This window comes from Antedon mediterranea, chromosome 8, assembly GCF_964355755.1.
Source record: "Antedon mediterranea chromosome 8, ecAntMedi1.1, whole genome shotgun sequence".
NCBI classification, from domain to species: domain Eukaryota; kingdom Metazoa; phylum Echinodermata; class Crinoidea; order Comatulida; family Antedonidae; genus Antedon; species Antedon mediterranea.
In genome coordinates, this window is record NC_092677.1 from 1,224,008 (window position 1) to 1,368,186 (window position 144,179).

General features: G+C 34.0%; 8 protein-coding genes and 3 long non-coding RNA genes across 15 annotated transcripts; 9 read left to right on the forward strand and 2 right to left on the reverse strand.

Moving 5' to 3' along the window:
• The first annotated feature begins 1,165 nt into the window (after positions 1-1,165).
• Positions 1,166-3,972, forward strand: LOC140057468 (uncharacterized). Its single transcript, XM_072103141.1, has 5 exons — positions 1,166-1,211; positions 1,390-1,447; positions 1,698-2,048; positions 2,656-2,798; positions 3,177-3,972. Exons 2-5 carry the CDS (start codon positions 1,390-1,392, stop codon positions 3,213-3,215), a joined length of 591 nt encoding a protein of 196 aa, XP_071959242.1. The 5' UTR covers positions 1,166-1,211; the 3' UTR covers positions 3,216-3,972.
• Positions 3,973-40,257: 36,285 nt separating this feature from the next.
• Positions 40,258-40,732, forward strand: LOC140057368 (uncharacterized). Its single transcript, XR_011846926.1, has 3 exons — positions 40,258-40,403; positions 40,529-40,561; positions 40,686-40,732. It is a non-coding gene; the product is annotated as an uncharacterized lncRNA (long non-coding RNA).
• A 1,344-nt stretch (positions 40,733-42,076) lies between these two features.
• On the forward strand, positions 42,077-43,281 carry LOC140057353 (uncharacterized). The gene is made up of 3 exons (XR_011846918.1): positions 42,077-42,237; positions 42,786-42,874; positions 43,077-43,281. It is a non-coding gene; the product is annotated as an uncharacterized lncRNA (long non-coding RNA).
• Positions 43,282-57,704: 14,423 nt separating this feature from the next.
• Positions 57,705-59,860, forward strand: LOC140056141 (V-set and immunoglobulin domain-containing protein 1-like). Its single transcript, XM_072101412.1, has 8 exons — positions 57,705-57,812; positions 57,998-58,345; positions 58,455-58,745; positions 59,013-59,054; positions 59,198-59,337; positions 59,446-59,478; positions 59,605-59,700; positions 59,849-59,860. The coding sequence occupies exons 1-8, from the start codon at positions 57,743-57,745 to the stop codon at positions 59,858-59,860; spliced, it is 1,032 nt and encodes a 343-aa protein (XP_071957513.1). The 5' UTR covers positions 57,705-57,742.
• An 880-nt stretch (positions 59,861-60,740) lies between these two features.
• LOC140056988 (peroxidasin-like) lies at positions 60,741-62,680 on the forward strand. Its single transcript, XM_072102519.1, has 4 exons — positions 60,741-60,846; positions 61,211-61,268; positions 61,864-62,202; positions 62,379-62,680. The coding sequence occupies exons 1-4, from the start codon at positions 60,817-60,819 to the stop codon at positions 62,678-62,680; spliced, it is 729 nt and encodes a 242-aa protein (XP_071958620.1). The 5' UTR covers positions 60,741-60,816.
• An 8,449-nt stretch (positions 62,681-71,129) lies between these two features.
• On the forward strand, positions 71,130-73,779 carry LOC140057281 (uncharacterized). Of its 2 annotated transcripts, XR_011846903.1 has the most exons (6): positions 71,130-71,213; positions 71,667-71,922; positions 72,259-72,752; positions 72,889-72,957; positions 73,239-73,526; positions 73,760-73,779. It is a non-coding gene; the product is annotated as an uncharacterized lncRNA (long non-coding RNA). The 2 variants fall into 2 exon arrangements; XR_011846904.1 differs by lacking the exon at positions 72,889-72,957.
• Positions 73,780-76,901: 3,122 nt separating this feature from the next.
• Positions 76,902-78,607, forward strand: LOC140057039 (zwei Ig domain protein zig-1-like). Its single transcript, XM_072102579.1, has 3 exons — positions 76,902-76,956; positions 77,227-77,568; positions 78,300-78,607. The coding sequence occupies exons 1-3, from the start codon at positions 76,902-76,904 to the stop codon at positions 78,605-78,607; spliced, it is 705 nt and encodes a 234-aa protein (XP_071958680.1).
• A 13,933-nt stretch (positions 78,608-92,540) lies between these two features.
• Positions 92,541-101,053, forward strand: LOC140057028 (junctional adhesion molecule A-like). Its single transcript, XM_072102564.1, has 5 exons — positions 92,541-92,722; positions 92,857-93,192; positions 99,584-99,874; positions 100,443-100,558; positions 100,866-101,053. The coding sequence occupies exons 1-4, from the start codon at positions 92,665-92,667 to the stop codon at positions 100,541-100,543; spliced, it is 786 nt and encodes a 261-aa protein (XP_071958665.1). The 5' UTR covers positions 92,541-92,664; the 3' UTR covers positions 100,544-100,558; positions 100,866-101,053.
• A 284-nt stretch (positions 101,054-101,337) lies between these two features.
• LOC140056437 (uncharacterized) lies at positions 101,338-112,840 on the forward strand. 2 transcript variants are annotated; one of them, XM_072101805.1, is made up of 10 exons: positions 101,338-101,383; positions 101,978-102,075; positions 102,547-102,902; positions 108,563-109,517; positions 109,753-109,875; positions 109,990-110,112; positions 110,444-110,563; positions 110,916-111,038; positions 112,294-112,413; positions 112,530-112,840. In XM_072101805.1, exons 6-10 carry the CDS (start codon positions 109,996-109,998, stop codon positions 112,710-112,712), a joined length of 663 nt encoding a protein of 220 aa, XP_071957906.1. In that variant the 5' UTR covers positions 101,338-101,383; positions 101,978-102,075; positions 102,547-102,902; positions 108,563-109,517; positions 109,753-109,875; positions 109,990-109,995; the 3' UTR covers positions 112,713-112,840. The 2 variants fall into 2 exon arrangements, with proteins under 2 accessions (XP_071957906.1, XP_071957905.1); XM_072101804.1 differs by lacking the exon at positions 101,338-101,383 and having other exon boundaries at positions 101,897-102,075.
• LOC140056435 (uncharacterized) lies at positions 103,075-106,285 on the reverse strand. The gene has a single exon (XM_072101802.1). It carries the CDS (start codon positions 106,182-106,184, stop codon positions 103,455-103,457), a length of 2,730 nt encoding a protein of 909 aa, XP_071957903.1. The 5' UTR covers positions 106,185-106,285; the 3' UTR covers positions 103,075-103,454.
• A 4,230-nt stretch (positions 112,841-117,070) lies between the features above and the next one.
• On the reverse strand, positions 117,071-128,530 carry LOC140057348 (cell adhesion molecule CEACAM1-like). 3 transcript variants are annotated; one of them, XM_072102975.1, is made up of 8 exons: positions 128,420-128,530; positions 127,209-127,274; positions 126,471-126,806; positions 123,869-124,162; positions 122,523-122,552; positions 118,909-118,956; positions 118,117-118,176; positions 117,071-117,140 (listed from the first exon to the last, which is right to left on the reverse strand). In XM_072102975.1, the coding sequence occupies exons 2-8, from the start codon at positions 127,261-127,263 to the stop codon at positions 117,112-117,114; spliced, it is 852 nt and encodes a 283-aa protein (XP_071959076.1). In that variant the 5' UTR covers positions 127,264-127,274; positions 128,420-128,530; the 3' UTR covers positions 117,071-117,111. The 3 variants fall into 3 exon arrangements, with proteins under 3 accessions (XP_071959076.1, XP_071959074.1, XP_071959077.1); XM_072102973.1 differs by having other exon boundaries at positions 127,209-127,277; positions 128,420-128,526; XM_072102976.1 differs by lacking the exon at positions 122,523-122,552 and having other exon boundaries at positions 127,209-127,277; positions 128,420-128,526.
• Between the last annotated feature and the right edge of the window lie 15,649 nt (positions 128,531-144,179).

The following is a 144,179-nucleotide window of genomic DNA, read 5'->3' on the forward strand; positions in this document are numbered from 1 at the left end:
ACAATTACGTCCTTTAAGGCTAGATACAAATCTCTTTTCTTTTCATAAACACTGTATTATATTTAATTAAGTTTCTCTTTTGTATATAGTGATTAAGACAGGACCACAATGTAAAACAGATACACTGTTATCTGATTGTTTTATCCTGTATCAATTTATTTATTATTAGTATTATTATAGCTTAACGATTAATATCGTTTAGTATTCCTATCATGTCACCGTCGTCATCAACAATTATTATAATCATTACTATCTTATTGTTTGTGCGATCAAATCACTTTTGTATATTCATCATGGAGGGGTATATGACTTATATGGACAAGAAGAAATAGACCATACGTACCAAGATTTGCAGATGAAAACCAACAATCAAGTTAAAAAACAAATATATATCCATGTTTAGATATAGAAAAAGTTAATAGGATATCACAATAACACGAGTCAAGCTGTGGGCTAATAAATTTCAAAAGAAAAAAATTAATTATTTTGAAATGAATAAAACACAGACATAGGCCTATTCCTATACAAATAAAAAATAAATTTTAAATCTGAAACTAAATCATGATTTTTTATAGGTAATTTATAAACAAATTTTCGATATTACTTGTCATATTATTTATTTAATCTTAAAGTAATGTGCATCTTACAGTGCTTTCATATTACCTGAATATTAGAACCAATCTGTTATGTTATGTAAATCAAATAAATTTGAGTTGAAGATATTTGTTGTTATGTGAATTTATAATTGCTTTCTTATTTTTATTTTTCATTTCATGAATAAATATCCTCGTTTGTAAAATTAAAATATATATATATATATTGAACAGTGTTCTCTGTTTCATTTAGAGATGTATTGTCCCTACAATGATTGTGTTTTGTAGTTTTAATAAAGCTTCTACTTCCGTAGAAAAAAAAAGAAAAAAAAATGTTTGCACTTATACAAATTAAAATAAATTCGAATCAATTTTTGTTCAAAGTGGATAGCTATTATGTGACATTAAAATGACATATTCAACAACAAATTAAGAATTACTTTTTCAGGGGGAAAATACCTTTAAGGACAGTAAATCGTGATTTTTGTCGCCCTCTCTATCAGCTCTCACCTATTATATTTAAAAATCGTCACACCCTTATTATTAGCAATTGCAATCGAGTCATCGCGTTCAACTAAACTCAGTTAAACCGCATTCAGCTGCATACACAATTTACAGGTTTGTTTATTTTTTTCTCCTAATTACTATACAGAAATGTATAATTTATATCATGATTCAACGTCCAAATGTATATAGTTAACAATCAGTATTCTATAATGTACGATAGATTGCAACAGAAGTGAAATGGTTATAAGATTTAAGATTGTATAAATATTCTGATTTGCATTCTTTACAGATGCATAAAATGGTGCGTAAATGTGTGATAATTCTTTTGGTCTTCCAATTTTGTGATTGTAAGTATAAGAATATCATATAAAGCATTTTTTTTCACAAAAAGGGGATCACGCTACTGTAAATTAATTGAAAGGGTTACTAAAGTATATCAATTTGTAGGCCTATGTTAATGACATAATAAACAATTTAAAATAAGATACATTATTATAATGAAATTGTGTTAAATGGGACAATTACCAATTGTACGCATATCATAAAGATATAAAGTGAAGTATCGGTGCAATGAAATGTGTATGTATTTACATTCAGTTACGATTTGTCAGACTGAACCTGTAGTCACACTACAAGATGCTATTGCCGAATTGGGTGGAGATGCAGTCCTCAACTGTCATTACACACTCAGTGGTAAAAGAATCCTTCTTGGTGTCCAATGGTACAGAAGCAATTCAGCAGGAGATCAGTTGGATTTTCTTGTTAATACTCAGATAAAAAATCAACATGGTAGATATACAGTTGTTGCATCCAGAAAATCTGCTCAAATTGGAACAGCTACTCTCACCATTGCAAATACAGTATTGTCTGATGATGGGTACTACCTTTGTAGAATCGTTGATACCACCGGTGAACCTGGTGAACATTCTGCAAATCTTGCTGTGTACTGTGAGTATAATTTTGTTTTTTTCAATATAGCAAAAAAAAAACATTGGTAAAAACAACTCTGAATGGTAGTAATGGACAGAAACTATTAGACAGGTACTGGTTGGTATAAAACAGTTAATATAGCCTACTTTTTAGCGTAGGTTTTTCTTTAGTTATTATATTCGTTGTAAATGTAAATTTTTGATTTGAAATGCTATTTATTTATTTACCAGATTTCTATAGCGCCCTTTTCATGAAAACTCATGCTCAAAGGCGCTTCACATCATAAAGACAAACACCATAAGCAATAATTACAAAAGTAACCTCAAATTATACGAAATAAGATTTCTTAAACTAAGTTATAAATATTCTTACTGTCCATTAATTAAAATCGCATAAAATAGAAAAATAAAATGAACGATATACAAAATAGGTCGGAATTTCTTAAACTACGATTACAAAAATACAATGTATTTACATATTAATTATTATTTAATTTATTTATTTATTTATTTATTTTATTTATTTTTTTTTTTTTTTATAAATTTAATTAAATTGATTAAAAATTAAAAATATTATTGCACAATGCAATTGCACTATGTTACCAAGTAAAATTTTATTTATTCAGTTTTTAACAGCCCTACAGTCCCAAATAGTGTGGACGTGAATGATTCAAAGAACTGTGTTGGAATGGGGTTTCTCGGTTTTTTCTGTGGACTATTTTTGTGTTTCCTGATATGTTGTGGGTGCAAAATAAAGAATGGTGTGCAGGTAGGAATAATTTAAATCAGACATTTTAAAAACAGGATCATATTCATAAAACTTATTTTATTTTTAAAAATAATAATAATTTTATTTTGATTTGACAATCATGTGGTAGTGTTTACTTTTCTAAAAACTTAATTTTATATTTCTTGTCATTATTTTGTTTAATTATTCACCTTAAGAATCAGTAATAATACTACACTGCCTGGTGTAGGCCCACTGCCAAATAAACAATCTGTTCAGTACTGTATAGGTTAATATGTCTATAAATTATATAGGGCGACGTGAATAACATTTATTTTCCCCATTTCCGAAATGTTATTAGTAAATTATTCAATTAAGTAAATTAATTAACATTAGTATTCATTTTTGTTTATTTTTTAGAAATCAGGAAGTGACAAAACAGCAAGAAATGATAAATAAATAGATTTCTATTGGACTATGTTAATAAACTGTATATTTGTTATCCAAAAACAGCACAATATTATAACCTTAAATTATTTTGGTCATATTGATAACGGATAATAATTATATTATGAGGAAATATGCCTGTTATATCGTTGACGACAAGGTAAAGTAAGGTATACCTATTATAATAAATTATTTCCGGGTGTATTTATGGTGTAATTAGGTAAACATGGTTTGATATAAAAATTATAGCATACGACTACTTTCTTTGCCTGGAAACGGCAGTTTATTTTTGTTTGCTTGGGTTTTATTTTCTAGTGTACAGGCATCAATAACGGGTTAGCAACCAAGAACCATTGTTTTTCTGTACTTGGAAAAGCTAAGAAACATTTATTATATAAATGGCATATTGGCCCAAATAATATACAATGTAAATAATATTTTTGAGTACGTATATAAATTCTGTTCTACGTTTAAATGAAAAAAAAAATGTTCCAAGCTTAGTAATGAGATCAGTATTTGTAGTAGACATAAGATAAATTAATTTTAATTTAGATGAGTAATTTGTATAAAAAGAAAACATATATTTAGGCCCTAGTTCCAATATCTATATTGATTGTAGTGAACTTCAATTCAATTTCTAATTCTAAATCCCTTGTCTTAGTTTAGTCATAATGTGTTATTATTCAATTACAAAATTATATTTAAGGCGTGTGTAATATTGGAGCTTAGAGTTTAACCTAGTATCTTCATAGAATTGTTGACGTTCAATATCGGTAATTTAATAAAATTGGAAATAAAATTATACATTATATTCTTGACCTGTTGTGAATGCCATATGTTACCAAATCCATTTATGCATAATATTTGTTTACGTCATTGGCCCAACATTGCTCATTCCGTTGGGCTTTTTTATATCGAAAGTCATAAATTTGTTTAATGAATTTGTCATTATCCATTTGGATTACTCTCAGCCAGTAACGAAGTACATTAATGATACTTGGAATTCTAATAAGTTTCCACTTTCTCTTCTCACTGCAACACTTGGCGCAGAATTAACTATTTCTAAAATATATTTACAGACTTTTAAGTGAGCTTTCTCTCAAATTGATATATCATTTAACCCCTATATTTCATAATGTAAAATTGGCATAATCTTTCTCAGTAATCCTTAATTCTGTCGTTTAATTAATACCTGTATTAAGAAAATAGCAAAAACTTACGTTTCTGTATCAGGCTTTATTTCCAGAAGCAAATCCGATTGATTTATCCACAGGTCCAAATCAAAATAATATACGTATACCAAATGGATAAGAAGTTCAAACAATACAGCAACAGCCAATCTTGTAGCTCAGTTAAATCCAATAACAAAAATAATCGTAAAATTGTCGATAAATTCAAATGCATAGACAGACAAAAACTGGTTAACAATCCAAGAATTAATCGTATACGCACTCTGGTTTTTTAATTGGCGTGTATAATATTATAAACTTAACATACTGACTAAAAAATCTACCGTGTTTGTCCTCAATCGGACTACTACTGAAAAATTGTAAATCAAGTTCCTGTGGTAGATTCCTGTTTATGCAAATTAGTGTAGTTTAAATACCATACAGATGTCAACAGGCGTGTTCTGTAGATATTTCACCAAAAATAATTGTATGTAAAGATCTAAAAGAAGTTGTAGTTTGTTTTTTTTTTTTTTCGTTTTATTGGGTTTTTTAAAGATGTTCTCAAATGTCTCAAACTGAGTGATAAATTTGAATTATAATTTTCTTTTAAATAATACATATTCTTGTCATGTTTCTGATTGCACAAGTGAGAAAAGTGGTTACTACGCAAAATTAACAAAAGTTATCGCAGAACACCTTAATTCGCTGTAAACATATCATTTATCTCGATCGATCTCATAGGGGTTTTTAGTCGCGTGGACGCGACTCTATAGTTCACTATGTCGGTCAGTCGGTCTGTCTGTCGGTCCGGTATCACTATGCGTTTTATCGCTTTTCTGTACTTTTTGAACTGTTTTGATGTACAGACAAGTTTTAGTCGCGTGGACGCGACTCTATAGTTCACTATGTCGGTCGGTCGGTCTGTCTGTCTGTCGGTCCGATAGCACGCGACTTATGGCTGTTGGCCTTGTTTTTAAATAATGTTGTTATAATTTTTTATGAAAGCCTATTTTGTAATGGTGCCGAGGAAAACAACCCGTGCGTTATGAAAACATACACTTTGTATTTTTACATAATAGATTTCATAAAAGTATCTACAGGGACCAACTTAAAAAATTTTAGTAAATTCAAAAGTTTGTACGAGGACCTAATGTTAGGCTATTGTATAGGCATATATATATATATATTTGGAAATAGTCATATAGATTTCATAAAAGTATCTACAGGGACCAACTTCAAACATTTTAGTAAATTCAAAAGTTTGTACGAGGACCTAATGTTAGGCTATTGTATAGGCATATATATATATATATTTGGAAATAGTCATAAAGCTTTCGAGCATTTTAATTTCTTTATGTTGCGTTGGACTATAATTGTTACGGTGACCTTGCAAATATGACTTGTATTGTTCGAACAAGATTAAGCGCATTCCAACAAACTTTGTTGATTTACTCTGTACTGTCTACCTTGTTGAGGTAGAAAATAAACGGATAAAAACATTGTAATATTGATAAAAAGGTTTGGAAATTGATTTCTGTATACGTGACCCTATTAAGATATCGATGTTTAGATCTTTATTTATTTAAACTCAATACGCCTCGGATCAATAGTAAGCCAAAGTACCATTGTATGGCAAGGTATTGTAGGTCTACTATTACTGTATGTACAGTATGTGTGCTGTGAATAGATTGACCATTTTTAATAGATAACACATGATAGGCTTACCTATTTTCAAGAAAAGTAAACTTAAAATGCACAGTTTTGTTTATCAATTTATTTTGTGCAATTAAAAAAAAAATGTTTTCAGCCTTGAATAAATACAACATGCAAATACACACCGATATAAAAATACTGTACAAAAACTATTCATACTCTAATATGTTAGGCTAATATTCTAAAAATAACAATTATTATATTTTTTATGCATCTATATATAAATTTACGTAAGGGCAACATTTGGTAAATCGCGCGTTATTTCCAGAATGTTTACTCGATGGTATATAAAGTTGGTTCGTACTTTCGGTACTGATTTTAACCACCTGATGTAACCCTGTTTACTAATTAAATTGAGTTAGATTAATTAGTTATTGACGATTAAAACGAATTTAGGTTCAATGATTTGCCCCAAATAGGGGTGTTTTTCGATCGTGGTATACACTGTCTAATGGATGTCCGTCTTGAAAAATACCCACAGACAATAATACGAGGATGCTTCGCATTTTCCTATCTCCTCCTACGATAATTGTTTGTAATGGCTGAAAACCGGTTGAACAGCTCGAGTACAGCATCATAATGTTGAAGACAGGCCGCTTTTCTTTAAAAAATACTATTTTGATAGATTTAATATACGTTTATACAAATGTATTGATTTGCGATGAATGGAACATTCCAATCTCTGTTCCACAAGTGTCTATTCCCTCAGGCGTCGTAAAGGCAAGTACTGTATACCATGGAGAAGATTTCTCCATGTGTATACTCATAACAGAAATTCGATCCATTTTTTTTCAATCTGTGCTGCAGAGGTTGGATATAATTTTTTTTAACGGATAATGAGCTAGCGTTTTCAGTCGCCGTATATTATGTACAAATCTTTATTATTGCATTTAAACCACCCACATCATCACCCTTCCCTCACGGGCATGAGTAGCGTTGTAAAGCCAGTAGAGGATAGGCCTACGGTGCATCAAATCCCCTAAACGCAGAACAACTTTGGTGGGTAGGGTAGGAACCAACTTAAGTATGAATTGGCTCTAAGAAACAATTGAAAACCATCAGGCCTACTAATAAAGTTGAGTTAGATAATTTTTATTGACGATTAAATCGATTTTATGATTTTCCCCGAATAGAGGTGGTTTTCACAAATTGTTTTACATTATATAAACATACACGTCGTAGTGATGTATCGTTACATGTACTGTACTATTTCAATCGACTAGGACGGTGATAGTTTCAACAAAGTATTACATAATAGCAATGTTTTACTGTGTTTAGTGATATATTATTTCTAAAACATGAAAACAATTAATATTTCGTTACTAAATGGATAAAGAATATATTTAATATATTTAAAAATTGTTCCTCTTTGCACCCATCCTCTTCCCCATCCCTCACCCCTAATGTTACATACAAAACACAAATTAAGTTTGTTTAAATTTGACTTAAACAATTGGTCTCATTTTGTGACAAGTTTCTCTTTCGGAAGTAATTCTCAGGGTGCTAATTTTAGTTTAGAGTACATAAATCAGTGTCTATTTATTCGTTCCTGTAAACGACATGTATTATTGTACGTACATTTGAAATCGCCAGTTTTTTAACGCTGAAATTATTATGTATTCGAGAACCTTCTGTGGGCACGACCTAGATGGTACGCGAGCGAAGCGAGCGTACCATTTAGTATTTACAATTTATTTATTATTTCTGAATTCAATATATGATGTAGCATACTTGTTCAAGAACTTAGTGTAAACATGAGGTATATTGCTTATTAGATATCCGCATTCAGCGGATAACTCCTTGTAATTGTATGAAATCATCTTTTTTTTTTAGTTATCCGCGTTCAGCAGATAATTAGTTATCCGCATTCAGCGGATAACTCCTTGTTTGTCCTGTTTCATCTTTTTTTTTCTGTATTCTTCTTTCTTTCTGTCATTTTTGTGCCGAGCGTATCTGTAAAACGTGTAAAATTAACATTTCATAACTTTGTCAGCATATGAGCATTTACGTGAAGTTGTGCTTTCCTATTTTTTAATGACGTCAGAGTTGCGCAACATGACTTACGCGCGTTTTAACGAATTTCGCGTATTTAACATAGATCAAAAACCATATAACAATTTAACTTGAAACTTAACAAAAGTTTAATTTAGAACTTGGGCTAACTGACTGTGGAAAAAAATGGCATGTTTCACACGAAGTTACGCGCACACGCGCACTTAAAATTTCGAAATGCAAAATATCAATTTCTAATCAACTTTCTACGCGTTTCATGTCATTTTGAGCATGTTAAAAATTCCCACGTGCGCGCATATTTTTACGCGCGCGGTGCGCACGTAGCGTTGAAAACAATTTTTTTTCGCGTGATTTATGTTTTTCCAGCCTTTTCTAGTAATTTTACCAACTTTTAAGCCATTTCGACTTAAAATTACGTCATACGGGCACGTCGAATTGAATAATTTACGTGCGTTTTTGATGAAAAAGTTCAAAAATTCCTCAAAATTTGTCAAAATTGTACCTTTTTTTAAACAGTTGTAGTTTCTAAACTAAACGGTGAAAGTTATTGTTATTACATATTCTGGAAGTAGATGGCCACGCGAATATAAAATATAGGATTTTTGTATCTTTCATCATAGCTCATCACATTTAATAGAGCGCATCTCCAATTACCTGTTTTTCATTTTCACCCTGATTTTTATATTATCTAGGTCAATCAACTATCTTTCACATGAGTTAAAAATATTTTAATTTTTATGACGCCATCATGTCTAAAAATGAAAATAACGTGGGTTACTTATTTTCATCTCTACAGTAAATTTCAATCTGTTATAGCTCGTCAGAATAAAACGTGATAATCATGATTAAAACGTTTTCTGGAAGCTATTGGATTGTAGATACGAATTCATGTAAGCATTGTGCCAATCTGATCTTGTGACGTCATCATAGGACCAGTTGAATAAAAAAAGTTTTATTTTCATATTGCGTAATAGTTCATCACATTTAAAAGGACTCTAAGATGTCTTTCATGCTTGACATACTGTTCTTATTGTTACCACTACACATCTCTGTGAATGCTCTGTTTTTTTTTATATATACAATCATTTATTATGCGAGACACAGGCGCGGATAGGAGAGCATTGCAATTATTGAATTCCATAAAAGAAGTTTAAGTAGTCTCAGTTTTAAAGCCGTCTAATAAACGTCACGTGATATTCTATTTTGTCGATAGGTGGCGGTATAAATTACGCAATATTTGACTGCATGACGATTGGTGTGTACTGCATGACGATTGGTGTGTACTGCATGACGATTGGTGTGTACTGCATGACGATTGGTGTGTACTGCATGACGATTGGTGTGTACTGCATGATGTTTGGTGTGTACTGCATGACGATTGGTGTGTACTGCATGGTGTTTAGTATGTACTGCATGACGTTTGGTGTGTACTGCATGACGATTGGTGTGTACTGCATGACGATTGGTGTGTACTGCATGACGATTGGTGTGTACTGCATGACCATTGGTGTGTACTGCATGACGATTGGTGTGTACTGCATGACGATTGGTGTGTACTGCATGATAAATGTGAACTGAAGGCAGAGGACGCGTTCGATATTACAAATGCACAGCAAATAATGTCTAACGCTGGAAAGTCATACTACTACTACAAACCTTAAAAAAAGATGAATTGTAAAATTAAGAAAAAATCTAATTAAAAATAATATTTAATATAAATATGTTAACTTACATTACTTTTCTGAAGATCTTTACTAATACCCAAACCTGATTTCTCATCACTGGTTTTCAAAGGTTGACGTGTTGCCTTACCACTCATCTCCACATCAGCAGGATGGCCAGTATAAGCAAGACTGCAAGAACATACATATCAAAGTGAATTGCACTATTATTTTTAATTTTCTTATGCAATGATTATCAAATTTATTTATTATATTATGTGAGGGAGTGTGGTGCAGTGTGTCGGATGTAGGAATACTGATCGTGAGATCGTGGTTCGAATCCAACTCTCGTCGCATTGCTTGTATCCTTAGGCAAGATACTTTACTTACATTTGCCTTTCTCCACCCAGGTGAATAAAATGGTACAGTTAGATCAAGACACAACTTTGCGCTGATTACCAGCTTTATGGAAGTATATTTCCATACGTGTTTGATCAAAAATGACCGGGATAATAATGTGAAGCACTGCATTGAGAGCTTGCTTATATGGGCTATATAAGAATGAACTATATATTATTATAACTAGATAGTAAAAAGATGAACAAAATACAATGAGGCATTATATACTTACTTTCCTGGTACCTTTTTCTTCCCTGTAATTTAAAAAATGAAATAGCCAAAGTTAACAACCACAATACTGTGGTCTGTAACATTGTGTAGAAGTGTTTTTAACATAGCTTTATGGAAAGTACTGAGGAGTTCAACTCAAGTAGACTTCATCATACCTTACTTTTACTAATTTACCAATAACAATTAAAAGTGTTCAAAATTAAAGGAGGTTTTTAAGAACATACGATTTGACATTTAACAATATTTAGTAAATTGGTTCCCAATTTTATAATTGAATGCACAGGCATGTGTTGTGTGTGATGCACAGGCATGTGTTGTGTGTGATGCACAGGCATGTGTTGTGTGTGATGCACAGGCATGTGTTGTGTGTGATGCACAGGCATGTGTTGTGTGTGATGCACAGGCATGTGTTGTGTGTGATGCACAGGCATGTGTTGTGTGTGATGCACAGGCATGTGTTGTGTGTGATGCACAGGCATGTGTTGTGTGTAATGCACAGGCATGTGTTGTGTGTGATGCACAGGCATGTGTTGTGTGTGATGCACAGGCATGTGTTGTGTGTGATGCACAGGCATGTGTTGTGTGTGATGCACAGGCATGTGTTGTGTGTGATGCACAGGCATGTGTTGTGTGTGATGCACAGGCATGTGTTGTGTGTGATGCACAGGCATGTGTTGTGTGTGATGCACAGGCATGTGTTGTGTGTGATGCACAGGCATGTGTTGTGTGTGATGCACAGGCATGTGTTGTGTGTGATGCACAGGCATGTGTTGTGTGTGTGTTAGCCTCTATGTTTTATAGTGTGTAGTATAGCTTCAAATATATATATATTTATATACTGCTGTTTGTTTTGTTTCCTTTCATTATTTTGCTCAATTGTTACATTGTTTTATTTTGGATGCACCACTAACGACAGTGTGTGTCACTGATAAAAAAGTGATGACCAATAAATAAATAGCAATAAATGATACTGGTACCAATAATAAACGTTGTACTTTCTTCATTGATCCAAGTATTTATATTCATCTGCATCTAATTAGTGGCTATATAACATATTAATTAACTTACTTTTCTTGCAGTATAGCACAGCTACAACAATTACAACAATAACTACAATGACAGCAATGATCACTCCTGCAATCAGACCACCATTCGATCCTTTTTCTAAAGGTCATAATTAATGTTTGTGGGTCATTCTTCATTAAGTGTCTAATTTCAGGTTTATAAAAAATCGATTTTAAAATTTGCATTTTTTAAATTTTAAAAGTTTATTCAGATAAATGAACATGTATTACATGGCAAGCGTATGTTTGGCGCAATCTTTATTATATATTTCGTATTTTATTCGTATTTATAAATACATGGTTCTATGTTACTGTCATTTCCGTCACATTTATGGAATATACAAAGATAGAAAAAATAACGGTTTAGGAATTATAAAATTATTTCCATTATTAATTCTTTGATACTATATATTATTTTTGTCTCTATTCATCAACAAATGATTGTTTTAACATTTATTAGTATGATGTTATACGTTCAAAACCATTTACTATTCCAAAAAATAATAATTTTCAGAAAATAGTATGACTGTCACTGATGTTTTACAAAATTCTGTTGAACTAATATTACTATCCATTGACATAGTAGAAGAATATTGTTTATATTTCAATATACCACATAATTGCGTTCATTACTTAAATATTTTAGGATTTAAAAGGATAAAATATCCATGTGACGGAGATGAAACCGTGACGGATATGACGAACTTAAAAATCATGTGACGGAGATGACTTTAAGATATGATTTGATTATGTTTATTGACCAGAGTCACATAGATATACAATGTAATAACATAATAAAGTTCACGGGCCGTCATCTCCGTCACAACGAAACATTGGGAAATGTGACAGAGCTGACCGTGACGGAGATGAGGTATTTAGCATTGGACAGCCTAGGATCACATCGTAGGCATGTCTGACAGCGGAGACGGATTGCATACTTCTAGATACCATGAATAGCTTGTACTTCCGGTTGAAAAGAACCAGAAATTATAATTACTAGATGGTACGCTCGCGTACCATCTAGGTCGTGCCCACAGATGGTTCTCGAATACACAGTAATTTCAGCGTAACAAAACTGGCGATTTCAAATGTACGTACCGCAGGACTATAATACATTGTCGTTTACAGAAACGAATAAATAGACACGATGATTTATGTAGTCAACTAAAATTAGCACCCTGGGAATTACTTCCGAAGGAAAAACTTACCACAAAATGAGTCCAAATTTTTGAATTTGTGTTTTGTATGTAACTTTGGGGTTGAGGGATGGGAAAGCGGATAGGTACAAAGAGGAACAATTTTTTAATATATTCTTTATCCACTCAGTAACGAAATATTTTTTTCATGTTTTATAGGCCTATAAATAATATACCTCTAAATACAGTAAAAAATTTGTCAGTATAAAGTTTATTTGTATATCTAACAGTAGAGCCTATACACAACTTCAGTAATAAAGTTTATTTGTATATTTTTATATTACATCTAACAGTACGAACATTCACAGTAAGAAATGCTCGTTTCAAATGAGGACAAAAAATAGTTAATAGGTATTTACAGTATTGTCAAAGTATTGCAAGTTTATTCTCAAAGGGCCCATATATTTACCTACCATATGTGTTAAACCAAGGGCTCATAAATTTACCTACTTGTGTTAAACCAAACTCTGGCAGACTGAGAGATTGGGATGTTCCATTCATCGCAAATCAATGTTTGTTGTTGCTAACGTTTTCCGTCTTCCGACATTACGCTTTCCACAATTTGTTTCCATTTTTTTCTGTTTATGGCAGGATGGTTTGTTGTTGTGTTAGTGTCTACTAGTCCTTGTAAGTCTTTCTTTATTTGATTCATCCAGTTATTTCTTGGTCTTCCTACGGGTCGTTTTACTTTCCTGTTAGTTTCCTTCATTGTTTGTTTGATTGGGGTATCATCCGGTAATCTAATTATGTGTCCATACCATTTTAGTCTCCTTCGTTTAATTCTTTTACTCCATTCTTCTTGTTTTGTTATCTCGTATATTTTCGTGTTACACACTCTATCTGTTAATTTAATATCTATCATCTTTCGCAACATTTTGCTGTGATATATATCTATACTCTCTTGTAATTTTTAGTTTAGTACCCAGAGTTCACTGTTATATAAGAAAATACTTGCTATGTATGCGTCAAACAAACGGGATTTCACGTCTATAGACATCGTTTTGTGAGAAATTAGCAGAATTTAATCTAAAGATAAACGAAAGTAAAACAGAAGAATACCTAATAGGAAGAAACACCGATAGTAAATGGGAAGAATGCAAATACCTCGGTAGTAACTTGGACACAGAAAAAGACATTAAAAGAAGAAAATCACTAGTAGCTAGCTATGGCATATAACAAGCTGAAGTCGTCGCAAATCAATACATTTGTATAATCGTATATTAAATCTATCAAAATAGTATTTTTTAAAGAAAATCGGCCTGTCTTCAACATTATGATGCTGTACTCTAGCTGTTCAACCGTTTTTCAGCTATTAAAAACAATTATCGTAGGAGGAGATAGGAAAATGCGAAGCCTCCTCGCATTTTTGTGGCGGGTATTTTTCAAGATGAACATCCATTAGACAGTGTATACCACGATCGGAAAACACCCCTATTTTGGGCAAATCGTTGAACATAAATTCGTTTTAATCGTCAATAACTAATTATCTAACTTAATTTAATTAGTAAACAGGGTTACATCAGGTGGTTAAAATCAGTACCGAAAGTACAAACCAACTTGATATACCATCGAGTAAAAATTCTAGAAGTAAGGCGCGATTTACCGAATTTTGTCCTTACGTAAATTTATATATAGATTTAATGAGTTCTATACCGTTCGGATATGACATTCAATATAGGTACGCAACTGTAATTTTTCTAAAACCCCGTTTTATTAGCTTTTTTCCTCTTTTATTGAAAATGATGTGCGGCTAGTTTTATTTCAATATCTTCGCATGTTTACAACGCACAGTCAATTTCTTTCCCCGCCGTTCATTAAACTGTAGACGGCACATTTAAATTATGTGACGGAAATGACACAAAACTGCGGGACAAGCTTTTTCCAAACAAAAACTTTAAAGTTTGAGATTTAATGTATGTAGAGATGTATTTCGAAGAATATAATCGCATTAAATCATGATTAACTAACTTTTTACAATATTTTCGATAACAAAAGTCCTGTTATCAAATATATACGGCGATCATAAAATTGAAGATGTACGATCGGGACATAGGATTTTAGGGGGTTGCCTGAAACATTTTTATAAAAATTAACAATATCAATGTAATTATCTTTGTTTTATGTAATTAATTATATTTACAATAATGTTGATTATGATTTAAGTAAAGAATTTTTATTTTTTAATGATGAATTTTCAGTCTCTATCCCACCAAAGTATCGGGACACGATTTTAGACACTTACTGAAGAATGAGCCATATACCTCTTTATACATAGTATTTGTTTTACGTCATTGGCCGGCCCAACATTGCTCATTGAACGATGAGGGCACGTGTAATTAATTAAATCCAGAGCCATCAGATTCAATCAACTAGTATTAGTCAAGAGTAGGGGGTTACCCCGGTGAACTGGTTCACACAATAGCCCCTGTATCAGGGGGATTACCACCTATCTGATAGGACAGTGATTAATTCACTATTGGTAATCCTTGGCCACATTGCCTAAAGACATAAAATAAAAAAAATAAATAAAATATTAGGTCTACTTTCAAAATTTCACAGAAAAAGGAAGGACAACTTCGATTTATATTCCATATTCGCTATACTAGTAATTCTGTCTTTGTGATGATGACTTGCTGTTTGCTGCTATTTGTTCTTGTATTTGGTAAGTACCAGGCTTTAATGCTTTGTGTCAAACTAAGAAAACATTTAATTTCGTATTTTTGGTAAACCCATTTTCCGCATTGTTTGAAATACAAATAATTATTCAGTCATGCGTTTTATGTTATTCCCAGATTATAGATGGTGGTTCAACTTTATTTTATTTATTTTATTTTATTTCATCAAAACCAACAGCAACGAAAGTTGCCACTTAGGCCTAAAGGTATAAAACAGAAAACAGATACAATTACATCTATATATGAAACAAACTTAAATAAATAATTTATGTAAATAGTAAAAATTAGCCTATTGAGCGCAATTATTGAAAAAAAGAATACAATGAGTCTTGAATGAAGAATAACTACTGAACAAAATATCAACATTTACATTTGACTCACTTAAACCCCCTTTTCGAGACATTAACTCTATTAAACGGAACATAAAAGTGGACTTAACCCTGAAAAGAGAGCAACAGTCGCAACTAAAAAAACAATTGACACTCTTATAAACAAACATTAAATCAGACACACTTCTTCTAAACTTAAGAGGTTCAAGACAATTAACAACATAAAAACTTTAAAAGAAACCTAACAAACTTATTTTAAACACGTTGAAGCCTTGTGGCATGAATATCAGAGTAAATTTAGATTTTCAACAATCATAAAAATAAACTATCAATTGAAAGTTGTTCCGTTTGTCTGTGTTTCGGTGTGTCCATTTTTGGTCATGCCTGGACCACATGGTTCAGTTGTGTTTGTGTAAGACCCGGAAACTATGAGAAAATGCATTTAATAGAATTTTTTTTTTATTATCATAATTCTGATTTAAATACTTTGAAGCATAATGTCATATTTCACAGACAAATTTAGTTTCAGATACAAGTGCCCAAACACAAGTGACAGTGGATGCTGGTACAGCAAAAGTAGATGACGATGCAACAATGACGTGTACTTATACACTTGTACCAAATGATGGATTACTGCAACTGTCTTGGGCAAAAGCTGATGACAGTGGTCAACAAGTAGGAAATTCTCTTGTGACTTCTACAGGTCAAGTAAACAATGGTCGATACAGTTTGTCCAATGATAATCTTATAATAACTGATGTTGAACGAGGTGATACAGACAACTATCGTTGTGCTGTTAACACCATTGGTGGAAATAGTGCTGAAAACTTTGCTAATCTCACGGTCTATTGTGAGTATGTAGCTAATTATGAATGAGTGTTCAAAGTTTTTGAAATGAAAAATATTAAAACTTCAACCCAGCAATAAAATAAGACGTTAATACATTTGCATTTAACTTACATTTTACAATTGTTGTGAAAATTTTGCAATGCATACGCAAAATAGGCCTCCGGATTTGTTCGTTATGTAGTCATGAATGAACATGTTTGCATTACAGATCTTGAAGAACCAGTTCTGAATCCAACAAAGTTGTCTGTCCACGCAACTGAAACTGTGACATTTACATGTTCTAACCTTATTGGTGTACCAACACCAATTACCGTCACATGGATCAAAGATGACGTCACACTTGATGTGTCTGATACGATAAAGTATCCGTCTTCTGATACAACATTGACGATTAATGACGTTGATGAATCAGACGAGGGCGTCTATCAGTGTAGAACCGAGAATGCTGCTTCTAGTGGAACAGATGGAAAACTTAGTAATACTGCCACACTGTCAATAGGTTGGTTGAAATACTCATTTTGATAAATAATATATTTTATTGGCATTATAGTATAAGTATTTTCTGCATGTCATAATTATAAATGGAATATTCATATTACAGTATATTATGTCATGTGGTAACAAAAATAAAGCACAGGTACACAGCGAAAACTGTAAGTTTCAGTTTATTTTAGTTATAAAAGCCATCTTTATAATATGAACGCATGGCGTGTTTTACTAAATATTGCTTGTTTGTTTTATATATTTCTTTAGCATTGACGACAACTTCTTTTATATCCGGTAAGTCCACTACACGTAGGTTTTGTTTGCATTGTATTTATTATACATTTCCGGGTCTTTCCATTTTCGTAAAGCAAATAAAGGATAGAAATGGAAAGGAATATCCCCACTTCATCCCCAGGATCTGCATGAGTGATTAAAGGGAAAATAATGATGACCTTTGTATATTTGAATTGTCAACATTATAAACATGTTTAAAACACATGGTAACACTAATCCTTCTGTATTATTTGTTCAGTTTTAAGTACAGAAGTTCCAAAGAGTGAGAATGATTGTAATTCAACAGGTCTTGTTGTTGGAATGACGTTTGTTGGTGTGCTCATTGGATTCATTCTCTGTTTGCTTGTGGGGTTTATCCTGAACAAAATAAGGAAGTCACATGCACAGGTAAAGTATAATTCAGAAAGTAGAACCAAAAGCAAAAGTTTAGACTTAAGAATAATGACCAAAGGTTTAATGAAATACCGCACACTTAAGTAATGGAAACTATTTTAATATTAAATATGATGGTTTATTTTGAAGGTACCTACATCGAAAAACACCAACCAATCAGGGGTAAGGATACCATACTTCAACTTTAAGTATTCAATTTCACTCATCGTCGTCACTATTGTCACCAATATATTAATAAAGGTTTACACGATTTTCATTTTTCTTTTTGCATGCACTAAACTTTTGTATTTTTTTTAGCAGCAAGAGTATATGACTTATGTTGGGGAGACAGATAAAGAAACAACCCACACATACCAAGATTTACAGAAGGAAGACGATAATCAAGCTGTATATGTAAATGTTAAAGCCAAAAAAGACAACAAGTAATATACATGTTTAAAATAAAAATAGAATATATATATATTATAATTATTATTATTAATGGAATATCATTGGTTTGAAACTACAATCACATACCTCTTATTGATTTTGTTATAAAAATATAGAGAAATCAAAACATTGAGAAAATGTTTTATTTCTCTTGATTTAACTCTTTAACGCGTACAAATTGAAAACAAAGAAATGTGAATGCTGCAATTTGCATCATCATTAACACAACAAAGCCATATAGATGGCTGCAGTCGCGTGCTTAGTGTTTACCGACCGACCGACCAACCTACCAACTGACCGAAATTACTGAACATGTTTAAAAATGTTGAAATGTTTAAAAACAGTTATACTTTTTAGTTTACACGTGCGTAGCCTGTCACTTTTGATGTGCTCGTATAACGTAATTTCGAGTTGAAAAGTAAGTCAAGAAAACAGAAATCGGGTAAAAAGAGTGCGCAAAAACATTTAGCGCAAAAATCTGCGCACTCATGGCAATTTTGTAAACACTTAAAATTGCCTGAAACGTACTCTTATTTCATCGAAAATAAATTTTGAAAATTTTAAGCGCGCGTACGCATGCGTTACATGCGCTACGCACGTAATTGTATTGCCATATGATGATTTATGCCCTGAAATGTATGAGTACCAAATTTTATTTAATTGTGATTCATGGTTGTGAAGATTACAAACGTGATTTCGTTAAATCGTGTGTAGACCGTGTCATTTTTTATTGCGCACCGTGAAAACATAACCACATCGATTCCTGGCCATAAGGAATATACTTTGAAAAATTGACTTAGCTAGATTAAACTGATATCAAGATAAGGTCAGAAAGCGAAAATACGCATAGTGATACCGGACCGACAGACAGACCGACAGACCGACAGACCGACAGACCGACAGACCGACCGACATAGTGAACTATAGAGTCGCTTCCACGCGACTAAAAACCCCATATATGTACATATAGTGACATAATCTACCAATGGTATATAGCAACCAACCACAGGCATACTTGAAAAATGTAAAAACAACGATACATTTATTAAAAGTGTATTTCTTGTTGATTTGTTGGAATTAAACCTTGCTTGCATTACACAAACTTTGATTCGTTACTTTGAAATGTATTAGTGCATTGACATAATAAATTAGAAAATCAATGCTTTTAACACCAATACGCGTGTAATTTATATTATCATAGCGTTATTTAATTCAATTTGCCTTCGAGATGTGCATTTGGTTGCTTGCTGCCATATTTTTTCAAAGAGTTGAGTAATGTTCAAATTTAAAACGGAAAAATTAAATTATAGGGACAAATTGGACCGAGGTTTTAAAATTGGGTGCAATTGAGGTTCATTTCTTTTTTAAGAAAGACCATCAAGAAAGTTTGCACTGTGTGAACGCATTGTATAAATAAGACCTAAAACTATGTGTTTAAATAATGGTTACTAATTGAAAAGATTAATTTGATCATCTTGATTTGAACGGAAGTACATTCACTATAATTATGAAGGAAGTAAATACAATATATCACAAGTGTGAATGGCAATCATAACAAAGACAGGAACAATGAATATTTCACTATACAATGTTATTAGAGTGTGGTAGAGTGCGAGACAATAGTGAAATAGTCACCACCTAATAAAGTGGAAAAGATTTCTATATTCTATAGAATTGCAATGGAGGCGAAAAGTTCAAATGCGATGATTTTCCTTGAAAATATTTCTTCCCTTTTTTCACAAAAAGACGCAATCGTAAATTGCAGTATTTATAATAATTACTGTACAGTTATTTTTTTAGTTTTAGGTACACATGCAGTAGCAACGTCTGTGACAGTGGGTGGTGATACAGTTAAAGTTGGTGAGGATGCGATGATGACGTGTAGTTATACACTTGTCTTGAATCAACTTGTTTGGTTCAGAGCAGAGGATGATGGTACTTCAGACTTAGGAAACCCTCTGGTATCTTTAGTTGAAACAAGCAATGGTCGTTATAGCTTATCTAATGACAAGGATCTTATGATAAGTGTCGTTGAAGAAAATGATGCAGGAAATTATCTGTGTAGAATTGTAACACAAAATGTTCAAATTGCTGACGACTATGATCAACTTATAGTCCAATGTGAGTATAGGCTAATTCATTGTCAGTGAAGCTATAATCGGTATAGTACTGTTTATAGCAGCTTTTGTTTGTTTGTTAATAAGCAATCACTAATTAACAACTACATTTCCTAATTTATCTTTTTTGAAATATGTTTTGTTGATTTTACAGTAAATGATCTTGTATTAGTTAGTTTTTACTTTTATGGCATAATTATTTGATAACATTCAATGTTTTTTACATATTTGTTTTCCTCATAATATTTTTGTTCAATATTTTAGATTTATTAGTTTTCTTGTCATGTCGACAACTGTTCAGGTGGTCAATGCTTAAAGTAATTTTTACTTATTTTGATCTCCTTTCACACATCCTTTTTCTTTTCTTATAGTTCGCTTTTATAGTTAAATTATTCTTTTGTTTTTCTAGATGTTTCAGAACTTTTTTTTAAGCCAGAAGAAGGATTATCCATCATGATAAATGACACAGCAACATTTATATGTACTTCACTTGATGGTATTCCAACACCGATTACCATAACATGGATCAAAGATGGCAATGAAGTTGATGTTTCTGATACAAACAATGATGTAGCATTAACGATTAATAAAGTTGCTGAAACAGACGAGGGAGTTTATCAGTGTAGAACAGAGAATGCTGCTTACAGTGGAACAGATGAGAAACTTAGTAATAATGCCACACTATCAATAGGTTGGTGAGAATAAACATTTTGATAAATAATATATTGTATTGGCATCATATTATAAGTAGTTTCTACAAGTCATAATTATTAATGGAATATTCACATTACAGTATATTAGCCTATGCCATGCGGTAAAAAAAATAAAGCACAGCTACAGCGAAATCTGAAAGTTTCAGTTTATTTTAGTAATAAAAGGCCTTTTGTAATATGAACGCATGACGTGTTTTATTAATATTGCAATTTTCTATTTCTTTAGCATTAACGACGACTTCTTTTATATCCAGTAAGTCAACTACACGTATATTTTGCTTGCATGCATTGAATTGTAAATTTCCGGGTTTTTGCTTTTGCGAAAAGAAAAAAGGGATAGAAATGGAAAGGGATATCCCCGCTCCATCTCATGATTAGTATCACGCTTAAAAAGGAAAATAATGATGACCTTTGTACATTGTCAACACTACATTATTGTAAACATGTTTAAAACACATGGAAACACTTAGCCTTCTGTATTATTTGGTTTTAAATTTTTTTAAATACAGAAGTTCCAAAGAAAGAGAATGATTGTAATTCAATTGGTCATGTTGTTGGAATGACGTTTGTTGGTGTGCTCATTGGATTCATTATCTGTTTGCTTGTGGTTTTTATCATCAGCAAAATCAGGAAGTCACATGCACAGGTAAAGTATAATTCAGAAAGTAGAACCAAAAGCAAAAGTGCAGACTTGAAATGACCAAAGGTTTAATGAAATACCGCACACTCAAGTAATGGAAACTATTTAAGCATGAAATTTGATTTTAATTTAAAGGTACCTACATCGAAAAATACCAACCAATCAGGGGTAAAGATGTTAATCTAATTATTCAATTTCACTCATCATAATTAGTATTATTACTATTGCCACCAATATATCAATAAAGGTTTACACGATAATTGTTTTTTTGCATGCACTAAACTGTTGTATTTTTTTTTAGCAGCAGGCGTATATGACTTATACTGGAGAGACAGATAAAAAAACAAACCACACATACCAAGATTTACAGAAGAAAGACGATAATCAAGCTGTATATGTAAATGTTAAAGCAAAAAAAGACAACAAATAATATACATGTTTAAAATTAAAATAAAATAAATATATTATAATTATTAATGGAATATCATTACATTGGTTTGAAACTACAATAACATACATCTTGATGATTATATTATAGAAATAAAGAGAAATTATTACATTGAGAAAGTGTTTTCTTTCTCTTGATTTAACTCTTTAACGCCTACAAATTTAATAACAAGGAAATGTGATGCTGCAATTTGTTTTGCATTAACTAAACAAAAAAGTACTTAGCCCCAGAATTTATCATACGGTAAATAGGAATATTTGATGTAAAGATGAAAACCATACACATATACTTGAAACATGAAAAAAAAAGATAACTAACACGACTTTATTGAAAATGTTATTTCTTGTCTGTTGGAAATAAAACGTGATTGTATTAGACCAATTTATTCGTTACTTTGAATGTAATGTTTGACTGCATTATTGCATTGATAATGACCATTATACCAGCATAAGAAAGAAAATAAACTAGACAATTATTCTTTATTAAGAATAAGTCTTTTTGAGGAGTAGTGATAACAAAAAAGTTTAGACGGGAGAGCTTAACAACAGTGAACGTTGAGGGCGTATGTAATTGAATCAACTCGTATTAGGCCTACTTTCATAATCTCACAGAACAAGGAAGGACAATTTCGATTTATATTCGATATTCGCTATACTAGTAATTCTGTCTTTGTGATGATGACTTTTTGTTTGCTGCTATTTGTTCTTGTATTTGGTAAGTACCAGGCTTTAATGTTTTGTGGGTGCTACTATAAGTTAACATTTGATTTTCAATTTTTTTTATAAAACCATATTAGTCGATCCAGGTCAAGGTCAAAATAGAAGGTTTCTAAAGGTTTTTGGTATTTTTATTTCATTAAAGTAAATAGAAAGTTGGGCATTCCGAATAATTTGGGAAAACTTTGAAGTCTCTACGACCAGTCGTTGATGAGATATTGAGATAATCCAAATTTACAGTCAAAGTTCAAAACATGCATTTCCGGTCATATTTTAAAAAACTTTCCCATTTTAATGAATATAAATATGGGTCTTCTGAGTATTTTGACACCAATTTCGCTTATGTACTCCTATCGATCACCAAGATGTCTATAAAATTAAAATATGCTTAGGTCAATAGTTCAAAGGTCAGAATAGAAGGTTTCTAAAGGAATTTAGTATTTTTCTTTCATTAGAGTGAATAGAAAGTTGGGCATTCTGAATAATTTGGGACAATTTTGAACTCTCTACGGCCAGTCGTTGATGAGATATTGAGATAATCCAAATTTATGGTCAAAGGTCAAAACAGGCATTTCCGGTAATTTTTTTAAAAAACTTCTCGATTACAGTGAATATAAATATTGGTCTTCTGAGTATTTTGACACCAAAATTGTTTACTTACACCTACTGGTTGTCAAAATATGGTAAATAATGTTAAGATGGCCGCCATTTTGAAAAATGGCCCAATCAGGTTGAAGCACAACGGGGAAACCCGGGGACTTTTAGTATGTTGTTCCAGACAACATTGGGGACCTATCCTGAAACATTCAGCTTTAGCATATTTATTTCTACCTTTGGCCCTTTTTTGTCTAATACTCCTGGACTAATACATGTAGGCCTATAGTACCTTTCCGTCATTGTTTGAGATACAAATAATCATCATGCATGTTATTTTCGAATTTATAGAGGTCGTTCTAACTTAGGTTAACAATTATAAAAGTAAACTATTAATTACAAAATCTTGAAATTTGCCGGACCACTGGTTTGGTTTGTGTGAGAGCCCAGAACAGAAAACACAATAGAAAGAATGCATTCACTAGAATGTTGATTGTTGTCGTATCTTTCTGATTTTAATACTTTGCAGCATAATGTTATCAATTGATCAAATTTATTCACCTTCCTTAGGAGAAACATATAAAAACTGTACAGCAAAATAAAACACATTAAAATAAAGATTCACACGAATCAATAGATTAAAATGGTTTTAACAAGTTAAATAAAGTGTCAAAACCATTGTGAAATAGGGCAGACTTGTTATATTTCAAAATCAAGTTAAGTAACTTATTTAGTTTCAGATGCAAGTGCACAAACACAAGTGACAGTGGATGCTGGTACAGCAAAAGTTGATGAAGCTGCAACAATGATGTGCACCTATATACTTGTACCAAATGATCAATTGAGTCAATTGTCTTGGACCAAAGCAAATGACAATGGTCAAGCAGTAGGAACTGCTCTTGTGACTTCTACAGGAGAAACAAGCAATGGTCGATACAGTTTGTCCAATGATAATCTTATAATAACTGATGTTGAAAGAGGTGACGCAGGCAACTATCGTTGTGTTGTTGGCACAATGGGTGGAAATAGTGCTGAAAACTTTGCTAATCTCACAGTCTATTGTGAGTATTGTTTTGGAGCTAAAAATTTTTTTTTTTTAATTTATTTAAATATGTTTATTTCAAGTACTGTACAGTACATGTCAGTTAGTACAGTAATTTTAATTTCATCTTTGAATCATAAGTTTCACAATCAAAAAAAAAAATTGAAACCAATAATTTGGATAAAAAGTACAAAGTATAATCATCTATTGTGATATTCAATCTATTTCGGTGGTATGATGGTAATTAGCTTTCCAATTGATGTGTTTGCTTTTTAGAGTATAATGTAATCATAATGGTATCATTTACAAATTTAATCTAATAAATGTATATATAATATGATATTAAAGTGAAAATTATAATGCAGGGATGTTATTTACATCAGAACCAAACGAATATTCAATATCCTATGTATGTATTATAATTTCAAAGAAGAGTACTAAACATTAACAATTACTGTATTACAATTGGTAGGCATGTCAATTGTGTAATTTTAAACAAATGAGTATCCAAGAACTGTACAGTATAATTTTGCCATTTCAGATCTTGAAGTACCAGTTTTAAAACCAGTAGAATTGCGTGCCACATTAAATGAAACAGCAACATTTATATGTTCTGAACTTGAAGGTTTACCAACACCAATTACCATAACATGGATCAAAGATGACAATCCACTTGGTGTTTCTAATACAGACAAGTATCCAACTTCTGACGCAACATTAACGATTAATGACGTTGATGAGAGAGATGAGGGAGCTTATCAGTGTAGAGCAGAGAATGCTGCTTACATTGGAGAGGAGGGAAAACTTAGTAATACTGCCACACTGTCAATAGGTTTGTGGGAATAAACATTTTAATAAATAATGTATTTTATTAGCATCATTGTATAAGTCATTTCTGCATGTCATAATTATAAATGGAATATTCATATTACAGTATATATTATGTCATGTGGTAACAAAATAAAGCACAGGTAAACAGCCAAAACTGAAAGTTTTAGTTTATTAAAGTCATTTTTATAAAATGAACGCATGACGTGTCAGATTATTGCTTGTTTGCTTTCTATTTCTTTAGCATCGACGACAACTTCTTTTATATCCAGTAAGTCAACTACACGTAGGTTTCGTTTGTTTGCATTGCATTGTAAATTTCCGGGATTTTGCATTTGCGAAAAAAAAGGATAGCAATGGAAAGTGATATCCCTGCCCCATCCCCATGATCTGTATCACGCCTTAAAAGGAAAAATAAGTATGACTTTGTATATTTGTCAACACTACATTATTGTAAACATGTTTAAAACACGGCATGGTAACCCGAATCCTTCTGTGTTATTTGTTCAGTTTTAAGTACAGAAGTTCCAAAGAGAGAGAATGATTGTACTTCAACTGGTCTTGTTGTTGGAATGACGTTTGTTGGTGTGCTCATTGGATTCATTCTCTGTTTGCTGGTGGTTGTTATCATCAGCAAAATAAGGAAGTCACATGCAAAGGTAAAGTATAATTCATAAAGTAGAACCAAAAGCAAAAGTGTAGACTTAAAATTACCAAAGTTTAATGAAATACCGCACACTTAAGTAATAGAAACTATTTTAACATTAAATATGATTTTTTATTTTGAAGGTACCGACATCGAAAAACACCAACCAATCAGGGGTAAGGATGTTACTTCAACTTTAAGTATTCAATTTCACTCGTCGTCGTCATCACCATCATTATTATCACTATTGCCACCAATATATCAATAAAGGTTTACACAATTTTCATTCTTTTTTTTGCATGCACTAAACTTTTGTATTTTTTTTAGCTGCAGGCGTATATGACTTATACTGGGGAGACAGATAAAGAAACAAACCACACATACCAAGATATACAGAAGAAAGAAGATAATCAAGCTGTATATGTAAATGTTAAAGCAAAAAAGGACAAAAAATAATATACATGTTTAAAATAAAATGAAAGAAATACATCAGTATTATTATTCTTATTATTAATGGAATATCATTGGTTTGAAACTACAATCACATACATCTTGTAGAAAGTGTTTTCTTTCTCTTGAACGCGTACAAATTTAATAACAAGAAATGTGAATGCTGTAATTTGTATTATCATTAACTAAACAAAATATACACAAGTACCTATAGTGACATAAAATATACCAATATTATATAGAAACATGTGATATAAAGATGAAAACCACAGACATACTTGAAAAATGTAAAAAAAAAGATATGTAACTAACAACGATACATTTATTAAAATATTACTTTCTATTTTTGATTTTTTTTTAATTAAAACTTGCTTGTATTAGACCGACTTTGATTCGTTACTTTGATTTTAATGTTTGAATGCATTAGTACATTGACATATAATGACATACTAGAATAGACTAGACAATCAATTCTTTTAACACGCGTGTAATTGTATTATTGTTATATAGCATTCTTTAATTTAATTCGCCTCGAGATGTGCTTTGGTTGCTTGCTGCCATATTTTTTCAAAGAGTTTAGTAATGATCAAATTGTTTTTTAAACGTACAAACTAAATTCTAGGGACAAATTGGACGGAGGTTTTAAAGTTATGTGCGATTCCGGCTCATTTCTTTTTTAGGGAAGACATTAAGAAATACCTATAAAAATAGTAAATAGTAGTTTGAACTACTTACTGTATAAATACAATTTTTAAAAGGCTAGGTGTTTTATGATTTTATTTTAAATAATTGATACTATTAAAAAAGAATAATTGTATCATCTTGATTTGGACGGAAGTACAGTGCACTATAATTATGAAGGAAGTAAAACTAATATATCACAAGTATGAATGGCAATCCAGAATCATAACAACGACAGGAACAATCAATACTTCAGTATACAATACAGTATAGTGTGGTAGAGTGCAAGACAATAATAGTGAAATAGTCATCACCTAATAAAGCGGAAAAGATTTCCATATTTTACAGATTTGTAATGGAGGCGAAAAGTAAAAATGCGATGATTGTAAGTACAAAATTATTTAAAATATTTTTTCACACAATGACGCAATCGTAAATCGTTAATAGCTATTTTGTTTAATTTATTTTCAGATACAAGTGGAAAGTTTGACAATGTAACAATGATGTGCACTCCTACATTTGTTACAGGAGATTCGTTGCTTCAACTGGTTTTGTCAAAAGTTAATGTCAGTGGTCAACAAGAAGCTAGCTAGCTAGGCCTTCTTGCAGTACAGAAGTACAGAGCAAAGATCGTTAAAAAAAAGATGCCATGCCCTTTAAATCATGCACAGAAGAGGGCGGTGTTTCGCCTTACTACAAATAATGTACTAATAAAGTTGCATTTCCTTCTTGTAAATAGATTGCTGTGAAGATGAAGAGTGTTTCAATTCACTAAACTAAACCTATACTATTAAGCATTCTCTATTATATAACACCTATATAAATTCCTGTCATTTGATTGGACGAATGTGGGTCACATGGCGTGCAATAGTACGCACTATTCAACGATCGTTAAATAGTACTTTTTGAAACATTTTTGTGTACGAAAAAAAAACGTCTAGATGTTATATAAAACAAATAATGAATGTTTTGTATTCGTGTAATGGTACAAATAATGGCACTTGGTGAATGATGAAAGGTTATATCAACTCGGCTTTGCCTCGTTGATATAACCTTTCATCATTCACCTCGTGCCATTATTTGTACCATTGCACTCATAAACATTCATTATTTGTATAATAGTTCATAAACTTTGATGATTTGAACAGTTATTAACTAAATATATTTTGCTTGTAAAGTAAATATATCTCTATTTATGGTAGGTTTATGGCACGTCAGGATGGACATACATAGTCATGTCCGTCCTAGCATGCCATATATGTTCAAACGCTAGTTTATAGGTTAGCTATAAAATACTGTAAAGGCCTGTAACATCGTGACAGTACTCATGCTGCTTTAATGTCGCTGTGCTACTAATTGTGAAAATACAGTAGTTATATATACATATATGTTTTCAGTATTTTTTGTTTGTGTTGTTTGCATTTCCTATAATTTTGTTTCCAGAAATGACAAAAAAAAAACTCTCTTGACATCAACACAATGTTTAATAAATGGTAGGCCTACTAGACATACAGCACATGTTTGTAGCAAGCTATCTTTAAATATAAGTAACAAGCTTTATCTTTTATAACACCAAATCAACGTAGCTACCCTAAACTAAAAAAAAAACATGCAATAAAAGTGCACAATATGCAGTATTTATAATAATTACTGCACAATTTTTTTTAGTTTTAGGTACACATGCACAAACTACATCTGTGACAGTGGGTGGTGATACAGTTAAAGTTGGTGAGGTTGCGACGATGACGTGTAGTTATACACTTCAAGCGGAGATGTCTTGAATCAACTTGTTTGGTTCAGAGTAGATGATGGAAAAAACTATCTCGTATCTTTAGTTGAAACAAGCAATGGTCGTTATAACTTATCTAATGACAAAGATCTTATGATAAGTAATGTTGAAGTAAATGATGCAGGAAATTATTTTTGTACAATTTAGACACAAACGTTTCAAATTGCTGACTACTATGGTGAACTTATAGTCCAATGTGAGTTTGTCATTTCTTTGTCATAAAAGTTAAATACACAAACTCTGTTCGACAATCTTCAAATTACAATAAATAATTATAATTAAAAATTATCAAAATGAAAATAAAGCTGTGTTTATGGTATTACATTTAATAGTCAAATTGTCTATTACACCGCAGATCTTGACACACCAGTTGTGACTCCAGCTCAATTGTCTGAGCTGCCAATATGGATGAAACAGCATTGTTTTCTACTGTACCTGTTGGATTCCCAACATCAATTACCATCACATGGATCAAAGATGACGTCGAACTTTATGTTTCTGATATAGAAAAGTATCCGTTTTCTGATGCAACATTAACGATAAAGAATGTAAATGAGACAGATGCAGGAAGTTATAAGTGTATAGCAGAGAATGCTGCTTACATGGGAGAAGAAGGAAAAGGTAGTAATACTGCCACACTGTCAATGGGTTGGTTGGAAAACAAACTTGTTATAACTGCTGATACAGCAATATCATATTTTATTGATATTTTCTACAAGGACCAAATTGCCTTTCATAATAATTGGTTAATATTCCTATTATGTTACGTGGTAATGAAAATGAAGCACAGCTACACAACAAAAACTGTTGGAAGTTGGGGGAAATGTTTGGAAAAAGAAAGGGAAATGTTTTAATACTGATTGGTGTGAAACGATATTCTTTTTTTTTTAGTTATAAAAGGCTTTTTGTGATATGACGTGTTACTAATATTGCTTGTTTCTCTATTTCTTTAGCACTGACGACAACATCTTTTATATCCAGTAAGTCAACTACACGTAGGTTGTGTTTTTTTGTATTGTATTGTGTAAATTTCCGGGTTTTTGCATTTGCGAAAAGAAAAAAGGGATAGAAATGGGAAGGGATATCCCCGCTCCATCTCATGATTAGTATCACGCATTAAAAGGGAAAGTAATGATGACCTTTGTATATTTGTCAACACTAAATTATTGTAAACACGTTTAAAGCACATGGAAACACTAATCCTTCTGTATTATTTGTTCAGTTTTAAATACAGAAGTTCCAAAGAGTGAGAATGATTGTAATTCAACTGGTCTTGTTGTTGGAATGACGTTTGTTGGTGTGCTCATTGGATTTATTATCTGTTTGATTGTGGTTTTTATCCTCAGCAAAATAAGGAAGTCACATGCACAGGTAAAGTATAATTCAGAAAGTAGAACCAAAAGCAAAAGTGTAGATTTAAAATTACCAAAGGTTTAATGAAATACCGCACACTTAAGTAATGGAAACTATTTTAACATTAAATATGATGGTTTATTTTGAAGGTACCTACATCGAAAAACACCAACCAATCAGGGGTAAGGATGCCATACTTCAACTTTAAGTATTCACTTTACTCATCAACATCATCCTTATCATTTATTATTATTACTCTTGTCACCAATATATCAATAAAGGTTTGCACGATTTTCATTCTTTTGTCATGCAATAAACGTTGTATTATTTTTTGCACAGGCGTATATGACTTAGCCCCTTTCACACAGAGCTGTAAGACGGTAATATTGCGGTAATTTGCGAACGCCGGCTTATGTGTGAAAGGGTAAAAACCCCTTAATGCCGGCTTCCGTTAGACCGCCTCTGGACCTGGTAAAATTGCGGTAATATTACCGTCACGGTCGTAAGCCTGAGTCCACGATATAACGCCTGCTTACGCAGTGAAGCAAGGCAAAGAATATAATATTCTTTGAGCAAGGATAAATTCGGGACATTTTCCTTGATTGAGAAAGACTGTGGCAATTACTTTAGGCCAAATTATTTGATTATATCCATTATATATATATATATTTTTAGGTTAGTTTGTAAATAATACAATGGAAGAATACGGCCAATAATAATAAAAATATAACAGATGTTGGTCCAAAGATTATTTAACTTGCTGTAACGTACGTAAGCCTAGGCCCTAGTTAGCATAGTTTTTTTTTTTTTTTTTTTTTTTTTTTTTTTTTCAGATTTCAGATAATATTTATTTAGATAATAATGAATGAATATATACAAAATAGAAAAAAGATATTAAAGTGAACATAGATAAAGCAGTAATAATTGGTAGTCATTATTATCATGGATCCCTTCTAGAAGTTAAAAACTTGTCTCGTAGGGACCCACAACAAAACACATTACTAAAAAAATAAAAATAACCTAGAATATATAATTATATAATTTAGGATAAAAAATTACAGTATAATAACATAACTAACATCTTCTTTATAAAAATTATTTAAATTATATTTCAATAATTTCATGATAATAGTTCTAGCAGGAACATCCTCCGGTGCGCGCTCCCGGTGCTAGCTCATACCGTAACAGCTTCTGATAATTAAATTCGCGTCTATTTGTAGGCCTAATAGATTTTGTTTCTGTAGAATGGCCATCACGATCGGGCCGTTATTAGCACGGAGTGGTGTTGGAGCGCGCACCGGCGGATGTTCCTGCTAGGACTATGCTAACTAGGGCCTAGGCTTACGTATACAACGTTACAGCAAGTTAAATAATCTTTGGACCAATGGCAATATATGTTATATTTTTTTTATTATTGGCCGTATTCTTCCATTGTATTATTTACAAACTAACCTAAATATATATATATGGATATAATCTAATAATTTGGCCTAAAGTAATTGCCACAGTCTTTCTCAATCAAGGAAAATGTCCCGAATTTATCCTTGCTTCACTGCGTAAGCAGGCGTTATATCGTGGACTCTTTCACACAGATCAGGCTTACGACCGTGACGGTAATATTACCGCAATTTTACTAGGTCCAGAGGTGGTCTAACGGAAGCCGGCATTAAGGGGTTTTTACCCTTTCACACATAAGCCGGCGTTCGCGAATTACCGCAATATTACCGTCTTACAGCTCTGTGTGAAAGGGGCTTATATGACTTATACAAGAGTATATGACTTATACAAGAGTATATGACTTACACTGGAGAGACGGATAAAGAAACAAACCATACATACCAAGATTTACAGAAGAAAGACGATAATCAAGCTGTATATGTAAATGTTAAAGCCAAAAAGGGCAAAAAATAATATACATGTTTAAAATAAAAATTAAATAAATATATTATCATTATCATTATTCTTATTATTAATGGAATATCATTATAATGGTTTGAAACTACAATCCTTCTGTATTACTTGTTCAGTTTTAAATACAGAAGTTCCAAAGAGTGAGAATGATTGTAATTCAACTGGTCTTGTTGTTGTAATGACGTTTGTTGGTGTGCTCATTGGATTCATTATCTGTTTGCTTGTGGTTGTTATCCTCAGCAAAATAAGGAAGTCACATGCAAAGGTAAAGTATAATTCATAAAGTAGAACAAAAAGCAAAAGTGTAGACTTAAAATTATCAAAGGTTTAATGAAATACCGCACACTTAAGTAATGGACACTATTTTAACATTAGATATGATGTTTTATTTTGAAGTTACCTACATCGAAAAACACCAACCAAACAGGGCCATGGGTAAGGATGTTACTTCAACTTTAAATATTCACTTTACTCATCATAATCATCATCATTTATTATTACTATTGTCACCAATATATCAATAAAGGTTTACACGATTTTCATTCTTTTTTCATTTTTTTTAGCAGCAGGCGTCAATGACTTACACTGGAAAGACAGATAAAGAAACAACCCACACATACCAAGATTTACGGAAGAAAGAAGATAATCAAGCTGTATATGTAAATGTTAAAGCCAAAAAGGGCAAAAAATAATGAATGTTAAAATAAAAATAAATAATTTTTATTATGAATTGGTTTAAATCTTCAATCACATACCTCTTGTTGATATTATTATAGAAATAAAGAGAAATCATAATCTGTAGAAAGTGTTTTCTTTTCTCTTGATGTAACTCTTTAACGCGTACCGTACAAATTTAATAACAAGGAAATGTGAATGCTGCAATTTGTATCATCATTAAAAAAAAAACCTATATATATTTTTTTTTTCTTACGGGTAGGCCTACATTGACATAATAAATGACTATACCAGGAAAATAAATTAGACAATCAATGCTTTTAACACCAATACGCGTGTAATTTATATTATCATAGCGTTATTTAATTCAATTTAACTTTGAGATGTGCATTTGGTTGCTTGCTGCCATATTTTTTCAAAGAGTTGAGTAATGTTCAAATTTGAAACGGAAAAATTTAATTATAGGTACAAATTGGACGGAGGTTTTAAAATTGGATGCGATTGAGGTTCATTTCTTTTAAAGAAAGACCATCAAGAAAGTTTGCACTGTTTGAACGCATTGTATAAATAAGGCCTAAAACCATGTGTTTAAATAATGGTTACTAATTGAAAAGATTAATTTGATCAACTTGATTTGGACGAAAGTACAGTGCACTATAATTATGAAGGAAGTAAATACCTGTACAATATATCACAAGTGTGAATGGCAGTCATGACAAAGAAAGGAACAATCAATATTTCAGTATACGATGTTAGAGTATGGTAGAGTACAAGACAATAGTGAAATAGTCATCACCTAATAAAGTGGAAAAGATTTCCATATTCTATAGAATTGCGATAGAGGTGAAAAGTTCAAATGCGATGATTTTCCTGATTATTCAACTTTGTGGATGTAAGTACAAAATATTGAAAATATATCTTCCCATTTTTCACAAAAAGACGCAATCTTAAATTGCAGTATTTATAATAATTACTGTACAGTTATATTTTAGTTTTAGGTACACATGCACAAACTTCGTCTGTGACAGTGGGTGGTGATACAGTTAAAGTTGGTGAGGATGCGGCGATGACGTGTAATTATACACTTCAAGCGGGAGATGTCTTGAATCAACTTGTTTGGTTCAGAGCAGAGGATGATGGTACTCCAGAGTTAGGAAACCCTCTGGTATCTTTAGTTGAAACAAGCAATGGTCGTTATAGCTTATCTAATGACAAGGATCTTATGATAAGTGTCGTTGAAGTAAATGATGCAGGAAATTATCTGTGTAGAATTGTAACACAAAATGTTCAAATTGCTGACGACATGATCAACTTATAGTCCAATGTGAGTATAGGCTAATTCATTGTCAGTGAAGCTATAATCGGTATAGTACTGTTTTTAGCAGCTTTTGTTCGTTTGTTAATAAGCAATCACTAATTAACAACTACATTTCCTAATTTATCTTTTTTGAAATCTGTTTTGTTGATTTTACAGTAAATAGAGGTAGAGGGCGCTTCATGGTGGTTGGACGTGTTTCTGAAGTTGTAAAAGTTTTGAGTCTTGTTTGCTGGTTTTGTATAGTTTATAGTTACATAAAGTCTCCATTACTCTTCTTATTGCTACAAATGTAGCTTAAGCCCTTGTATTATTCGATTTATCTTTCGATTGGAGAGATTTTTTGAGATTGTCTTTGCTAGGCCTGTGTTTGTGGTTGGACGAATATCTGTTATCGGAAAGTCTTTGAATCTTGTTTGCTAGTTTACTTTCATATCATTATCATTCCTATTCTTATGGCTTCAAATTTCTGCTTGAGCTCTTACTGTATTCTAAGGACTGGTAAGATTTTTATTTTTTAGATTGTCTTTCGCTAGGCCTAGGGTTGTGTAAGCAGTTAGGGCATGGCTTCCAAAAGCAAAGATCAAGGTGCCAGGCCAAAGCCTAGATCACGTAATGCAAGAGGCACAGTTGATAAAACGGTAGTAGATATCGAGGGTGAAGACGAATGTGGTTCATGTGGTGGCCATTTTATGTCTGGTGGCAAATCGGTTTTATGCGGTCTTTGTAAGCTATGGTTCCACATAGATTGTCAGAAAATTAATGAAGCCAAATATAAGTGGCTATCCAAAGATGACTCATCCATTTTTTGGTACTGTAGGAGCTGCTCAGTCTCAGTAGGCAATTTCATGGGTCTTATTAATAATGTTAATGAGACACAAAAAACCATGATTAAAACAATTGAAGCAATTAAATCTGAGGTAGAGATCAATAAAGAGGATATTAAAAAGTTATTCCAGTCATCTAGTGTTGTTAATAATGAGGATGTTAAGACAATAATTGAAAATAGAATTAAGGATGAAAATGAGAGATTGAAAAGAAAATCTAATTTGATGCTATATAGAATAGATGAGTCCAAGAGTAATGACTCAGATAGAAGAAAAAATGATGACCTCAGTAAATTGGCAGGTATTTTCGAGGATATTGACCTAGAGGTCGAAATGAGAACATTTTTCCGGGTGGGTAAACACAGAGAAGATGGGTGCCGCCCTATAAAGGTAGTTTTCAAGAAGGAATGTATCAAAAGAGATGCCTTTGAAATTGCTATACAAAAAAAGTGCGCAGTAAGTAATGATAGAACAATAAAGGAACGTGATGAGTATAATAAACTTAGGGACATATTGAGGGATAGGCAAAGCAAAGGGGAAAAAGACTTGGTAATTAGAAGGGGGAAAATAACTCGGTTTCGTTCCCAAAGCACTACCCAATCGGAAGAGAACACTGCCTAACAATGTAAGTTCTACGCAGTCAGAAGATGTTAATGATTTTTTTAATGTGTTTTATACAAATTGTGATTCCCTTCTAAATAAGAAGAATGAGCTTCTGTTGCGTTTATCTTCAGAGAAAGTAGATATCATTGCTTTGACTGAGATTCTACCAAAGAAGTACTTTTTTGAATTGTCTATAGAGGAGTTTCATATCCCTGGTTTTCAGATGTTTTTGCCAAATGAAAAGCTTTCATCTGGTAGAGGAGTTGTTATTTATGTTCGAAATGGGATGTCTGCCACTCCGGTTTTGTTTAAAGATATTTTGTTTGAGGAATCCATGTTTGTTGAGATTAAAGTCAAGGATCGCACCTTTTTAATTGGATGTGTGTATAGAAGTGACGCCGGATCTAGTGTCAATAATTCTGCTTTGTGTTCTCTGTTTAGAAAAGTGGCATCCTTTTCTTGTTCTGATTTGATTATAGTTGGAGATTTCAATTATAGGAGTATTAATTGGGAGCTAGGATATGTGACTGGTGAAGATGGTAAAAATAGTCATAATTTTTTCGACACCATTAATGACTTATTTTTAGCTCAGCATGTACGAGACCCAACCCGTTACAGAATAGGAGAACAGGCCAATGTTCTGGACCTGGTACTTACATCTAATGAGGATTCTATTAGTGAGGTCCTTCAAGCTCCACCATTAGGTAAGAGTGATCATATGGTACTTCAATTTAAAATTCCAGTTAATTTAATCAAAGAAGAGGTGGTAGAGGTTAGAAATTATTTCCATGCTGATTATGATAAGTTTCGTGGTTTTCTTGATGGTGTCGATTGGGACACTGAGTTATTGGATAAGGACGGGTTACACTCGCACGGTTCTTTTGATGAGATCTTATCTAGAGGTATGGAACAGTTTGTTCCAAAGTGTAAGAAACACTTGTCTGGAAATGTTAAGAGACCTTTGTGGTATACTAAGGAGGTTGATAAGTCTATTAAACAGAAGAATAAATGCTGGAAACAGTATATCAAAGCAAAACGTAAAGGGCATGACTGTGCTTGTGTCAAATGGAACACGTTTATTAGAGTAAGGAATGATACTGTCAATTTGATTAAGAGTTCTAAAAGCATCTTCGAAAATAAGATTGCAAATGAGGTTAAAGTCAATGAAAAGTCTTTTTGGCGCTATGTAAATTCTCAGTTAAACACCAGATCTGGTATTCCTACTCTTAGAAATGTTGAAGGTAAACTTGTTGTAGATGACCAAGATAAAGCCGAGTCTTTTAATTCTTTTTTTAGCAGTGTCTTTTGTAAGGAGAACTTATCGAATGTTCCGAATCTTGATAAAAAGATTGAGGCTTCTTTGTCAGATATTGAGTTTAATGTAGAAGATATTCATAAGCTGTTGTCTAACTTAGTTATAGATAAGTCAGCTGGCCCTGATGGCTTTCACCCACGGGTTTTGATTGAATTAAAGGATCAAATTGCTTACCCTCTCAGTCTAATATTCACTAGATTATTCAATGATCAGAAGGTCCCTCTATCGTGGAAGGAGGCAATTGTAATACCTATATTTAAGAAAGGCAAAAAGGAGGACCCGGCTAACTACAGACCGGTTAGTTTAACGTCGGTCATAGGGAAAATGATGGAAAGGATTAATAGGGATAAACTTGTAATGTATCTTGAGAGTAATGGTCTTTTGTGCAATGAGCAATTTGGATTCAGACAAGGTAGATCATGTGCATTACAACTACTTGATGTCCTGGAGAGTTGGACTACTAACCTGGATAACCATGATAGCTTTGATTGTGTCTATTTAGACTATAAAAAGGCCTTTGATAGTGTGCCACACCAAAGGCTTCTAGTCAAATTGAAAGGTTTTGGTATTACGGGAAATCTACTAGGATGGTTCTCTAATTATTTGTCAAATAGAACACAACGAGTTAGTGTCAATGGTCAATTGTCATCACAGGCTCCAGTATAAAGTGGAATTCCACAGGGTAGCGTTGTGGGCCCAATCTTATTTTCAATCTTCATTAACGATTTACCTGATGTTGTCGAATCTAGTATACGTTTATTTGCAGACGACACCAAGTTGTATAGAAAGGTCAATAACATTGATGATGCAGATTTATTTCAAAGAGACATTGACAGTGCTTCCCATTGGTCTAATGTTTGGCAATTGCCTTTTAATGACACTAAGTGTAAGGTATTTCATTATGGTCGTGATAATCCCAATTTCTTGTATTCAATGGCTGGTAATTTACTACATGAGGTAAAGCAGGAGAAAGATCTAGGTGTTACCTTTGATCATAGTTTAATCTTTAATTTGCATGTAGCGGATATTTGTAAAAGAGCTAATAAGAAACTAGGAATGATTTATAGATCTTTTAAATTCTTGAATAAAGATGGATTTTTGAAGCTGTATAAGTCTATTGTCAGGCCAACGCTTGAATATTGTAACACTGTTTATAATCCTATTAGAAAACGAGATCAGGATGAAATAGAGAAGGTCCAGCAAAGAGCAACAAGATTGATTCCTAGGTACCGTAATATTCCTTATGAACAACGTTTGAGAATTCTTGGTCTTCCTACCATGAGATATCGAAGGCAGAGAGCAGATATTATCCAAGTTTTTAGGATTGTTAAAGGTTTCGATCGTATTTCGATCAACACATTTTTTGAATTTGATCTAGAATCTCGGACCCGTGGACACCCATATAAACTCAAGTTTAAAAGCTCTCGTCTTAATATTAGGAGGGACACGTTCTCCAGGAGAGTTATTCTCTTATGGAATACTCTGCCTATGGATGTAGTTTCATGTGCTACGGTGAACTTGTTCAAAGCAAAACTTAACGTCGCATGGTCTAACCACCCGCTGAAGTTTTCACCCTATATAGAATATGATTTTATTGCTAAGAGGGGCTTTTAAGCACTGAGTGCTTCGCCTCGATCCCGTAGACGAAAGTGTACGGGAAACAAGTAAACAAGTAAATGATCTTGTATTAGTTAGTTTTTACTGTTATGGAATAATTATTTAATAACATTCAACGTTTTTTACATATTTGTTTTCCTTTTTTTTTTTCAATATTTTAGATTTATTAGTTTTCTTGTCATGTCGACAACTGTTCAGGTGGTCAATGCTTAAAGTAATTTTTAATTATTTTGATCTCCTTTCACACATCTTTTTTCTTTTCTTATAGTTCATATATCTGTTCATTTAGTTCAATATGTGGAAAATAAATAAATGAAACAAACAGTTATACACATAACTTGTTAGACAATTCATTTTTAGACTTTCAGACCTTATCTTGATATCAGTTTAATCTAAGTCAATTTTTCACAGTATATTCCTTATGGCCAGGAATCGATGTGGTTATGTTTTCACGGTGCGCAATAAAAAATTACGCGGTCTACGCACGATTTAACGAAATCACGTTTGTAATCATATCTTCAATACCATGAATCACAATTAAAAAAAATTTGGTACTCATAAATTTCAGGGCATAAATCATCATATGGCAATACAATTACGTACGTAGCGCATGTAACGCATGCGTACGCGCGCTTAAAATTTTCAAAATTTATTTGCGATGAAATAAGAGTACGTTTCAGGCAATTTTAAGCGTTTACAAAATTGCCATGAGTCCGCAGATTTTTGCGCGCGCACTGCGCGTTAAATGTTGTTACGCACTCTTTTTGCCCGATTTCTGTTTTCTTGACTTACTTTTCAACTCGAAATTACGTTATACGAGCACGTCAAAAGTGACAGGCTACGCACTTGTAAATTAAAAAAATATAAATGTTTTTAAACATTTCAACATTTTTAAACATGTTCAGTAATTTCGGTCAATTGGTCGGTCGGTCGGTAAACACTAATGAGCACGCGACTGCATCCATCTATATGGCCTTGTTTTTCTAACAATTACTTTTAAACACTAGGCCTAATGTAAACATGATAAAAATCCTGTGTTGTGCTTGTATAGTAAGATTATTCTTTTGTTTTTCTAGATGTTTCAGAACCTTTTTTTAAGCCAGAAGAAGGATTATCCATCATGATAAATGACACAGCAACATTTATATGTACTTCACTTGATGGTATTCCAACACCGATTACCATAACATGGATCAAAGATGGCAATGAACTTGATGTTTCTGATACAGACAAGTATCCGTCTTGTGATGTAGCATTAACGATTAATAAAGTTGCTGAAACAGACGAGGGAGTTTATCAGTGTAGAGCAGAGAATGCTGCTTACAGTGGAACAGATGGGAAACTTAGTAATACTGCCACACTATCAATAGGTTGGTGAAAATAAACATTTTGATAAATAATATATTTTATTGGCATCATATTATAAGTAGTTTCTACAAGTCATAATTATTAATGGAATATTCATATTACAGTATATTATGTCATGCGGTAACAAAAATAGAGCACAGCTACAGCAAAATCTGAAAGTTTCAGTTTATTTTAGTAATTAAAGGCCTTTTGTAATGTGAACGCATGGCGTGTTTTATTAATATTGCAATTTTGTATTTTCTATTTCTTTAGCATTAACGACAACTTCTTTTATATCCAGTAGGTTTTGCTTGCATGCATTGTATTGTAAAGTTTCAGGTTTTTGCATTTGAGAAAAGAAAACAAGGATAGAAATTGGAGGGATATCCCCGCCCCATCTCTAGGATCTGCATGAGTGCTTAAAAGGGAAAATAATGATGACCGTTGTATATTTGTCAACATTTCATTATTGTAAACATGTTTAAAACATGGTAACACTTAGCCTTCTGTATTATTTGTTTAGTTTCAAGTACAGACGTTTCAAATAGTGAGCGTGTGTGTAATTCAACTGGTTTTGTTGTTGGAATGACGTTTGTTGGTGTGCTCATGGGATTCATTCTATGTTTTCTTATGTGTTTTATCATCAGCAAAATAAAGAAGTCACATCCAAAGGTAAAGTATAATTCAGAAAGTAGAACAAAAAGGGCAAAATAGCCAAGGTTTAGAGAAATACTGTACACTGCAAATAGTATATAGAAATATACATTAAATGTACTTGTTGATGTTTTATTTTAAAGGCACCGACATCGAAAAACGACAACCAATCAGGGGTAAGGATGCCATACAGCTTTCACTGCTAATTTTCACTTTGTTTCACTAATTATCATCAAAATTGTCACCAATAAGGTTTACACGATTCTAATTCTTTTTCTATCCAATAAACTCTAGTTTTAGCAGCAGGCGTATATGACATACACTGGAGAGACAGATAAAGAAACAACCCACACATACCAAGATTTACAGAAGAAAGACGATAATCAAGCTGTATATGTAAATGTTAAAGCAAAGAGAGACAACAAATAATGCATCTTAAATTGTTAATGAAATATCACAGTTTGTAAATTGTTGATTTTAATAATATAACTCAATCATTTATGGGTAAAACTGACAAATTAATTAATTAAGTAATTTAAAATAACAAGAAAAAATTGAATTCTCCAATTTGTTATAAAAAACCCATACACTTTATACCTAGTGCCATTGCCTATGGCGTATAGCAAGATGTGATGTAAAGATGAAAGCCATAAGACATATCTAAAAAACAAGATACATTTATATGAATTCTATTTCTTGGTCATTATTTCGTACTGAAATTAAAGATGTATTGTCCCTTGAAACACACAAAATGAAAAAAAAAATATTCTAAATTTAAATTGGCCATATCAAAGTAATATTAAAGTTATTCACTTTAAGTCAAAAACTCGAACCCAAAACAACAGTTTACGTAATTAACAGGTAAATTAATTAGATTACATTTCGTCTGAGAAATCGTCGCAAGCGAAAGTAAACAAAGATTTCAAACCATGAGTATGCATTATGCATGATGCTAATTAGGATTGTTTACAACTCATCACGGTTGAGAAGGTGTTTTCACACAGATCGCGAGGAAGTTTGATTATGCATACAGAGTAGCCAAACAAGCGCATTGCATTATGGGATATGTTTTGATTGAAAAGTTTGACTGGAAGTCAAATTTATTTTTTGAACAAAAAAACATCTGTATTTCGGTTAAATTATTTTTTTTTTGACTAACTTTTGGTGAAAGTTAATAACTATTATGATACTTCAAAATGACCCACTTTTTTTCGAAATTAAAAAAAATAATTTTTTTTTGTAATTAGTCAAATGGACAATACATCTTTAAAATTTGCTTGTAGTTGAATCGTTGAATATTTGAAAACAACATACAAAGGAAAAATAAGGATTTCTTACACCAACACGCGTTTAAGTTCATATTATTAAAGTGTTCTTTAATTGTGTGCATAAGTTCAACATTATTTTGAAACGAATTTCATCATCTTTCGTTCAAATGTAGCTTAATGACGGTTGACGCCCTCTACCTCTCCCTGTAGCAATCATTTTCTTACAAAATTGCTACACACTCTTTAAGCCTGGTTTCCATAAAATCGCTACACCGTTTCCATTGAAATCGCTACACGCGCAAATGTCGCCGACGCGCATCGGGGAGGTCTCCCCGATTCATCGCAGACAAATCGGCACAGTTCAACCATGTTCAACTTTGCCGATTTTGTCGGCGATGAGTCGTATACGCGTATACCAAAGAATATTTAGCTCTCGCGTACTAGATCCCCGATAAATTCTAGCGTTTCCATAGAATCGCTACGCTCTGTCGGCGACAGCAGTCGGCGACACGGTGTAGCGATTTTATGGAAACCAGGCTTTAGTCTTCACGCTTATTAGACATTACAAGCAAGTAACGTTACAGGTTGGTTCTATTTTTTGTTAATATACGTAATACATAAAACTACTTTCTATTATTTAGCAAATTAATTGTCACTATTAAAAATCAGGTATATTGATTCAATCGATATTGGACATGAACGATACTGTATGGTTGAAGCAGACATAATAATATATCAAAGTATGAATGGAAATCCACACTCATAACAATAATAACAATCAGTATTTCAATATACATTATATACAATCACAATAGTGGAATAGTTTTGCTTTATAGGCCCACTGGTCGTATTTAAGATTTCCTGCTTTATAGATTTGTAATGAAAACGGAAATGTAAACAAGATATGTGATATCTTGTTTTTTTTTTCAACTTTGTGTTTGTAAAAAGACAATTCTTTTATAGATATATAGGAAATATGTTTGTTCACAAACAAATAATCTAAACATTAGGCCACCATACAGTATCATGGAGTAAGTAAACAAAAATGTAAATGAATCCTCATTCAGACAATACAAGAACCATCAGTGTCCTGTATACACATTGAGAGACAAGAGTGATATTTTATTTTCAGATTATTAGCCATGCTCAGAATGTCATTCTTAACAGAAGTAATGGCGATATGTGAATGTGCACTAATTTTCCTGATTTTCCTAAGCGACTGTAAGTAGAAACTTAATTGTCATGCATGTTATTAGTAGGGTCCTACTATTATTTCAACATAGACTATAAGACTGAAATGGCTATGGACGGTGACAGCGTAACCAATTTTTATTTATCTACGAATTACGTACTGTAGATTTAAGTCATTTAAAAGTAGGCAATCATCATTTTAATATAAAGACAATTGATTTTGTGAATACAGATCTGGAAACCCCCGTTTTGAAGTCGGACACATTATCTGTGATGATAAATGACACCGCAACATTTACATGTACTCAACTTATCGGTGAACCAAAATCAATTAATGTCAGATGGACAAAAAATGATGCTACGCTAGATATTTCTGATACAGACAAATATCCGTTTTCTGATGCTTTATTAATTATTAATAAAGTAGATGAAATGGACGACGGAAGTTATCCGTAATGCCTTGTTGTTTGGCATACCAAAATCTCAAATACAACGTTTGCAGCGCTTGCAAAATATGGCAGCTAGAATTGTAACTTATACAAAATCAAACGCTCACATAACTCCTGTCCTGATGGATTTGCATTGGTTGCCTGTTCAACAACGTATTAAGTACAAACTTGCGTTGTTTGTATTCAAGATCCTAAATGACAGTGCTCCTGCTTATTTATCTGACCTTGTGGATCGTTACGAATCATCCCGCAGAGGCCTACGATCATTGTCACAAAACCTTCTTCAAGAGCGTAGAGCGAAAAATCAGTGGGGTCAGAGATCTTTTTACGTTGCGGCCGCAAGTGTATGGAACAGCTTACCAGCAACAGTTAAATGCTCAACTAGTCTAAACAGTTTCAAGACCAACCTAAAGACGTCGCTATTCGCTGATGTTCTCGCACGTTGTTAATGCACAAAGCGCCATGAGCGCCACATGGGTGGAGGATACCGGCGCTATATAAGTTTTCATTTATTATTATTATTATTATTATTATTATTATTATTATTATTATTATTATTATTATTATTATTATTATTATTATTATCAGTGTGTAGCAGAGAATGCTGCTTACAGTGGAGATGAAGAAAAACCGAGTAATCCTCTTATACTCTCAGTAGGTTGGTTGCAATAAAGTTGTTATAACTAATGATACAATAATATCATATTTTATTGAGATCATAGGTATAATATAGTCTATCATAATTAGACGGAATATTCCAACAATTATGTATTATGCGGTAATGGAAATAAAGCACAGCTACACAGTTTAATTATAAAAGGCCTTTTTATAATAATATTAATAGAACAAGAAAATATATAAAACCAATAGATGAACTGACTATGTTTAAATAACATAATCATATGTACTTTCTATTTCTTTAGCATTTACGACAACTTTTTCTACATCCAGTAGGTCAACTACACGTACGTTTTGTTTGTTTGCATTGCACTAATAGTTTCCTATTTTTAGGTTTGCAAATAAAAAATATGACTATTGTATATTTGTTATGTCACAATCACATGGTAACTCTGATCCTCTTGATTTGTATATCGTTCGTACACAGAAGTTCCAAATAGTGAGGATGTATGTACTTCAACTGGTCTTGTTGTTGGAATGACGTTTGTTGGTGTGCTCATTGGATTCATTCTCTGTTTGATTGTGGTTTTCATCATCAGCAAAAAAAGGACGACAAAATCACAGGTAAAGTATAATTCAGAAGGTAGAAAAAAAAACAGTAAAATAGTCGAAAGTTAAGTGAAATACCGTCACACGTAATGGCAAACGTATTATCATTCAATTTACTTTTTGATGTTTTATTTCAAAGGCACCGACATCAATAAATGACAACCAATCAGGGGTAAGAATGCTATACTTCAACCTTAATTATTCGCTTTCACTTTAATCATTACCATCATTGTCACCAATACACAATAAAGGTTTGCATGATTGTAATTCATCTTACTTTACTGTTGTATTTTTTTAGCAGCAAGAGTATATGACTTATACTGGAGAGACAGATAAAGAAACAAACCACACATACCAAGATTTACAGAAGAAAGACGATAATCAAGCTGTATATGTAAATGTTAAAGCAAAAAAGGACAAAAAATAATATACATGTTTAAAATAAAAATGAAAGAAATACATTATTATTGTTATTCTTATTATTAATGAAACACCATTGGTTTAAAACTACATGAATGACATACCTATTGTTGATTTTATTATAGAAATAAAGAGAAATCATAATCTGTAGAAAGTGATTTCTTTCTCTTGATTTAACTCTTTAACGCGTACAAATTTAATAACAAGGAAATGTGAATGCTGCAATTTGTATCATCATTAACAATAAAAAAAAACCTCTATGTACCTATAGTGGCATAATCTACCAGTGGTATAGAGCAACATATGATGTAACGATGAAAACAATTAAAATAACCCTGTATGGATCGTATGGTACAACTTTTTTTTTCTATCCGTGGGCCTAGGCGAAGGTCTAAATCACTTGGATCTAACAATGGGTTCTGTAATAAAAAGTGTTACTTTGCTTTTATATGAGTTCTTGTTTATCATTATGAGTCCAACTCCAAATAAATGTCCAAATATTGTCAAATAATAACAATTAAGAGATATGTTTCAAATACAATCTATAATCAAAGAGTAAATTCATTCGTTAAACAACAAAATGCCGTGACATGAGATGCAAAAGAAAAATCAATTTTGAAATCAGTAGCCTATAATAACAGTTGACGGCCGTTTAATTAGTATATTAGTACCGTAGCCTATAGGCCTAGTAATGGACCCCATCGTCACCAACAACGGCACCAAAATGCCATTTTCTTGTTCAAAGAATCATCGTTACTTTTGATGCAGGACACATCAAGTTTGTGCCGATTTCACAATAGCAATTGTTTGAGAAATTAAAGTTTAGACCAAAGATACTTTAGCGTCTTGAAGTGGCGCCACTCTACGTGGCGCGTTATACGATCTTTGGTTTTAGACTGGGTGTGGCCGGGGATAGAGCGAGATAGCTTAGTGAACGATGAGGGCGTGTGTAATTAATTCAATCCAGAGCCATCAGATTCAATAAACTCGTACTGTATTAGGTCTACTTTCAAAATCTCACAAAACAAGGAAGGACAATTCGATTTATATTCCGTATTCACTATACTAGTAATTCTGTCTTTGTGATGATGACTACTTGTTGTTTGCTGCTATTTGTTCTTGTATTTGGTAAGTACCAAGCTTTAATGTTTTGTTGTCAAACTAAGAAAACATTTAATTTTGTTTGTATTTAAATTACACATTTCCGTCATTTATTGAAATACAAATAGTTATACAGTTATGTTATTTTCGGATTATAGATGGTGGTTCAAATTTTCAACAATCATAAAAATAAACTATCAAGTGAAAGTTGTTCCGGTTGTCTGTGTTTCTATGAAAAAATGCATTTACTAGAACTAGAGGGTGAGCTCGCTTCGCTCGCTCCCCCTTTAGGAAGTGTAGACGATGGTTCTCGGAATGATAATTTTTTTTTATTTTTTTTTTTATTCAATTTTCAGGCACACATACATGACAACACAGCAGTGCAGCACCCTGGGAATTGCCATGAGTGCAAAGCACTATCGAGATGGCTCTCTATATACTGCACTAGAACATATAAGACAAACATATACACAAGATGCTCTACATAGACAAAGACTTATTATTAAGTCTTTGGGAGTGGAGTTGTAAATTGTCATGAGAAAAAAACCCTGACATATGACAGGACCCTTAGATTGGTAGCCAAGCATCATAACCACCAAGCCACAACTCCACTCTAATGTTCTCCTTATACATTTTCTGTCGGTTACCATTATTGAAAATGCTTGACATTCGTAAAACTAAACTACTTTGTTTCACAGTGTTTTAGATGATTAATAACATTTTAAAGTATAGTTTTTATTGTTTGGTAGGGCCCTTTGGGGAGGCGGAGGTCATTTGAGGGAGGTGCTTATTCGAGGGATATATGTTAAATTTTTTAGTTCTAATAATATGGTAACATTTATAATCAAATTAAATCCTCTAATAGATATGAAAAGTGGTAAAAAAGAATAACAAATGCTTGGTAAATTGCAGATAACAGTGCGGTGAATTCTACTACAAATAGTATAATTGTGTTATTATAAATATGTGGATGGACGTTTATTAGATATTAGATAGTTGGGTTGGGGGTGGTGGGGGGGGGGGGTTAGGTGGGGGGGGGGGGGGGTTATTATTCAAAGTGATGTTTTATTGGAGAGGCGTTTATTCAAATGAATACCATCCTAATAATTATTAATACATTATTTAATTTAATCATCTTTTGAAACTAACTGCCGTGACAGAGTGGGCCCAAGAAAAAAGACATTACGGCTTGCAACATGGGCAGACATCTCGGTCCTAACGGGACACAGGAAGATAGCCTACAGTTATTCCTGCAAGCTTACTCAATAAAACTCAGCTATCGGGATTTCACTCGAAAAATGTCTTATCATCAAATCTCCCTATGTAATTTTAGAATACTATTCCCCACAATATATTCTGATTCTTTATGGCGTATATTTAATTTGATCTTTATTACTTTGCAGTATAATTCCTATTATTTAACTACTGTACCTTCACACACGCGCGGTATGTTTTAAAATAAACAAAAAAATGAAATGGCTATGATTAATGGCCAACTTAAGCTCCAGTCCTACTATATCTGATTTTTTTTTTCGTCTTCCAAAGGGACACTGTATTGATTGATGGAAAGTGCCTGTTTCCATTCACCTTTAGGGTCAAATCTATTATTTTAACTGCTCCCTTGTGTATAAAAGAGAGAAAATATTTGAAACCAGGTTGTTGCAAGGTGAACTTATCTTAAACCCGGAAATTACTTTGACCGGGAAGAATTGAAATTGAGATGAAAATCTAATGTTGAAATCATAAATTGTGTTAGAAAACTCTTTATAATATCTTCCTAAGATAGAAATATGGAACAATAGCGTCGCTGTGAACACTAATGTTATCAAATCTCCGTTTCGCGGTACATCTCAGATAGATAAGGTAGGTATCCAAGGCGGAGATTTGTACCGAAGTTTTTGCATTGTGCTCGCCTATGTCAGAATTAACCATAATTTATATATAGATTTATTATTTTGCTATTATCATAATTCTGATTTAAACACTTTTCAGTATAGGCCTAATATGTCATATTTCACAGACAATCTTAGTTTCAGATACAAGTGCCCAAACACTAGTGACAGTGAATGCTGGTACAGCAAAAGTTGATGAAGCTGCAACAATGACGTGTACTTATACACTTGAACCAAATGATTCACTGCTGCAACTGTCTTGGACAAAAGCAGATGACACTGGTGAAGTAGTAGGAAATGCTCTTGTGACTTCTACGGGTCAAGCAACCAATGGTCGATACAGTTTGTCCAACGATAATCTTATAATAACTGATGTTGAAAGAGGTGACGCAGGCAACTATCGTTGTGCTGTTAGCACCAATAATGGAAATACTGCTGACAACTTTGCTAATCTCACGGTCTATTGTGAGTATTTTTAATAGTAAAATGATTTTTTTTTTTAATTTATTTAAATATGTTTATTTCAGGTACTGTACAGTACATGTCAGTTAATACAGTAATTTTTATTTCATCTTTGAATCATAAGTTTCACAATCAGAAAAAAAAAATGAAACCAATAATTTGGATAAAAAGTAAAAAAGTATCATCATCTATTGTGATATTCAATCTTTTTTTTTAAATTTTTCTATTTTGGTGGTATTATGGTAATTAACTTTCCAATTTATGTGTTTGCTTTTTAGAGTATAATGTAACCATAATGGTATCATTTACAAATTTAATCTAAAAAATGTATATATAATATGATATTAAAAAGTGAAAAGCAATTATAATGCAGGGATGTTATTTACATCAGAACCAAATGAATATTCAATATCCTATGTATTCTGTTATATTGTCAAAGAGTACTACTAAACATTAGCAATTACTGTATTACAATTGTAGACATGTCAATTGTGTAATTCTAAACAAATGATAATCCAAGAACTGTACAGTATAATTTTGCCATTTCAGATCTTGAAGTACCAGATTTGAAACCAGTAGAATTGCATGCCACATTAAATGAAACAGCGATATTTACATGTACTGAACTTGAAGGTTTACCAACACCAATTACTATCACATGGATCAAAGATGGCAATCCACTTGGTGTTTCTAATACAGACAAGTATCCAACTTCTGATGCAACATTAACGATTAATAACGTTGTTGAAGAAGATGAAGGAGTTTATCAGTGTAGAGCAGAGAATGCTGCTTACATTGAAGAAGAAGGAAAACTTAGTAATACTGCCACACTGTCAATAGGTTTGTGGGAATAAACATTTTAATAAATAATATATTTTATTAGCATCATTGTATAAGTATTTTCTGCATGTCATAATTATAAATGAAATATTCATATTACAGTATATTATGTCATTGTGGGAACAAAAATAAAGCACAGCGAAAACAGCGATAACTGAAAGTTTTAGTTTATTAAAGTCATTAATATAAAATGAACGCATGACGTGTCGGATTATTGCTTGTTTATTTTCTATTTCTTTAGCATTGGCGACAACTTCTTCTATACCCAGTAAGTCAACTACACATAGGTTTTGTTTGTTTGCATTGCATTGTAAATTTCCGGGATTTTGAATTTGCGAAAAAAAAGGATAGCAATTAAAAGGGATATCTCTGCCCCCATCCCCATGATCTGTATCATGCCTTAAAAGGGAAAATAATGTCAACACTACATTATTGTAAACATGTTTAAAACACGGCATGGTAACACGATCCTTCTGTATTATTTGTTCAGTTTTAAGTCCAGAAGTTCCAAAGAGAGAGAATGATTGTAATTCAACTGGTCTTGTTGTTGGAATGACGTTTGTTGGTGTGCTCATTGGATTCATTATCTGTTTGCTTGTGTGTTTTATCATCAGCAAAATAAGGAAATCACATGCACAGGTAAAGTATAATTCAGAACGTAGAACCAAAAGCAAAAGTGTAGACTTAAAATGACCAAAGGTTTAATTAAATACCGCACACTTAAGTAATAGAAACTATTTTAACATTAAATATGATATTTTATTTTAAAGGTACCTACATCGAAAAACACCAACCAATCAGGGGTAAGGATGTTACTTTAATTTAATTATTCAATTTCACTCGTCGTCCTCACTATTGTCACCAATATATCAATAAAGGTTTACACACACGATTTTCATTCTTCTTTTTGCATGCACTGAACTGTTGTATTTTTTTTAGCAGCAGGAGTATATGTGTACCGCCAAACCAAAACCAGGCGTTTGTCGGCAGCAAGGGATTTCTGTAAAATGCTTCTGAATGTGTAAAACCTATATCTTGACCATTCATATTATGACTTATACTGGAGAGACAGATAAAGAAACCAACCACACATACCAAGATTTACAGAAGAAAGACAATAATCAAGCTGTATATGTAAATGTTAAAGCAAAAAAAGATAAAAAATAATATACATGTTTAAAATAAAAATAAAATAAATATATTATCATAATTAATAGGATCATTGCAATGCTTTGAAACTACAATCAAATACCTCTTGTTAATTTTATTATAGAAATAAAGAGAAATTAACTTTGAGAAAGTGTTTTCTCTATCTTAATTTAAAATTTAATAACAAAGAAATGTGAATGCTGCAATGTGTATCATCATTAACTAAACAAAGTGTACACAAGTACGTATAGTGACATCTACACCAATGGTATAATATAGCAAAATGTGAAGTAAATATCAAATTTGTAATGTAATGTAAAGATGAAAACCATAAACATATAACTTGCAAAATATGAAAAATAAGATATGTAACTAACAACGATACATTTATTAAAATTGAATTTCTTGTTTTTAGTTGTTGGAAATAAAACTTGCTTGTACTAGACCAACTTTGATGATCCGTTAATGTTTGAATGCATTAGTACATTGATATAGAAATGAAAATAAACTATACAATCAATGATTTTAACACCAATACACGTAGCGTTATTTAAATTTAATTCGCCTTCTAGATGTGTATTGGTTGAGTGCTACCATATATTTACAGAAAATTGAGTAATGTTCAAATTGATTTTGAAACGGAAAAATTAAACTCTATGGACAAATTGGACCGGGCCTTAAAGTTGGGTGCGATGCTGGTTCATTTCTGTTTTTAAAGAAAACATTTAAGAAATACCACAGTTTGAGTTTGCGCGGTTGAACGCACTGTATAAATAAGGCCTAAAACCATGTGTTTAAATAATTGTTATTAATTAAAAAGATAAATTACCATCTTGATTTGGAAGGAAATACAGTGCACTATTGTGATAGAAGTAAAACAAAGATCACAAGTATGAATGGCAATCCAGAATCATAACAATGACAGGAACAATCAACAATTCAGTATACAATGCAGTAGAGTGTGTTAGAGTGCGAGACAATAAAAGTGAAACAGTCATCATCTAATAAAGCAGAAAAGATTACATATTCGATGCGATGGAGGCAAGATGTACAAGTACGATAGTCTTCTAATTGTTCAACTTTGTGGTTGTAAGTACAAATATTAAAAATATCTTCTTTTTTTTCACAAAATGACGCAATCGTAAATCGTTATTTGTTTAATTTAGTTTCAGATACAAGTGCACAAACACCAGTGACAATGGATGCTGCTAAAGCCAAAGAGTTTGAAAATGTAACGATGGTGTGCACTTATACATTTCTGAAAGGAGATTCATTGTTGCAACTGGCTTGGTCAAAAACTGATGACAATGGTCAACAAAATAGGACCTGCTCTTGTGGTTTCTACAGGACTAACAACCAATGGTCGATACAGTTTGTCCAATAATAATCTTATAATAACTGATGTTGAACGAGGTGATACAGGCAACTATCGTTGTGCTTTTAGCACCAATCTTGGAAATTCTGGTGAAAACTTTGCAGCACTCGCAGTCAATTGTGAGTATAATTATATACTGTGCAGAATTTGTATTTAAAACAATAAATCTCTTAATTAAAGTAATCTTTTAACCTAAAATGTTGATTTCCGACTTTTAAAGTTACTTTAGAATTTCAGAGTAATAGTTCAGTAATTAATTAGTAATAATAATAATAACAGTATAATAATTTTGAATTCAAATGAACATCAGCTAGTTTAAGCATATACAGGTCAAATAGCATTGTAAGTTAACAACAGTGAAAACTGATGAGACAAATTTTCCTATGCACTAATGACGTCTTAGCCAATTTTAGACGACGGCTGTATTTTTGGTAAGCGCATATCGGAAGTATTATATCGCAATTGTCCTGATATCATATAGTATGTTCATCCCTAATACATTGTCAAACTATGGTTACCGGTAAATTCTTAATACGCAGATCTTGAAACACTCGTTGTGACTCCAACCAAATTGTCTGCCAATATGGATGATACAGCAGAGTTTTCTACTGAACCTGTTGGATTCCCAACACCGATTACCATCACATGGATCAAAGATGACGTCACACTTGATATTTCTGACATGCAAAAGTGTCCGCCTTCTGATGCAACATTGAAGATTAATAATGTAAATGAAACGGATGCAGGAGTGTTTAAGTGTAGTGCAGAGAATGGTGCTTATAGTGGAGAAGAAGGAAAACTTAGTAATACTGCCACACTGTCGATAGGTTGGTTGGAAAATAAACATTTTAAATGTTGATACAAAAATATTATATTTTATTGATATTTTCTGTAAGGACTAAATTGCCTGTCATAATTAATTGGTCCTATTATGCTATGTAGTAATGAATCTAAAGCACTGCAGCTACACAACAAAAACTGGAAGTTGGGGGAAATTTTTGGGAAAAAGAAGGGAAATGTTTTAATACTGAACTTTTACATTGGTGCGATACGATAAGGTTTCTTATTTTTTTTTTTATTATAAAAGGCTTATTGTGATATGACGTGTTTTACTAATATTGCTTGTTTCTCTATTCTTTTAGCATTAACGACAACATCTTTTATATTCAGTAAGTCAACTACACGTAGGTTCTGTTTGTTTGCATTGTATTGTAAATTTCCAGGTTTTTGCTTTTGCAAAAAGAAAAAATGATAGAAATGGAAAGGGATATCCCCCTCCATCCCCATGATCTGTATCACTGCTTAAAAGGGACAATAATTATGTCCTTTGTATATTTGTCAACATTAAATTATTGTAAACATGTTTAAAACACATGGAAACACTAATCCTTCTGTTTTATTTGTTCAGTTTTAAGTACAGAAGAAGTTCCAAAGAGAGAGAATGATTGTAATTCAACTGGTCTTGTTGTTGGAATGACATTTGTTGGTGTGCTCATTGGATTCATTATATGTTTGATTGTGGTTTTTATCATCAGCAAAATAAGGAAGTCACATGCACAAGTAAAGTATAATTCAGACAGTAGAACCAAAATAAAAAGTGTAGCCTTAAAATGACAAATAGTTTAATGAAATACCGCAACTTAAGTAATGGAAACTATTTTAACATTAAATATGATGTTTTATTTTGAAGGTAACTACATCGAAAAACACCAACCAATCAGGAGTGAGGATGTTACATCAACATTCATCATTTATTATTATTACTATTGTTATCAATATATCAATAAAGGTTTACACGATTTCCATTCTTCTTTATTTTTTTTTTAGCAGCAGGCGTATGTGACTTATACTGGTGAGACATATAAAGAAACAAACCACAGAAGATTTACAGAAGAAAGATGATAATCAAGCTGTATATGTAAATGTTAAAGATAAAAAAAACAACTAATAAAATACATGTTTAAAATGAAAGTAAATAAATATATTATTATTATTAATATTAAAGGAATATCATTGGTTTGAAACTACAATTACATACCTCTTGTTGATTTTATTATAAAAATAAAGAGAAATCAAAACATTTAGAAAGTGTTTTCTTTCTCTTGATCTCTATAACGCGTACAAATTAAAAACAAAGAAATTTGAATGCTGTGATTTGTATCATCATTAACTAAACAAAATATACACAAGTACTTATAGTGACATTGTATATACCAATGGTATGCATATAACAACATTTGATGTAAAGATGAAAACAATAGGCATACTTGAAAAATGTAAAAACAACGATAAATGTATTAGAATTGTATTTCTTGTTTTGATTTGTTGGAATTAAAACTTGCTTGTATTAGACCAACTTTGATTCGTTACTTTAAATTCAATGTTTGAATGCATTACTAGTACATTGACATATAATTATTCCAGCATTGAAGGAAAATAAACTTGACAATCAATAATTTTAACACCAATTTTTAATTTAATTTGCCTTCAAGATGTTGCTTGCTGCCATGGTTTTTCAAAGAGTTGAATAATGTTCAAATTGATCTTTAAACGGAAACAAATTAATTCTAGGGACAAATTGGACCGGGTTTGGGTGCAATTGAGGTTCATTTCTGTTTTTAAGGAAGACATTTTAGAAATACCAGTTTGAGTTTGCACTGTTTGAACGCACTGTATAAATAAGGCCTAAAACCATGTCTTTAAATAACGGTAACTAATTGAAAAGATTAATTTGATCAACTTGATTTGGACGAAAGTACATTACATTATAATTATGAAGGAAGTAAAAATAATATAATACAACAATGACCGGCAATTCATCTCAATCATAACAACGACAGGAACAACAACAACAGTATACAATACCGTAGAGTGTGGAAGAGTGCGAGACAATAAAAGTGAAATAGTCACCACCTAATAAAGCGGAAAAGATTTCCATATTCTATAGAACTGCGATGAAAGCAAAATGTACAAGTGCGATAGTGCTGTTGTTGTTGTAAGTACAAATATTTAAAAAAGATTCACAAAAGGACGCAATCGTAAATCGCTATTTTTTCGGATTTTTTATTTTAGTTGCAGATAGAAGTGGTCAAACACCAGTGACAGTGGATGCTGCAACAGCCAATGTAACAATGATGTGTACTCCTACATTTCTGACAGGAGATTCATTGCTTACTGGCTTAGTCGACAGGTGATGATAGTGGTCAACAAGAATTAGGAAGTCCTCTTGTGATTTCTACAACCAACCAATGGTCGATAACGCTTGTCCAATAATAATCTGATAATAATTAATGTTGAAAGAGATAATGCAGGCAACTATTGTTGCGCTGTTAATACTAATTTAGGAAATGATGGTGAAACCTTTGCAGCACTCACTGCCAATTGTGAGTAGTAGATGATGCATTTTATACAGAATTTACACTTCTTGACTTTCAAAGTGAGATGATGCTTAAAAATATAAAATATAAAATCAAATGCCAATTAATTATCTGGTTGGGGTGCACTGTGAGTAAAAAATACAAATTAAGTTCAGGACAAAGTACAAAAAGAGCGAATGTGGCTGTCATAAAATATCATAAAAATACAGCTAGTTATGTGTCATACATTTAAGGATATATATTACATTTAGGTCTAATATTTGAACAATATTTTAAAATTGTTAAATGTAAACTTTCCATACACAGATCTTGATGAACCAGTTTTTAACCTAATGTCTGTCAACGATGAAACCGCAACATTTAAATGTACTGAACCGGATGGATTGCCAACACCAATTACCACCACATGGATCAAAGATGACGTCAGACTTGAGATTCTGTCGGTCGTCGTCTTCGCGCAAGGGTGCGTAACTAACGGCTTTGTTGACTGTGTATGATTTTACGCTTTAGATAGCGAACATTTGATTATATTCGTCGTCTCCTAACCGTCGTGTTTCGTAAAGTCCAAATTAACAATTAATGACGTTGATGATGCAGATGAAGGAGTTTATCAGTGTAGAGCAGAGAATGCTGCTTACAGTGGAACAGATGTGAAACTTAATACTGCTACACTGTCAATAAGTTGGTAGGAAAACAAACTTTCTATAACTGTTAATAACCAATTACCTGTCGTAATATGGTCCTTTATGGCTAATATTCCTATTATGCTATGTAGTAATTAATTTAAAGCACAGCAGCCACACAACGAAAACTGAAAGTTGGGGTAAAATGTTTGGGAAAAATAATGGGAAATGAATTCTGAACTTTTGCATTGATGGGAAACAATAAGGATTTTTATTTAGTTTATTTTAGTAATATAAGAGGCTTTTGTAATGAACACAAGACGTGTTTTACTAATATTGCTTGTTCTTTTCTATTTCTTTATCATTGACGACAACATCTTTTATTTCCAGTAAGTCAACTACACGTAGGTTCTGTTTGTTTGCATTGTATTTATTGTAAATTTCCGGGTGTTTGCATTTGCATAAAGCAAATAAAGGATAGGAATGCCCTCATCCCCAGGATCTGTATTAATGCTTAAAAGGGCTACCTTTTTGTATATATTTTTCAACACTACATTATTGTGTATTAAAACACATGGCATTGAACATTTTGTTTTTGTGGTCCTATTTATTGTTTAGTTGTATTTCTTTCCCGGATTTTGCGAAAAGCAAATAAATGATAGTGAATCTGGGGAGGGTGCTCAAAGGATCTGCATGAGTGCTTACAAAGTAAAATATGACCTTTGTATGTTTGTCAACATTTTACATTATTGTAAAACACATGGAAACACTGATCCTTCTCTATTAAGCGTGGTTCCCACTAGCGACGTCACACAAGGACGTAACGCAACGCAAGTGAATTGACCAATCACAAGCGATGGCTTATTCGCTTGTGATTGCTAACTGTCTATAACTTCGCTTGTCATTGGTTAAAACACTTGCGTTGCGTTTACGTCCTTGCGTTATGTTTTTGTGGGAACCAAGCTTTAACGAGTGCGGGCGTATGCATTCAACTGGTCTTGTTGGAATGACGTTTGTTGGTGTGCTCATTGGATTCATTATTTGTTTCTTGTGGGCTTTATTATCAGCAAAAGTAATAATAAATAAAAGATAAAGAAGTCAAAGGTAAAGTATAATTCTGATTCATAAAGTAGAATTACCAAAAAGGAGTAAAATTCTCAAAGGTTACATGAACTACGGTACACTGCACAAGTAATGAAATGGATTAACATTAAGTTCTTGCTGATGTTTTATTTTAAAGGTATCTACATAAAAAAACGACAACCAATTAGGGGTAAGGATACCATAACACTTTCAATACCAATTTTCACTCATCATTATCTATATATAAATTATTTTACGTAAGGGAAAAATTCTGTAAATCGCCCGTACTTCTAGAATTTCTACTCGATGGTATATAAAGTTGGTTCGTACTTTCGGTACTGATTTTAGCCACCTGATTTAACCCTGCTTACAAATTAAATTGAGTTAGACAATTAGTTATTGACAATTAAAAAGAATTTAGGTTCAACGATTTGTCCCAAATAGGGGTGTTTTCCGTGGTATACATTGTCTAATGGATGTCCATCTTGAAAAATATCCGCACACAATAATACTATCTCCTTCTACGATAATTGATCAGCTCGAGTACAGCATCATAATGTTGAAGAAAGGCCGACTTTCTTAAAAAAATACTATTTGGATATATTTAATATATACGTTTATACAAATGTATTGATTTGCGATGAATGGAACATTCCAATCTGTTAGAAGCTTCAAATTCCTCGGTAAATAGAGGGCGCATTATTTCGTAAGAAGACAGTACTTTAAAAATATTGGAAATATGCTTGTTCACAAAAAGTAATCTAAACATTGGGCCTCCGTACAGTATCATGGAGGAAGTAAACACAAATGTAAATCAATTGGCATTCAGAACCATCAGTGTCCTGAGAGACAAGAGTGAAAGTATCATTTTGGATTTTCAGATTGTTAGGCGTGACCAGCATGTCCTTCTTAACAGAAGTAATGGTGATATGTGAATGTGCACTAATTTTCCTGATTTTCCAAAGCGACTGTAAGTAGAAACTTAAATGTCATGCATGTTATTAGTAGGGTCCTACTATTATTTCAACATAGACTATAAGACTGAAATGACTATGGACGATGACGTAGTAACCAATTTTTATTTATTGTATTGTTTGTATTAATTGATTGGTTTCATTAAATACATTGCCACGCATTCATTTTCTGTGTATATAGTTATAAATGGACAAAATCCGGTTGTCAATGTACAAGATGCTAACGTTATATTAGGTAAGGATGCTGTTATCACCTGTAGTTATACACTCAGTGGTTCAAGAACATTTAATGCTGCTCAATGGTACAATAGTAATTCAGATGGAGATCAGTTAGACGTCCATGTTAATACTGCAGATACAAATCCAAATGGTAGATATACAGTTAATGTCACAACAACAACTGCTCAAACTGGTACAGCTACTCTCACCATTGCTAACACAGTGTTGTCTGATGATGGATACTATCTATGTAGAATTGTGGATTCATCTATTTTCTCTGGTGAAAACAACGGAAACCTTATTGTTCAATGTAAGTATTAATAAATCCACGAATGATATACTGTATATTTAAGTCATTTAAAAAATAAATTTTGTAAAAAAGGCAACCATCATTTTAATACTTGGCTTTGTCATTTCAGATCTGGAAACCCCCGTTTTGAAGTCGGACACATTATCTGCCATGATAAATGACACCGCAACATTTACATGTACTCAACTTATCGGTGAACCAACACAAATTATTGTCAGATGGACAAAAGAGAATATTGCACTTGATATTTCTGATACAGACAAATATCCATCTTCTGATGCAACATTAATTATTAATAAAGTGGATGAAATGGATGAAGGAAGTTATCGTTGTGTAGCAGAGAATGCTGCTTACAATGGAAATGAAGGAAAACCGAGTAATCTTCTCGAACTCTCAGTAGGTTGGTTGAAATAAAGTTATTATAACTAACGATACAATAATATCACATTTTATTGAGAGCATAGGTATATTCTATGGAACCAAAGAATCTATCATAATTAGACGGAATATTCCAACAATTATGTATTATGCGGTAATGGACATAAAGCACAACTACACAGTTTAATTATAAAAGGCCTTTTTATAATATAGAACAAGACAATATATAAAACCAATAGATGCACTGACTATGTTTAAATAACATAATCATATACTTCCTATTCTTTAGCATTGACGACAACTTCTTCTACATCCAGTAGGTCAACTACACGTACGTTTCGTTTATTTGCATTGCACTAATAGTTTTCGATTTTTTTGGCCCTATAATTTTGCGAATAAAAAATATGACCTTTGTATATTTGTTATGTCACAATCACTTGGTAACTCTGATTCTCCTGAATCTTGCGTACACAGAAGTTCCAAAGAGTGGTGAGGGCGTGTGTAATTCAACTGGTCTTGTTGTTGGAATGACGTTTGTTGGTGTGCTCATTGGATTCATTATCTGTTTGATTGTGGTTTTTATTATCAGAAAAATAGAGAAGTCAAAATCGCAGGTAAATTATAATTCAGAAAGTAGAAAAAAATAGTCGAAGGTTTAGTGAAATACCGTCACAATTAATGGAAAATGTATTCAATTTACTTTTTGATGTTTTATTTTAAAGGCACCGACATCAACAAATGACAACCAATCAGGGGTAAGGATGCTATACTTCAACCTTAATTATTCGCTTTCACTTTGATCATTATCATCATTGTAACCAAAACACAATAAAGGTTTGCATGATTGTAATTCATCTTACTTTACTGTTGTATTTTTTTAGCAGCAGGCGTATATGACTTACACTGGAGAGACAGATAAAGAGGATAACCACACATACCAAGATTTACAGAAGAAAGACGATAATCAAGCTGTATATGTAAATGTTAAAGCAAAAAAGGACAAAAAATAATATACATGTTTAAAATATAAAATAAAAGAAATACATTATTATTATTATTCTTATTATTAATGGAATATCATTGGTTTAAAACTACAATCACATACATCTTGTTGTTTTGTTATAGAATACCGTATAGAATAAAGAGAAATCATAACATTGATAAAGTGTTTTCTTTCTCTTGATTTAACTATTTAACGCGTACAAATTAATAACAGGAAATGTGAATACTGCAATTAGTATCATCATTAACTAAACAAAATATACACAAGTACTTATAGTGACATAATATATACCAATATATAGCAACATGTGATATAGATGAAAACCACAGACATACTTGAAAAATGTAAAAAAAGATATGTAACTAACAACGATACATTTATTAAAATGTTATTTTCTATTTTTGATTTTTTTGAATTAAAACTTGCTTGTATTAGACCAACTTTGATTCGTTACTTTGATTTTAATGTTTGAATGCATTAGTACATTGACATATAATGACATACTAGAATAGACTAGACAATCAATTCTTTTAACACGCTTGTAATTGTATTATTGTTATATAGCATTCTTTAATTTAATTCGCCTCAAGATGTGCTTTGGTTGGTTGCTGCCATATTTTTTCAAAGAGTTTAGTAATGATCAAATTGATTTTTAAACGTACAAACTAAATTCTAGGGACAAATTGGACGGAGGTTTTAAAGTTATGTGCGATTCATGTTCATTTCTTTTTTAGGGAAGACATTAAGAAATACCTATAAAAATAATAAATAGTAGTTTGAACTACTTACTGTATAAATACAATTTTTAAAAGGCTAGGTGTTTTATGATTTTATTTTAAATAATTGATACTATTAAAAAAGAATAATTGTATCATCTTGATTTGGACGGAAGTACAGTGCACTATAATTATGAAGGAAGTAAAACTAATATATCACAAGTATGAATGGCAATCCACAATCATAACGACGACAGGAACAATCAATACTTCAGTATACAATACAGTACAGTGTGGTAGAGTGCAAGACTATAATAGTGAAATAGTCACCACCTAATAAAGCGGAACAGATTTCCATATTTTACAGATTTTTAATGGAGGCGAAAAATAAAAATGCGATGATTGTAAGTACAAATATTTAAAATAGTTTTTCACAAATGACGCAATCGTAAATCGTTAATTGTTATTTTGTTTAATTTAGTTTAATATCAGATACAAGTGGATGCTGCTAAAATGTAACAATGTAAGAATGATGTGCACTCCTACATTTTTTACAGGAAAATCGTTGCTTCAACTTGTTTTGTCAAAAGTTGATGTCAGTGGTCAACAAGAAGCTACTGTAGCTAGGCCTTCTTGCAGTACAGAAGTACAGAGCAAAGATCGTTAAAAAAATATGCCCTTTTAATCATGAACAGAAGAGGGCGGTGTTTAGCCTTACTACAAATAATGTACTGTACTCGTAAAGTTGCATTTCCTTCTTGTAAATAGATTGCTGTGAAGATGAAGAGTGTTTCCTTCTTGTTATTGTTTCTTCTATATTTACGACGTAAGTACAATTCACTAAACTAAACTAATACTATTAAGCATTTTCTAAGAGTTCATAAACTTTGATGATTTGAACAGTTATTAACTAAATATATTTTGTTTGTAAAGTAAATATATCTCTGTTTACGGTAGGTTTATGGCACGCCAGGATGGACATACATAGTTATGTCCGTCCTAGCGTGTCATATAGGTTCAAATGCTAGATATAGGTACGTTAGCTAAATACTGCATGAGGCCTGTAACATCATGACATACTCATGTTGCTTTACTGTCGCTGTGCTACTAATTGTGCAAATAGTTATATATAATACATATATATATATAAACATTTTCAGTATTTTTTGTTTGTATTGTTTGCATTTCCTATAATTTTGTTTCCAGAAATGACAAAAAAACCTTTCTTGACATCAACACAATGTTTAATAAATGGTAGTAGACATACAGCACATCTTTTTAGCAAGCTGTCTTTAAAAATGAGTAAAGCATTATCTTTTATAACACCAAATCAACGTAGGTCTACCCTAAACTCGAAAAACATGCAATAAAAGTGCACAATATGCAGTATTTATAATAACTACTGTACAGTTATATTTTAGTTTTAGGTACACATGCACAAACTACGTCTGTGACAGTGGGTGGTGATACAGTTAAAGTTGGTGAGATTACAACGATGACGTGTAGTTATACAGTTTCAACAAATGATGCATTGGATCGACTTGTTTGGTTCAGAGCTGATGCTGATGGTACTCCAATATTAGGAAACCCTATCGTATCTAGTGATACAGGAGAAACAAGCAATGGTCGTTACAGCTTATCTAATGACAAGGATCTTATGATAAGTGCTGTTGAAGTAAATGATGCAGGAAATTATCTGTGTAGAATCATCACACAAAATGGCCAAGTTGCTGACGACTATGATGAACTTATAGTTCAATGTGAGTTTGTCATTCCTTTGTTGTTTTTTTTTCTAGTAAAAGTTAAAGACATAACTTCTGTTGGACAATCTTCAAATTACAATAAATAATTATAATTAAAAATTATCCAAATGTCATGAAAATAAAGCTGTGTTTATGGTATTACATTTAATAGTCAAATTGTCTTTACACTGCAGATCTTGACACACCAGTTGTGACTCCAGCCCAATTGTCTGTCAAGATGGATGATACAGCAACGTTCACAACTGAACCTGTTGGATTCCCAACACCAATTACCATCACATGGATCAAAGGTGACGCCACACTTGATGTGTCTGATACAGAAAAGTATCCAAATTATGATGCAACATTAACCATTGATAATGTAAATGAGACGGATGAGGGAGATTATAAGTGTAGAGTAGAGAATGCTGCTTACATGGGAGTAGAAGGAAAACTTAGTAATACTGCCACACTGTCAATAGGTTGGTGGGAATAAACATTTTAATAAATAATGTATTTTATTGGCATCATTGTATAAGTATTTTCTGCATGTCATAATTATAAATGGAATATTCATATTACAGTATATTATGTCATGTGGTAACAAAAATAAAGCACAGGTAAACAGCGATAACTGAAAGTTTTAGTTTATTAAAGTCATTTTTATAATATGAACGCATGACGTGTCGGATTATTGCTTGTTTATTTTCTATTTCTTTAGCATTGGCGACAACTTCTTTTATATCCAGTAAGTCAACTACACGTAGGTTTCGTTTGTTTGCATTGCATTGTAAATTTCCGGGATTTTGCATTTGCGAAAAAAAAGGATAGCAACGGAAAGGGATATCCCTGCCCCATCCCCATGATCTGTATCACGCCTTAAAAGGGAAAATAAGTATGACTTTATATATTTGTCAACACTACATTATTGTAAACATGTTTAAAACACGGCATGGTAACACGATCCTTCTGTATTATTTGTTCAGTTTTAAGTACAGAAGTTCCAAAGAGAGAGAATGATTGTAATTCAACTGGTCTTGTTGTTGGAATGACGTTTGTTGGTGTGCTCATTGGATTCATTTTCTGTTTGCTTGTGTGTTTTATCATCAGCAAAATAAGGAAGTCACATGCACAGGTAAAGTATAATTCAGAATGTAGAACCAAAAGCAAAAGTGTAGACTTAAAATGACCAAAGGTTTAATGAAATACCGCATACTTAAGTAATAGAAACTATTTTAACATTAAATATGATGTTTTATTTTGAAGGTACCGACATCGAAAAACACCAACCAATCAGGGGTAAGGATGTTACTTCAACTTTAAGTATTCAATTTCATTCGTCGTCGTCATCACCATCATTATTATCACTATTGCCATCAATATATCAATAAAGGTTTACACGATTTTCATTCTTTTTTTTTTGCATGCACTAAACTTTTGTATTTTTTTTAGCTGCAGGCGTATATGACTTATACTGGGGAGACAGATAAAGAAATAAACCACACATACCAAGATTTACAGAAGAAAGAAGATAATCAAGCTGTATATGTAAATGTTAAAGCAAAAAAGGACAAAAAATAATATTCATATACATTTAAAATAAAATTAAAGAAATACATCAGTATTATTATTCTTATTATTAATGGAATATCATTGGTTTAAAACTACAATGACATACATCTTGATGATTTTATTATAGAAATAAAGAGAAATCATAACCTGTAGAAAGTGTTTTCTTTCTCTTGATTTAACTCTTTAACTCGTACAAATTTAATAACAAGGAAATGTGAATGCTGTAATTTGTATTATCATTAACTAAACAACATATACACAAGTACTTATAGTGACATAATATATACCAATATTATATAGCAACATGTGATATAAAGATGAAAACCACAGACATACTTGGAAAATGTAAAAAAAGATATGTAACTAACAACGATACATTTATTAAAAAATTGTATTTCTTGTTTTGATTTGTTTTAATTAAAACTTGCTTGTACCAGACCAACTTTGATTCGTTACTGAATTTAAAGTTTGAATGCATTATTACATTGACATATAATGACTATTCCAGCATTAAGAAGGAAAATAAACTAGAAAATCAATTCTTTTAACACGCGTGTAATTGTATTATTCTTATATAGCCTTCTTTCGTTTAATTCGCCTCGAGATGTACGTTGTTTGCTTGCTGCCATATTTTATACAAAGAATTGAGTAAGTTCAAATTAATTTTGAAACGGAATATTTAGATTCCTGGGAATTGGAACAGGGCTTTAAAGTATATGGGTGCGATTTTTATTTTGTTAATGATTTTTAAACACATTTAAGAAATACCACAGTTTGAGTTTGCACTGTTTTGAACTACAATACAATTTAATAATAATCACGTGTTTTATTATTTTATTTTAAATAATTGATACTATTAAAAAATAATAATTTGATCATCTTGATTTGGACGGAAGTACAGTACACTATAATTGTGAAGGAAGTAAAACTAATCACAAGTATGAATGGCAATTCATCACAATCATAACAACGACAGGAACAATCAATACTTCAGTATACAATACAGTAGAGTGTGGTAGAGTGCAAGACAATAATAGTGAAATAGTCACCACCTAATAAAGCGGAAAAGAGTTCTATATTCTATAGAATTGCAATGGAGGCGAAATGTACAAGTGCGATGATTTTCCTGATTATTCAACTTTGTGTTTGTATGTACAAATATTAAAAAATATATTTTTTTTCACAAAATGACGCAATCGTAAATCGTTATTTTTTTTTTTTTTTTTTAATTTAGTTTCAGATACAAGTGCACAAACACCAGTGACAGTGGATGCTGGTACAGTCAATGAGTTTGACAATGTAACAATGATGTGTACTCCAAACGTTTTTATAGGAGATTCGTTGAATCAACTGGTTTGGACAAAAGTTGATGACAATGGTGAACAACAAGGACCTGCTCTTGTGATTTCTACAGGACAAGCAACAAATGATCAATACAGTTTGTCCAATAATTATCTTATAATAACTGAGGTTGTAAGAGGTGATACAGGCAACTATAAATGTACTGTTAGCACCAATCTTGGAAATCCTGGTGAAGACTCTGCAGCACTCACAGTCAATTGTAAGTATTAGAATTTTATGAATATACATTTCAGAGTGGGAGAAAGCTGCTTAGAAATTTACTCTATTTTAGACTATTGACTATCCCAAATGTTTATTTACATGTTTATAACATTGTAAAAACACACACAAGGTACAATATTTAACAAGTAGAGTATTCTATTGTTCATTATATTTAATTAAAATGTTTTTCTTGAATGTTTACACACATGCCTTGTTGATAAATAGTATTTGTAGCACAAACAAATTATTATAAAAATGTATCATGAAAATAAGCTGTGTTTATGGTAATACATTTAATAGACAAAGACAAAGAGTATTTTAAAAATTGTTATGTAAATTTTTCATTTCAAACCTCTGACACCGGTGTTCCTCAGGGTACTGTCAACGCACCTAAATTATATTCCTTGTATACGGCGGATTACAGATCTTTAAATGATGAGCTTTGCCCCGTTGTTTAAATTCGCTGATGACACTAGTACTATTGGTCTCATAGTTTCAAACAATGATGAAAATTATCGTAGCGAAATACAAAGATTTGTTAAATTTTGTGACGATAATTATCTCCAAATAAATGCATCAAAAACAAAGGAGATGATCATTGATTTTAGGACTAAACATAAATTTAATTTTCAACCAATCACTATCAAAGGTAAAGAAATTGAAATTGTTGACCAGTACAAGTATCTAGGAATTGTTTTCAATGATAAACTGAGTTGGGGAGACCATATAGACTTCATCAGCAAAAAATTAAGTCCCAGAATGTATTGTATGAGAACTTTATATAAATTTAACTCCTGTGATTTGATGTTACTTTCGTTCTATAGATCCGTTATATGTAGTGTTTGGACGTATTGCCTCTCCTGTTGGGCTGGTAATGTTACCGGAGGGAATAAAGGACGCCTTGAAACTTTCATCCGTCGGGCTGGTAAAATGATTGGTCTGGAACTGCCTTCCTTTACCGATGTGCACCTAGAACACCTCCAGAAAGATTTCGAACGCAATGAGTCGGATGCCTCTCATCCTCTCCACAAAGTGATCATAGACCAACTTAATCCAAGTGGTAGATTGAGGCTCCTCAGTGTGAAAACAAATCGATTTGCTAAATCCTTTATTCCCTCCGGTATCATCCAGTACAACAGGAAGTCAAGAAGATAATTTTATATTGTATTTTTTTAGATGTTTTTATATGAATGGTTTTATGCTATATTTGTTTTTATAGTGTTTTCTTTGTTATTATGACGAGCAATGAATTTCCTTTTTGAGGATCAATAAAAGTTATCTTATCTTATCTTATCTTATCTTATCTTATCTTCATGAACAGATCTTGACAACCCAGGTTTGAAGCTAATGTCTAACGATCATGAAACAGCAATATTTGAATGTACTGAACCTGATGGATTCCCAACACCAATTACCGTCGCATGGATCAAAGATGGCAATGAGCTTGGTGTTTCTGATACAGACAAGTATCCGTTTTCTGATACAACATTAACGATTAATGACGTCGATGGGGCAGATGAAGGAGTTTATCAGTGTAGATCTGAGAACGATGCTTATAGTGGAAATGAGGGAAAACTTAGCACTACTACTGCTACACTGTCAATAGGTTGGTTGGAATAAACATTTTGATAAATAATATATTTATTGGCATCATAGTATAGTATAAGTATTTTATGCATGTCATAATTATAACCGAAAATAAAGCACTGCTTTAGCGAAATCTGAAAGTTTCAGTTAATTTTAGTTATTAAGGGTTATTTTTATAATATGAACGCATGGCGTGTTTTACTAAATATTGCTTGTTTGTTTTATATTTCTTTAGTATTGACAACAAATTCTTATATACCCGGTAAGTCAACTACACGTAGGTTTTGTTTGCTTGCATTTTTATTTATTGTAAATTTCCGGGTTTTGTTTTGCATTGCCAAAAGCAAATAAAAAAAGGATAGACATTGGAGGGGATATGCCACGCCTCATCCCTAGGATCTGCATGAATGCTTAAAGGGAAAATAATGATAACCTTTTTATAATATATTCGTCAACACTACATTATTGTAAACATGTCTAAAATGACATGGTAACACTGTACTAATTGTTTAGTTTTAAGTACAGAGTTTCCAAAGAGTGAGGGCGTTTGTAATTCAACAGGTCTTGTTGTTGGAATGACGTTTGTTGGTGTGCTCATTGGATTCATTCTCTGTTTGCTTGTGGGTTTTATTATCAGCAAAATAAAGAGATCAAATCCAAAGGTAAAGTATAATTTTTAAAGTAGCCCCAGCAAAAGAGATAGGCATAGAATGACCAAGTGTTTAAAATACCGCACACTTGAGTAATGATTTTAACATTAAATATGTTTTATTTTAAAGGTACCTACATCAAAAAACACCAACCAATCAGGGGTAAGGATGCTATACTGTACTTCAACTTTAAGTATTCACTTTCTCTTGTCATCATCATCATCATCATTTATTATTACCATTATCACCATCATATCAAAAGGTTTACACGATTTTCATTCTTCTTTTTCCATGCACTAAACTGTTGTATTATTTTTAGCAGCAAGAGTATATGACTTATACTGAAGAGACAGATAAAGAAACAAACCACACATACCAAGATTTACAGAAGAAAGACGATAATCAAGCTGTATATGTAAATTTTAAAGCCAAGAAGGACAACAGTTAATACATTATTCAAGATAAATGAATACAATATTAATTATTGTTATTGGAATATCATACTTACAAGTTTTTACTTATAAGTGTTACCTATAGTGAAACTGACAGAACCACGGTATATCGCAACATGTGATATAACGAAGAAAACCATCACACATTGTTTTAAAAATGTAACAGTTTATTCAAATGAATAAGTTGTTCGTTATTTTGTAATTTTGTAATTATATAATTAATTTGCTTTAGTATACCAACTTTGATTTGTTACTTTGAATGTAATGTTATAATGCATAAGTACAACACCAATACGCTTGTTCTTTTGTATTATTATTATTATTATTAATTTTATTTCGCTTATGAGATGTGCATTGGTTGCTTGCTGCCATTTTCCATCTGCGTAAGCAGTGGTGGCGCCAGCGGGGGAGGGGGGGGGGACTACGGGGGCTGTATCCCCCTCGCCGGGGAGCCTATCCCCCACGTCGGGGAACGCGAGTACTTTTCGTCGGGGAATATAATATACAGTAAAAATCATTCGCGTTCACTTCGTAGCTTCAGCGACTAGAAAACCGCGAAGTTCCATTTTTTTTAAAGTACGTCGGAGAGGGCTATTACACTTTATTATGCATGCATTATTGCCAGCGATCTAATAAACAATAGGTATGCACTTGTCTGGCGGTGTCCCTTTGTACGAATCGTTTAACATTGGGCCCGGCAAAAAAAAATCGCGGCCCGGCCCATCGCGGTTTACGCGTGATATCATGTTCCACCCAGGGACCAGAATGTGTACTGTGCAGTTAATTTCCAGGCGAAGTTTACTGACGCGTTACGTCGTGTACTGTGTATCGACAGCAAAAGGGTACGAATTATCTTCGCGATCTATTTATTGTTCATATGTTCAATTTTTTAATTTACGATTACCGTGGGGTACCTGAACCTGAAATAGACGTTTTTCACTGTAGGCTCGGCCTACATCACTAAACAAAAAACCATGCCATTTTCGTTTAGCCAACATCTTATTATAGTTAAGTTATTACATTTCCAATGTCCTGTATGTCATGAACTGCCTGTACATCGAAATTCCAGATTCACTTCTGGGAAATAAACTGATTTCCCCGATGGAAAATGGTCTACGCTTGTGGACGCATTCCCCTCCAAATAAAAGTTAAAAGGGTAACTTGTTTAGGCCTCTATGTCTGAAATTTTTTTAAGTATAGGTGTAATTTTTGAAGACCTGCATCTCTAGTTTTCAAAATTGTCTTAGCTCAACCGTCCTAAATTATAGAGCTGGTCATGTATACTCACCGTACATTTTGTTTCATATTTCGATGTACAATATACAGTCAGTGCATTGAACCTTGAGCTCTATTTTTTCATTTTTTTTTAATATCCATGGTAGGGCTGGTTCTGGAGACGTACCGGTATATATCTTGTGTTATGCTTCGAAGTATAATAAGTTAAATTTCCAGGACCTAGCAACTCTATTTTTAGAATGTTCTTAGCTCCACCCCAACCATGGTGGGCTGGACCTATAATTTCGTTTCATATTCAATGTTTTGCAGGGATCTAGCAGCTCTATTTTTGACAATTTTCTTAGCTCTGGTTCTGTAGACTTATAATTTCGTTTCATTTATCAATATGGGCCTATATAAGTGCAATTTCCAGGTACCTAGCAGGTCTATTTTTCACAATTTTCTAAGCAGCTCAACCCTAATGTTTGGGCTGGTCCTGGAGCCTTATATATTTTGTTTCTTTTTTTCGAAATACTATAATCCAATATCCGGGGACCTAACAACTCTAGTTGTTTAAATGTCCTTAGCTCCATTTCAACCTCGGTGGGCTTGTTGTCTGATAGACTTGTAATTTCGTTTTATATATCAATGTATAATTGCAATTTGGGGACCTAGCAGCTCTATTTTTCAAAATTTTCTTACAGATCAGACCATGGATATCTCGCGCATTTACAATTTTCGCACCCCCAGACAGCAACCTTCCTACGTCTCTGCGATTATAACGATATACCTCTTGGCCCGTGGGTAGGTTTTACGTTAGCGTATATTTTCTATGATAGGCATATTGAACTTTAAAAACTTCATTTTTAAATTTGAAAGAATGGATTTACACGGTCATCGTACCGGACCAGCTTCTTGCAATGTGTTTTTCACACAGTATTTTATTTATATACCATACAAAATTGAAAAAATTGGCTACCCTAAATCTGATTAAAACGGCTCCCCCCGGACCCCCACCAGGGGCCCTTGGCGGCCCCCTGGCCCCAAGCCAAGTGATGCTCGCTTCACTCGCATAGCCCCCCGACGGGGAATTTAGCCCCGGCGTCGGAAAGATCCTGGCGCCACCCCTGTGCGTAAGTTAAAATTGATTTGACATTCTCGCGCTTTTATATTTCTGAGTTTGATTTGAGTTTCCACTGATTGACTCTTGAATATGTATATTACGATTATTAATTTCACCATCACAGATCTAGTAAACGCAGTTCCAAATCAATTGTCTTGGTTTATTGATATTACATACGGTACTCTCATTACTCTTCACAGTCATTTTAATAAACATAAATCAATATGATATATTATGATTTAGATTTTGAAGGGATTTTGAATGAAATTCAATGTGAACGAATTTAGAATGTGACCGTTTTATAGAGCCTCTGAATTTTTGTATTTTGAATTTGTTTTTAAAACCAAGTACCGTAAGCTAATTTCCTCTTTATAAGAATGTAAACAAAATATGGTTTAGGGGTGTAGTGGTAATACCTTATTTTCCTTGAAGCATAACAATGAGTACGGTAAATCTAATCTGGTGACAGGGATAGCATTCAATTATACCCGTGCGCGAGTTTGGTTGCAATAATATTTCATTTCTGTTTTTAAATGTTAATGTTACGAGTATACTGTAATTTGATCATCTTAATGATTCAATAAATTTGACATGAACTGAAGTACAGTACACTATGAGGAAGTAAAAATAATATATCAAGAAGTAGCAAAATCAGTCCATACTCGTATAACAGGAACAATCAATAAGTACGTATACAATACGATAATTAGAGTGTGGTAGAGTGCGAGACAATAATAGCGAAACAGATCTGCACCTTATGCAGCGGAATTTAAAATTTCCTTTTCATACAAATTCGCACCCATACATTTTTTTGCAGTAAAAAACAATCGCAGCTAGTTAATTTCTCTGGACATTCACCGGCAAAAAGTAAGTTGTTGCAAGATGTTTTATCAAATTATTTTAAATTGTTTTACTGAATGTTTGGATAGTTTAGATAATTCGTGATAAACGAACAATAATCCTAGTACGTTATAGCATGATCTAGAGGAAGTAAACATTGTTATATCAAAGTGTACATGGCTTGACAATTCACATTTCTGACACTGTATAGGAAGAATGAATATTTTACGTGAGGTAATTTCGCGACTGTAAAATCAACGATGAGTATGATGATCAACTTTCCTCATTCACATTCTTTTAGAAAGATATAACTGGTAAAGAAAGCCTGTCTAGTGTGGTAATGATAGAGGTCCGAACATGAATATAACTTCGGCTTTAGAAGTCACGATGCTTAATTGTTATGACCCTGTATAACCAAATTATGATGGGTTGAACAATTGTATTCTTATTGACATAAGAAAAACTATTATCTCTAAACAGCAACATGAATGAATTGCGGAGAGCAGAAACATGAACACTAGTTGATCATACCCAGTATCATGATGTGGCTGTTGTATGATAATGAAAATAGATACATACCGAGAATCGGCTGACTTATCTCAGGAGTCGGAGTAGTCATGGTTTGTAATTTACAAGTCTGTAATCCTGCTGGCTCTGACGCGATTCATTTTCTTTACAGATTTAATGGAGGGGATCTATGGTGTAATAATAATTCTAATGTTTCAACTATGTTCTTGTAAGTAAGAAATTAGAAAACAAATAAATAAATAATTAAAACAAATAATTTAAAAATAATAATAATAAAAATACAAAACTTTCTCGAAACACATAAATAAGTAATTAAAACAAATAATGTTAAAAGTGTGATGTAGAATGTTAATTTTAGTTAAAATGCTCAGCAGATGTGTCTGTGATTGAATAGAAATGTTATACTTGAAATGTGAAAAAGAAGGTAGGTAATCGAATTTCGCTGACGTTTTTAAACAAAAAATGTCAGCGAAATTCGATTACCTACCTATTGATTTTTTTCTATGTCAAAATATATAAATTCATATCATGTATTCTATTTCAGTTTTAAATGGTCAAACTGAACCTATAGTCAATGTACAAAATGCTACTTTAAAGTAGGTGAAAATGCTGTTATCATCTGTGATTACACACTCGGTGGTGGTACAAGAACACTTCAGGCTGCTCAATGGTACAATAGCACATCAACAGGAGATAGGTTAAACCTTCTTGTTAATAGTGCTCTAACAAAGCCAAATGGTAGATATGCAGTTGATACCACACAAACTGGTGTGGTTACTCTCATTATTGCAAACACAGTATTGTCTGATGATGGATACTATCTATGTAGAATTGTTGATTCACCTGCTGTTGACAAGTTTTTAACTTCTAGAAGGGATCCATGATAATAATGACTAACAATTACTGCTTTATCTATGTTCACTTTAATATCTTTTTTCTATTTTGTATATATTCATTCATTATTATCTAAATAAATATTATCTGAATCTGAATCTGAATCTGAAACTGGTGAAAATGTTGGAAAGCTTACTGTTCAATGTAAGTATGAATGTTTACATCATTTAACAATGAATAAATATTTTATATTAAAAATAAGTGTGATTGTGAACAGAATGGTGGTCTTTTAATGTTTACCAGTGGCTTACCAATAATCAATTAATATTTTATTTCTCAGAATAAATTGCACATCAAACTAACAACAAATATCTAAATATCTATCAAGAAAAAAATAATAATAGGAAGGGTAAGACTATCAAACAATATCGTTGGTCAAAGAGAGAAGCTATCGCTATTGAGAGTATATATACTAATTAAACTAGAGTATTGAACAATTTGAGAAAGTATTCATAAAAAAAGATAAATAGGGAACGCCATATAAACAAACATCATGCCGGTACTACACTAATTGAGATACAACAATAGTCTGATGCGTTTTGATAGTTGATTTCTGGAATATACAATGCATCTTTTTAGTTTATACACTTCGACATGGTGAATGTAAGACTGTTTATTTTGCCTTTACAGATCTTGAAGAACCAGTTCTAAATCCAACAAACTTGTCTATCAACGAAATAGAAACTGTGACATTTACATGTTCTAACCTTATTGGTGTACCAACAATTACCGTCACATGGATCAAAGATGGCAATGAACTTGGTGTTTTTGATACAGACAAGTATCCGTCTTCTGATGCAACATTAACGATTAATGACGTTGATGAAGAAGATGAAGGAGATTATCAGTGTAGAGCAGAGAATGCTGCTTATAGTGGAACAGATGGTAAACTTAGTAATACTGCCACACTGTCAATAGGTTGGTGGGAATAAACATTTTGATAAATAATATATTTTATTGGCATTATAGTATAAGTATTTTCTGCATGTCAAAATTATAAATGGAATATTCATAATACATATGTCATGCGGTAACAAAAATAAAGCACAGCTATACAGCGAAATCTGAAAGTTTCAGTTTATTAAAGCCATTTTTATAATATGAACGCATGACGTGTCTGACTATTGCTTGTTTGATTTATATTTCTTTAGCATTAACGACAACTTCTTCTATACCCAGTAAGTCAACTGCACGTAGGTTCTGTTTGTTTGCATTGTATTTATTGTAATTTCCGGGTTTTTCCGTTTTCGTACAGCAAATAAAGGATAGGAATGGGAGGGGATATCCCCCGCCGAATTCCAATGATCTGCATGAGTGCTTAAAAGGGAAAATAGTGATGACTTTTGTATAATATATTTGACAACACTACATTATTGTAAACATGTTTAAAAGACATGGAGACACTGATCCTTTTGTAGGCCTATGTATGGTTTAGTTGCATTGCCTTCCGGAATTTTGCGAAAAGCAAATAAAGGATAAGAAATCTGGGGGAGGGTGCACACAGGATCTGCATGAGTGCTTAAAAAGTAAAATATGACGTTTGTATAAACATGTTTGAAATAACATGGAAACACTTATCCTTCAGTATTAATTGTTCAGTTTTAAGTACAGAAGCTCCAAAGAGTGAAAATGATTGTAATTCAACTGGTCTTGTTGTTGGAATGACGTTTGTTGGTGTGCTCATTGGATTCATTATCTGTTTGCTTGTGGGTTTTATCATCAGCAAAATAAGGAAGTCAAATTCACAGGTAAAGTATAATTCAGAAAGTAGAAACAAAAGCAAAAGTGTAGACTTAAAATGACCAAAGGTTTAATGAAATACCGCATACTTAAGTAATGGAAACTATTTTAACATTAAATATGATATCTTATTTTAAAGGTACCGACATCGATAAACACCAACCAATCAGGGGTAAGGATGTTACCTCAACTTTAATTATTCAATTTCACTCGTCGTCGTCGTCACTATTGTCACCAATATATTAATAAAGTTTACACGATTTTCATTCTTCTTTTTTTTGCATGCACTAAACTTTGTATTTTTTTTAGCAGCAGGCGTATATGACTTATACCAGAGAGACAGATAAAGAAACAAACCACACATACCAAGATCTACATAAGAAAGACGATAATCAAGCTGTATATGTAAATGTTAAAGCCAAAAAGACAAAAAATAATATACATGTTTAAAATAAAAATAAAATATATATATATTATAATTATTAATGGAATATCATTGGTTTGAAACTACAATCACATACCTCTTGTTGATTTTGTTATAAAAATATAGAGAAATCAAAACATGTAGAAAGTGTTTTCTTTCTCTTGATTTAACTCTTTAACGCGTACAAATTAATAACAAGGAAATGTAAATTCTGCAATTTGTATCATAATTAACAAAAAAAACCTCTATGTACCTATAGTGACATAATCTACCAGTGGTATATAGAAACATGTGATGTAAAGATGAAAACCATCTAGACATACTTAAAAAATGTAAAAAATGATATGTAATAAACAACGATACATCTATTAAAATTGTATTTCTGGTTTTGATTTGTGGAATTAAAACGTGCTTGTATTAGACCAACTTTGATTGGTTAATGTTTTAATGCATTAGTAAATTGACATATAATGACTATACCAGCATAAGAAGGGAAATAAACTAGACTATCAATGATTTTAACACCAACACACGTGTAATTGTAGTATTGTTATATAGCGTTCTTTAATTTAATTTGCCTTCAAGATGTGTTTTGGTTGCTTGCAGCTGCTGCCATGGTTTTTCAAAGAGTTGTATAATGTTCAAATTGATCTTTAAAACACTTTGACGGCCAAACACGAAGATCTTCGTTTTTGGAAACACAACGCTTGACTGCCAAAAACGAAGATCTTCGTTTTTCGCGTTTTTTTACGAAATCCGGTAGATAGGTTAATTATTGGTATATACTATAAATATGAACACTATATTCGGTCTGGACCGTCAATGTTTTACAATTTGAAAGTAACTAATCTGGTTACGAACGACTGTCAAAATGGTACCTGTCGAAATAACAAACACCGCGCATCACAGTAGCGCGTAGAGCGATGGCTTGGCGCATTGTGTATCGGTCGCGCGCTAGCTATGCCGCCGAAGCATTACAAAGGTTTTTGTGGATTGACATGTTTGTTTGTTATCTGAATAAAAAATAATGGAGTCATTTTCAATATGAAGTCTTTAATTTTATTATTGTATGTATACCCTAATTGTTTTGGTGATTTACTGAAAGTGACCGAGTTTCACGCAACAAACTTGTTTTGAAATGGTATGGTTATTATCATCAGTTTACTATCTCCTAGGCCTAGGCTAGTAGTACTAGGCTAGCCTAGCCCAAGTCGTAAAACGGTTCCGGACCAACTTTAGGCCTGGTTAACTAGGCCTGGTGTCTTTACTATGTGGATTTTGGCGAAACATTGATGTAAGATTTATGATTTATAAAATGTAATACATTTTTCGATAGTGATAACTTGTTTTTATAGGCCTATCGGTGCCGTGTAAGTAACTTTTTTGTTGTTTGTTGATCTCACCGGGCGATATTTTCATATTGTGATGTCTTGCACAAAATCGCGAATATCTCGACTTTCTTGCGCGAAACTACGAAAAATTCAAAAAGTGGGTTACTTTCATTTTACTATTACGATTTACATATTGCGATTTAAAAATCGTTCTTGGTACCATTGTAAAGCTAAAATCTTTATGATTATTTTAGTCTAAATTACATATAAATCAGATCACATACATGGTTTCAATCAGCTTTAATAAAAACATCGAATTGGGCTAAAAACGCTGGCGGTGGCAGTTTCTAACTGGAAAAACCTCTCTGGCAGTCAAAGTGTTAAACGGAACAAATTAATTCTAGGGACAAATTGGACCGGGTTTGGGTGCAATTGAGGTTCATTTCTGTTTTTTAAGGAAGACATTTTAGAAATACCAGTTTGAATTTGCACTGTTTGAACGTACTGTATAAATAAGATCTACCACCAAGTGTTTAAATAATGGTTACTAATTAAAAAGATTAATTTGATCATCTTGATTTGGACGGAAGTACATTACACTATATTTATGAAGGAAGTAAACACAATATATCACAAGCCTAACAAATGCAGTCTACACTAATAAAAATAACAGGAACAATCAATATTTAAAAGTATACAATACAGTAGAGTGTGGTAGAGTGCGAGACAATTATAGTCAAACAGTTATCTGCACATCGAAGCGGGGTTTAAATATTTCAATCATTTTACAGATTTGTAATGGAGGAGAAATGTAAAGGTGCGATAGTTCTTCTGATTGTTCAACTTTGTGGTTGTAAGTATGAATATTGAAAATACCTGCAATGATGAATGATGTAACCAATCCTAGATAAAACTGTATATTTTTGTAATCATGTTTGAATCGAAGTTGTTGCATTTAAAATGCAGCCTGACAATTTCGGTGGTTTATTTGTTTTATAAATGCTTTAAGTTTGCAATCTTTTTCGTTCATAATTATATTTTAATAATCAACGTGAACAAATACTAGTTTGGATACAACTAGATTATTTAAACACATTTGTTTTTATTTTCTTATTTGTTAAAGTTACAAATGGTCAAACTGAACCTGTAGTCAATGTGCAAAATGCTACTGTTAAATTAGGTGAAGATTCTGTTATCACATGTGAATACACACTCAGTGATTCAAGAACACTTCAGGCTGCTCAATGGTACAATAGCACATCAATAAGAGATAGGTTAAACCTTCTTGTTAATAGTGCTGAAACGAATCCAAATGGTAGATATGCAGTTGATACCACACACACTGGTGTAGCCACTCTCACCATTGCAAACACAGTGTTGTCTGATGAGGGATACTATCAATGTAGAATTATTGATTCACCTGCTATTGAAACTGGTGAAGATTATGGAAAACTGACTGTTCAATGTGAGTACGAATTGTTATATCATTTAACAAGACCTATTTTCACATTTTAAATAATCTTAATTATTATAATATTTACTTTAAGGTTATAGGTTAGTCCAAAAAGCATTGCAATATACCTTATCGTTTATTTATTTATAGAACTTTTTTAACATCTCCATTGAGATCCAGCTAGTGATACCCATTTATCAGTAGTTTGCCTTTTGATTTATGTTTACATTTAATATTTTCACGTACCTGTTAATGTTCGCCATTGGCTAACGAATAATAAATAATCAATCAATTTAAATTGTATGCATAAGTAAGAAAATAAATAGATTTGTAAAAAGCTAACCAGGAAGAGAGATATTACTATTCTTTTCTGGGCTTCAAACAAAAGCATTAATCAAAGAGAAGCTGTCCCTATTGAGGGTACATTGTATTCAATTAATATACTGATTGTTGATCAGGTTTCATAAAACCAAACACTTAACATACAAAATGGAAGACCAATGAAAGTACAGTACAGTACAATAAGAAGATAAAACAAGGTCGTCGTGAGGCAATGCCTCGGGTCACATTCTATGGTCACCGTACAGGCAGGCTACTACATTAGTACTTCTATGAATGGATGACTAGCCGGTGACAATAACGCTAGTTGGTCATAACCAGTACCGTTTTGATTTTACGATCATTCGGGAAACCACCTCACGACGATGATAAAAGTAACATTTTTTGTTTTTTTGCCTTTACAGATCTTGAAAACCCGGTTCTGATTTCAACAGGATTGTCCGTTAACACAAATGAAACTGTGACATTTACGTGCTCTGATCTTATTGGTATACTGACACCGATTACCATCACATGGATCAAAGATGACGTCATACTTGATTTGTCTGATACACAAAAGTATCCAACTTCTGATGCAACATTAACGATTAATAATGTCAATGTAACAGATAAGGGAGTTTATCGCTGTAGAGCAGAGAATGCTGCTTACAGTGGAACAGATAGACAAGTTCTATTTCCCCTGAAATATGATGCAAGAAGCATTTTTGGGTAGAAGCTGGGATCCACTTGATTTAGGATATTTCGACCTCGCTGATTACGAATATGGCGGATCCCAAGCGAAATTCGGCCATCTAGGCTCTTAATTTGCATAATTAAAAATGGCGGCCATTTTTTATAATAACCCTATATCTCGAGAACCACTAGTCACAGATAATTAATTATGGTGTCAAAATGTTTTAAATATATGTTTTTATATTCACTTTAATGAAACATTTTGTCAAAAAATGGATGCAAGTCTTATTTCTGACATTTTGACCTTTGACCTTGATGTATCGTATCTCAGTAACCAATAATCGGAGAGACATGAAATTGGGCTCAAATTGTTCAGAAACTATATATTCATATTTATTATAATGACAAGTTTTTACACAAAATGGCCGATTTTACAACTATTGACTTTGAACTATTAGTCAAATATATTAATATAACTCTGAAACATTTTGGTCTTATGACATTTTTTTTCTTTTTCTTTTTAAATTGTTTAAAACATGTTTGTACAAGAATGGCCGATAGTATGGTTTTTGACATTTGAACTACACCATAGGCCTACTGTATAATAAATAAAATTGCATAACTATGAAATTATTTATACACAATAATAATTAGTAAAATTATAAAATTCACTGCCATCAAATATGTGTTATGATTTATATAGATTTAAAAGAAATTTGAACACGTAAGTTACATTTGGAAATTACCTGCCATCAATATGATGGATTATGATTATAGATTTAAAAAAGAATTTGAACACGTCAGCTACATTTTAAAATTACCTGCCATCAATATGATGAATTAAGATTATAAATTTTAAAAAGAATTTGAACACGTCAGCTACATTTGAAAATTACCTGCCATCAATATGATGGATTATGATTATAGATTTAAAAAAGAATTTGAACACGTCAGCTACATTTGGAAATTACCTGCCATCAATATGATGGATTATGATTATAGATTTAAAAAAGAATTTTAACACGTAAGCTACCTGCCATCAATATGATCGATTATGATTATAGATTTAAAAGAAAATTTGAACACGTAAGCTACATTTGGAATGAACATGTTAAGGGCATCAGTTTTGATCGTTCATACAAATGTTTACGTCATCTTTAGCGTTGTTACAGCGGCATAAAGCTGTACATGGTAGTTTTGACTTCTTGCACCTACATCTATTGGTTATGCATCGTGTCTTGCATCCACAATAAATCATCTCTAACGAAGCTGTAGGAATAGATTCATTTTTCAGAAGCACTGGTTGAAGTTTACCATTACATAGCTCCCAACCAAAATCTGTTGGTGATGGCAAATGCTGGATTGGCGATACAGCTTTTTTCCATACGAGTGCTTGGAAGTGTGCTCTTTTTATATGCTGGTGCACTGCATCGCTTGTTGGAGGTAATGCCTCTGGTTTTGTTTTTTTAAAAAACATGGCATGCCTAACTTCATTGGTACTTTTAACTTGACCAACGCCGTAAACGTAGCAAATGAATCTTTCCGATTTCATAATAACTTGGTCACTGATAGGTTGTTCTCCCAGGTCTTTAATTAGTTCATGATTTTTCTTGAATACTTCCCATGCCGATGCCTTTGAGTGACCACTTAGATATGAGGTAGTATCGCATCCAGTAATAGTGTGAAATGGAACCAGTGCTTTTGCAGAACCCTCGGGCAAGGCTTGAAAAATGTCTTTTATAGGAAGATACTTTCTTTTTTTGGATGTCCCTGACATCATCCATATATCTTTGGATACCATGCTTTGGTAGTGAGACACTAGAATTACTAGTACATCTGTATCCCTAGAAGCAACTACAACTGTGTCGTATCGGACATTGGCAGCATGAAGAACAAGTCGCGTGTCCGCTTCTTCATGATCTGCGACCAGAGACAACGTATTCGTGTAGACTTTTGATGATTTAACAACTGATTCTTCCATAAATCCACCAGCTGTGACAATTTCTTTGTCTATAGGAGCTTGACGAATCAACTCCTCTGATAGAAACCGTGCCAGATCTGCTTTATTATCTTGTAATGCCAAAAAGTTTGACCAGCAATTTGGCAGCGGTATCTCACCACTTTCTATAATTCGACGAATTGGTCTGTGTGTTTTGGTTCGTCTTTGTCTGGTGGTGCCCTTTATCGACAGTTTTCGATACCGATCAAACACTACGTCTATTCTCTGATAATCTTTTCCCCATATCATCACCGTTTTAACAAATGTGTTTGCCAAATCTCCAAAAGTAGAACAGTCAGCCGGTTTGCCTAGTGTCACAACTAGAGCCTGACCGTCAATTATTATACAAGCTGTTTTTCCCTGAATGTCGATACTTTCCGGGCAATCGATGCCATCTGTTAGCTTTTCTACTAGAATCGACTTGTTTCCCGTACGAAGTGATCCATTCATTTCAGCGAGAGATAGCGGTACTGTCATCAGTTCATGGCACAACATATTTTTAAGATCAACTTCACGGCCACCGTCATATGCTGTGATTAGCCGCAACAAAACATTTCGATCGGTCTTTGTAACTGTCTTCTTTTCTTTGTCATTGGCATTCTTGGGAACATCATACAGGCTTTTAAATGTCAGGGCTTTGTTTCTTTTTATTGGATCATTAAATGAAGTCTTTCGCTCTACTTCAGATGACATCAGTCTATCTTCAACGAATGTTAAAGTCTGTTGCTGACCCAATTCGGTTGCTTGTAGTAAGGATTCTTGAATCTCTGTGCTTACCAGGTCTTTGGTTGCTATGTTTTGTAGGATATCTGTTGAAGTGTCTGTTAGAAACACATTGAAGCTTTTGAAAATCGTTAGCAAAGAATCTTCGTCGGCATTGTCTTTCTTTATTCTTGTTGGTGTAGATTCAACAGATATTGATTTATCTTGGGTCAGACCATACAATTCATGCGTATTTACTGCTAAATGCGACCTGAGATTGAATGAAAGGCTCCATCTCATCAAAGCAGATATAGTTTTTGTTATTCCTACGATTCCTCCTGATCGCTTTCCTGTACCATTTAGCCATTCTTGGGCATGGTCTGGATCTACTTCGTTAAAAGACTTTGTTGAACATTTGACAACAAAATTTCCTTTTGAAAATTCTTCTTTGATTTCATCTGGAAGCTGGTTCATTTCAGCTATATAAACAGGACCCCAACGGGCGTAATTATAGTGATCGTATCGGAAAAAGTATGGGATCATTCGATTGAAGGACGCCATGTGTAAGTCCCAGTTTCCTTCTCTCTGAGCTCTAGTGAACATGAGTAGGATTGATACCATTTCTATGTAACACCACCAAAATTGAAAGTTAACGTTCTTCTCGCATTCATCTTCTATGTACTTGGATAGAATGTTCTGGTATGTATCGCCTTTGATCATTGCCACTAAAGCGTTGATTTTATCACTTTCTTTTTGAATTGAACTTACACTTTCATGAAGATCACTGTTGATTTCTGCCAACCTTTCGGAAAACGCTGGGATTAATATTCGCCACAATGCTTGAATAGATAGCTTGTGGACTCGCATCGCTTTCTTATACCCTTTTCCAGACAACACAAGCTCGGCTGCACCCGCGCCTATAATTCCACTTTCAATCCATGATTCATACAACCCACACCCTTCCATGTGCTTTCCAATAACTTTCAAAAAGTTCATAGATATGTGGAGACCTCCCAGACGTGGAATTAATTTTAACATGTATTCAGGAACATTCCATTTTAACTCCATTAGTTTGCAATAAAGTGCTTGATCAACGGTAATGACAGTGTAGTTTTGTCCAAAATGATCCGATATTGACATACACCTCCTTACAACTGTATTTAATGTATCAAATTCATGAGCAGGAGCTAGTATCATGGGCATGTACCCAACGGAAGTTTGTCTGTGATCGGTTGTTGAATTCTGTTGATTAAAGCTTGTCCAACTTGGTTTGTCCTGTAGGTGTTGACGATGCAACAGAAACGCAATATCAGCTGCTTTCGCTTGCTTCTCGCATTCAAGATTTGTACTTTTGCCATTAAACCAATTAGCATTTACTGGCTGATGGAAAACTGGTTTGGTTTTACTTTCGACAATCTTTGTTGAGAACAACTCAGTAAGAATATCTGGAACTTCTAAAGTAGATTTAGAAGTAACTTCAACATTTTCAAGTAAGGCCGGTTCTTTTCCAGTGGATCTTTGATAAGCTGCTAGTTGCGTGGCATGGAATGTGTTCTTACCGTCAAGTGATTCGTCTAATATATCAATATTATCTGCCGTAAAGTGTATGAATTCATCTGGAACAAAGTTCTGTGGTATAACTGCTCCTGTAGTACGATCCATTGACCGCAAAGTATAGTTGGCAAGGGCAGTATCAACTTCCAATAATTGTTTGTAACTTAAACAGTGTCCCGCTCGATGGAATAAGTTAACAAGATCCTTTGACCTAGTTGCTTGGTGCAATGTACTTGTCAATCCAATATGTTTTGGTGTCCACTTCTTTCCTTTGCTTATTCCATAAACCAAATCCTGTGCATTGCTCATAACCATACGTCGTGTTTGATCCTCATATTTCATTTCAGAACAATCTTCATTTAAATGGTCTTGGCCTCCATATAATAATCTCAGAAACATATACAAACTATCAGGTATGCACTCGGCTTCATCTTTCTCACTAACTGCCAATCCTTCGTGACCAGGTTTCGAAATAATATCGCCACGGATCTTTAATGCAACATGTACCAGAGATAGAAATACATCTTCTTGCTCTGGTTGGTACGTTGGAATCGTGATGTCTTCATTCGCTTGAACTGACTGAGAAACCATATTATTTTGATAATGGATGGGAATTAGTAATGTTTGGCGATCTGATGAATTAACATTTAGAGGATGAAAAAAGTGAAATTCAGTATTCAGTTGAGAAACAAGCTTCTCTTTAAATGTTGCCCTTCTGCTCAAATATGAATATGGGATATCTATGCACAAATTATTAGCTAATTCAACATACCGATTCCATACATCAATCAACTTAAAAACTAATCCTCTTCTAGCTGCCTTTTCAAGTTCATTGCAAAGCCAAACAAATGCAAGATCTCTTTTCACGCAATTTTTTTTAATTTTCTCTGTAGATCTATCAAATGCTTTCAAACACACTAAATGGTATTTTCCTTCGGATGCTATTAGGTCATTTACATCTGCTACTCTAACAGAAAAATTATAATCAAAAGGAGCAGCTTCGAGTATACGATTACTTAAGCCAAATGTCATTATAGAACAAAGACGGTCTTTAGAATCTTTTTGACAAAATATGCATTTTTCCCAGTCAACAACCGGCATATTTGAACGTCTTGAGAGCCTATCTGTTGTATTGTGAAAACTTGAAGTGGGTTTGGATGATGCGTCTAGCTCGTGTTGTTTTCTCTTATTTTCTAATCGTTTCATTCTGTCTTGATCAGTGAAATGGCAATAACACTGTTTATGCCATAATGTCTTTTGATCAACTTCAGTTGTAAAACTTAGTGAAACTCGATTCGTAATATCGTCATCATCGCCGAGCTGACATCTCTTTTCAGCTGCATCCTTTACAGTTCTTAAACCTTGCTCGCTTGCTTCTCTCAAATTATCATTAGCTTTACGTTTCTGACAAAATAGACACAGCTTATAATTTACTGGTCTTTGTTTTTTTAAATCACAAACTGACTCCATGATGTGGTCTTTATTACACCAAAAACTGATATTCCGTAGCTATAGCTTTAACCAAACTCTAAAGCAAGAAAAAAATTATTTTATTTAACATTTTTTTTTACGTTACGTTATATAAAAGTTAGGCCTACTATAAAGTTTATTAAATAAAAAGTAAGACTAAATGGCGCGCCATATTAATACTTTTAATTTACGTGAACTTGTCTGTGTGGCAACCATAAGAGACGTACGCCCTTGTCAGCGCAATTAAGCTGAGACAACTTGCTAGCTACATACGTAGGCAAATAGTTGGGCCTAGCAAAGTTTTGCAAATATTATATACTCTAATTATATATATATATTTTAAAACTTACCTCATCTGGTTTGGAAATACAACAATTGCTCTTGAAACAACGGATGATAAATTGTGAAAATATTATTTTGTTCGCTTTTAATTTAGGCCTACTAGTGATGTTAGATGAAAGAAATAGACCATAGGGGAATTTCTATGGCGGGCGAAAGACACAATAATAAAATTTAAAATTCTACTGGGAAATTGAGATTTTTAATTTCTCACCATCAAATACTGTTGACAAACTTGTCTAAATTAAATATGCAAATTAAGCCTTTTTCATTTCAAGATTTCACATGGAATCAACTAGATGTGTAATCTAAAAGTTCGAAATAAATATTTAATTTTAATCACATAAACTTATACAAATTCATAATATACAAATACGATACTATTATTATCGTATTTGTATATTATGTATTTCATCATTTTCGATAGCGGCCATTTTGAATATACAAATCAAGGGCATAAATAACCATACTATTGGCCTTTCTTGGACGAAATGTGCCATTAGACTGGATAGAAACACACATTTTCTAAACAAAAACATAAAACAAAAAATAATTTCATAAGTCCAATATTTTCAGAGTTACCGTATAACATTTTATTTGACTAATAGTTCAAAGGTCAATAGTTGTAGAATCGGCCATTTTGTGTAAAAACTTGTCATTATAATAAATATGAATGTATGATTTCTGAACAATTTGAGCCCCATTTCGTGTCTCTCCGATTATTGGTTACTGAGATACGATAAATCAAGGTCAAAGGTCAAAATGTCAGAAATAAGACTTGCATCCATTTTTTGACAAAATGTTTCATTAAAGTGAATATAAAAACATATATTTAAAACATTTTGACACCAAAATTAATTATCTGTGACTAGTGGTTCTCGAGATATAGGGTAATTATAAAAAATGGCCGCCATTTTTAATTATGCAAATTAAGGGCTTAGATGGCCGAATTTCGCTTGGGATCCGCCATATTCGTAATCAGCGAGGTCGAAATATCCTAAATCAAGTGGATCCCAGCTTCTACCCAAAAATGCTTCTTGATTCGTTTTCTAGGCCGTTTTTTGAGAAATGGAACCTGTCTAAGATGGGAAACTTAGTAATCCTGTTACACTGTCAATAGGTTGGTGGGAATAAATTTGTTATAACTTGTTGATACAAATCAAATCGTATTTTATTGGGATCATTCATAGTACTAGAGGGTGAGCTCGCTTCGCTCGCTCTCCCTCTAGGAAGTGTAGATGATGGTTCTCGGAATGATAATGACTCGGGTAAAAAGGTTTAGAAGGACATTCTGGCCTGGACAATTTCGGTCGGTTACCATTATTTAAATGCTTTTGATATTCGTAAAACCAAACCTACTCACTAACCTGTTTCACAGTGTCTTACATGATTAATAGCGTTTTACGTATATGTTTGAAAAATTTCATCTGGTTGTGGAATAGGTATTAAATGAAATTTCTTTTTGAACAACCAAAAACTAATTTAAGCGAACTTACAGTACGTTTCGAAACCTATCAGGTTTCATTCTCAACTGGCGTTTCATCGTCTAGCGTTGTTAATTCCATGACGACGATGAGTCGGTATAGCGCCACCAATAGGTCCAAAAGGACGTGCCCCCTTCTCTTTCTTCAATAGTTGATCATATATGTGTGATAATTCGTGGGCTCCTTCATCTATGTTCATGATTTTGATGTATCCTGTTTTACGTATAGTGTTTATTGTAGATTTGAAAAGTGGTAAAAAAAGAATAACAAAAATGATTGGTAAATTGTAGATAACAGTTCGATGAAATCTACTAAAAATAATATAATTGTGATATAAATATAATACATTGTTGTGTGTATAAATGTTGATGGGCGTTTATTAGATGGTATTTGGATGGGTGGGGGAGGGGCGGATTGGGGGGAGTGGCGATAATTATTTTAATTGATGTTTTATTGGGAAGGTGTTCCGGGCATTTATTCAAATAAATACCATCCTAATTGGTATACTTAATACATTATTTCGCGACACAGTGAGCCGTTTTGGCCTAAGAAGGAAGACGCTTTAGACGGCTTGCAACATGGGCAGAAGTATCCCAGGGTCCTGTATGTACTATACTATACCTTCACACGCCCGGGTCCGCGTCCGAAAATAAACAAAAAAACAAAATTGCTATCGCCACCAAGCACCAACGGCCAACTTAGTTGAAACAGGGAGTTGTTTTACAACTCCTTGGTGGAAACCAACGATGCAGGGAACTTGCAAGGTGATTGACACACCTTACCGTGAACCCGGAAATTACTTCTACCGCGCGTAGAGTTAAAATTTACCGATTGAAATCAGAAAATGTCTTATAAAACCCTTTATAATATCTTCCTAAGAAAAAAATATGGAACAATAGCGTAGTACTGAAAACTAATGTTATCAAATATACGTTTCGCGGTACATCTGAGATAGATAAGGTAGGTATCCAAGGCGGAGATTAGTAGCGAAGTTTTTTCATTGTGCTTGCCTATGTTAACCATAATTTATATATAGATACAGTAGGTATTTTTTGTAGGACCAAAGAGCAGGTCATAATTATGAATGGAATATTCAAGTTTAATGTTATTTGGTAATGACAATACACAGCGAAAACCTAAATTTTTTTATTTAATTTTAGTTACTAGATGGTAGTGCCCACAGCCAGATGGTTCTCGAATACACAGTAATTCCAGCGAGAAAACACTTTAGATTTCAAATGTACATACCGCAGGACTATAATACATTGTCGTTTACAGAAACAAATAAATAGAAACAATGATTTATGTAGTCAACCAAAAAATGAAAAATGAATTACTTCCTAAAGAGAAACTTGTCACACAATTTTTATTTGGACTCATTTAAACAAACCCAATTTGTGTTTTGTATGTAACATTAGGGATGGGGATAGGAACAAAGAGGAAATTTTTTTTTAATATATTCGTATCCACTGAGTAACGAAATATTTTTTTCACGCTGCTGCTTTAGCCAGGTACGTTCCAAGAGGACTACTCATTCAGAAGCTAAAGCAAGCAGCAGTTATAGTTCAAGAGGCCGACGTTTTTGGTACTTTCTAAACTTGGACGGGTCATACTAAAATTACAAGCCCCAAAGCACATCTGGTAGAAGAGAGTCTGTCAACATAGGCCAGTATTATAATAATTCACTGTCAAATAATCAAAACATTATTTCTGGTATTTACAATGAGTCCCATTTGACTGTCAATCTAGACCGATATATATAATACTGTAATTTGCTGTCAGATAATCATTGGATTATTATCAAAACAGTCCATATACAATTTGTTGACACTTGAAACCTCTAGGCTTGATGAAGTGACCCAGACTTGACCTTAGCAATAAAATAAACTAAAGTGACAGAAATTGAGTCTGTTTAGTATAATAAAGTAATATTATTTATACATCATTTTTATTAATATAAATTATTTAATAAGCACATCATCTTTTACAGATTCAGTATTTTTTATTTTTCAATTTCAATTGCACAATTATGACATATCAAAGTATGAATTCTTGTTGTATTTTACTTCAAATACAAACGTTATTCACTTCTGTAATAAAACAATAATATTTATTCATGTATAAAAACAGAAAAGAAACGTTTAATTATAACCCCAAAACCATTGACTGACAGATAATTTAAGTATTTTTTGCTTTAAATTACATTTTTTCAGGTAAATAATTGTTTGGTTAACGTGAATAACTTATGTGACAATAAAATGACACATTCAATCAATCAATCAATCAATCAATTTATTTCTCAAATAAAAACAAAATACAGTTACATTTTTCTAGAAATAATAGATAATAAATGAGAAAAAGGGTACCCCAAAAACAAATTTGAAATAAAAATTACTTTTCAGGGGACAATATATCTTTAAAACTGTTACGTCAACAAGCGAGCGGCGTTTGTTTGTAAGAAATAGTTCTTATTTATGTTTTATAGGCCAATAAATAATATACCACTAAATACAGTAAAACATTTGCGAATTAATACTTTGTTAAAACTGTCACTGTCATAGTCGATTAAAATAGTAAAGTACATGTAACGATACACCACTGTATTTTTTTAAAAGAAAATCGGCCTTTCTTCAACATTATGATGCTGTACTCGAGCTGTTTAACCGGTTTTCAGATATTAAAAACAATTATCGTAGGAGGAGATAAGAAAATGCGAAGCATCCTCGTTATTATATGCGGGTATTTTTCAAGATGGACATCCATTAGACAGTGTATACCACGATCGGAAAACCCCTATTTGGTGCAAATCGTTGAACGTAAATTTGTTTTAATTGTCAATAAATTATCTAACTCAATTTAATTAGTAAACAGGGTTACATCAGGTGGTTAAAATCAGTTCCGAAAGTATGAACCAACTTTATATACCATCGAGTAAAAAGTCTAGAAGTAAGGCGCGATTTACCGATTTTTTCCCTTACGTAAATTTATATATAGATAACAAGGCCATAAATACATGGCTGCAGTCGCGTGCGCAAATTTGAGTTAGTGTTTACCGACATTTAGTGTTTACCGACCAACCGACCGACATAGTTTTAGTTGCACGCGACTAAAAAGCGGTTTTGTAATATGAATGCTTGACGTGTTTTACTAATATTACTTGTTTCTCTATTTCTTTAGCATCGACGACAACACCTTTTATATCCAGTAAATCAACAACATGTAGGTTTTGTTTGCTTTTTGCATTTTTATTTCCGTAAACTTCCGGGTTTTTGCATTTGCGTTAAGCAAATAAAGGATTTAAATGAGAAAGGATATCCCCCTCTATCCCCATGATCTGCATGAGTGCTTAAAAGGGACAATAATGATGATTTGTATATTTGTCAACACTACATTATTGTAAATAGGTTTAAGACACATGGAAACACTAATCCTTCTGTATTTATTGTTTTGTTTATTGTGATATATATACTGTATATATATAAGTTGTAAGTACAAAGGTTCCAACTGTGTAATTACAATTACATTAAAATGTATATGTAATACATATCATATTAATGATGTTAGAATTGAAGTTTAACGTAAATATTTCCATGCAAAAAACATATTGTGAGTGCAATTTCGGTGGTTTAGTTGTAAATGCTTTTATTATTATTGCCTACTTATTTTTATAATCTAAATAAACGTGAACAAATATCATTTTAATGATAAAACATGACTAGCTGCATGGAGAGGGAATGAGCTCGTCAGACAGACCAGGACCACAGCATAGCCAAGAAAGAAAGGAATAACTGGCACCAGTTGGGAGAGGACTTTTCCCAGAAGTGGGGCGATATGAGGAAAGAAAGAAACATTAGCTTGACCATTCAGTTGGAATGGGGTTTTGCTTAATATTGTTAGTTTATTTGTTTTATTTTCTTTTAGTTACAAACGGTCAAACTGAACCTGTAGTCAATGTACAAGATGCTGTTGTCAAATTAGGTGACGATACTGTTATCAGCTGTTATTACACACTTAGTGGTACAAGAACACTTCAGGCTGTTCAGTGGTTCAGTAGCACATCAACAGGAGTTAGGTTAAACCAACTTGTTAATAGTGCAGATACAAATTCAAATGGTAGATACGCAGTTGATACCACACAAACTGGTGTAGCTACTCTCACGATTGCAGACACAGTGTTGTCTGATGATGGATACTATCTATGTAGGATTATTGATTCACCTGCTATTGAAACTGGTGAAGATTATGGAAAACTTACTGTTCAACGTAAGTATCGGAAATTGATAAGAAATATGAGAAAAACTAAATCCCATGCAAGATCATTAATTTATTTTGCCTTTACAAACTAGTTTTGAATTAAATAGAATTCTCTGTTAGAACAACAACAACAAAAACGGAAACTTAGTAATACATCCACACTGTCGGTAGGTTGGTTGGAATAAACTGTTTATGCAATAATATCATTGTTTATAGTTTATCTTGTAATGAAAATAAAGCACAGGTACACAGTGAAAACTGGAAGTTTCAGTTTCAGTAATACTTATAATAATGAATGTTTTATTATCATTGCAATTGTTTATTTTCTATTTCTGTAGCATTAACGACAACTTCTTCTATATCCAGTAAGTCAACAACATGTAGGTTTTTTGCTATTTGCATTTTTATTTACGGGTTTATGTTTTTTATGTCCAGGTTTTGCATTTGTGTTAAGCATATAAAGGATAGAAATGGAAAGGGATATCCCCCTCCATCCCCATGATCTGCATGAGTGCTTAAAAGGGCAAATAATGATGACCTTTGTATATATTTGTCAACACTACATTATTGTAAATATGTTTAAAATCGCATGGTAACACTGTACTAATAATTAGTACAGTGTTACCATGCGATTTTAAACATATTTACAATAATGTAGTGTTGACAAATATATACAAAGGTCATCATTATTTGCCCTTTTAAGCACTTAAACTAAACAATTATTGTTTAGTTTTAAGTACAGAATTTCCAAAGAGTGAGGGCGTATGTAATTCAACTGGTCTTGTTGTTGGAATGACGTTTGTTGGTGTGCTCATTGGATTCATTCTCAGTTTGATTGTGGGTTTTATTATCATCAGCAAAATAAGGAAGACAAAGTCACAGGTGAAGTATGATTTAGAAAGTTGACCCAACAGCAAGAATATAGGAATAAAATAACTAAATGAAATAACGCATACTTTTGGTAATGGAAAAGTATTTTAACATTTAATATGATGTCTTATTTTAAAGGCACCGACATCGAAAAACGCCAGCCAATCAGGGGTAAGGATGCTATACTTTAATTATTCACTTTACTCATCATCATCATCATTATTATTTTTACTATTGTCACCAATACAGCCAATAAACGTTTACACTATTTTCATTCTTCATTATTCATGCAATAAACTTCTGTATTATTTTTAGCTGCAAGAGTATATGACTTATACTGGAGAGACAGATAAAAAAACAAACCACACATACCAAGATTTACAGAAGAAAGACGATAATTAAGCTGTATATGTAAATGTTAAAGCAAAGAAGGACAACAAATAATATACATGTTTAAAATAAAATAAGTATATTATTATAATCAATAGAATGATTGCAATGGTTTGAAACTACAATCACATACCTCTTGTTGATTGTTTTTATAGAAATAGAAGAAGTGTTTTCTTTCATTTTCTATAATAAAAATGAAATGTAAATGCTGCAATGTATCATCATTATCAACAACACAGCCTATAATAGTGAAATAATCTACCAACGGTATATAGCAACAGTAAAGATAAAATTCGTAATGTAATGTAAAAATTAAAACCATATATATACTTGCAAAATATAAAAATAAGATTAATATAATTGTATTTCTTGCTTTGATTTTTTGGAAATAAAACGTACTTGGTTGTAGACCGACTTTAATTTCTTTCATTTGAATTAAATGTATTAATGCATATATATATATATACGGACTATACCAGCATAAGAAGAAAAATACTACAAAAAAACTATACACAATCATTGATTTGAACACCAATACACGTTTAATTGTATTATTGTTATCGTTCTTTAAGTTAATTCGCGATATGTATTTGTCGCTTACTGCCATTTTCAAAGAGTTTAGTAAGTTCAAATGGATTTGACACGGAAGGATCAAAATATAGGAACAAAGAAGGTTTGGCATTGTTGGGGTAAATTTCTCTTTTAGGGAAGACATTAGAAAATACCTATAAAAAATAAATAGTAGTTAGAACTACTTTATAAATACAATTTTTAGAAAGTCATGTGTTTTTTACTTTATTTTAAATAATTTATACTGTTTAGAAAATTAATTTGATCATCTAGATTTAGACGGAAGTACAGTGCACTATAATTATGAGGAAGTAAATATAATATATCAGTGTGAACGGCAATTCATCATAATCATAACAATAGCAGGAATAATCAGTATTTAAGTATACAATACAGTGGAGTATGGTAGAGTGCGATACAATAACAGCGGAATAATCATCACCTTACGAAGCGGGACAAGGCGAAATGGAAGGGAAATGTAAAAGTGCGATGATTCTTCTGATTTTTCAACTTTGTGGTTGTAGTAAGTACACATCTTTCTATCAACTATAGTGCATTGTACTTCCGTCCACATCAAGTTAACCAAATTAATCTTTAACAATAAATGATGATGATTTGTAGTACATTGAACGTTATGTTATTTCTTTTTTTTTTCAGTGGGCCAAAGTATCAACAAACTCACTGCCAAATCACAAGTTGCAATTGAAGGACAGGACGCCATTACATTACCATGTTACTACATACCAACAAACGCCGTGATCGGCAAATACTACTGGAAGAAAAACGAGATGGTAATTGCAAGAAAGGACGACTCAGATGCTGCGTCTAGATACTCGCTGAGTAATCCAAAGCAGGGTGATACTGCAGGATATATTAGCTTGACTATAACAAATGTTAGCAGACGAGACGCAGACTCGTACACGTGTGGAGTAAACGACGAGTCTACTGGAGCTACTATACTCTTCCAGACGAAATGTACTTTAACTGTATATTGTAAGTAATATGATAGTAATACAATTAAATTTATGCAAATATTAATGCGTATTCTTTCGGTTCTTATTGGAATAAATGTTGTGCAACACAGAATTAATTATGTTTCTGCATCAACGACATTGCTTATCTTAATGACAGATTTGGTTAATTTATTTAATTATTTATAATTCCCAGCAATGTTTTAACTGTATATATGAACTGTTTTATAAGTTGTTTTGTGACTGTGTAATTTGGTAGTAGTCACTGTCATACTGTAGGCCTAGATTTAAAAGTAACACATCCAAATGCCAACTTCAAGTCAATGGCTACCAGATGTCTCTGTGAGACGGTTATTTGAACCAGTACCAGTACCAGTTAAGCCATCTCTGTCAGTACTAGGTGATTTGGAAGTTGTAAGAGTGAGCAAAGTTGCAATGTCTTGCAGCTCGACAGTAGCTTATGAAAAATGACAAGAACATGGTTCCATGACAATAATATTTTGAAATTTGAAAATAATACACTAGAAATTGAAAATGTTGACAAAGAATGAACGACAGTACAGCTGCAAAGTGGAAAAACTAATTTTTATTTGGTGAAAATGGGAAAAATTGTAACTCAATAACACTAATTAGCCTTAGAGGTAAAAATGTTGTACGGTGGTTAGCCCACTGAGGAAAGGAAAATTACCACCGGAAATTTAGAAAAAAATTTAAAACAAATGGTCTGTGGTATTTTCGAAATACTATAGGTAAATTGAGAAAATTATACTGCAGTGACAGAGATTCAATTGCTTTTGGTCTTGTAAATGTAGTTCAGAGAATAAGTATACAAGTTATCTGTATCTTAGACACCAATAAACCAAGAAATATAATTATTGTACAATTTGGAATTAGTGTTAATAATATTCAAATAATACTTTTAAAAAGATACAGTATTTCTTGTAAAATAATTACACAAACCAGTAGTGGTGTTAGTAGTCTATGAGTGCTAGCTTACCTGTATAAACCGACAATAGCCCGTGCTCTCCAGAGGGAGGGCTTAGATACGAAAGTGAAAAGTTCCTAGAACACCCCTGCATTATAATGGACCCGTCCGCAACCACGCCCTCATGTGGGAACGTACCAACGTACCACCGTCATCATTTTCCGCGTACTTGACTGCGGGGACGGCGGGAGGGAGTTTATACAGGTAAGCTAGCACTCATAGACTACTAACACCACTACTGGTTTGTGTAGTCTATATCGTGCCTAGCTTACCTGTATAAACCGACAATAGCCAGATTAGCACCGGACTAGAACTAGTCGGCGGTGGGAGTAAGTTAACAAAGAGCAGAGCAAGTGAGGTGTACATACCTATAACCTAGGCTTTAGCACCGCTGCTGCTACTGGCGCCATGGTTGCAGAAATGTCCCTTAAATAATGCTCAGAAAACGAAGACTGTGTCCGCCACCATGCCGCTGTCATAATGTCTGATATAGAACCGCCAGCGTACAACGCGAAGTGCTGGACGATTCATAAGCGGCCCGAGTCGCTGCCACGACCCAGTTGCAATCGTGGATTTTGCGGCCGGCCGATACGGGGGCACCGATGTGACGAATAAGTGAGATATACCCTCTCGCAACGTCTCTGTACGGTGGATGTAGAATTTGAGTGCTCTTACCGGGCACCAGGATGTGTCCTCTACTACCCCCGAGAATGCGGACATTGATGGAACGAACACAGCCGGCGAAAAATTTAACGTCTGGGACTTGGCCAGAAAGTCCTTCCTGAATAATAACCGGACTCCACCACGCTCAAATCGTATATGGCCTGGCTCTAGCGTGAGCGCATGTAGCTCGCCTCAGCGTTTACATGAGGACAACGCCACCAGAAACGCTGTCTTAAGCGAGAGATTATATAATGAAGCCTTGCTCATTGGCTCAAATGGCGGGCGAGTGAGTGCGGATAGAACGACGTTAACGTCCCAACGTGGAACTAAGACCTTAGACGGAGGTCGCTCTCTGAACATACCGCGTAACAACTGCGTGATTACTGCGGAAGTTGAAAACCGTCGAGCCATTCTTGAATGGCGGCGTAATGGCCGCAATCGCGGACCGGTAGCCTGACACCGTGCGCACTTGCAAGCATGATTCGTACAGGTAATGCAGAAAAGCGCAGATCTGACCCAAGGATATCGCCTTATGGTCTATGTTATCTTGTCCGCACCAGCGAAAGAAGTGTCGTAGACGGCTGTTGTAGACAGTGAGAGTCGACTCTCTTCCAGATGATATGCCCGAGTCTCTGAGCTGTTCCCTGACCATGGCCAAACAGTCAGGTTCAGGGATTGTAGATTGATCGTCGAGAACCTCGCACGATTTTGCGTCAGTAGATCCGCGCGGACCGGAAGACGCAGCGGGTGATCGTAAAGAAGACTGGCAAGAAGCGGATACCACGCTCGACGAGGCCAGAACGGTGCGATCAACAGAACTCGGCATCGGAAGCGCTGAATGTGAGTCAGAACTATTGGTATGATCGATACCGGCGGGAACGCGTACGCCCATAAACCGTCCCATGACATGGACAGGGCATCCACCGCCCACGCACGTGCATCCCGGAATCGACTGCAGAATGTCGGGAGCTGCGTGTTCTCTGACGTCGCAAACAGGTCTATGTGCGGCCGTCCGAAGTGGTCGAATATTTGAGTGGCTATGCTCGGCAACAGACGCCATTCGGTCGGGCGTAAAGCGAGTCGGGACAGCGTGTCCGCGACTCATTCTGGCTGCCCGGAATATGCGATGCAGTCAGCGTTATTCTGTGCGCGATGCACCAGTGTATGAGCGTCCATGTGTGGTAGCAAAGAGTCGGAGACTCCGTGCCTCCTTGTCGGTTGATGTACGCGACCACGGTTGTGTTGTCCGAGCAGACATGGACGTGTGAATTTTTTATGTTTGGAAGTAGCGCTTTCAACGTTCGGTCTACTGCCCAAAGTTCTAAGAGATTGATGTGGGCTAACGCCTCCTCGGCACTCCAAACGCCGGAGACGTGACTCTGGTTGGAGCAACCGCCCCAACCCGCTTCGGACGCGTCCGTTTCTATTCGGGTGTCCGGAATTGATCTCTGAATTGATCTGCCCACTAACAATCGGCCGTCCGTTAGCCACCATTGGAGGTGCGTTACAATGAACGCCGACATCGGGACCACTTTGTCTAATGAGTCTGAACCTGGCCGGTAGAAGGCTAACAGATGAACTACAGCGGCTGCATCCGTAGCCGACAAAACGGAACTAGATCTACAAAGCTGGCTGGGAAACCTAGCGTTCTCAGCCAGTCGTATGCTGTCGGAGCGGAAGCGGTAATCAGGCCTTGTATAGCAGCAAGGGCTTTGGTTACTCGTTTCTGTGAGGGGCACACTCTGCCCGACACGAGATCTATCTGCGCTCCGAGATACATGGGATGCTGAGTCGGCACCAGGCACAACTTTTCCCGGTTCACTATGAACCCTACGCGTTCCGTTACGAGAAGGACGCAATTGAGACTGCTCACCAGCCGGTCCTTGGACTGAGCCACGATTAACCAGTCGTCTAGATACATGAATATGCGAATGCCGTGCTTGTGAAAGAACGCACCGAGCGCTCGAACTATGCGCGTGAACACGCGCGGAGCCGTTGATAGGCCGAACGACATCGCGACGAACTGGTGAAGACAATTGTTGATTCGAAACCGCAACCAACGTTGGTCTTCTTTTGCGATTGGTACGTGAAAGTACACATCTTTTAAATCTGTCGATGCGGCCCAGTCTCCTCGTCTTAGCCCTAACAGGATCGATGAGACTGTCTCCATCCGAAACCTGCGGGGCCGAATAAATCGTTTGTTCAGACGTCTTAGATTTATAATTGGTCGCCAGTCCCCCGAGGACTTCTTGGTTAAGAATACGGTTGATTCGTGGCCCGAGCCCGCATGATGTTCTTCGACCCTTACTACGGCTCCTTTTTGGAGCAGCGCGGCAATCCCGTCCATAAGCACTCGTTGCTTTATTGGATCTTTGGGGATTGTGGTCGGACGAGGACCTCCACACACTGGAGGGCTCGTAAATTCTATGCGGTAGCCGTAGCTAAGTGTGGAGAGAATCCAGCTGTCTACCATCAGCTACTCCCACTCTCGGACGAACCGTAGGAGACGACCTCCCACTGGTCCGGCCCCCGACGGCACGGACCTCGCCTGCACGTTACCGGCACCTGCGGTCACCACGTCGCAAACCGCGGTCCCGACGTGCTCCCCTACCCGGCTTACCGCCACGCGCGGGGCGGGAATTACGGGGTCGCGACGGCCCAGGAGTCTGCCCAACCTCAGACTGATTACGGACCGACGGCGGCGGTTGTGAGATCGATGGCACCACCGGCAGTGGGGCTGGAGGCGTTTTGCGTGATCTCGTCTCGCGACGTGCCTCTCGCTCGCGAGCCCACTTATTTTTCTTCTCGGCGAAATTACCGTAGAAGAGATCCACAGCACCGAACGACCCGCTAGTTGTGAAGCGGTCAATTGACCCTCCGCACGGTGGCCGAGGTCATTGAAATTGTCACTTGTTGGTCCACGACCAGGCCCGTAAACTGCTGAAGCAAGCAGATCACGTCCGCGTCAAGGTGCCGTGGATGGTCCGGATCCGCGAGGAATGACAGAAGGTAGCCCGACATCAAGACCGTTCGTAACGACCGCGATTAGCGCCTCCTCAGTTCTGGCGGCCGAAGGAGACAGAAATCTGCCGTTGGCGTCGAGACCTTGATCCTCGCGCGCACGCTTCTTTCGCTGCATCCGGGATCGGTGGTGCCGATATATAGCGTTGAAAACTGGTCCTGCGGAGGCGGGAAGGCTGCTGCGAGATCTTGAGATGCAGCTCTACGGGTTTTAGGCTCCTTCGCTATAGCCTCTACCCTAACGACAAGTTCGGGATCCAGCGGCGCAACTGGACAAGTCGTGACCCGCTTCAATGGAGCACGCACCCCAAAGGTAGAGTACCTCTTCGAAGCCGGCGCGGGCGTCGGCGCGTCATAGGCGTACTCTACTCAAATGTACAAAAGTACAGCAGGAACCACACGATTGACAAGAGCCTGCAAACCGTCTCCACCCTGTGCGATCCTCACTAGGCAGCGAGGTCATGGTCCTGTCACTGTCGTACCCACCGACATCCGGCGATGGGTGCGTCCCTCGACCTTGAAAGTACTGCGGAGGCAGAACTGGCACAGGAGGATAATTAAGCGAGGATGCCGAGGGCACAACCTCCCTCGGTAGAGCTCGCACCGCTGCCGCGATGGCCTCCAGTACGGGTGGGAACAAACCCTCGTCCTGCGTACCACTCTGCGGTGGAGGCGCAGCGGCCGTTGCAAGCGCGCGGTCTCTTCTACTAGCGGGGCCACCTGAACCTCCACGGGTGCGGGGTCTACCACCCGCACACGCCCCAACGGACGTCCGGACCGCGAAGCCGTCCAACGTACAAAAACGTCGCACGGCGACTCCTGGCTACAGGTGCGGCAGTGAATGCACAGCAAGTGGCGGTCCCACTTGACTGTCGCACGCTGGCCCCTGCATTGCCAACATTCAGACTTAGGCATATCCGGGCACAGAACGCAACCTAGCAAGATAAAGAACAATACCACCTGACGACGGCTTTGTTGTTGTTTCACGCAACAGTGCGTCCACGCCTCAGCTGAGGCAGTCCAGGTGGCAATGCAAATTGCTTTTCCTTTGTCTTCCGGTAGCGTGGCCGTTCCGGCCTAAAATCCAACGAAGTGGGTGTTGTTTTCTCCTTCTTAATCTTCCTTATATCTAAGGAAGACCCTCGGATCAACGATATATGAACAATATCAACTGCTGGTACTGCAACAGGCCGTGGGAATACACTCAATATCCTGGCCAAGTCAACTAGTAATCAGCGTAATAGAAATCTTTGTATAGTATGTACAGTGTACAATCCTAACACTTGGTATCATACGACGTAACGCTCTCACGTTACGAAAGAAAATGATGACGGTGGTACGTTGGTACGTTCCCACATGAGGGCGTGGTTGCGGACGGGTCCATTATAATGCAGGGGTGTTCTAGGAACTTTTCACTTTCGTATCTAAGCCCTCCCTCTGGAGAGCACGGGCTATTGTCGGTTTATACAGGTAAGCTAGGCACGATATAGACTGGGTTGTAAAATGATGACAGTGGGTTATAACCCAATTAAAATTTTACTGAGACCTCTAGCACGGGCTATAACAGAAGTGCCGGGCATGTGTCGCTATACAAAAAAGCAATTAATTTGGTAGCTACCCTATAACAACATAATAGGAAAAAGAGGATGTGAAAACTCTAATATCTAATATTGTAATCATGCCTTTTCCTATTGTAAATTTTGCAAATGCTATTATCAATCCTATTTTAATTTCGCCATTACAGATCTTGAAAAACCAATTCTTAATCCAACACAATTGTTTACAAATATTGGTGAAACAGCAACATTCACATGTACTGAACCTGATGGTTTACCACCGATTAACATCACATGGACCAAAGATGATGTCATCCTTGATTATTCTGATACACAAAAGTATCGGTTTTTTTATGCTACATTAACAATTAATAGAGTAGATGAAGAAGATGAGGGAGTTTATCAGTGTAAAGCAGAGAATGCTGCTTATCATGGAATGCAAGGAAAACTAAGCAATAATGTTACTCTCATCACATTAGGTGGGTACGATTGGAATAACAATAGTTCTATAACTGTTAACTGATACAGTGAATACATACTATTATATAAACATACATTTCATTCTTTCCTTACCAATTTTTTTTAAATAGTTTTACATGGTATGGATAGCAATGGTGAGGTATACAGAGCACATCTAACACACAGCGAAAGTTTATTTTTTATTATGCATGCGTTTTAAAATATGAACGCATGATAAGTTTCGATAATAATGCTTGTTTATTTGTTTGTTTTTTTTTAAACATTGACGATTACTTCTATATCCTAAGTCAACAATAAGAAGTACGTTGCACTTTAAATTGTAAATTTCCGGGTTTGGTGTCCACATAGACTAGCATGGAAATGTTTGTTTTGCTGCGAAACGATACCGAATGTTTCTTGATTTTGTTTCCTTAAAACCAATCAATGTCATTATCGGTTTTTGTTTTAATAGTAATAGCGAAAATTAGTAATAGAAGCCAACAAGCTGAAGAGAAAATATACATGTGTGTTCCTTGGATCTGTACTTATACGCTCTTCATATTTATCACTTGTATTTTATTATAAAAGGTTCAACTTCGACGGGTCTTGTTGTTGGAATGACGTTTGTTGATGTGCTCATTGGATTCATTATCTGTTTGCTTGTTGATTTTATCATCAGCAAATTATAGAAGACAAATCCACAGGTAAAGCATAATTCTGATTCAGAAAATAGAACCATAAAATAAGAGTAAAATGCTCAATAATTAGTAAACTACCGCGGTACACCGCATAAGTAATGAAATGTATTAACAATAAAAAGTGCTTTTTGATGTTTTATGTTTTTTCTACATCGAAAAACGACAACCAATCAGGAGTAAGGATGCCATACTTCAACTTTCATTACTCACTTTCACTTGTCATCATCATTATCAATGTCACCAATAGGTTTACAAGATTGTATTTCTTTTCGTTTATGTTCATGCAATAAACTGCTCTATTTTTTTTAAACAGGCGTTATTATGACTTATACCAGAGAGACAGATCAAGAAACAAACCACACATACCAATATTTACAGAAGAAAGATCAAGCTGTATATGTAAATGCAGAGAATGACAACAGATAAATGATACAGTTAATATATAGAATAATACAATTTTTAGGCCGATTATAAACATATTGCAGTGGCTTACTGTATTTTTTGCAGATAAATATTGTGAAAAATAAAAAAACACTTCATCATTATTAAGGTTTCTTATGTTGATGGACGTTTCTATATATATGTTTTAGCTGATATGTTTGAAAGTTGCCTTACTCGAATTAACAGATAACATTTATATAACGAGTTCTTATAGATCAGACGTAATTCCTAATATAAACCCGAGTTAGCCAGTATTTCATGTACGCGTCGCGGGTTAATGCGGGAAACGCGAATGTTACTTATGATGTCATGATATAATATCATATTTGTATAAAAATGATCAGGGTCCATCACTTCAACCACGTTTTATTATTTATTGGCCAACATTCGGTATGTTTATTTATATTCTGACATAATGGCGGGAAATATTAATACATCCTGATATCACTAACAATCTTGCGAGTATTGAATGATACCACTAGGAGATTTGTTTTCTTGGTCCTCATCCTTGATTTTATCCAGCACCAGTTTTTTACCCAGCAATTAAACGTTTGCAATAAGGTAATGGTTTTGTGTTATGCTTTCATTAAATAAACTGATTTTTTTATGTGGGTATAGTGGCTAGTTCCTTGTATTTTATCATATCCGTATGTTTCAAATTGACATATTGCAATGGATTAAAATATAAGACCAAGGTGAGGCTTAATTATTTACCCGCCGAGTAAATTGGCTTTATTTAGTAATTGCTAACTTTAGTGAGTAGGTACAGTATCTGGTCTGATGTAAAAACACACTAAAGAATGTTATTGTAGCTTTTATTGTTCGATAAAACTAATAAAAATAACATACAGTGGATGTATTCTGTCTTACAAACCATATTAGGATTGAACTTGTGACTTGTCTGTGCAGTTGAGCGCGTTCTAACAAACACATTGTATATGGATCTACTTTAACAATAAGCCTAACTAGTTACTATATTGAAAGGGATAGGTGTAAGAAATTGACGGATGACAACTAGGCATCCTGTTAGGAAATGTTTCCAGAAAATAAAGATATCTGTTTGTTTAGCATCCTCCTTCAAGGTAAGTACACAGTGACCAACTGTACTACGACAGCACAACACCCTTAGTTAGCTGTAGCCACTATTCTTTGCCAGATTAATAAATCTTACGACTGTTTGATAACACACTTGGTTAGTTTTAGCCACTTGATGCTAGAATTGGCAGGACTACTAACTAGGTTTAGATTTTTTATGGAAGGTCCATAGTCGACAATTTCACTATTTTTTTCAAAATCTATAAATACCTGCCTGAGCATATTCGGCGACACGAATTATTGTAATAAATATAACTTTTTTCTTCTCGTTTCAATATGGTTATGTCCGACTTTCGCTATAAAATTTATCTTTTAGAATTGTCTCTTTTGCTCTCCTAAGTTTCCTGAATTTTATACAAGCTTTCTTCTCTGTAGAAGATGAACGGTTTTTAAAGAGGATGCATTTTTGAATAATAATAATAATAATAGGCCTACTGATGTGTATTTTTTTTATTTAGTTTTATTCTGCATTTGTTATGGAGTGTCTGTAAATATCAACAACTTAGATGCTGTACATGAAGGCTCTGACACAAGAATGACATGTACATATACAAGAGACAGTAGTACTAGTTCAAGTGATCCTATTGTGACATGGAATAACATCATAGACGGGGAAGCAGATAGAATATCAGCAACTCAGAGTGGATCTACAATCATAGAACCTTCGTACCAAGAGAGATTTGGCGTTGATAGAGATGATGATAAAATTCTTGTGATTACTAACACTTTGCGAATTGACAGTGGCACATATCAATGTGAAGTTGTTATATTTGATGACCCACCTGTTGATGATGGTACTGTGACATTAAATGTGGTATGTACGTATACGGTTAAATTCAAATATTTGTATACAGATACAGACGGTAGTCATAGTATATTTTTTAGTTGTTTATAATATAGTTTTAAAATAATTCAATTTCATAGTACTGTATTTATTTTTGGAATATAAAAATATTGTTTAGGCCTATATTACACAAACCAGAAATGGTGTTGGTAGTCTATGAGTGCCGCTTACCTGGATAAACACGACATAAGCCCTTTTCCACGAAGTGCGAAACAATTACGAAAAGAAGAATTTAGCGGTAGCTCACCTCCATGATAAATGGGACAGTCCGCTATAGCGCCCTCTAGTGGGACCACTCCCACGTAATACCGTCATCATTTCCCAAGACCTCTTGTCTGAGGGGACGGCGGGCGGGCGTTTATCCAGGTAAGCGGCACTCATAGACTACCAACACCATTTCTGGTTTGTGTAGTCTATATCGTGCCTGCTTACCTGGATAAACACGACATAAGCCAGTGTAGCACCGGACTAGATATCTAGTCGGCGGTGGGAGACAAGTAACAAAATTTTACCAGTACATACCTATAGACGAGGCTTCAGTACTGCTGTCGCCACTGGAGCTAGGTTAGCGGACACATCCGAAAGATAGTAAGAGGTGAATGTAGACTGTGTTCGCCACCATGCCGCTTCCATAATGTCAGCTACAGGGACACCCGCGAACAACGCCCACGAAGTGGCAACCGCGCGCAATTGATGCATGTGTGCCGGCGGCGGTGTGTCCGATGACGTGTAAGCGTTTTGAATTGTAGATACGACCCACCTTGCTATGGTCGATTTAGCTGCGGCGCGGTGTGGCGGAACAGAGGTGACAAACAGGTGAGACACTCCGTCTCTAATTGTCTTTGTGCGGTGGATATACCACTTGAGGGCCCTCACTGGGCACCAAAGTTTGTCTCCGTCAACCGCCGAGTAAGATGTGATGGTGGGGACGAACACAGCCGGCGGCGAATATTTCAACGTCTGAGTTTTTGCTAGGAAATCTTTCCTAAACACTAGCCTCACGCCGCCTCGCTCGAACCTCACATGCCCTGGTTCTAAGGTAAGAGCGTGCACCTCGCCTCGGCGTCTGCACGATGACAATGCGAGCAGGAACGCCGTCTTCAGCGAGAGATTGTAAAGAGAAGCCTTACTCATAGGCTCAAATGGCGGGCGTGTAAGAGCGGCTAGAACGACGTTGACATCCCATCGAGGAATCAAGACCTTGACTGGAGGTCGTTGTCTGAACATCCCCCGTATCAGCTGAGTGATAACGGAGGATGACGAAATCGTAGAACCGTCTTTCAGTGTTGGTGTCACCGCCCCAATGGCGGACCTATAGCCTGAAATGGTGCGGACCTGAAGACCTGACTCAAATAGGTAATGCAGGAAGGCGCATACTTGACCAAGGGTAACCAACCCTGGCGTTATTTGTTGGCGCCTGCACCATGTAAAGAAATGCTTTAATCGGCTATTGTAGACGGTAAGAGTAGATTCCCGACGAGATTTCGCCGCGAGGGCGGCAGGGCCATCTGGAATGCCTGAGTCTCGGAGCTGATCCCTGACAATGGCCATACAGTCAGGCGCAGGGATTGTAGGTTCTGTAGTGAGAACACAGCTCGGCCCTGCGTCAGCAGATCCTCTCGAACTGGAAGACGCAGGGGATGATCGTAGAGCAGGTCGAGAAGCAGTGGATACCATGCTTGTCGAGCCCAGCCCGGGGCGATCAGAAGGACCCGGCAAGGATGGCGCTGAATGTGCGTCAGAACAGTTGGTATTAGTGAGATCGGTGGAAACGCATAAGCCCATAGTCCGTCCCACGGTATGGATAGGGCATCCACCGCCCACGCACGTGCATCCCGAAACCTTGTGCAGAAGGTCGGGAGCTGTGTGTTGTCTGACGTCGCAAACAGATCTATATGAGGCCGCCCGAAGTGGTCGAAAATCAGTGTGGCAATGCTGGGTAGAAGGCGCCATTCCGTGGGACAAAGTGTTTGTCGGGACAGAGCGTCCGCCACAATGTTGAGGCTGCCCGCAATGTGGGCAGCCGAGAGTTTGATGTTGTTGCCTATGCACCACATCATCAGTCTCCAGAGGTGGAAGCATAACGTCGGTGACCTCGTGCCTCCCTGACGATTTATATATGCTACCACTGTTGTGTTGTCGGAATGGATAAGGACGTGACGACCGGCCACGTGAGGTCGAAGGGCCTTCAAGGTCCTGACGACTGCCCAGAGTTCTAGGAGGTTGATGTGGGAGCGCGCCTCCTCGACCGTCCAAAGGCCGGAGGCGCGGAGTGCCCTGGAGCAACCGCCCCAGCCTGTCTCGGATGCGTCTGTCTCTATACGGACGTCCGGCAAAGATTTTTGAATCGGCATTCCCACAGTCAACCTGCCTTCTACCAGCCACCATTCGAGATGCGTCTGAATGAATGCATTCGACGGAACCACTTTGTGTAGGGAGTCTATGTGCGGTCGGTAATGAGCCAGCAGATGCAGCTGTAAAGGTCTCATACGTAGCCGGCAATACGGAACCAAGGCAACGAAGCTGGCCAGACAACCCAGTGCTCTGAGCCATTCGTAAGCCGTCGGAGCACGAGCAGATATTAGATTGCGTACTGCACTCATTGCAGACGCGATGCGTTGTTGGGATGGACACGCCAAGCCCGTCACGAGATTTATCTGTGCTCCGAGGTATAACGGGAGCTGTGTCGGCACCAGGCACGACTTCTCCCGATTGACAATGAAACCTGCCTGTTCCGTTACGAGAAGGACATATTGTAGACTGCTCATCAGCCTGTCCCTGGACTGGGCCACGACCAACCAATCGTCGAGATACATGAATACTCTTATTCCATGTTTGTGGAAGAACGACGCCAGCGTTCTGACTATGCGTGTAAACACGCGAGGAGCCGTCGATAGGCCGAACGGCAAAGCGACGAATTGGTACAATTGGTCGAGGATTCTGAAACGTAGCCAACGTCGATCTGCCTCTGCGATAGGAACGTGAAAGTACGCATCTTTCAGGTCTATCGAGGCTGCCCAGTCTCCTCGTCTTAGCCCCAGAAGGATGGATGAGACTGTCTCCATCCGAAACCTTTGGGGCCGAATAAACCGCTTGTTTAGACTCCTCAGATTTAAAATAGGTCGCCAGTCGCCTGTCTTCTTTTCTGTGAGGAAGACGGTCGACTCGTGTCCCGAGACGGCGCATCGTTCGTCGACTGGTTCTACTGCTCCCTTTTGGAGTAGAGAATTGAGGCCGTCCAGAAGCGCACATCTCTTTAGAGGCTCTGGCGGAATTCTTGTCGACCGAGCGCCCCCGCTCACCGGGGGGCTCGTAAATTCGATGCTGTAGCCGTTTTTTATGGTGGCGAGAATCCACCTGTCCTCCGACAGGGTCTCCCACACTCGGGCGAACCGTCCTAGGCGACCCCCCACCTGCCCGTCGATGTTGGGGACGGGCGTACCGATCGCGTCACCGGCGACGCGCGAACGCACCCGGACGCCTGCCGCTCTTATGGCTGGCGTCATATCTTCCGGGCCTGCCTCGTGCAGGTCGGGGATATCTGTTGATGTCATGTGGGGTGCGAACGCGGGAAGAAGTAGAAGCCTGCGTATCAGGACGCGCCGGTGTCGGTACTGGCGGTTGCGTTGGCGGTACTGGAGCCGGAAAAGGGGGAGGCGGTCTGGATGGTCCCGAACGTCCACGGCTAGCCCGACGTTTCTGCGGGAATCTCGATCGAGTTTCACGACGTGCCTCCCGCTCACGCGCCCACTTATCTTCCTTCTGGGAGAAACTCCCGAAGAAGAGATCCTTAGCGCCGAAAGATTCCGATGTAGTGAATCTACGATATTGCGCTGGCGCGATATCTGTCCCCTGGAGGACGTTGACCCGGCGAGCAGCGGCCGACGTAACGGAAATAAATGCTTGCTGATCAGCGATAAGACCAGTTATTTGCTGCAGCAAAGTGATGACCTCGTCATCGCGCTCTCTAGGGTGTTCCGGGTCCGCCAGGAACGACAAGAGATAACCAGAAATAGACGTCACGCGTACTGTCTCGCGGGCGGCTCTATCAACTGCGAGAAGCGTCTCTTCTGTCTTAGCAGCCTTCGGAGCCAAGTAGTTGGTCTTGCCAGCCTCTACGCCCTGGTCCTCTCGGACGCGGTCTTTGGCTGCATCAGGCACTCCCGGTGCAATGATGTACTTATCAAATTGCGCTGACGGCACCGGAAACGCCGACGAGAGAATGTACGGTGCGGCTCTACGTGTCGTTGTTGAGTCGCGCGCAAACATGTCTAAGCGGTCGATCAGTTCTTGGTCGAGAGGCACCACCGGACAGGTAGTGCTTTTCCTAAGAGGCGTACGCACGCCGAAAGTAGAAAACCGCTTAGTTGAAGGCGTAGGCTTAGGCTCGCGGAGCGAGTAGTCGATTCCAAGATAGGCCAGTACCGCCGGAAGAACTCTGTTCACGAGCGCCTGTAAACCCTCCTCACCGGGCCCCCTAAGCGACGCGGCTCTCTCCTCATCCGAGAGCGTGACCATAGTGCGATCAGACAAATAGTCGTCTTCCATCGAAGCACCCTCAGAAAAGGGCGGTAGTGGTGTCTGAGGAGGGGGCACCGGATAATACGGAATCGGAGGACGCTGGGCTGGGGCTACCGTAGGCTCGTCCCTTGGTAAAGCCCTTACCGCCGCCGCAATGGCATGCAACAACGCCGGAGACAACTCATTAGGGTCCGGGGCTGCAGAGGCCGCAGCGGGAACAGGCGCGGCGCCGAGAAAAACCTCCTTCGCAAGTGGAACGGAAGCCACAGGCTCTTCCTCGCGTTGCACGACATCGTGCGTAGCTACCACTGGAGCCGCCACAGGCGCGGACTCCTCCGGAACACCGACCTCAACAGTGCGTTCCACGGGCCGCGGAAGCGACGCAAACTTGGCTGGCGTCCAGCGAACGCAAACGTCACACGGGTTATCCTGATTGCACGTACGGCACTTAATACATCGCATGTGGCGATCCCATTTCACCGTCGTCCGCGGGCCCCTACACTGGACACACTCTTGCTTAGGCATGATGGTGCAAAACACCTGTCTAACAGACACACAATCAACTACCTAACAACAGTCTCTTAACCTAGCGCCTGACTGATTCTGCTGTATAGCGTTGCCTACACTCGGCCGGTGACCCCGGTGAACTCTAAAGCTATTTCTGACTCGCTTGCTAGGCGAGTCAACGGATTGCAACGTATCAAATTCTCAAAATAACAATAAGAAACGATATTTCTGCCTTGTTTAAACAACAACGGCAACGTATTCCAACGTATCTAAATAATGTAAAGTTAAACTTAGCCTCGGCTAGCTAGACTATTCTAGTCTGTAGAATTCCTTGAAACTCGTCTTCTCTTCGAAAAACTTCGTGTCTGTCAACTACGACGATACGAAAAGAAATGATGACGGTATTACGTGGGAGTGGTTCCACTAGAGGGCGCTATAGCGGACTGTCCCATTTATCATGGAGGTGAGCTACCGCTAAATTCTTCTTTTCGTAATTGTTTCGCACTTCGTGGAAAAGGGCTTATGTCGTGTTTATCCAGGTAAGCAGGCACGATATAGACTAACTAGATCGGTACCCAATATATTGCTTTGTTTAATTTCAGTGTCAAATAACTGTTCCAATCACGCTTGTTCTAATGGAGGTGTTTGTACACCGTCTTCTAGTTCTATGTGTAACAGGGTAACAGGTATGCTTATACCCAAATACTTGAATGATTTATCTGCTGAATCTGACTTGAATCTGAGAAACCTTGTGGGACCCATTAAAGTAAAAGCTGGAATGATAAGTGACCATGCTATAAATAGATGAGTCACCTCATCCAAGTGGCGGGAAAATGGTCATGAATATTTAGTGTATAATGTTTCAGTATGGGTCAGTTCATAAATGGACAAGGGATTTTGTTAATTGATTTGCATTTTTAATAGTTTCTTTTTTTGTATAACCGAACTTTAAATTGATAATTACATGTGTATGACTCGAGTTACAATACAATCGTTCTGTAAACTACGAAATAACGTTATGGTAAATGTATGTACCATCGGTTAAAAATTGTCATAGTACCCAACTGGGAATGGATGACACTTACTAGTGCCTAGCCCAAAGTGAAGGTTTTCATCTCCTTCCGACTGGTTACTAGGTAAGCATCTATATTTTTATCTCTCTTAATTTTAGAATTGTTTTACTATAGTTAATATAGTTGATTAGTTATTTGATGTTATACTATAGTTAATATAGTTGATTAGTTAATCGATTGTTATACTAGACACAACGCAATAGTAGCCTATACTGTCGTTAATGATACGATCACTGATGTTATCTTAAATAGTAACACTGTTTTTGTTCTATCTCCTTCCGACTGGTTACTAGCTTCAATAAAAGAATTTAACTTTTCCAAACCAAGAACTGTCTCTGTGGATGATTTTATTGTGTTTGTGCCAGTGCTGCAGCTCCTGAAAATACTACGCGATAAAGCTACGACGCTAGTAGTCTGAACCTGTTACATATGGGATACACATGTTCCTGTCCACAGTGTTTCTTTGGACAATTGTGTGAAACTCGTGAGTTTTCACTACCGGGAAAGTACTGTAGATAACAAGCCAAATTATACATTGAGCCTTTTCAATAATAAAGAAAGTATATAAAACTAGATTTTAAGTCGTCGCTTGAGTCATACGTTAGAATACAAATTAAAATGTTTTACTGGAACATTATGTGAAAATACAAATTTAATTCATGTACTTTACAGTATAAAATCATTTTTTTAACTCGAATAAATGTATTTGTTATCATCAGCGTCAAATGGTTGCTCCAACAACCTTTGTCAGAATGGAGCTGCTTGTAACACTGTTTCTGGTTCCTGTTCAGCATACACATGTACCTGTTCATCATGTTTTACTGGAACATTCTGTGAGACTCGTAAGTTATGTTTGTCTGCTTGCTTTTATCACAGTTCAAATACAAATTTAATCATGTACATTGCAGTATAAAATCATTTTTTGTAACTCGAATACATTTATTTATTATTAACAGCGTTAAATGCTTGCTCCAATAACGCATGTCAGAATGGAGGTACATGTAACGCCGTTGCTGGTTCCTGTACAGCATACACGTGTACCTGTTCATCATGTTTTACTGGATTATTCTGTGAAACTTGTAAGTTATGTTTGTCTGCTTGCTTTTATCACAGTTCAAATACAAATTTAATCATGTACATTGCAGTATAAAATCATTTTTTTTAATATTATGTGAAACTGGTAAGTTCTATGTTTTTTCTGCTTTTCTTTATCAGAATTCAAATATGTATTTTACAGTCTATACTTTTCTGAAAACTGTAATTTTCTCTTTTGTATAATATTCACTATCAGCGTCTGATGCTTCGACGCAAGTTCTATGTTTGTTTGCTTGTCAGCCCGTGACGACTGAATCTGCCCTATAATTTTCCAGTATTTAATGTAACTAGAATGCATTCATTTTTTATTATCAGGAAATGCTTGCACTGGCAACATTTGTCAGAATGGAGCTAGTTGTGCCCAGGTTTCTGGTTCCTGTACAGCATACACATGTACCTGTCCAACATGTTATACTGGATCATTCTGTGAGACTTGTAAGTTCTATGTTTTTCTGTTTGTTTTTATTTACAATTCAAATACAAATTTAATTCATGTATTTTACAGTATAAAGCATGTTTGTTACTCAAATACATTTATTTATTATTATAAGTATTGAATGCATGCTCCAACAATGCTTGTCAGAATGGAGCTGCTTGTGTTCAGGTTTCTGGTTTCTGTACAGCATACACATGTACCTGTCCATCATGTTTTACTGGAACATTCTGTGAAACTCGTAAATTATGTTTGTCTGCTTGCTTTTATCACAGTTCAAATACAAATTTAATCATGTACTTTGCAGTATAAAATCATTTTTTTAACTCGAATAAATGTATTTATTATTATCAGCGTCAAATGCTTGCTCCAAAAACGTATGTCAGAATGGAGGTGTATGTACCATTGTTGCTGGTTCTTGTACTTCTTACACGTGTACCTGTCCATCATGTTTTACTGGACCATTCTGTGAAACTGGTAAGTTCTATGTTTTTTCTGCTTTTCTTTATCAGAATTCAAATATGTATTTTACAGTCTATAGTTTTCTGACACTGTAATTTTCTCTTTTGTATAATATAATTGCAGATCTTTCTACCTTGATCTCATCCCACATGCCACAATATGCTGACGACACTGTTCTCTATAGAGTAATCAAATCCCCAGTTGATTGTGACTTTTTACAGGCTGACCTCAACTCTATCAATAAATGGGGTGAAACAAATCGTATGTCCCTCAATCTTGGTAAATGTAAAGTCATGGAAATAACCCGCTCAAAAAACCACAACTCTTTCCAATATTTTATCCTTAATAATCAAATCGAAACAGTGTCCCACTATAAATACCTTGGAGTTACTTTAACGTCGGATTTAAAATGGAACCAGCATATATCCCAATCTGTTATTAAATGTAACCGACTTGTGGGTTTTATTAAACGTTGTGTTAAGACCAATGACCACCTTGTTCTTTTAAAACTTTTCACAACTATAGTAAGGCCAATCGTTGAATATGCAGCTCCCGTGTGGTTACCACATCAACAATGCACCATCAACCAAATCGAATCTATCCAAAGACGTTTCACTAGATCATGTTTTCCAGGCTATTTCCAAACTATATATTCCCTACGTCCATCTTACGAAGCCCGACTTACCTTCCTCAAACTACCCCGGTTGACCATAGACTTAAATTTCTTCATGTTAAATTTGTTATTAAGTGTCTCTACGTAGATTTTCTGGTTGATGGTGCATTGTTGCCCACACCAGTTTCTCGTAAAAATTATAAACTAGTTTTTAGGCATAAGGGTTCTCGTACCAATACATTTTACCGCTCTGTTTTTATTTCCTTTCCAAGGTTGTTGGATACCCTCCCTATTGAAGTGACTAATTTGTGCCTTTTTGGTTCCTCTAAGTTTTTCCCTGCCTTTTTTAATGCATTTTGCTGTTAACTTGTTTTTGTCTGCACCAGAGGGAGAGTCGTCGCATAGTGACTTCTCACTTTTCTACAATCCGCCAGACTGGTGTTAGTTTTCTTGTCTGTATTTTTATTGTTTTATATGTTTTATATGTCTTCTGAAAAAATAAATGAATTGAATTGAATTGAATTGTATAATATTCACTATCAGCGTCTGATGCTTCGACGCAAGTTCAATATTTGTCTGCTTGTCAGCCCGTGCCGAATCTGCCCTATAATTTTTCAGTATAAATGTAACTAGAATGCATTCATTTTGTATTATCAGGAAATGCTTGCACTGGCAACATTTGTCAGAATGGAGCTAGTTGTGTCCAGGTTTCTGGTTCCTGTACAGCATACATCTGTACCTGTCCATCATGTTTTACTGGAACATTCTGTGAAACTTGTAAGTTCTATGTTTGTCTGTTTGCTTTTATCAGAGTTCAAATACAAATTTAATTCATGTACATTGCAGTATAAAATCATTTTTTTAACTCGAATAAATGTATTTATTATCATCAGCGTCAAATGCTTGCTCCAACAATTTTTGTCAGAATGGAGCTGTATGTGTCCAGTTTTCTGGTTCCTGTACAGCATACACATGTACCTGTTCATCATGTTTTACTGGAATATTCTGTGAAACTGGTAATTGACCAATCGATTGGTGTTTGGGTATTTTATTTAATTTCAGCTATCAGCAAATAAGTTTGCCTAAAGGTAACCATCACAAGTTTGAAAATTACAAACACGATGAAGAAAGCTATGTATAGTATAAAGTTTAACTCAGATTGTTAATAGAGAAGACTGAATTGTGTATAAATGGTACTCTGAACTGGAGATGATGTATCTGTTTCTAACTTTAAATATTATGCAGGTGTTCTCCCCATGGTTAAACGTGTTCTCTCCATGGTTAAACGTGTTGTCTCCGTGGTTAAACGTGTTCTCTCCATGATTAAACGTCTTCTCTTCATTGTTAAACGTGTTCTCTCCATGATTAAACGTGTTCTCTCCATTTTTAAACGTGTTCTCTCCCAATCCGACCACTCTCTTTATAAAGAATACATTATTTCATCTCAGCCCCAACCCCTCCAACAACAAACAAAAATCAAACTATTTGTTTTAAATATTTGTCGTGTTTAATCTGAGACACACGCCCGTTGCCACATACGTTGGGAATCCTATTTGCATAACAACACACGGCATACCAAGCCGTCTCGTACAACTTCGGTGACATATTAATTATCTTCTAAACACGTAACGAATTACTAATTCTCCCATCTAAAAGTATACGTCAACCTAGTAAGTTAGTCGTACTAAATGACAAGTATTTTGTCCCTCAATCTATTGCCACTTATAATAAACATTTCTCACGATAATTTGCATACTCTTGGAAAGAACACCTGGATCATAATAGGAAATATTAAATGATATAGTGTTTATTGTATAATATAGTGAATCAACAGAGATTTTCTGATTTTTATTTGTATAATAAATTATTATACCAATAAAAGATGAATGAACGACGTTGTAATGAACAAGGAACGCGCTAAGCACATATGAAATGTAATATTTGGGTTGAGGGAAAATTAATATTAATTTATCGTATTATTGGATAAAATTCTAAAGCCGCACCGTAGTCTGTGACAATAATCAAACATAAAAAAAACCGTTGTATTCAATATAAAATAGGTGTAAACAAAATCTGTGAACTTATTATAATGTTATACGTGCTCACTTTCATACTGATTCTGTATTCCAGCAATCGAGTATAGCAATAAACAAAAATGTGTTGCAGTGGCGTCGTCAAGGACTGGGGGCCGTCGGGTGCCAACAACCCCCACGTAAATCTAATGTCACTTCTATCATAATTTAGCCTAGACAGTCATTTTATTAGACCTACTGAGGGAACATTCAGTCTGATTTCCTCCTCTACTTTTCTACAATATGCTTGCTTGCGATGTCGTATCTGTTCTAATTCAGGAAGGAGAGGGGGTCCAATCCTAGCTAAACATATTAAAAATCTATTTTCGGATTACTCATCTTACTCAATTAATCATTAATATTCCCAAGTAATTCGAATATTAAATCAAAGCCTAAAATCCAGAAAAAAAAACCACTTTGTTATTTCATTATTTAGCTAATTACCGCAAATTTCACTCCAAACACAGAAAACCAGTTGATCTGCTTTATTATAATAAAATCACCGGAATTTAAAGGACAACTTGACCGAGGACGATATTTTAACAACGTATTAGGAATGTACATATGATTTCAGAACAATCGCGAGATTACTAGAAATTTTCACGATTTGCCAGACTTTGCTAAAAAACTCATGACGTAAATTTTGCGATACACCTGTGACGTCACAGCAATTTACGGAGACGGCTGTACGGCGAGCGCGTGTGGCGATATCCATTATCTCGCAATGGTTTAGAAATCATATGTACATCCCTAATACGTTTTTAAAATATGGTCCTCGGTCAATTTAATTAATTGATTGTGTATATATTTCGACATAACGGCATTAACAATACCAGTATATTGAGGTTTAGATTTGCGACGACCGAAATACGTCATGTTAATTCATTCACTGTGCAAAAACTTCCTGATTTTATCAGTATGCGATCAACAGTTATGTTTGTGTGTTGTTTTGAAGTCGAGTCGATGAATATTAATAATGTTTATTGTATTAGTCTGTTGAGTAAACGCGACGACCCAGATAGACAAAATACTTTGGACTTCTCTCAGAGTGATTTGTTTTCTTGGGCTTATCTAACCACAGTACATTTACAGCCACCTAACTCATGCAGTAAGGTAATTGACGGTTTCTATAATAAAGACCGATTGTATAGGCTAGGTTTACCAAGGAAATAACTCTTCCCTGGTTTACCATTTTCGTTATTATTATATTACAACATAATCGTATTTGTATGTTTCAAATTAATATACAGCGATGAAAGATCAAAGAATTATAAGACCTATTCATGTTGAGGCTTAGTTATTATATCCGGGCGCATTATGCTGCATTCAGTTATTGAACGTTGGTGATAGGTAACTAACTTAAACCAGAATCTATAAAAACACATTATAATTAGTCTGGTGAGAAAACACACTTACGAATATTATGTTGGTTTTTATTGTTAAGCTCTGTTTACACTTTCAAACTTTATATGTCAAAAAAATGTGATATGCCCATATGAACATGATGATGTCATATCACTACCATATTTGTTGGGCATATCACCATCATATTTGTCAAACTAGTTTGATAGTGTTGTAGACAGAGCTTTAGATAACATGAAAAACCAGTGTATGTCACAGGTACAAAGTAATTTGTGTTGTATGTTGCCGTTTAGACGTGGGGAGTATAATACGTGTTCATTATTAATTTATTTGTTATTCCAATTTATAGGGTGTGTATTTTCAATATCCTGCTATTACAGTATGTTTACATATAATACATGTGTGTTTCATCCTTATTAACGGTACGTTTAATCATGAAGCTACAGTATGCAATTGTTCAATGATTTATGTAGAATAAATTTTCGAAATACAGGTATATTTCTTGATCGTAAAGTAAGAGCTTATTAAAATGTGCACAATAAATGAATTAAATAATTAAACATTGATTAATAATTTTCTCCTAGTTTTATTTAGCACATGTACTTGTGTAATATTGACAGCTTGGGAGATGTTTTAATTATTTTATTGGCCAACATTCGGCATCTGATGTGGTGCTTTTGTAGAGTTAGGGAAAGGTAGGCAGGCAATAGTAATACAGCATCTCATGTGGTGCTTTTGTAGAGTTAGGGAAAGGTAGGCAGGCAATAGTAATACAGCATCTGATGTGGTGCTTTTGTAGAGTTAGGGAAAGGTAGGCAGGCAATAGTAATACAGCATCTGATGTGGTGCTTTTGTAGAGTTAGGGAAAGGTAGGCAGGCAATAGTAATACAGCATCTCATGTGGTGCTTTTGTAGAGTTAGGGAAAGGTAGGCAGGCAATAGTAATACAGCATCTGATGTGGTGCTTTTGTAGAGTTAGGGAAAGGTAGGCAGGCAATAGTAATACAGCATCTCATGTGGTGCTTTTGTAGAGTTAGGGAAAGGTAGGCAGGCAATAGTAATACAGCATCTGATGTGGTGCTTTTGTAGAGTTAGGGAAAGGTAGGCAGGCAATAGTAATACAGCATCTCATGTGGTGCTTTTGTAGAGTTAGGGAAAGGTAGGCAGGCAATGGTAATACAGCATCTCATGTGGTGCTTTTGTAGAGTTAGATTATGGTCTATGGTATACTACTGTAGGCAATACATATGATGATGTTTTATTACTAAATTTCCCTTTGATCGGGCCATACTATGATATAATTATTTCTATAAATAATGTATCATAGTTTATTTACAGTACAAAACAGAAACAGTTGAATAGAAAGTTGATTCATAGCAATTAACATGAACTAAAGGAGTTACATATTATATTGCTGGATTCTTGATAAGAGCTTAGTTCAGAAAACATCTTCCCATTTTATAGTACATTCTATACACCCTGGGTTACCACGGGCAGTTGGGTTGAAACCCTAAGATCAATCCTGCTTACAGGCCTGATTTAACTGAAGCAATATACGTTAGTAATCTATTCTATAATCTAATCTAAGAAAACCAGCAAAGAAATTATAATAATATTCACATGAATTAGTTCATATAATAATTATATATCAATGTAATTTAATTTTAAAGAACAAAATAAATTTAATAACATAATAATTTAAAACCGAGCTTCATAACCCACTATACATTTATATTATTATTTGCACATACTCTTTCGAAACTATTTCAATCATAATAATTTGTTTGTTTAATTAAAAAAAAGATCTTTTAAAAAAAATCTTAAAAAATGTAAATTTTGCAAATCTCTATGGCTTTCAAATTATTTATAAAAGTTTTTGACAATACAAATGTTTCTTACACATCTCTTGTTGTATTTAATCTTTAAAAGCTAACGATTACTGTATAAAAATAAATTTCATATTTAAAAAAATCATCAGTTGTTATCCAGAAGATTTAAATATAACACAAATAAATATGAAAATAGAAATGGATAATAATACTCACTTATTGAAACAAGCTATTTTCTTATCTGTACATGAAAAAAAAACACATAATAATAATAATAATAATAATAACAATAATAATAATAATAATAACAAATAGTGATTAAAGACGCTGTGGACTTACATAATCCTACCTGTATGGTATAAATCAATCTAACATGAAAACCACAATATTCCCTGCAAGAAACTTTTCAACAATTGTTGTTATACTAGAGAGGTTTCGCAATCTTACGAATACGATAACGAATACGGATACGTCACGCACACGTATTCGTTTTCGTAAGCCATAAAAAAATCTGTTTCGCATGGCAACGAAATATTGAGGCGCGTCCAAAATATGACTGCGGTAGATTTGAGCGAGGCCGCAGGTACGTGTTGCTTGGTGCTTGCTACTTTAGTAAATTACTTTCAATAAATCTATAATTATATTATAATCATGAATCATTCCTGATTCAAATGCAAAATGTGCAAAATAGATCAAAAACTATACTCGTTTTGTAGTTTTGAATATGACTGGTGATATTCGTCAACACGAATACGCTTTACGAATATGAAATGGGGATCAGCTCAAAAGTTTCACAAATGTATGACGTATCCGTATCGTATTCGTAAGGTTGCGAAACCTCCCTATTATCAAATTTGTTGCTGCCTTTTTTCAAATGTTTGTTTTTATATATCTTTGGCAATAATACGAATCCAGTATTGTTTGATTTTAAGATAATTCAAATAAAAATAATATTGGAGTTTAATGATCTACAGTACCAAACAGTGTGCAGTTGTATAGGTTCTTAAACATGCACAACAATTATATTAACTTTATTTGATTAAATAGAAATACAGTTCTCCATCCAAATCTAGAATAATCTATGATTTATTTTATAAAATTAAGTTAGTAGTATTAGTAATGTTGTAAGATACTATTTCTGTCATATAAAAGTTTTATTTTGGATATTTTATATTCATTAATTCAAGTATTGTAGTGATCTACTAGTATCTACTTACACTGACAAACAAAAATTCCGATAAAAACCAACACCACTGATACTGCAGACACAACCCCACCTATAAAAAGGTATCATTACATAAAAAAATACAATATATTTTCTAAAATAAAAGTCACTCAGCAATGATGTTGAAACAAAATGTTTAAAGTAACAGCTTTCTAAATCAAGAAAATATATAACATGTCAATATGGATAAAAGTACTACAGCTTGACTTAGCTGGCCCTCCCACCTTTCTCCTAACGTCCAAACAATTTGATAATTATTAAAACTTTTGCAGCACTGGATAATCTTCTAACATAGCACCTCGGTTAAGTTTACTTACCAATACCGAAAGTTTTTGTTAATTATTATTTTTCCACACATAAACAAAATAAAAAAGATAATTATATCTATCAAATATTAGTAATAACAAATGTGAAAGGAGATCAAAATAAATATGTAAAGATTAGCCTTGACCACTTGAGCAATTGTGGACATGACAAATAAAGTAAATTTAAAGAAGAAACCAAACAATATGAATAGTAGCGGGTCAATTTTAAAGTTCATAGTAATTGTGGCTAAGATTTAACTGCTTCTGGATTTGTCAAAGGATCTCATACCATTTCAACTAAGAAAATTTAAAATAAATAATAATAAATAATTCATTAATAAATTCATAGGTGTGATTACTTGGTTTTAAAAATATTTTGGGCAATGAGTAAAAGACATTCATAGTTTTGGATCATAAGCATTTTTAAATATCTTTCAATTGAAATATTTATGTTTTGGAGTTTTCCTAAAAAGACTCACCTATTAAACCACCATTTACACCATCATTGGGATCAGTAGGATCAAAAGCTGTAAGTAATACAAAAAAAAATATTTTAAATAATAAACAAACTTAGCAGCAATTATAAACATGAAAATTAAATTCTACAGTATATTAAAACCAGGTAACAAACTGTTTAAGTTTGACATTACTGTACAGTACGTACATTCACAAGTTTGTTTACACATTATACTTATTTCCAAGATGGACTGAGCAAAATGAGGCCAAGTATTTTTTTGCAACCTAGAAGGGTTTTAAACTTTTAAAAATTTTGCAGCTAATACTAAACATTACAAGCATACAATATAAAAAATATAATGTGTTTGAAGCATTTATATATGTAGTATAGTGTTACATAATATAGAATATGTTTATTAGGTAAAAATAAACAGTATATTATAATTATTGAATATAGAATTGTATGACTAATATTTTTCAAACCTTTTTATTTAGTACATTACTTTCAAGTTTTGTCATTGAATGACAAAAGCTATAATAAAAATGGTGATAATAGCATTGATTGTTGTTAGCATAGCTTCTGTATCTAATGTACAGTGTATTATTACAGTATTATTTATAGGGTTAGTGACTTTTACAGTATGTTTTTTATTTGAAATTGTTGTTAATGTTAATAACCATGGAGGAAAAGTTAGTTTAGCAATTGGATTAACAATTATTTGATGAAATTTTCTTGAGTAAGTACTCAAATTAACTAATTAGATGACCATAATATATTACAGCCATAGCTTTTCAATAATTTTTATAATTTTGTCAATATGAACTTTTAAGATAATCCCTGACAGCAATCAATTCCTAGACTTCAATGATAATCAACATTTTAAAATGGCCGGGAATTTCCCTTTTCTAAAAATTATACAGGAAGGATCTTGCTGTGGTAACACTAGCTTAAACCAATATAATTAAGTAAATTAACAATATAAAATAATACTAATTTCTACAAATCAACATAACAAATTAAAAATAATAATTGATCACACAATTTCCAATAGAAATGAATACAGACAAATTGTACAAAAAGAATACAAGTGGCAACATTTTTAATAATGTTTAAATTAAAATTAGACATTATGTTAGCAATACAATAAATGTGTATAAGCTGACAAATTTAGTTGGGTATGGTATGATGGACATCCATAGTTTTTAAGATACTGTATACAAATGACTTAATTATTATCTGAATTAAAATTGAAATACATTCTCACTCATTTCACAATACAAAAATGAATGTATAATGACAACAATTTAATGAAAAAATATAAATTGATATTTAAATTAACTTGTATACTGTGTCTACAGTATACTATCACAATAAAACCACCACAAATCCCAAAATGCCAAGATATTTTGTTTCATTTTTTAGCAACATACATGGGATCATAACACAATTCTGGCTTTGGAACAGGGGAGTTAACTGTATAATAGAAAAACAGGTTAGAAAGTGAGCCCTGATTTTTACACCATAGAAATCATATTGAAATTTACAACACCAGTATTTTGAATAAAAAGCAAGTAAAATGAATAAAGAGATGTACCTGTACAAAAACAATTCATGTCAATGAATTTGAATTTATATAAATTATGCTGTATGAAATAGAATACAGAGTGATATCAACTGATTGGAAACTACTATATCACAAAGTGTAATCTAAATCTAAAATAGGCCTACTAAATTATTACTATTGAATACTAAATAAACTAGTGCTGAACTAAAGCTGAATTCAAACTTGTTGTGAAATAGTGAAAACTACAGTATATTAAATGAATATATAATAAATGGCGAAGGAAAATTAGGTGTAATTTGGGCTAATTACAACCAGTGTCTGAAGGTACTGTAGCTACTGTAATCAGATTGGTTAAAAGTAGCTATACCTTTTTCTAAGCTAGCGAAAATATCATCATTAGTTTAAAATTAGAAAATGAAGCAATGGTAAATTAAGTTGAAAGTGGGAATTTGGGCCATCATAATAAAATATATATTCTAGTTCTTTTATTTACAAAAATACATATAAATATACAGATTCATAAAATTGGCCATAGCAATGTAATTTGAAAAAAATTAAAATAAAGAATTTATACATCAAACAATACCATTTTGAACAACAATTTATGCAAAACATATAGAATAGCTCTTTAACATGAACATTTTAAGTGAAATTGCATGGGATTTGTATGAGAGAAAATGTATACAATTTGTTGCAAGCATCATTTATAACAGCAAATTATCTAAGGGACGGTGCCAAATTGGGAAGTTGACGAGTGGCCTCCCTCAAGGGCTATTACTGTATGGCGCCGCCCCTGTTATTAAAGAACATACCTAAAGTGGTAGACAATGTCATTGCAGTTACTACACTCTCGGTTAGTGTTATATCCTCTGTGATACAAATTAAATATTAATCCATTTAAATTTGATATAATTCATTAAACACAATAATAATTTATAAAACCAACATACTGTATAGGGAATTACAGTATGTTTGGTCAAAAATCAAGTACCAGTACCAACTAAACCAAAGTAAATGTAAAATGTATGCTAGCCTTGTGTTTAATATGAAAGCAAAACCTTCTACTAAGCTTCTAATGAAAACGGTGTACATAAATCTAAGATATAAAATATTAAGTCCAGAATTGCACAAAGATAATAACACAAACTTGTACCACAAATGACTCAACATTATCCATAATACTTGTCCATAGCATACAATAGAATCTATTGAACACAAGTGTTGGTACAGAGGTTAATTGTCAAAGCTTTATTACTAGCTATATGGTAGAAATCCGGCTATGGTATACACTCACTATTCATCAATAACTAATGACTGAGAATTAAAGGTTCAGAATATTTTTAAAGTTGATTTGGAGTGTGTAGGGAGCTAACAGAAGATTAATATAAACAAATTACAAGCTACAGTAAGTAATACTACAGTATTTCAACTTGAGGATATAAATGTTATCATGTTAAATTGTTGGGTACTGTAATTAACAGGAACTGTTCACACATTATTTTTAACGGGACTTAAAAATATCAAATAAAAAGTATGCATGGTATTATTTTACCATTTCGGTTTGGGGTGGTGGAGAAATTAAAACATTTTTAACATTTTAACTTTCAATTGAAAAAAATGGAATACAACTGGTGCACAATTAACCAAAACATTAATTTCTATTTTTCAATGGTTTTGCTATGGTTAATAATTTAACCCATGTCATCATAGTTCAATAATATATAATTAGTATATAATTATAAATTAGTGTTCAATAATTAAGTTCTAAATCAGCGGAGAAGGTTCCCAAGATAATGTACTGTACAAATGTACAAAGAAAGTGAGTAATATAAGCATGATAGCATATTAAAATACAGGAGCAGGGGGTGCAAGGGGTAGGCAGCAATGTTAAGGAGGTATATGTAGTCGATTGGGTGTCTGTATGTTTTCAATATTTTTATTTTTTCACACTCATGTTGTGAGCTAAATCCCCTATCTGCCCCTGTATTCAATTATGCGTGGTACTAGTACTACTATACTTGAATGTGCCATTTATACTATACAAAAATAGCCAATTACACATTACTACTTACTTGGTGTTGACATTTGTTCTGTAGTAGGGGCTGAAAACCAAATTTATTATTACTTTTATATTAGTTCTCATAACTTGTCTACTGTAGAATTTAGAATAGAATTTGTAAGTAAAGGCAGTACTAGCATATGAATACAAATATACATGCATACAGGCCCGTATGCAACATTTATAATGGGGGGGTGCGAGCGAAGCGAGCAACAATGGCCGCGGCAAAATTTGCGTTATTTGACGTTCTAAAGATTGATTTAAGACTCTTTGTTGTGGCTTGGGCTAGTTGAACGATGGACACCAGAACTTAACGCTTTCATGATGTTTAAAGGCCAACTCAGACAGCTTCCTTCCGGCGCCGTATTCGATAGTGTCTGTATTTCCAGACACGTCTTTACCACCGACGGTTAAGTTGTCTGTATTTCCAGCAAATTTTCGCGTACATGAAGCGCTAATTTTAGCTATTGCTTGTCGTCACATGATCGACTGCGCATGTTTTACATCGAGTTTGTAGTCAGTTCAGATTCCGTAATTTAATTACCGGTATTTTTTCATTTTATATTAACATATTTTTGTTTGTATACCATTGATAATGTAAATTTTGTATATATATAATGATATTGTCTTTAGTTAAACAAGACAAGAAAAAATACCAACCGAGGAAATAGTGGACCTTTTGGGACTTGGGAGGTGCGTCTGCACCCAACGCACCCCCCCTGGCCTGGCATAAAATATACTGCCATGCTTTCTATTTTGTTTTATTTTTGCAAAACCCCTCCCTCCCTTTACCACTTTATTTAATAATATTTATTCAGCAATTTTCATTGCAAATCAAGATCAACATCACAATCAATTGAATTTCTAACAAAATTAAAATCAGCGTGTCAATAACACTGATTTATATATATATATCCCAATTTTGACAGCAACACACTTAAAATAAATTGGTTCATTTTTTTTAAAACAGAACTAATTTCTTTAAATCTCTTAAAAAATTATTTGACCTCTATCATTATAAAAATTTTTGTGTAAAAATCACAATATGATTTCAATGGTTTCAAAATACATCTCACAATAAATATATTACTTTTTTTCGACCACAGAGAAATGATAAGAAAAAAATAAAAAACAAAAGTAGCTAGAAATAAAAGTTTTAAATACTTAATAACACTCAATAATAATTTGAAACAAAAATAATGATCAGAGCCCTTCATTTAAAAGGACACTGACACTTTTCCTGAGAGCAAAAAACAAAATTGAGGAAAGATATTGAATTATTTCCTCTTATTTATTTAAATGAAGGTTTGAATAATATATCCATGTTAAAGCTACAGGTACAAAATAAATTTTACTTACAACCTACTGAGAGTTCGAGAGGATTACTATGTTTTCCTTCTTCTCCACTGTAAGCAGCATTCTCTGCTACACAACGATAACTTCCTGCATCCATTTGATCAACTTTATTAATAATTAATATTGAATCAGAAGATGGATATTTTTCTCCATCAGAATCATCAATTTCAACATCATTTTGTGTCCATCTGACAGTAATTGATGTTGGTTTACCGATAAGATTAGTACATGTGAATTTTGCGGTGTCATTTATCATGACAGATAATGTGTCCGACTTCAAAACGGGGGTGTCCAGATCTGTAATATAGTAACATAATATTAAATAGTTAGCTTTCGCATCAAGACGGTAAGCGAAAGGGGATGGTAAACAAATGGTAATTCATACAAATATTAATCAGCACATGTGTATAAAAGCCCAGTATACTACCGTATATTTCGGTGTATAAGTCGCACTTTTGACACGCAAATTTGACCTCTAAATTAAGGGTGCGTCTTATACACCGAACATAAATGCCTCACCACACAGATTGTACATATCGTCACCTCGTTGGCTAGGCCTGAGTAGGCTAGCGTAGGCCTAGCTTCAGTGTACTACAGTAACATAACGGCAACCTGCTTCTGCCTAGTTTTCAAGGCATTTTAGCGTGATGTTATACTAAATATGATGAAAAGATTTGTTCATTATGGAGCTGTTTTAGGCGCTCCGATAAAATTTCATTTGTAAACGTTTTGTTTGTTTTATCTTTATACTGGGTGACCTCTTCAGTCAAAGACTGATCTCCCAGAGGGCCCAGTTGGTGATCAGTGGCTGTGATGTACTAGTACACCGGGGTAACCCCCTACTCGTCTCGAAAGATGTACTAGGTTCTTTAAAGTGCACACGAGCAAGTTGTGTACACTGGACCTACGGTTTATAGTCCTTATCCGAGAAGACTCGTTCTACCACCAGAACCATGGAGTGAGTGAGCCTCGAACCCCTGCCGATGTTATGGCTACGTGATTACGGTTCCACTGTCTTAACCGCTCGGCCACTCACTCACTTAAACGTTTACGATTGGAATAGGCCTAGTATTTATTTATAGTTATACGCACGATCGCCGACCGCCGTACCCCCAGCGCAAGCCCTTCTTGGCGGCGGCCACATGGTGTACGGTATTCGACTAGTATATTCTCCCTCTCGAAATGATCGAGCGAGGCTAGCCCACACACGTGCGTGTTACACACAGTCATGCACTCGATGTTGCGGGTGCAAAACTCATGAATAACAAGTTAGAAAGAACTTGTTGAGAAAAAACCTAAATAAAGGACGCCGTTGTAGATATAACAAAATATATTATTACAATAATATTGATTACAATTTAAAAAAACATTGTTTTGATGAAATATAATGTGCGTCTTATACATCAACGATATAAAAAATACCGATATTTTACTCTCAGTTAGGGGGTGCGTCTTATACACAGGTGCGACTTATACACCGAAATATACGGTATGTTTATTTGACAAATTAGATGTTGAAGGCGTTTCTCTCAAATTTGAACTTCATTCTAACACGTTGCCCTTGGATAGAAGAATATCTAGTTGGTGTGAAGAAATAAATGGTATTGTACTCTTTACAATAATTATCAAGAGCAAACTGTACCTCATTTATGTTTTCATCATGTACTGCTCTCTCTAACACAAGGGTAGAAGAGTTAAACAAACTGAAACATACATTTCATAATAATATCTGGAGTGATTTTTCAAACACATCAATTGTAATGTTATGTTTTAGGGTCATCAACTATTTCCCTACTCAAGGAAGTAGAACTGATTTTTTATTGAAATTGAAATTGAAATTGAAATATATATTTATACTGGGTAACCTCTTCAGTCAAAGACTGGTCTCCCAGAGGGCCCAGTTGGTGATCAGTGGCTTTTGTAAACTTACACTAAGAGGGCTTTGAAAATACGAGCCGAAATTAAACATTTCCAATCTATAGTTTAAATCTGTATTACTGAGTAAATGCTCTCATGTATTCTGTATGATATACTTGTTTACTTTAATTGTACATCTGAAGTATAATTTTAGATTTTTATTGTTAGTACTGTTTTACTTATTGTATTGTTAATATTTTCGGGGTAATGTTTCCACTTTTACAATGTATGTGTATATTTTTATAGATTTATTTTAATGTTGTTGTTTTGTTTACACAAAGCACCTATTATCATAGAGTGCCACCGATAAAAAGGTGCAAGTTCAAATAAATATTATTATTATCGCGACTGTATTTGGTCCATTTAACATTTGGTCTGATAGACAGAGCAACAACAAAAAATGGCTAGTCTTCATCCTCACAAGCCTTTTTAAAAGTTCTGATTAGGTTCAACCTTTTGAACTGCTAGCCTGGCAATAGCAGAACTTCTCAAACATCCACCATGACAACGTGTCAGGAAATAAGCGTCATGCTCAGTTTATTACCGTTCCCTTCGTTTACTGTCCTGATTCGAAAACTCCCCATAATATCTTAAATTCAACAGATGGCTGACTAACTGTATCTTTGACTTTTTTTAAATAATAGTGATTATTTTAACTACAGATATGGACACATTTATTCATACTTACATTGAACAGTAAGATTTCCATTGTTTTTACCAGATAAAGTAGCTAAATCAACAATTCTACATAGATAGTATCCATCATCAGACAACACTGTGTTTGCAATGGTGAGAGTAGTTACACCAGTTTGTGTGGTGTCAGCTGTATATCTACCATTTTGATTTGTATTTGCAGTATTAACAAGGATATCTAACTGATCTCCATCTGAATTACTATTGTACCATTGAGCAGCATTAAATGTTGAACCACTGAGTGTATAACTACAGGTGATAACAGCATCTTCACCTATTTTAACATTAGCATCTTGTACATTGACAACAGGTTCAGTTTGACCATTTATAACTATATACACAAAAAAATAAATGTACATAAAAAAAATCCATTGCTCCTGTACAAACAATAAAAAATAAACTTACTGTATGCTTTCAAACTGTAATCACGAGTATGCCTTACTTTTTAAATTTAAGAGGCGAACAATTTATTGCACACCAAGTACATGGACCTGTTGGCAGTGTAATACTTCCATGTTTGCTATCCATGTTTTTTCTTTTTTAAATTGGCATACATACATATTTGGTTACAGTAATATACAATAATGTTGTGCATTTAATATATTATAACTTTGTGCATTATAAATACATTGTTTTGATCAGTTATAAAACAACAAAAAATGTGTTTTATATCGATTATTATTTAGAAGTATAGTTAGCATTTATAGGAAGCATTTATTAATACAAAATTTACCATGGAAAGTAGCAACAGCAAACAAATTAATGAGTACACAATTTCTTGTAATCATCTTGCATCAACCTACTAAAAGTAAAATTTTGATTAATGACTATAAATAAAATATGAATGTATTTATTATTTTTATCAATTGTTCACACAATATTCATCAATACAATAAAATAGAATACTAAATTGATAAAATAGACTCTATTTTATCAAAACCTTGAATCTCCACAAAACATTGTATATAGGATGACGTTTTTTGGTAAGTGTACAATGATTTGGAAAAATGCCACAGATTCGAGTAAATCGGTATGATGGTGAATAAAAAAAAAAAAATTGTCCGAGAATCAAACTTGATCAAACCAACAAAATCACGAGATTCAGGGCCGCCACACCACACTAATATGCCAACCAATCAGTTGATCAAATTCGTGTTAAACTTTGTATACGAGTTTAGCTTAGGTTTGTGATAAGGTAAAGAATTCCATGTTTTTATGATACGTAGCTCTAATAAACGTATTAAACCAAGATTTATACAGCTTAAAAGGATGACCCCTGTGTAAATGGCCAGCAACATTTTGGAAAGTGAAAAAAATAAGAAACAAACATTTTCGAGACCATGAACAATCTTTTTCAAGATTCAATAATGTCACCTCTACTACGTCTAGCTTCGAGTGACAATAGACCCAACCTAGAAAGCCGTTCCTGTGCAGAAAGATTTTTGAATCCTGGTACTACTACTAACTTTGTTTTTGGACCTTCTCAAGTTTAATAATATCCTTCTTCAAATGCAGAGACCGCTGTGCATATATTAAAACTAAATTTTAAGAAAAACTGAAGCCATAAGAATAAAAACAAAACACACAGATAATTAATTTTGATAATGAAATATAATTTATAAATCACTTTCCTACATTCAAGTTAATAATAATACAGACTTTAAATAACTCTAAAAAAAGTATAGACATCCCTACAACTGATTTATTAGTTAGAGGCTAGGCATATAGTATGCCTACGTACTAGACTATCTACATAGGCCTAGTGCTCGTACTAGCTTTAGAGGCTAGGCCTAATAGGCCCCTAGTAGGCCTACTTAGTACTAGAGTAGGCTAAGTGTTAGTCTTGGGATAACCTAGGCCTAGGTAGGCCTAGGGCCTAGCTAGGCCTACATAGTAGGCTAGATTAGATAGACGAAAGGTTTGAAGTAGGCGATGTTTACGTACGGATTTACGATATGAAAATGTCTCGATAAGAGAAAAAGGCATATAAGACCAAACCACCAAAAATTACAAAAATAACGTGATGACTAAAATGCTGCCCTAATGATGTGTGTATGATCGATAAAAGACCAAACCCATTTTGTATGGCGCGCCTACAGAGAAAAAATATCATTAACTATAAAATAATAAATATTGACATGATGACACTCAACATCAAGATATTTGACATGATACAGATGGCGCTAGTTCCGTTTCGCACCTGTCGTTTATTTCGACTCAAAATTGGTTGAGTAACTTTATCGTGAGTACCACACCTTAGAATTAGGCCTCAAAAATACTTTTACGAAGGAGATCACACAAAAAGTAAAAAATAATCCTTTAAATTGATGAATTTACAGACGTGTTTCTCGCACATCGGTTCGTGAATTTTGCATACTCCATGTTCAATGTTGTTGTTTATATGGAGTGCCAAAAGAGCAATCATAATAGAGGGCTAAAAGCTCAGTAAATTGCGTATACTTAATGCATTTATTGGTGAAAATTACGTTCAATTTTATCATATTTTGTCAATGTCAATGCAACAAAAATAATACTGTTGATACTGTACATGGTTTTTGCAGGGCAGGAACTTTTAGGAATGAAATTCGACAAATTCATCATCATATTACATGTACTGTAGGGGTATACCTGATCTAAATAATATTCCTCTTAGTCTTAGTCTTACTCTTAGGCCTAGTGTTGCTATTTGAAAACAGCAAATTATTAGCAGTAAAATGTTACAGCATTTTTATTGACAAAATAATTATATTAAAATTAAACGTACGTGTATTTCAATAATAAATGCATCAAAAGAAGACGCATTCCACTGAGTTTTTAACCATCTATTGTTGTTGCTCTTCTGGCGCTCCATAGAAACGAAAATATTGAACTTCGAGTAGGCCTATGCTAAATTCGCGAACGGTATGCGAGAAACATGTCTGTAAAATCATCAATTTAAAGGGTTTATTTGTTACTTTTTATGTGATTCTTCTTCATAAAAGTACTTATGAGGCCCAATTTTAAGGTGTGGTATTCACAATAAGTTGCTTAACAATTTGGAGTCAAAAGGAAGTCGAAATAAAAACAGGTGCAAAACGGAACTAGCGCCATACAGATTACTAAAAATTTACAATAACTAGATGGTACGCTCGCTTCGCTCGCGTACCATCTAGTTCGTGCCCACAGATGGTTCTCGAATACATAGTAATTTCAGCGTAAAAAAACTGGCGATTTCAAATGTACGTACGGCAGGACTATAAAACATTGTCTTTTACAGAAACAAATAAATAGACACAATGATTTATGTAGTCAACCAAAATTAGCACCTAGAAACTTGTCACAAATGAGTCCAAATTTGTTATTTGGACTCATTTAAACAAACCCAATTTTGTATCTATTAGAGTTTAGGGTTTTGTATCTAACATTAGAGTTGAGCGTTGGGGATGAGGATAGATACAAAGAGGAACAATTTTTTAATATATTCTTTATATTAAATGGTTCTTTAATATATTTCTTTATTATCCACTCTCAGTAACGAAATATTTTTTTATAGGCCTATAAATAATATACCACTAAATAGAGTAAAACATTTCCGATTTAATACCTTATTAAAACTGTCACTGTCTTATGGTCGATTGAAATAGTAAAGTACATTTAAAGACCACTAATACGTTTATATTTTTGTAATTATTAATTAATACAAACGTTGAGAAACAACTGACAGTAATAAAGTATTATATTATTATGTGTTTAATCTAAAAGTAGGGGCTACCCACACTCACAGTGATAAAGTTTATTAGTATATTTGTTTATATTATATTTAACAGTACCAACACACTTTTGATTCAAATGGCGATCAAAAGTGGTTAATACCTATTTGCAGTATTGTATAGCATTACAATACTATTTCTGTTTATTCTCCAAGGGTCTATAAATTTACCTACTTGTGTTAAACCATGGAGGTATGCAAGTATGGTTAAACCAAATAATTTGGAATGTTCCATTCATCGCAAATCAATACATTTGTATAAACGTATATTAAATCTATCAAAATAGTATTTTTTAAAGAAAATCGGCCTGTCTTCAACATTATGATACTCTACTCGAGCTGTTCAACCGGTTTTCAGCTATTAAAAGCAATTATCGTAGGAGGAGATAGGAAAATGCGAAGTATCCTCGTATTATTGTGTACAGGTATTTTTCATGAGGACATCCATTAGACAGTGTATACCACGATCGGAAAACACCCCTATTTGGGGCAAATGGTTGAACCTAAATTCGTTTTAATCGTCAATAACTAATTATCTAACTAAATTTAATTAGTAAACAGGGTTACATCAGGTGGTTAAAATCAGTACCGAGATTATAACCAACTTTATATACCATCGAGTACACATTCTAGAAATAACGCGCGATTTACCGAATTTTGCCCTTACGTAAATTTATATATAGATATAAAGAAGCAATACCAAATATGGTAGGCCTAAATAGAAAAATAATGTAACTAACGATATTATTTTTTAAGACTTCAGCTCATCTCCCTCCACGGCCATTCTTGCGAACTGAAACTAATGCACGGTACTACAAACTACATATTCGCAATAATGATGGTTAAATTGTTACAGTGACAATCATTTGACAGGGCCTTCTAAATCATCTAGTACGAACTCGAATTTTACGGTATTTTAAATAAGATTCAGAATAAGATTCACTATCTCTCTGGTATAAGATCTGAATCTGAAATTGGCTTTGAATATATGTGTTTACCAAGACCCCTTTTACCTTTATCAATTGCATCCATCTTCTGAAAAATCAAACGTCAGAATGTTCCAAATATTCTTTTTTTATTTGTCGCCCTCTTTTCAATTTATATTAACTATCAGTATAGTCAAAGATCGATCTTTGCTATACTGTATAGTTCAATCTTTTGCCATCGATTCATTTTAATTAATTTAATACAGTTGACTGTAGTATATGCACGCGCACATATATATATAATCACGATGATTAACCTATTTGATTAACAAAATAATTAACGAAAGTTTATTGTGCTTATTGATATAATGTTAACGTTAAAATAAGAAAGGAGGAGTGTAGTATATGCACGCGCACATATATATATGCGTACTGCGCATATGGTCTGACGAGGTTAGCCTACAAAACGTTCTATACTATTGTTCATGACTACTAGTTGGTTTCATTAAATACGTTCATTATTATACTCATCTCAACGTACTTATTAATTTGTCTACGACGATACACGACATTGACATTATCCTCCAAACAGTGTTTACAGATTGTTTACTTTCTTGTTATGTAAAACTACTTGCTATAGGCCTACTATATTGTGAACGATACATATAGGGATAGTGGGAATTAATCCAAACAATTGGACATGTACATAGTTACCACGAATAGTACTGTGTCACAAAGGAAGTAAAAACAAATGTAAATGAAACCGGATTCAGAAGACACAAGAACCACCACACCAGTCATATTATGTACTATAGAGTGTCAAGAGTGATATAATTTTGGATTTTCAGGTTGTTAGGCGCGGCGTGACCTTAACAGAAGGAATGGCGATATGTGTGTGTGCACTAATTTTCCTGATTTTCCAAATTAAAGTGAATGTAAGTAATCATTTTTAATATAATTTTAATAACAATAAAATTTATTATGTTTAAATTAATATTACAAGTATATATAGAAGATAAGTGTGGCTTTAATTTGTTTGAATCGAAATTTAGAGTTTATGTTACCGAAACATTTAGCTTGTTGCAATTAAAGGGTAATCCGACCTGTTGTGTATAATATCACCGTGATAATATAATATTTTTTTAAAGTAAAATTTGTATTAGAATATCAAATTAATTTAGTACTGTACATTACTTGCGTTTTTTTATTGGTGAAAAAATAAGTCCCACAGGTTTAATCGGTGCATGTTTTCAACGTTTATTAATTATTATTGTCTTTAACACTAAATAATATTTAATATACAAAAGTAATTTAATAACTAGAATTTAATTCGTCACTTTGACGAATTATAGGTGATGATCATTGTTATCCTTTTACTGAAATTAATTTTTTTTAAACATGCACGTACGTTAACATAGGATAAAAAAATGTTGATGTATACCATCCTATTATATGCTTATAGTGCTGAGTTCTGCCTATTATATGCCATATACAATATGTACAGTATTAGGTGAAATTACGGGACACACATGTTCTAATTTTTTGGTATGATGGAATCTATATATAAATTTACGTAAGGGCAAAATTCGGTAAATCGCGCCTTACTTCTAGAATTTTTACTCGATGGTATATAAAGTTGGTTCGTACTTTCGGTACTGATTTTAACCGCCTGATGTAACCCTGTTTACTAATTAAATTAAGTTAGATAATTAGTTATTGACGATTAAAACGAATTTAGGTTCAACGATTTGCCCCAAATAGGGGTGTTTTCCGATCGTGGTATACACTGTCTAATGGATGTCCATCTTGAAAAATACCCGCCACAAAAATACGAGGAGGCTTCGCATTTTCCTATCTCCTCCTACGATAATTGTTTTTAATAGCTGAAAACTGGTTGAACAGCTAGAGTACAGCATCATAATGTTGAAGACAGGCCGATTTTCTTTAAAAAATACTATTTTGATAGATTTAATATACAATTATACAAATGTATTGATTTGCGATGAATGGAACATTCCAATCTCTGTTTCACAAGTGTCTATTCTCTCAGGCGTCGTAAAGGCAAGTACAGTACTGTATACTCGAAATTCGATCCATTTTTGTTTTCAATCTGTGCTGCAGAGGTTGGATATTATTTTTTTTAAACGGATAAAGAGCTAGCGTTTTCACTCGCCGTATATTATGTACAAGTCTTTATTATTGCAGTTAAACCACCCACATCATCACCTTTCCCTCACTGGCATGAGTAGCGTTGTAAAACCAGTAGAGAATAGGCCTACGGTACATCACATGCCCTAAACGCAGAACAACTTTGGTGGGTAGGGTAGGAACCAACTTAAGTATGAATTGGCTCTAAGAAACAATTGAAAACCATTAGGCCTACTAATTAATTGAGTTAGATAATTTAATATTTATTGACGATTAAATCGAATTTATGATTTTCCCCGAATAGAGGTGGTTTTCACAAATTGTTTTACATTATATTATAAACATATACACGTCGTAGTGATGTATCGTTACATGTGCTGTACTATTTCAATCGACTAGGACGGTGATAGTTTCAACAAGTATTACATCGCAATGTTTTATTGTGTTTAGTGGTATATTATTTGTAAAACATGAAAGCAATTAATATTTCGTTACTAAATGGATAAAGAATATATTTTAACATTGTTCCTCTTTGCACCCATCCTCTTCCCCATCCCTCAACCCTAATGTTACATACAAAACACAAATTAAGTTTGTTTAAATTTGACTTAAACAATTGGTCTTATTTTGTTACAAGTTTCTCTTTCGGAAGTAATAGGGTGCTAATTTTAGTTGAGTACATAAATCACAGTGTCTATTTATTCGTTCCTGTAAACGACACACGGTATTATTGTCCTGCGGTACGTACATTTGAAATCGCCAGTTTTTTAACGCCGAAATTATTATGTATTCGAGAACCATCTGTGGGCACGACCTAGATGGTACGCGAGCGAAGATGACAAACTCAAAGATGACAATTTCGAAAGAAAATGAATTGAGCAAATAAATATAAGAATTGGAAGAGAATCTGGCACGTAGAAGCGCTGTGCATAACTTTGACGAAAAAGATGAACAACTACTTCTTAACTTCATCTGGCCATATGTTAACGTCACAACATCCGATAGGCTTGATTTTTATATGAATTCATATCTATATTTCATCAGCTTTCATAATAGATTATAATCATCAAGGTAACCTTCAATTCTGAAGAGCTGTAAGGTATTCAAATTTACGGCAAAGGTGAAATTACACGACCTACGTAATTCAAGTTTTTACGCATGATGACGTCATCAAAATGAAAATGGTGTCAACTCATGATAAAGATAATTAATTAAGCAAGCACATACTGAAATTTGTGTGAAATTCGAGCACACATAACCGAGATGCGCTCTGTTGAATGTGATAACCTACACAAAAAGATAAAAAGTGTAAAATGTGTACATGATATGAATTCATATTTACAACTCAATGGCTTCCCGAATAAGTTAAACAAATTGGGGGTCATCTTCCATTCTGAAGAATTATTTTCATTTTAAAAAGGCCTATTTTTCACAATTTTCAGAACTTTTGAGAAATTAATGTGCGCATTTTGTCATTTTTAACGTGCTCGTATAGCGTTATTTTAAGTCGGAATGGACTCAAAATCAGTGAATGTACTAAGAATTGTGAGTAGAATGTGATATGTACATCAAATTTTATTTTTACGTTTTTTAGGAATCGCTTGCGCAGTAATTTTTTGAAACACGCAAAAGGCCTAATTCTTGCTCTAAATTGATCAAAACTTAATTTTGAGCTTTATAAATTTTAAATGCGCGATTTCACGCGCATGACCCTACGTTCGCGTGCGTTTTTTTTTTTTTTGCTAATATTTTTACTCTTGACCTGAAGTTTACGTGTAGTGAATTTCATTATTATGTGATAATTAATTATGGAGATATGATTGATAATGTGATTTCACAAAATGGCGTATAAATGACGTCACGGATGAGTGATCACGCTGAAATGCTTATTAGGACTAAGTTACAGTCCAATTGAAAGAAATTGTGAAATTTTGGTAATCATTGACATTTAACTTTTTGAGATATTTGTTACACAAAAAGTGTACAGAAAGAAGAAAAAGAAAAATAATAAAGATTTTATACAATAACAATAAGTGATCATTTTATTCTAAATGATCACCTAATTAGTTATATTCTAGGTATCAGTTTTTATTGTTTTCATATTCCGTTATGATAATTACTTTATTCCTATATACCATTTACTATTATGTACTAATTTGATTTTAGTTACTTTTTGTTTTTGTTCAGGCACTTTCAACACAAGCTTTTGCTTTCCATAAATTGTGCCTCCTTCATAATACTGTATTGTTTTATTCATTTTAAAGATGAGAAGAAAAAAAATTGTATTGTTTTAACTACCTTACTTCTCGTTATTATGAATTTTGTATTGTATTATTTATATTTTGTATATTATGAAGGAAATAAATGAAATATGTTGATATCAATTTTGCGGTTAGGCCTATAGTAGTTCTGAAAAGAAGTGGAGTTTCTCGACGATGAGTGTGATTCGACTGTCCTCAGGGTGAGAATGTAGGCAGGGTCCGGGGTAATGGGGAATATAGTTGCCTTATTATAACCAACTACTTTTTTATTTATATTTGTTTTAAATTATACAAACTACACTAGCTGAAGATTCGTTATAGGTTGTTTTTTAAATATAAATTTATATAAATTAAATATAAGCCATGTTGTTATTGAAGGCGTATTTCACGAATTGTATTTATTGATTGTTTAATTCTTGTTTTCATTATACATTGCTTTACCCATTCATTTGTGTGTATATAGTTGTTACAAAAGGTCAAAATCCTGTTGTCAATGTGCAAGATGCTAACGTTAAATTAGGTGAAGATGCTGTTATCATCTGTGATTACACACTTGATCCTACCAGAACTTTTCAGGGTGTTCAATTGTTCAATAGTAATTCAGATGGAGATAAGTTGGAAAAACGTCTTATTAATACTTTACAGTCAAATAGAAATGGTAGATATACAGCTGACACCACACAGACTGGTGTAACTACTCTCACCATTGCAAACACAGTGTTGTCTGATGATGGATACTATCTATGTAACATTTTTGATTCACTTCTTATCAGTGGTAGTCAACATGGAAATCTTACTGTTCAATGTAAGTATTAAAATGTGTCTCAATATCTATATTTAAAATATACTTTAAATAGTGCTGTATAATCATTACTAAAACGTATCTGTATATGTTGAATAAAGATCATTCATTACAGATCTAGAAAACCCTGTTTTGGAATCAGATGCATTATCTGTCAAGATAAATGAAACGGCAACATTTACATGTACTAACCTTATCGGTAAACGAACACCAATTATTGTCAGATGGAAAAAAAATGGTAATGCACTTGATGATTCTGATGCAGAAAAGTATCCATCTTCTGATGCAACATTAATTATTAATAAAGTGGATGAAATGGATGAAGGAAGTTACCAGTGTGTAGCAGAGAATGCTGCCTATAGTGGAGATGATGGAAAACCGAGTATTCCTCTTATACTCTCAGTAGGTTGGTTGCAATAAAGTTGTTAAACTAAAGATACAATATCATATTTTATTGAGATCATAGCTATAATTATTATATGGCACCCAAGGGTCTATCATAATTAGACGGATTATTTCAACAATTATGTATTATGCGGTAATGGAAATAAAGCACAGCTACACAGTTTAATTATAAAAGGCCTTTTTATAATATAGAACAAGACAATATATACAACCAATAGATGCACTGACTATGTTTAAATAACATAGTCATATTATACTTCCTATTTCTTTAGCATTGCCAACACCTTCTTCTACATCCAGTAGGTCAACTACACGTACATTTCGTTTGTTTGCATTGCACTAATAGTTTTCCATTTTTAGGCCCTATAATTTTGTGAATAAAAAATATGACCTGTGTATATTTGTTATGTCACAATCACATGGTAACTCTGATCCTCCTTGTAAATCGTTCGTACACAGAAATTCCAAAAAGTGAGGGCATATGTAATTCAACTGGTCTTGTTGTTGGACGTTTGTTGGTGTGCTAATTGGATTCATTACCTGTTTGCTTGTGGTTTTTATCATCAGCAAAATCGCAGGTAAAGTATAATTCAGAAAGTAGAACCAAAAGAGTAAAATAGTTGAAGGTTTGGTGAAATACCGTCACAAGTAATGGCAAATGTATTATCATTCAATTTACTTTTGATGTTTTATTTTTAAAGGCACCGACATCAAATAATGACAACCAATCAGGAGTAACAATGCTATACTTCAACTTTAATTATTGGCTTTCACTTTGATCATTATCATCATTGTCACCAATACACAATAAATTGTGATTTATCTTAATTTATTAATGATTCATTGTAATTCATTTAGCTGCAGAGGAGTATATTACGTGTACTGGAGAGGCAGATAAAGAAACAAACCACACGTACGAAGATTTACGCTGAAGAAAGACGATAACCAAGCTGTATATGTAAATGTTAAAGCAAAGAGGAACAAACAATAATACATGTTCACTATAAAGTTAGTAATACATTATAATTACAATGGTTTAAAACAATCACACTGATTTTAGTAAGTATGGAAATATAGAGCAACATGTGATGTAAAGATGAAAACCATAAGACATAATTGAACAATTTAAAAAAATAGAAAAATGTAAAAACGATACATTCAATTTTATTTCTAGTTTGATTTTTTAGAATTAAAATATATATTATATTACATATGTATGTATTAGACAGACATATAAGGTATAAGGAGAGCATAAGAAGGAAAATAAACTAGCCAAATTCTAATTTTGTATATGATGACATAAGTTTGTAAAGCATGTGAAAAACAATTGATTGAAAAAGAACATATTAAAATCTAGGGCGAAATGGAGTAAGCATAAGCGCAATGCGCTCTATTAAATAAAATTACTATAGTACTAAAGCGAAAAACAATTTTTAAATTCGAGTGGCCATACTGTGACGTCAAAACATCCGAAAGAGAAGCTATATGTTTTACATGAGTTGATATTTAAAATTCATCGGTTTCTATAATACAATTTAATAAATGGGGTAGCCAGCCATCCTGAGGAGCTATAACCAATTCAATTCAATTCAATTCAATTCATCGACATTTTTATTCCATAATCAAAATAAAAACATATACAAATACAATACAAATAATAAGATAATGGAATGGGATACAAAATAAGCACAAGTGCTTTAAGCATGTAACCCTAACAAAAAGATCAAACAATTAGTACAAACAAAAAGAACAAACCAAAATAACATAATGTGATTTACTTAACTTAAATATTTCTATTGTTATAATATTGCTTTAATCTCTGTTTAAACAAACTTAAAGTGGGAGATTGTTTTATATAGTCTGTTAAATTGTTCCAAATATGTGTTCCTTGGTAGGAAATACATTGCTGTCCGACTTTGGTGCGTTTTAGTTGTGGACAGTAGTTTGACCTGTTTCTAGTTGAGTAATTATGGAATGAGGCAGATGTACTAAATAAGTTATTAAATGATTCAGGTAATAGATTATGTTTATATTGATACATAAATATAGCAGTGTGTTTCGTATAAAGGTCAAAAATATTTAATGTATGGGTTGAAATAAAAAGTGGATGAGAAGGATGCATAAAATGAACATGACAAATATTTCTAAGTGCTTTTTTCTGGAGAATATGTATACGGTTTAAGTTTGTAGCAGAAGTAGCACCCCATACTGTGATAGCATACGTTATTCTAGGTAATATAAGTGCATTGTATACCGTTAACAAGATTTTACATGATAACATAGACTTCACTTTGTTTAAGACACCAATTATTCTAGAAATACTGTTTGCTACCTCATTTACATGAAAATTAAACGATAAAGTTTCATCCAGAAATAAGCCTAGAAATTTAACTTCAGTAGCTTTTACTATACATTCATTTCCCATCCTCAATTCTAGTGAGGTAGTGTCAGCTGACTTATTTCTAGCCTTAAATATAACATATTTTGATTTGTTTACATTTAGCGTTAATTTGTTAGCAATAAACCAGTCCGAAAGTATAGATAACTCCTGGTTCATTGTATCAAAAGCTTGAGTAATATCATTGTGACTATAAAACACATTTGTGTCATCTGCATACATAATCATGTCTACATGGTTACATGCTAGACTAATATCATTAATGAATATAAGAAATAATAATGGACCCAATATGGATCCCTGAGGAACTCCAGTGTTTACTGTCATTTTACTAGATGCAGTATTAACAATAAATGTGTATTGTAGTCTTTTTTTAAGATAGTTTGAGAACCAGTTTAGCGGAACTCCTCTTATACCATAAAATCTTAACTTATCTAATAATATATCATGATCGATTGTATCAAACGCTTTTGATAAATCAAGGAAAACTCCTAGTGTGAACTCTTTATTCTCAATAGCGTTTGTGATTTTTTCAATCGATTGTATTAAAGCATGACTAGTTGAATGGTGTTGTCTAAATCCATACTGTGTTTTACTCAGTACGTTATATTTTGAGAGGTAACAAATCGTTTGATCATACACAATCCTCTCAAATATTTTGGAAAAAAAGGGTAAAATGGAAATAGGCCGATAATTATTTATATCGGAGATGTCACCATTCTTAAATACCGGGATAACTTTAGCAATGTTTATATCAGCCGGGACACAGCCCGATGATAATGACGTATTAATAATATGCAATAAAGGTTTTAAAATAAACGGGGAAGCAGATTTTATGAGTTGGGCACTTATACCATCATGGCCAGGAGAAGTATTCTTTGTGTTTTTAATATAGTGGTTAAGTTCATGTTCAGTAACAGGCTTAAAAAACATTGAAGAGGTAAAATTTCCCTTTAAGAAAGTTCTGTGGGTGATTTCTTCATTTTGACATTCATGCCTAAATTTATTATTTAGTTTTTCTCCAATATTAATAAAAAAAGAGTTGAATGCATCAGCTTTCTCATCATTATCAGAGAAAGTCTCAGTACCCAATTTTATTTTTGTAGGCAAATTGGTAGTCTTTTTCCTACCCATTATATCATTTAGGATTGTCCACGTTTTTTTAATATCTTGTTTATTTCGTTCAAACTGGACCATATAATATTCTTTTTTCCGATTTCTAATAGTAGTGGTTAACTTGTTTATAAAATGTATGTACGTACTTTTATTAGTAGTGGTGTTATTTTGTTTGTACTTTTTATATAATTTATGTTTTTGAGAGATAGCTCTGGCAATTTCAGCTGTGATCCAAGGAGATTTTAACTTGTTCGCCTTATTTCTAATTCGTTTTAAAGGGAAACAATTATCAATTGTTTTATTTAAAGTGTTTGTAAAATTTTGATAAGCAACATTCGCATTATTTGAGAATAGCACATCATTCCACTGATTACTTTGTAATTCTTGCAAAAAATACTCCGTTTGTTGAGGAGAGTATTTTCGTTTATATACAAATCGAGGATATTGCTTATTATGTTTTTCCAAAGTATCTACACAGAATATTGGGAAGTGATCAGAAATATCAGTAATAAGTATTCCACTTTTAAGGGACGTAGTAAAAGAATCGATGTTGCAATAAATGTTATCAATTATTGAAGCACAATTATCGGATATTCTAGTAGGACTTTTTATGATTGGCTGAAATGACTGAGAAAATATTGTGTCTAAGTGTGATTGGATAGTGTTGTCGGTAGATTGTTGGAGTAAGTTTATGTTATAGTCTCCCACAAGGTAAGCTTTCTTTTTTTCTAGATTAATCATTTGCATTACACATGTTAATTCATCATCAAACTTTTGCAAGGAACGTGAGGGTGGTCTATAAACTATACCACAAATAACATTATTTCCTGATTCTAACTCAATCTCAATAAAAATAGTCTCTGCTTCAGTCATACAAGATGACAGATCATTTCTAATAATATATGTTAGTTTGTTGGTAACATAGAACGCTACCCCACCACCTCTCTTATCTTTCCTATCATTGTGAATCAAACTGTAGCCTGGTAACTGGTATAGATTAATATTATCTTTTTCGGTTAACCAGGTTTCACTGAAGGCAATGACGGAGAAGGCATGTACGAGTGAGTCTAAATAGTTTGAGATTAAGTCAAACTTATTAACAACACTACGACAGTTTAGTCCAAATATAGAAAAGTTTGATGATAAATTAGAATGTTCAATTAAATATATGTATATTTTTGCACAAATCTGCATCGAATTATTTATTTTTAGCATACGATTATTAAAGTTTAACATGCACGTGTGTTGTTAATTTGCAATCAAAGTTCATCAAAATGAATGAAATCTACTACAAAAGCTATGAAAAACAAAAATCAACAAGTGCGTGCGCAAAACGCAAACAATTTAGGAAATTTTGAAATGCTCAAAATGACCTGAAATGTACGTGTACTCGCTTATTTTTTTGCGTAGCACATCATTTTATCATGTAAAAAGTTGATCCATATATAAAATACACTTTCGTAAAATTTCAGTGAAAGATACATTTTTGTTGAGCAACCATAACATTTCATAAAATCACTTGTAACAGCGCGACCGTAAAGGTCATATAAAAAAGTTCAGTTAGAGGTCAATCTTTTGACAACATTATACGATGTTATGTTAACAAGAATTAGAGATACACGTGCAACAAAATTCTGTGAAAGAAATAAGAACTAGACATGAACTCGTCACTTTGACGAGTTAGTTATCCGCACGACAAACGTCACATACGCTAGAAAATGCAACAGAAAAAAGATTACGCCATTATGACCTGAAGAAAATAATAATATGTTGTTGGTGCTAAATTCTGTTCAGTTTGTGCACTATATAATATATAGAGTATACACAGTATTTGATACTTTATACATACTACATACAGTGTAGCATAGGTGAAATTACAAGACCCACTTTTTATTCATATTGTTAACATGATGACGTCATTAATATGAAACATGAAGATAACAGTTTCGGAAGAAAATTGTTTTAGAAACAAGAAATTAAATATTGAAGAAATTCTAAAACGTTGAATCGAGATACGTGCTCTTTTAACAAGTGCGGATAACCAATAAAATAGATATATTATTATTATTTAATAGAATATCATTACAATGGTTTGAAACTACAATCACATACCTCTTGTTGATTTTATAATAGAAATAAAGAGAATTCATAACCTAGAGAAAGTGTTTTGTTTCTCTTGATTTAACTCTTTAACGCGTAAATTAATAACAAGGAAATGTGAATGCTGCAATTTGTATCAACATTAACTAAACAAAATATACACAAGTACTTATAGTGACATTGTATATACCAATGGAATATAACAACATGTGATGTAAAGATGAAAACAATAGGCATACTTGAAAAATTGTATTTCTTGTTTTGATTTGTTGGAATTAAAACTTGCTTGTATTTACACCAACTTTGATTCGTTACTTTGAATTCAATGTTTGAATGCATTATTAGTACATTGACATATAATTATTCCAGCATAAGAAGGAAAATAAACTAGACAGTCAATAATTTTAACACCTATTTTAATTTAATTTGCCTTCAAGATGTTGCTTGCTGCCATGGTTTTTCAAAGAATTGAATAATGTTCAAATTGATCTTTAAACGGAAAAAATTAATTCTAGGGACAAATTGGACCGGGTTTGGGTGCAACTGAGGTTCATTTCTGTTTTTAAGGTAGACATTTTAGAAATACCAGTTTGAGTTTGCACTGTTTGAACGCATTGTATAAATAACGCCTAACACCAAGTGTTTAAATAATGGTAACTAATTGAAAAGATTAATTTGATCATCATGATTTGGACGAAAGTACATTACACTATAATTATGAAGGAAGTAAAAATAATATATTTCAACAATGAACGCCAATTCATCTCAATCATAACAACGATAGGAACAACAACAACAACATTATACAATACCGTAGAGTGTGGAAGAGTGCGAGACAATAAAAGTGAAATAGTCACCACCTAATAAAGCGGAAAAGATTTCCATATTCTATAGAACTGCGATGAAAGCAAATGTACAAGTGCGATAGTGCTGTTGTTGTTGTAAATACAAATATTTAAAAAAGATTCACAAAAGGCCGCAATCGTAAATCGGTATTTTTTCGGATTTTTTATTTTAGTTGCAGATAGAAGTGGTCAAACACAGTGACAGTGGATGCTGCAACAGCCAATGTAGCAATGATGTGTACTCCTACATTTCTGACAGGAGATTCATTGCTTACTGGCTTAGTCGACAGGTGATGATAGTGGTCAACAAGAATTAGGAAGTCCTCTTGTGATTTCTACAACCAACCAATGGTCGATACAGCTTGTTCAATAATAATCTGATAAATAATTAATGTTGAAAGAGATAATGCAGGCAACTATTGTTGCGCTGTTAATACTAATTTAGGAAATGATGGTGAAACCTTTGCAGCACTCACTGCCAATTGTGAGTAGTAGATGATGCATTTTATACAGAATTAACCCTTATTGACTTTCAAAGTGAGATGATGCTTAAAAATATAAAATATAAAATCAAATGCCTATTAATTATCTGGTTGGGGTGCACTGTGAGTAAAAAATACAAATTAAGTTCAGGACAAAGTACAAAAAGAGCAAATGTGGCTGTCATAAAATATCATAAAAATACAGCTAGTTATGTGTCATACATTTAAGGATATAATTACATTTAGGTCTAATATTTGAACAATATTTTAAAATTGTTAAATGTAAACTTTCCATACACAGATCTTGATGAACCAGTTTTTAACCTAATGTCTGTCAACGATGAAACCGCAACATTTAAATGTACTGAACCGGATGGATTGCCAACACCAATTACCACCACATGGATCAAAGATGACGTCAGACTTGAGATACTGTCGGTCGTCGTCTTCGTGCAAGGGTGCGTAACTAACGG

Bases quoted from the DNA above. Each gene is read 5' to 3' on its own strand.
- LOC140057348 (XM_072102975.1), bottom strand. From the start codon at position 127,263: ATGATTACAAGAAATTGTGTACTCATTAATTTGTTTGCTGTTGCTACT. The intron at 126,807-127,208 runs GTAAATTTTGTA...TTGTGTATATAG, and splicing joins TGCTGTTGCTACTTTCCATG to TTATAAATGGTCAAACTGAA. The intron at 122,553-123,868 runs GTAAGTAAAATT...TTTGGTTTTCAG, and splicing joins TCTCGAACTCTCAGTAGGTT to CCCCTACTACAGAACAAATG.
- LOC140056435 (XM_072101802.1), bottom strand. From the start codon at position 106,184: ATGTGCGCTTCTGGACGGCCTCAATTCTCTACTCCAAAAGGGAGCAGT.
- LOC140057039 (XM_072102579.1), top strand. From the start codon at position 76,902: ATGGAGGAGAAATGTAAAGGTGCGATAGTTCTTCTGATTGTTCAACTT. The intron at 76,957-77,226 runs GTAAGTATGAAT...TATTTGTTAAAG, and splicing joins GATTGTTCAACTTTGTGGTT to TTACAAATGGTCAAACTGAA. The intron at 77,569-78,299 runs GTGAGTACGAAT...TTGCCTTTACAG, and splicing joins TGGAAAACTGACTGTTCAAT to ATCTTGAAAACCCGGTTCTG.
- LOC140057468 (XM_072103141.1), top strand. From the start codon at position 1,390: ATGCATAAAATGGTGCGTAAATGTGTGATAATTCTTTTGGTCTTCCAA. The intron at 2,049-2,655 runs GTGAGTATAATT...TTATTTATTCAG, and splicing joins TGCAAATCTTGCTGTGTACT to TTTTTAACAGCCCTACAGTC. The intron at 2,799-3,176 runs GTAGGAATAATT...TTTATTTTTTAG, and splicing joins AAATAAAGAATGGTGTGCAG to AAATCAGGAAGTGACAAAAC.
- LOC140056437 (XM_072101805.1), top strand. From the start codon at position 109,996: ATGCTTGCTCCAATAACGCATGTCAGAATGGAGGTACATGTAACGCCG. The intron at 110,564-110,915 runs GTAAGTTCTATG...TATTATTATCAG, and splicing joins TGGATCATTCTGTGAGACTT to CGTCAAATGCTTGCTCCAAA. The intron at 111,039-112,293 runs GTAAGTTCTATG...TTGTATTATCAG, and splicing joins TGGACCATTCTGTGAAACTG to GAAATGCTTGCACTGGCAAC.
- LOC140056988 (XM_072102519.1), top strand. From the start codon at position 60,817: ATGGAGGCGAAAAATAAAAATGCGATGATT. The intron at 60,847-61,210 runs GTAAGTACAAAT...TCTTGTAAATAG, and splicing joins AAAATAAAAATGCGATGATT to ATTGCTGTGAAGATGAAGAG. The intron at 61,269-61,863 runs GTAAGTACAATT...GTTATATTTTAG, and splicing joins GTTTCTTCTATATTTACGAC to TTTTAGGTACACATGCACAA.
- LOC140057028 (XM_072102564.1), top strand. From the start codon at position 92,665: ATGGAAGGGAAATGTAAAAGTGCGATGATTCTTCTGATTTTTCAACTT. The intron at 92,723-92,856 runs GTAAGTACACAT...TTTTTTTTTCAG, and splicing joins TTTTCAACTTTGTGGTTGTA to TGGGCCAAAGTATCAACAAA. The intron at 99,875-100,442 runs GTGGGTACGATT...TTATTATAAAAG, and splicing joins TGTTACTCTCATCACATTAG to GTTCAACTTCGACGGGTCTT.
- LOC140056141 (XM_072101412.1), top strand. From the start codon at position 57,743: ATGTCCTTCTTAACAGAAGTAATGGTGATATGTGAATGTGCACTAATT. The intron at 57,813-57,997 runs GTAAGTAGAAAC...CTGTGTATATAG, and splicing joins CCTGATTTTCCAAAGCGACT to TTATAAATGGACAAAATCCG. The intron at 59,055-59,197 runs GTACGTTTCGTT...TTGCGTACACAG, and splicing joins ATCCAGTAGGTCAACTACAC to AAGTTCCAAAGAGTGGTGAG.